Here is a 142,677-nt window from a genome sequence, read left to right as displayed (position 1 = left end):
AATGAAATTTAATAATTTCGGAAAAGAAGGATGAAAAAATTCAGGTTTCGACGGGAGTCAATCCGGCCATTCCTTCCACTGGGTGTTACATCACTTCATTTATTTCATTTTTGTTTAAGGATATAATGATCAGAAGTGGGGTTTTAATTTCTACTGATTCATCGGTCTCTGAAAATGTAAGGTTTGTCGTAAGAATTCTCTATCAACTTAGCGGGAATGTTTATTTGACACGTGGTTACATCAGATAGAATATCAGATTTTAATTATATGTGGAAGTGAAACAGCAAAAGTTACTTAATTAAAGTAGTCTTTTTTTTCAACTGGAAAAGTGCATTTTTACCCTCAGCGGACAAGTTGAGTCACAGAAGCAAAAGGTACCGTATCTAATTTTAAAATTAAAGAAAAGGAGACAAAACAACAAAAATAAGAATTATTTTGGACAGAAGTTGACCCTTTTTCTTTACGGATCAAGGAACGTGAAAAAATCTGAGTCCCTCTTGAGGATTCAAACCTCAAGCAGTTAGCCCAAATAAGGCGATCCCAGCTGGGAGGAGAGTTTCGTGCGCTTCATTCAGTGCTTGTTTATTTTCGCGTTGCCCATACTTCGGTCTCACCCTCTGGTACCTCGGCGTAAGCTCGTACCGTTTTTGTTTTTTTATGTTTTTCATTTTCGCTTTCTTTTTTATTTGATACGAGCAATAAGCCGTTAAATAGGTCTCAAACCCGGAGGACAGATCCATTTCGTTTGTCGGCTGTAACCACCAGAGGACTGTGTCTGTATTCAAGCGGGGATTTTATTTGGTCATTTCTCCAGCACCCTTGAAATTAAAAGTCAGAGGAATGCAAAAAAAAATATTGCTGGGTCGGAGAGCAAGTCCTTTTGAACTAAAGAGTAAGCCCTTGATGCAGTTGCTGGAGAAACAGTAGTAGCAAAATCTCACTTTCTTCATTTCGCTCTCAAGCTTTCTAACAGCTGAGCAGAAAAGAAATAAGTTGAATTTCGTGAGGATTCAAACCTAACTTTTTCTCAATTTCGCTCTCAAGGTCTGCAACAGCTGAGCAGAAAGAAATGGGTTGACCTTCGTGAGGATTCAAACCTCACTCCTCTTGAATTTTACATCCTATGATCTGCCAGCACCCTTGACATTCAAAGCCAAAGGAATACAAAAACATTTTGCTAGGTTCGAGAGTATCTCCTCTTGAACTAAAGAGTGAGAGTGCTTGACAATTGAGGGAGACATATCAATATTGACTGAAGCTCATGGAGTTGAGCCTCAGTTTTTGATACACTGAATTAAATCGGGAAGAGCAGAGAGGAGCACATGGGGCTGTGGATGGTCGCCGATACTCAGTGATCCACGATTTTGATGATCAGTTTTGATAAATCACCAAAGAAAGGAAGTCAGTGAGTGATCTAAAAGCCATTCATAACGATGGTCCGAAGCTGAACACCGTTGACCGAGTACAACTCTCGCTCATGGGTGTAGGCGGGACTTTTTCCAAGAAGGGAAGAGATCTTTAAAAAAATTGGTCATTAGTTTGTTTACAATCGTAAGACAAAAAGACATGTAATAATATGATCTTCGTTACAATCATTTATTTCCCATAATCAAAAAACCTGCAATGTAAATTTCTGTAATAATACTCCAAGTCGCTCGTCGTTAACGAAACTGGTGTAAGCTCTGGCGGGAATTCGAGCTAGAAAAATTTAAGCAAATTACAGTTTTTGCTCGAAAGAAGCGAACCCCTTGTCTTGATCAAAAGAATACCAGTCAATTGTTCGCAAAAGATAGTGCTTAACCAGACATACTGAGTGGATATTGACTTGTGCAATTGGTTATATACTACAGAATCAGTTTGGACCGCTATTATTATAGAAGAAACGACATATTGAGTATCGATGGACATTTTTGTTAGGTTGGAAAAGGAAAGCACAGTTTTAACTACAAGCAAGCCAACATTGAACTTGAAGCACTGAATTTTACCTACTTACTTCTGTGCTTGCTTTTGTTACGTTTGCATAAGATCATTTACTCATTGGCCATAATCGGATAGGCCTGAAATCACTCTTCTTAGACCTAAAGATAAAAGCAATGAAGGTGCAAAATATATATATGTAACAGGACCAGTCTCAAAGTGAATACAAAGTATCAGAGAATGAAAACTAAGACGCGTCATTGTCGCCACCAAGAGCCCAGAAGTGTGTGTATGAATATTTTTAACATCGATCGTGGTTCTCTTCAGTGCCATCGCATAGTAATGTACTACAGACAAGACTTGTGGCTCAGTTTATTCAATTAACGCTCGTTTTTGTTCTTCTAAGATCCTATTCAGTGCTACCAAGTCCTTAGCCATGGCGACACATTCGCTCTTCAATCCCTGTAGTTCATTCTTCATTTCCGCTGATAAGTTGTGCGAGACACGTCTTATGTGTTCTGCCTCATTTACAATCGCTTCTAAGCTTCTCTTTGAAGATCGAAGATCACGGTCGCCCCGATAAGTTTTTGTTTCTTCATCCGACGACATTAGATAAGAGGTTTCAATCAAACTTGCAGTTATATCATCTTTAAGCTCCAGTAATTCAACGATTGCCCGACGAGCGCGTCTGGTATTAACGCCGTGAAGGTATTCCATGGCGTCATCCAGGGCGTCGAGGACAATCTGCAACTGTTTCCTCCACTTTGCAAAAGAACGGAGATTGTCTCCTCTCAATGATTTTTCTCGTCTCGTTCTCTTTGTTTTCGAAGAATCTTGGCTGTATTTGTAAACGTTGTTTCGTGCACGTTCTTCCATTAATTTAAGCTTGGTCGCAAGTTTATCCCGTTGTCGGAGTTCGCTGTCTCGATTTCTATGGTGATAATGTAGCAAGTCGTTTGTTTGGTCAAGTCTTCTGTGTAAATTTTCTATCTGAAAGTAAACAGAATCTTGAGCTGGCATGCAAAACCCGCATTCAAACGCCATGATTGTTTCGTAGTGCAGGCGAAGAAGGTTTCGATGATGGACGCAAAGTGTCCAGTCGGTTGCAGGTGTTCAACTCTTAAAAGCCTAGCTTATCTTATCATTAATTCTCCCCTCTAGGTGCTACACAGTTCCTTGTACAGTAGTTAGGAGAATATGGATTTTTATCAAGAGTACACCCACTTGTTGACAAGTTTGCATATTCTCATTACCAATTTGCTGGATAGTAACTTGAGTTTGTTATGAGAAGTTGGGAGCTTTTGAATCCTGGGAGTCAAAGGGTTAACCGCAATTAATGCTAATGATTGGTTGTTGGGATGCGGTAGCGAATGAAAACGCAGAAAAATATAAGATGCTGATCTATTTTTAATTATAGGAGAGATACTTGATAGAGTGACTCTATGAATAGTGTCTCCTTCGATCTTGTTAAAAAAGAAAGTAGGAGATAAGACTCCGCTCACTTGTACTTGATAACCTGGATGAAAAACGTTCGTGGCGTCGGCGACCCAGCCAAAGAAAGCAAACTTGGCTTCTAAAAAAAAGATACTACCCCCTTTTGCTAATTAATTAGTTCAGCTACATCGTGTTGGGCTTCTGGAATAGCTTTGTCTCAGGGTAGAGTTATGCTTTTGATCTGAACTCGGAAAAACCAAAACTATATAAGATGAAATCTAGTTTGCAGCGCAGTCGGTCTCGGTCTGCCACAAATTGTCCGAATTAGAATGTACAGGGCAGCCAACTTGTATATTTATTTATTTGGTTTTTCAGTCTTTTTGAGGAAAATCCTTTAAAAAGGAATATTAGTTGGCGAAATGCGCTGAAAATCTTTATTGCAGGTATTTTTTAGTTGAATTGGCTAGAGTTTAGAGACATTCCTATCCAAATTGGGCCATGACACCGAGCAAAATCGTTTGTTTTTTTTCTTTCGTTCAGATTATTTACAGAATCATATATCGCATGTGAAAATTTCTATTAATTGCGACAAATCTGTCAATTAATATTTTGTTCACAAATCTGAGACAAGATTCACCGAATTTGCCTCCGATACCATCAGTCATATTTTGATCCTCATTTCATGTAAAGAACCTCACAAACTGCGATCCTCGGTTATAGCAAAGTACCTACTGTTTACTCGGTAAGTTTTGATTACAGCTGAACAAGGGATAAGGTCGCTAGTCGCAGTTATTACAACGTTTTGCTTTTTTTGCTGGGTTACCGTTACACAGGTCAGTAATTGGATGTCAAACATTACTCTGCCCCCTCGAATCGAAACGTAACTGGCTGACCCTTATCAACACCTAGGTGTTGTTTCTCTCATCAGTAATAAACAGTTCATTACCGTAATTATAGAAAAAACAAAGAAAGATTTAACCGAAATTTAGCCGAAATATAAACGTCTCCGAAAATTGCCAATTATTATTTTAAATGGTTAATCTCATCACTACGTGTATGAAAATTGAGATGTCGTTAGTCCTTCGGCGAGGCAACCAGGAAAATCAACAAGCTGTAAAAAGATAAGGTCAAATTGCTTTGTATTGTTTTCACTTTTTCGTATAATTTATAATAATGTAACTTTCATCCACGAGTAACATTTGTTCAACCCAGTGACATTATCTCGTATTAAACCTAATTGCCTTGCTAATTGCAAACTCACAGCTAAACCAAAAAAGTTTTAAATACTATCTATCTTGTGGTCGTTTCTACTTTCATTGAAATAATTCCTTTAGTGCAATGATATTACAGAGAAAAAATTCTTCCTGAGACTAATTCCAATAACATCTGTTTCAGTGACATTTCCAGGACGTTTTTTCACGGTAGACTCCCAGTCACTAACAAGCACGGTAGATTCCCAGTCACTAATGAGCAAGAGCGTTGCGGTGGAAATCTCCCATCCCTTGAACCTGAAGGACATAAGTTTCGTACTGCAACTTTAAATTATCAGTGTGCCGAATTCTTCGATCGTTTGTCGCAAAATCAACACATCAGGATAGGAATCAGGATAGGAATATATCACGGTGGTGAAATGTCTCATATGGCGGCCTCGAATATTCATCCTCAGTGCCGTGAGACGTAACCAAGAAGCCCCGAAATTTCGCGTCAAACTGTCGCAATCAGATGAAAACATTTAATTCCTCCTTTCCGTCTAGGCTTCGAATAGCACGATTCTTCTTTACACTAATTCCATCCTTTCCACGCATAAGTATTCACAACACCTTGCTCTTTCATGGCTCCAGTTCGATTGCGATCCGTAGCTTTCTTCTCTCCATCTTTCGTTAATCTTTCAACCATTTTCTCAATGTCTTCATCTTCCATTTCGTGTACTTCCACTTTGGTTCTTCTGTCAATGGGCGCTTTTTTCTGTTCATTTCGACTTGTCCAGTCTGGTATGTACAGGCGATCGACCACCTGGTTAATTTTCCTATCGGATAATTTTTGGTATCCCATGAGAAATTCCGGATTGCGTTCTTTCGGATGTGTAATAGTACCCCACGGTTTCTTCGCCATCTTCCCTCCACGTCTGAAAAGCCCGCAGAAACGCGCAATGCTTTTGTCTGAATTTTAAACCCACTTAAAAGCGTCACGTAATAAAAGAAAAAAAAACAACAATGCAGATTCAATTACAGAGTGGGCTGAGAGAATTACTTCATTTCCATAACAAAACGCTCAGACAAGTCCTTAGGATCTTTCTATTCTTGTTTTTATTTCGCTGCGTTGTAATGATCTTATTGATAAAGCAAATGAAACGTGTTTGCTATTCGGCCGGATTACTATTTAATTTAAATGCCACCGAAAACTGTCTGATTATCGAGTCGGAAAGGGGCAAAGGATTATTCAAATGGTCTGGCTAAGCCACGAAATGTTTTACAAAGTGAAATGTTAAATTATTTAAAACGTGAGTAGGTGGAAATTGGACGGTATCATGTTATCTCTACTACTACTACTGTCTATAGTATGTAAAAGTGTTCGGCGAAATACAAAGGAAATCATAGCATCATCTGAAGGTCAAATATGTTACGACCACAAGAACAAGAAGACTTGAGAAGTGAGCGAAATAAAGAATTCAAACTGTCACGCATTTTTATGTCGCGATTTAAAGTGTCACACTTCGTTTAAGGACTTTCTTCCCCACAAAGTATAGCTTGGTGATTGCAGCCATTCCAAGCATAAGAATTCAGAGCAGCTCCCCATTCGTTTTTGAAACGATGCACCCGCCGAGTATCGGGTGTTTTCTCCAAGTTGGTTTCTTTATGCGCTAACCTAGCAACCACTGCGTTGATGTCGTCACTGGTCAATTTTCGTTTCTCAATCGCCGGCCGCGGTCGCTTTTGTTTTCCGCCGGTGATGTTTTCGGTCTACTTAATCGTTCGACCATACTGTCTATCTCTTCCTCACCTAGTTTCTGGTACCCTAGTTCAAATGGCGGCTTAGTTATTGTTCCCCACGGTTGTGAAGTCATGATGTAAATTAGTTAGCACTGCGTCTTCTGATGAAAGTGTGTGAATTTTCGTATTCTACCGTGAAGAAGCAGCCATATTGTCCTGGTCGCTTAAAAGGCCCTTAGAACTGTATCGTGAGGGATTGAAAATTCCAGAAATGCACAACTAAGACGCCAAATTCTTTCCTGTTCAGTAGAACTCTTAGAATTTGATTACGACGAAACGTTCATTAGTGCCCAGTGCCTACTCGGTTGATTTACTTAATACGTTACCGACATGCAAATGAGACTACTACTTCTATTTGCTTTATGACGGCAAAATTTTGGGCAATTCTTGTGATTAGGTTTCACCTCACCGTCCTTTTCTTGGTCCAGCTGCTCATTACACCATCTCTATATCATGGAAAAAGTAATTGGAATCCCTAGAAAAATACCCCTTGTCCTGACCTGAGGCCTTGCCGGTAATACCCAGGGTTAACCACATAACACAAACAAACAAACGAGTATAGGATCGGGAAATTTAAAAGTCTTCATTGAGTAAAGGTAACAGCATGGTTTCGAGTGCAATTTGGTGTTAATGAGCGCGAGTAAATTTTAAAAGGCAGTTTAAAGTGCCTATCGACACCAAATTGCACGAGGAATCGTATTGTTACTTGTTAATAATTTGCATGAAAAACGCATTAAAGAAAGTCAAGACGGACGAAATTTTGGCGGCGCGCACTATTTGTAATTTGCACTCGTGTTACAACTTTGCACTCGTGTTAAGTAAAAATGCGCTTCGAGCCAATCAGATGCGCGTAACTTTTTCAGGTATGTTACTAGTTTTGTAACAAGAATACTCAGAGAATTGAAGCAGATAAATCTGCCATGGTAAACGAAAGTTGTTTCCATTTGATATTTTTAGTAGGATCTAAAGAAATTTAGAAGTCTTCCTTATATTTTTTATTAATAATGAATTGGTTTTCAATTAATTCGTGGAAACACTAAGTTATTAATACAACTTCTTGGAAATCAACGACCAACAATTCATTTTGATATTCTTTGTAATTCTTGTTTATTCTTTCAGTGAACGTTTGATGCAAACTCAGTAGGTAATGGAGTCTTATTTAACCGTTTAACTCCCAAGATCTCACCGGTAATTCTTCTAACTGTCTGCCATACAGTTCTTGTGATGTTAGTTTGGAGAAATTGGTGTTGGATCAACTTATAATCCCCTAACTTATATTTTTCTTCATTCTCGTCACTTTTCTCCTTGATATTGTATTGATATTGTAAGGAGAAATTCTGTCTTGGTCACTCATAGGAGTTAAAGGGTTAAACATTGCCTTGCCAACAGAAACTATATCAAATCGAAAAATACAACTGAAAAAGGTACTACTGAAAATTTTCGACCATTTGCCTGGAGGCATGTCTGTATTGTCATGGTTATCGTTTCACGCAATCGTAAAGCACACCACAGCTACTTAACAGCTATTGTTAATGAAAAAAAATTACGATGATTCTCACAAAATTACTTGTACTGAACTCTCAGCGGCAGGCAAATTTTGGTGCACCCACTCAAATCCATGGAGCACTTTTTTTCATTCACTCAATACCAATTGCCATCAGCTCTTGTGATACGACTCTTTAGCAGTCTTCCGTCTATCCAAGCATAGGTATTCACAATCCCCATGACTTTTGCAGCTCCGATTCGCTGTCTCTCAGGCGTCTTTTCTCGGTTCTTTTCAGTATTTGCGAGCCTCTCAAGCATTTCAATGATTTGCTCCTTGCTTAACGACCTTTCATTCGCCTCATTAGCTTTTTTCGTGTCGGCTGGTTTTGGCGCACTAAGTCTTGCAACAACAGCGTCCAGTTCATCTCTTGGCATGCTCGCTGTTTGTTTATATTCTGGGTATTTTATGTAACTTGTCCTGTTCCAAGACATTGCGGTTATAAATGAACCTTCCACCTGCAAAACGCTCAAGGTTAAGATCTCATTTCTTGGCGACAAAGCTTGTCGCTTGCTGGGCTCAGTAAGGCAAATACGTAAGCAAGGCCTAAGCCTTTTCAAGTGAAATAAGTCCAATTGTTCACCACTTACAATAACATTGATATTCTTGAAAAACGCAGCGGGCCAATGACGACAGAATTTAGAGGATTAGTGCTCAACCAATGTTTTGTTAATTTAATAACAGAAAAAATAAGTTATTTTCTTTGTGCACGTAATGGAAAATAAAAGCTTCTATATACAGGTCACAAGACTTTTAATTAAAATCATTCAAGTGAAGAGCACCAAAATATGAAACAAACAGAAAGAATAGTTCTATGTTGACTTTATCTATTTATTCGCTAAGGGCCTAGTCGTCAATTTCAATTCACTGTTTATCAAAATATACTTAAATTTTAAAGTTTCATGGCAGATGGCATGCACATCAGTGCAGCAAATCCTTCTAATACTTTGATCAAATCCATTATTTCCCTTAAAACATATTCTACGTCACGGTACTGGTTAATTCAAAAACAATATATAAAGACAATAACTTTATCAGTTATACTGCGTAGAATAACATCTGACTATGATCCACGTAATGCGCTTCTACATAACCCTAAGGCCCAGTTCAGAAGCTGTACTTTAGATTGGCTCAGTCAATTAATCCTGCCTGGTTCAGCCGGGAAGAACGGCTGTTGGCCGACTTTGATTCAGACGCCATACGTCAATTGAGCCGAGCCAAATGCATAATTATTTTAGTGTATTTTTCATGTTTTTTTTTTACCCGAGAGCATGCGCAAAGAAGTGGTTTACAGGAGAAAAATGACGGCTTGGCGGGCCATACTAGACGATGGTGACATGTGTTGTTCGTGTTGGGGCACAACCAAATATACTTGCTTGAAATGTAGCATCCCAATTTGCAATAACTGTTCAATTTTTGAAGAAGACGAAGATTACCATGGATGGGTCGTTGGTAAAAGCGTCGCCATTACGACGGTTTGCTTTCATCTTCTTCTTCTTTTTCTTTTTGCACTGTTTTCCAGCAAAAGAAAAGCTTTTGCTCGCAGATTGCTGCCGGAATCCATGACGTCCGCCACTTTTACAATTGTATGCTAAACCAATGATCAAATATTAATTTTCTTCGATTAATTAATTTCGGCCGAATATAGTTCGGTGTTTGAATCAATTCATCTAGAATTAACTAATTTTGGTCCGCCTATCGTTGAATTCAATTCGGCGCAGCTGAGGTACGGCGTCTGAACCGGGCCTAAAACAAAGATGTCGGCTTCAAATAATTATTTCTGCTAAGCTGCTGGAGTGAGTTCCGAAAGTCCCAGTCATTTCGAATTCTGTGCTGCAAACTAACAGTAAGTTTCCGAAAGAAATTATCCTGGTATTGTGGCGCTTGCGAACTTCTGAACAAAGAAAATGACATTTTTACCACTCTTGAGGTCGTCACGAAATTGGCTTCTATCTTGCGCATTGCCACAAATAATACTTAAGTTGTGCCAATTGGTTATAATAATGATAAATGATGTAACACAAAGAGATCTAATTTCTACTATGAAAGAAAAGGATTCTACGAAAATTGTATCTGTAAATTTTAACTTTAACTTTGGTATAGCTAAGAGGTTCCACTCCGAAATATTCCCCAACTTTGTAATAGGTGTCTCGAGCAGGAGGTGGGTGCGTGTTTAGCAGCGAGAATCTCGCTTAGATTCTTTCATTCCCTTTCATTTTTGGTTAAAGATAGAAAAGGAAACTATTCTTATATTAATGTTTCAGGGCTTTGTTAATATCCTTTGAAAGCACCACGCCTTCTGCGCTAAGACTCAAGCGATTTCAAGAAAAAACTTGCTCAGTACAGTTCCCGATTGCTCTTTCCGATGTAGAGTTTCTGTTCGCTACAAAGAAAATATTATGTACCGGACGTTGCAGCAAAGCCCTATGTCTCACATGAAGCGATTAACTTTCTAAGGTAATTTCTGTTGATTTTTTTTTCCGAAAAAAGAATAAATGACATCATTGTCTATGGCTTTAGGCGGGCTGTTGTGGTTCCGCTGTAATTTAATCTGTTTTTAGGTTTACTGAAATATAAACTAACGAGAAGACCAAGGGAAAAGGAAGGCAGCTTTCAAGTTTTTGTTGTTTCTTGTCGCTTTATTTCGCGTCACTCTGCCGAAATGTCTGACTTCGTTGCTAGAAACTAACGATGATTCTACAGAGATAAAAGCAGCACGACAGAGACAGCCAAGATGAGGAATACGTCATGCAAGACCACAGGTATCGTCCCAGCCATCTGATCAAAATCACCTTGGAAAAAAAGGTAAATGGTTAAAATGGAGGAACATAAAATTAAATTAAAAGAGAGAATAACAGACAATGCATGTAACGAATTATATTCCTCTGTCTCTAAAAAAATTGGAAACTAGCTAGCGGGAGGGGAGAAACCCTCTGGCAAGTAATTTAAGACTCGCCATTAAGAAAATAGGAAGCTGACAGCAACCCAGAAAATTAGGGACTGCTGTAAAAGGCTATGATCAAACCAATATTGCGTCTAGTGAACTGCGCATATTCAGAAATCACCCTTACATCAAATTCGGTTTTGTTTAGAAATAATAAAATTTATAGTCTCTTGGTTTTGTTTAAGACACAATAAGGAAAGTTTTTTACCCTTAACGCTCATAATGAACCTATATTCAACTAGTTAAAATTCTTAATCTATACAACAAATATCTATTTCAAATAGGAAAGATTATGTTTTCGTTCAAGACAGGCCGTCTTCCTGATTCTATAAAATGTTATTATTGTTGTCGAGTAGCATTCATTTCTATTACACCAGGCGATGCAATTCCTATTACATACTCCTTCGTAGAACAAATGTTAGACAACTTGTGTTATGTTCCCAAGGTCCTAAATTTTTCAATATAGAAATCCAAAATGCTGGGGCCCTTTCCCTCTTAAGTCTAAATTGCGAATATTTCTCCTAAGTTGTCTCCCTTCGATCTTCCTTTTCTCTTACTTTTCTCAAGCTGCTTGAGAATATTTTTGTTTCCGTGTCTGCTATTGTTGTTGTTTCGTGTAAGTGTATGTTCTTTCCTTTTTAACCTAGAATATTTTGTACCTAAATTACTTCGTATAACTGTCATCTTACTTTATAAAATAACAGGAGCGTGTAACTTACTTAAGCCTCTTGGTTTCTCTACGGGTTTCCTCGCCACGTGTTGAATTTTCAGTCACATTATATCCATTTATATGAAGTTCCCTTTATTTATACGCTGTATTAAAATTGCAAAATGGCAAAATAAACAAATAAACACTAAAAAATAGACAAAGGAACCGGTCTTTATTTATTGCCTGGGAGGGTAGCCCAATTGAGATCAATATGATACGTTTCGATATACGCAAAGGACTGGCCATACGTAAGTATTGGCAAGCTGCTAATACTTATACAATACGCTTATGTACTTTACTTACCGAGAATTACAATGTTAGCTGAGACACTGTAGCTCCTGGAGTGCAAAGTATTCGGACCCATGCGAACACCCATGCATCTGAATGTAACTAACATCAGGAATGGGCAATGGGTAATGTGCAATGGGTGACCGGTAACCGGTAACCGGGAACGGGAGTGCTGCACCGAAAGTGCAGGAGCAGAACCGGGAGTACTGCACCCAAAGCTGCAGCAGTAATCCACATAACGATTTAAAATGGTGTATAATAACACGAAAAAAGGGTCCGCACTAGATTAGGCGAGCGGCGCGCTCGGTCGTCGGAGCAACATCATGGACGATAAATAAAGTTTTCATTTAAGGGGTGTTTACCTGTTCTTTGACACAGGAACTCATAAACTCTTCTGATGAAAGATACTGAGATGAATAATTAAGTTCTTCGAAAAGTATTAAACGTTGCATTTATAGGGACTTTCAATTCGGACAAAGAGAGCAAGTGAAGAGGAAAGAGGAAGGTTGAACGGCGTGATCATTATCTCTTGACATTTCTCGGCTCCGAAGACGTAAAACGAGTAAGCTCTCAGAACCAAGATAGAGGGCACAGTTTTTCTCAGTGCGGACCGCCCTAAGCTGGTGAATAACATTTTCAAGTATGATTTCAATTCTGTTAGTAATTTTATTATAATTTTTTTGTTGTCAATCTTGTTTTTGTTTCGCTCTACCTTGGCCGTAAGAATAAGAAATTTAAGGTAGAAAGTCATTTTGTAAAGCGTAAACATCGCGAAGGTATCTACTTAGTATACGAACTCCGCTCTGCGTAGTTTAGCGTGATTCGTTAGTTAGTGTAAAAGCATGACGATTCATACCAATGCCGTCCAGGAATGCTATTGACTTGCAAACAGTGTAATAAAAATGTTAATGAATGGTTTTACGCACTATATTGATTATGTATTGTCTCTATTGACTCTCAAGATGGTGTAAATGACTTGAATCTTAGCGCAAATGAAAGTATATTTTTCTCTTTTGTTTGACGAATGACGCCTAAGAATGCCTAAAATTGTTATTGAATGCTGATTAAAATTCAAAAATCGTTAATGAATCTGATTTACGTGCAAATGATGGTTTTTTGTCTCTTAGGATTGTATTTCCACGCAGTTGTTCGCCCCTTGACGCAAATGAATGCGTACTTTCTCGAAATGAACAGCAAAAGGTGTACAAAGATGAGGAATATTTAGAGTGGAATTAACTATACCAAAGTTGTAGTTAAAATTCACAGATACAATTTTCGTAGAAAACTTTCGTGTTTAATGTACTTTCAGAGTAAAAAATAGCTCTCTTTGTGTTACATCATTTCTCATAATTTAACTTATTGGCACAACCAAGGTATTATTTGTTGTTTGCTATGCGCAAACATAAGAGAGAATATAATATTGAAGGCTGTAGGCAATAAATGATAAAAGAGTTTTCATTCCTTGAAGACTGCTACATATCGGCAGAATAAACAGAAAATTCGGAAAAGAAGGGGCGTACCCAAGGTATCGCCCCTAAAAGAGCTACGTGCAAGCCGTAGAAGTTATCTGATTAAAAATTCAGTGCGGAAGATGAAAAGTACTACATGTTTATACCTTAAGTCACCCCTAAGAAAAAGAGGTGTCGAACGTGCTAAATTCAAATTTAAAAACTGTTCTCCGGATCGAGGATTCGACATGGATTTAGCCTAAAAACGAGAGTGTTAAATGGATGAAAGTATAAAGAAGGGTTACTTCCAGGAAATTTCTGCACGGGATCAATTTTTATAAGGTAGACTCATTTTCTTAGTAATTAATCATCTTTAGCAACATAATGGAAAATAATTAATATACTGATATCTAGCCGCAAACCGCAGTTTATGCAAAAACATCTGTCTCCATGTTAAATTCACGATTATAATAACCTAAAAAGGTGACCAAACTCTACCTGTAAGGTAAGACCGCCAAAAAGAATATGAATTGATCAACTGGCCTATTACAATGTTTACTGAATGGCTTATGCTGATATTATTTCCATTTATTTGCACGTTCAAATAAGTCAAAAATCACCCATAATGAAAATTCTTGTTAGATGCCAATTTTGTCTTTTAACTTTAATATATAGATTTAGCCAAGCCTGAAAGCGGAACTCGCATTTTTTTTTCCGCACGTCTCAAGGACACAACGCCTTGCCCCGGCCAGGACTAGAGTCCGGGTCGTCCGACTCGGAGCCCAGTGCACTGACCACTGGACAAAGCTGTGGCGTTGACGTGCCCGCGGTACAGTTGACCACGCATGTTAAAAGTAGCACCTTGTACGGTCGTACGGTCGTACATCTTAATTTTTTCGGCTTGATGGGTTACTACTATTTTTATAATTATGGAGCTATGCTCTGCGAGCTCCGCTATAAACTAATTCGATGGTAGTGGAACTGGCTAACAATTAACTATGATTCTACAATAAAAGTAGCACGACTGAGACAGCCAAGATGAGAAACACGTCATGCAAGACCACAAGTGTCGTCCCAGCAATCTGATCAAAATCACCTTGGGAAAAAAGGCAAATGGTTAAAATGGAACAATAAAGAATTAAATGAAAAGAAAAGATAAAAAAATAATACACGAGACAAATTATATTCATCTGTCTCTAGGCAGTTTTAAGGCGAGTCATTGTAGCCTGAGACTTAGAGTGAGATAGAGTGAGATTTTGTAGAAAATCGCTTGCGAGAATGATCGTAACTTGCTTGCTAAAAAAAAGGAAACTATTTAGCGAGTAATTAAAAACTCGCCAGCGATAAAATAGGAAGCTGACAGTAGCTCAGAAAACTAAGGACTGTTGTAGAAGACTTTATGATCAAACCGATACTGCATCTAGTGAACCACATATATTCCGAAATCAGCCTTACATCAAATTTGGTTTTGTTTAGAAATTGTAAAATTTATAAGCTCTTGGTTTTGTTTAAGACCCAGTTAGGACAGTTCTTCACAGGTGTACACGGTCTCAACTTCTGTTCGAGATGGCGAGATTTTGTACGTCTGTTGGATCCCATTTACGATCAATAGCATTCGACATCGTTGGATTAAGTCACAAACGCAGCTCTTTTGCCCTAGATGGGAAACCCCTTTTTTAGCTGTTATAATCCACCTTTGATTTTGTTTTTGTTTTTATGTTTTCACCGAGTTCACCTCTTCATGCAGCCTTAACGTCAGTGTAGTCAAGGAGACCTAAGGACCAGATTATATCAAGAGGTACCTTTAACGCTCATGATGAACCTATATTCAAGCAGTTAAAAATTCTCAATTTATACAGGGAAGATTATGTTTTCGTTCAAGATAGGCCGTCTTCCTAATGTTATGTACAGCCTCACCTCTGACACGAAGAATAAATCGCTGGCACTTATCTTCTACATTTTCGGAGCAGTTTGAAGGAAGACAACAGTAATAAAATCCACGGTCGCTATACTCCAGTTCAGATATGGTCAGAATATAAGGGTCATACATGCTGGCTTGATCGATCTTGTAGTGTCCGCCTGATCCATCTATCGAGAAAGGTAGAACAAGAAAGAGTTAATACGTGAAGAACAGATCATTTGCCTATTTGGTCATTAAAAGACCACAAAAATTAATTAACTAACACCTATTTGCCGAAGTGAAGTTAGCTGGTAGTTGATATTCACCAAGCTGCAAAGTGGCGAAGTTAATATCCAATATCCAGGCTAATATTGCTTTATTATCGACTAAAACAGTGCTCAAGACAATATAGCACAGAAAGATGACCTAAACTTCGAATTTAAGAGATCCTCGCAGCTAAGAACACTACTGAACTAGTAGTTGAAAATAGGACCTGAATAAAATTCAGGCCCGTACGGGATTCTAACCCATGACCTCTGCGATACCGGTGCAGCGCTCTACCAACTGAGCTCACAAGCTAACTGGGAGCTGGTCAATATGTTGGGTCCAAATAAACCATCAAAGTGATGAATAATGATTTTATATATGTGAAATGCATATATTTGCACTACGGTGAAGAAACAAATTTAAGAGATCCTCGCAGCTAAGAACACTACTGAATTAGTAGTTGAAAACATATACGACCTGAAAAAAATCAAGCCCGTACGGGATCTATATGATATATGGAATTCATATATTTGCACTGCGGTGAAGAAACGAATTTAAAAGATCCTCGCAACTTATTTATTCCTGTAACAATTACAATATTTTTGGAAAAAATTCCATGCAAGTTGCTCAGGAGGAATAACAAATGATATTCTGAGTTTGAGTAGCCAATCAGAACACCACTTCACTGATATTAACTGTTTCAGTATATGTTACTAATTGACAGTATAATTGCTCTGATGATTATAGAGATGTGCATGCTCTGATTGGTTGAGAATTGCTCACATCTTGCGACAATCAGCTCACTTTTTGTCAATGTTTCCAAGGAAGTGTTAAAAAGCAATAGAATACTTTTTGAGCGGATTATTCCATCACATTCTCTTGCCCTTTGGCAAATTATTGTTAAATAAGGGCAGTTGATGATTAATCAAGGAAAACGTCACTTTTTTAGGGGCCCTGAATAAAAGGAGTATCATTCTACAAAACTTACTTATACAAGCCTCAACAGTTTCTTCATTCTTCTTCTTCACTTTCCATTCCACCTCTAAAGGATATCCTTTTGCAGCACACTCAAATGATACATCGTCTCCTTTGAATGCCACCTTTTCAATGTCTTCCTTTGGCTTTGCAAGCCTGGGAGCAACTAGAATATTTCACACAGGCAATGACCCAGTAAAACACTTGAAGTGTGCAAATACATAAATAAATGCAATCTTTGAATTATGATACAACATGCACTTTGTACTGTACATGTATGTTAACCACTCTCTTTGCCCACTAAAAAAAAGAGAGAAAAGATTTGCCACTCCTCAATAAGAATACAAGAATATTGTAGCTTGGGTCATTGAAATCTCACCTGGAAACTATGCGCAGCGACCTAAAAATTCTCTGATCTCTGAAACTGAATTAACTCTCTCTCATGCACCACAGAAAAATGTCAAAAATGACAAAATACCTCCCTTACAGTATGTACTTGAAAGAGTACATAACCTTCAAGAAAGATGTTTTTTTAATCTTGTCACAAGCGTTCAACAAGGAAAAATCCTAAGTTAACTAGGTTTGTCAACATCAACTTATCAGCTTAAGTGCTTTTTTTCACTCACATATATCAACAAATTCTCTCAACTAGCTAATGGGGACAAGTAAGACAGAAAAATAAGAGATTTACATTACTGATCAGATTGTGGCATTTCCAGGAATATGAAACTGTGTGTTCATCCTTTGGTATTACAATTTTTTTATATGGTATGGCTTTTGGTGGTCAGAATGTTGCAAGAGTGAATGAATGCCAGCCAGCTTGTCAGCAAAAGTAGACAATATTGAAAAAACAACAACAACAACAACATCGGCCCAACTTTTGTTTGCAGCTTTTACTTTCAAGATCAAGCTACAGTTTATACACTCAGGTATTGAAACTGAAAACAATGGAGATAAAAACAAAAGAAAAAGAAAGGTCTGGTTTTTGAGTTGAAATTTACCCTTCTACACTGTAGTCTTTCTATTCAAATTTTAAAATTTGGCTTTGGGCCCCTTTGAGTTACCTGGACTTTTGAATGATGGGCCCTGTAGGTTCTTAAATTGGCTGATTCTCTGTGATCCCAAGATATCATTGGTAATTCTCCTGACTGTCTGCCACACAATTCTTATGATGTAAATATGGAGAATTTAGTATTGGATCAACTGATAACCCCCCAATTGATAGTTACCTTCAATCACATCACTTGTCTGCCCGCAAGTGACCAAGACAGCCTTTCTTATTGCATAATCAATAAAGTATGAGGCAGACAGGTAATGAGAATACAGAAATATTTCAGTTAGGGGATTTTAGTTGATAAAATATCAAATTAACTGAAATAATACTATAAAAAATTAATTACAGACAGTGATGAGAATTACTAATGAGATCTTGGGAGTGAAAGGGTTTTATTGACTGGACTTTTGAGCAGTGTGCCCAAGGTTCTTAAGTACCCCTACATAATGAACAACCACTGTAGCTTTTTAAAGAGAATTTCTTCAAACAAAAAACGTTTCTATCAGCACAATTGTGTATTGTACTTACTCTTTATTACTGTTGTATCTTCAACAATGTACTCCTTGATGCGCCTTAACTTTACTACCAAACGACATGTGTATTTTCCCCCATCTTGGACACCAACATTTGTAAGATTCAGTGGGCCTAAAAAATCCAGTGGATCCTTTGCATCTGGATCTGGATGCCGCACACTCTCCAACAACCTCCCATCCTTATACCAGGAAATCCTCTTCAGTGGGGTGCTGTATTCATTTCCTCTTTCAGTGAGGTTGCAGAAGATTAGGATGTTATCACCATGATTAAGTACATTGGAGTCTGGGACATACACTGTTGGGATTTCACTTCCTGAAATGCAAAAATGTGTAAACCATTAAGCAAGGTTTATTAGCCATCTTGTTTATAGTGCTCAAGTAACAGGGTGGGTGGATTTTTCTGTTTATTAGTAATACATTTTTTTCTCTGTTGGAGTGGAGATGGTTTATAGAGGTACTTTGCTACTGTACCTGTGAATCGTTATGTAAAAATAGCTACTTTACAATTTCAGATGGGGGCATAAATCTTGATGATCATTAACCACTTACACTACATGTATGCTGGAAGTTCACAGACTTTGAGCTATTGTAAGTAGCCACACTGTTACTGCCCATCCTATTCAAAAAGCAAAAAGCAGTCATGCTACTTCCCCTTCAATAATTTGCCAGTCTTTGGAAGAGTTACCCCCCCCCCTTCCTAGTATTCCCCTCATTTCCTGACAGTTTATCATTACAACTCATCATTAAAACTCCTTGACTGAAAGGATAAATAGACTAGACAAATACACTTATTTTTACTGTGAGACTACGAGGTAACAAAACTCCCTGTGAAATGTAAACAGACTTACTTGTAATAACACTGACACTAAAGCCATGCCTCTTTGCATTTACACTTTCATTCACTGCAAAAGCATGGCACTCATAGCGTCCAAGCTGACTGTCATCTTGAATTGTTATGTTCTTCCAAGTTATGGTGGTGTATAATTTTTTTATTCCACCTACAAAGAAAACACTTTACTTGTTAGCAGGGAGAGAAGGACATCACTGGCTTGGTCCAGGGCTGAGGGTAGCAATAAGGGCAGGGGAAGGGGGGTTCTGATTCAGTTTCAGGCACAAATTTAAGAAAAATTAATGCATCACATATATGAAAATGAAAACTTCAAATCTCTCTTTCTGTGTGAGAGGTTTCAGGAAAATCTTGAAGTTTTCACGAACTGAAAGAACACTCCTGTATATTTCAGGAGGCAAATCATGCCTCACCATTGTTGATAAATTCTCATATCACCCTCGCCTCAAACAGAATTCCACCGTTGTGACTTATAACACAATAAGCACAAAAGTTTAAGAATCCTGTTTTGGGAGTAAAGTTTGAGATTTAGAGGTTGTTGTTTTCTTTTTCAGGTGCTAGATGCATTAACTGTAATACAAATATGTACTCACCTACATATTCTGTTCTGTTTGAGAACAAGTACTTATCACCTGTTACTTCTCTATATTGACTAAAGTCATCTCTTCTATAAAACGTTATATGTTTTGGTTCTTGTTTACCAGTTGCATCAAATGCAATACAAGTAACATTGGCTGAGGTGTACTCAAGGGGGTAGATGTTCTCTGGAAAAGGTTGCACAATTCCAAATGGTTGTTCCCCTAAAAGAAAAAAAGGACAATTTTATATCCATTAAACCTCCGAAAATGCTCATATACAAATATCTAATATGTAAAGCACCTCCTCCTAAGAAAGAGATCCAAACTGACATTACTCAAAAGGTTGCAAGGATGCCAAAAAAACCAACTACATTTGAAAGATTGATGCACTTTTCTGCATGGGATGACAGATCTTAATTTGAAGCCGTAATGGATTTTTACTCATACCTTCCAAAGATGTAACACATAATGTGACTTAACCTATGCTGTCTCTCCTTGATATGTAAAGTATTAACCCTTCACCCCCTAACATCAGTATGCATATTCTCCACACTGTTCTACATACATTCACAGAGAGACTGACAAGGAGAATTTGTGTAACAGTCAAGAGCTGCTTTAGTTGGTGATCATTTCCTCTATTCTCATAACTTTCATGTTTGATTCACGGGTGAAATAGTAAGGAGAAATTAGACACTGGTCACTCTTAGGGGCTAAAGAGTTAAGCCAAAGTGCTTAGATCTGTCTTGGTAATTTACATTGATATATTACACATATTAGTATAGGTAATCACATGATTTCGAATGAAATTTGGAATAAATAAGCACAGGTCAATTTTTTCAAAGACTGACAAAATTGCACAAGCCCATAGGGCGAGTGCAATTTGTGGTAATATTTGAAAAAATTTACAAGTGCCTATTTATTCCAAATAGCATCAGAAAATCATGTGATTACATATTAATAATATACCTGAAAAAATACGAGATAGCTTATCAAAATAATGCAGAAGCAAAGCGCATGCATCAAGTGCAAAAATAATTTATTCAAACACTGCAAGTAACATTGTGTGTTCAGTCAAAACAACCGCGTATGATCAAAATATTAATATCAATGATATTTTCACATCTTTAAGGCACAAAAAAGTTCAAAGTCAGGCTTAACAGTTCAAGGAATTGTTCAGTCTGGTTTGTGACTTCTCCAGAAAAAGAAAAAGAACAATTTTCCTGGAAAACCTCTTGGAAATTGGGCAAGCATGGAAAGAGTGGATGGAGGACTTTGAAGAAGAAACATTGTATTTTGAAATTAAAGAAACAAGGGACCGCATGAGTGCCCTGAAGATTTATGGCAGCAAAGAAATCAAGAAACTTGCAACTTACCAGATACAGCGCTGGTGGACCGGGATGACGATTAAAAGAAGCTGAAAAGGAAACTAGACAAGGCAAGTGGGTAGAAAGAAGAAAATTGAGGAAACCACTGCGACCTCCCAGAAAACAAGAACACAAAGCACAGAAAGAGAAAAGCAAGAGTTGTGGTTACTGTGAAAAAACAGGAACACATTCTCCGGGCCGAAACTGCCCAACATACAGAAAACAGTGTTTAAAGTGTGGCAAGTACAATCATTATGCGTCATGTTGCAGAGTTGAAGCACCGCATCAAGAGGAGGTGAATGAGGGAACACAACCACCACAGATACTTTTAGACCTTGAAATTCCAGAAAAGGGAACTCAAATCAGTGTAGCACCCATACAACGGTCACTGCAGAGACATTAGCAGAACCACCCAATGCAGAGATACCACCAGAACTGGAAGTTGAACCAACACAAGGAGCAGAACATGACCAACCAGTGAACCAACCAGCAGTAACTAGACCCAGACGAGAAAAGCATGAGCCACCATACTTAAAGGATTAGGTGTTAACTTAATACGATATTAATGGACAGTTGATTTTAGTTTTGTTTGAACATTGTAAGAGTTCAGAGCTTTTGTTAGTTTGTGAGATAGAAAGATAGTCAGCTTCTTCAGGATGATCTTAATAATCTTAGCGCATGGGCTCGTAAGTGGCAGCTACGTTTCAACGCAGACAAATGCGAATCTATGCGAATCACGCATTTACGCGATAAGTCGGTAACTAATTATTTCTTAGAAAAGCCCCTGAAAGACGTGACTAATTTTAAAGATCTCGGTGTCACACTAACTAGAGATCTTTCATGGGGCCATCACATAAGTATCACTGTCAATAAAGCGAACAAAGTTTTAGGTTCCATTAAACGCTCAGTAGGCACCGCTAACACAAATGTTTTTTCTATGCTGTACATGTCTCTGGTACGGCCAATCTTGGAATATGCGGTACCTGTTTGGTGTCCTTACCTTGTTAAGGACATCCATGCCCTTGAAAATGTACAGCGAAGAGCCTCAAGACTCGCTTTAAATCAACGCAAAGGAGAAATGTCCTATGAAGACCGATGCAAACTGTTAAAATGGCCCACTCTCTCTGACCGTAGAACTTACTTATCTTTAGTCGAATGTTATAAGATAGTTTTTGGTTTTTATCATTTAAATTTTGAAGACTTCTTTGATATTGCCACGATTCGGTCTACGAGAGCAAATCATCAATACAAACTCTATATTAAACCAGCTAGACTTAATTGTTACAAAAATTCTTTTTTTATTAGGATTGTCAAATTATGGAACGAGTTACCGGGTGATATAGTGGAAGCTGACAGCTTTCAGCATTTTAAATCTAAACTTAAATCGTACTTAAATATTTGATTGTAATGATTTTGATTTATATTTTGTCTTTTCTTTTAAGGGAGTTTTTACACAGGGATAACCTCTTAACTTCCTTTTCTAGAAGTATTTTCTTTTTAGTTTTATTTGTATATAATAGTTATCATCTGCTTCTGGAATAAATAAAGTATGTATGTATGTATGTATGTATGTGAGGGATAGAGTATCTGTCCCTCCGCACGCGGTGCGAACCTACCATGTAATACATAATATTTCAGTAAAGTTGGTTCTAGTTGGTTCTAGTTGGCGGGTGTCTGTTGATGGCCTACAGCTATGAATTAAATTAAGTGTCACTCAGCTGCTTCAATGATATGAGATACATTTGTGAAGATGCTATAACATCTTACGCTTATAGACATTACAAAATCTGAAAGTAAACATCACTTCTTTCTTAGTGGTCGATCGAAGATTGTGATTGCACACTTAAGGTGTCGCCTTTTGCAAACATGATGCTCTCCTCTATAGCTTGAATAAATGTTTCTGCATTTTCTTTTAAAGATGTATTTCAGTTATCTTCTCAATTTGATAAGTCCAACTCGAAGTCTTACTCGAACTTCAACTCGAAGTTCAGCTTGAAATGTATTCGATCCAAACTCTTTGGTTTGAGATTCCATTTCTATAAACAGTGAATTAAAACAATAAATTACTTACATTGAGCCATTGCTGCCGCACATATGATGAGGAGTGGATGGAAAACTTTCTTTAGAACGTTCATATTGACCTCCTTTCACTGACGGGTCCAAGGCACCCACAACTAAGCTTAGAGACAAACGTGAATTATTCATGAGACGATGATCGGTATGTGGTAAAGGAATTTAATTTCGCTCTTAAGAGCGTTTGTCTGTAAAAATCAATCATATCGCGGCAAGGGTGGAAAATTCGATTTCTTTCTTATTTTAATGTTAGATAGGTTAGACTATAGCTAAAATCACTGGATACTTTTTTTGGCAAAATATCTTTTTATTTCAGAGAAAAATACAAATAACGAAATTCCGTTAAAATCGTCATTTTTAGCAGCAAATTATTGCACTAGTTTGAGGGCTTCGCGTGCAAAAACGAATCACTATCTCGTCTTTTAAACACTCAAATCTTCTTTTTCGATCTCGTAAGACCTCACAAAATGATTTTTGTAAACATTCTCTTCTTTGCGCTTAAAATAATTTAATTTCGAAAGCATGCATTTCTCTTCAGTAAAAATACTTCGTGAATAAAATTAATATGTTTCAACCCATATGAGGCCGAAAAATTTACATAGAAAGATATTTCCAAATGCTCTGACCTCATTTGCCGCAGAAGACCGATCCAGAGACCATTTTAGTGTGATTCTCTTGTCGTTCGTCGTATTTAGGTCTGTATAAGCGATAACGTCCAATGAAACCATCAACCCTGTCGAACACCATCTTGTTGTCAAACGTTCGACATCTTTCTTCACTGTGGCATCTTATTCAACGGTTCAGTTGACTGCGAGTATTGCTCAGTTTACAATGCACTAAAAAATTACATCTGACAGTCTCATTCAATGCTAAACTGAGTTGACTACAAACATGAACGCCCTTTGAGTATTTGGGTTGTCACGCAATACCGGTGACAAAGGAACTTTAGGGGGTAGGTGAAGGGCAAAACTCCATATAATTAAGCACTATCAGAATTGAACTCTTGGAACCTACAAAATATTTTATTCTGTAAACATTTTTGTAATAGTGTCAAAGACGAGATTGTGATTCGTTTTTGAATGCGAAGCCCTCAAACTTGTGCAATAATTTGTAGCTAAAAATGACGATTTTAACGGAATTGTTTTATTTGTATTTTTCTCTGAAATAAAAAGACATTTTGCCAAAAAAAGTATCTAGTGATTTTAGTTATAGTCTAGCCTATCTAATGTTAAAATAAGAGAGAAATCGAATTTTTCACCCTTGCCGCGAAATTTAGAATTTGCCTGATTTTTATAGACAAGCGCTCTTAAATGACATTTCTGACAGGCTGCTCAGCCATCACTGTTATTTTTCTAATTGCTTAGAAAAATACTTACCTTGAGCCATTGCTGCCGCACATGTAATGAGGAGTAGATGGAAAACTTTCTTTAGAACGTTCATATTGACCTCATTTCCTTGACGGACCTAATGCACCCACAGCTAAGCCTTGAGACATACGTGAATTATTTATTTATGAGACGATGATCGGTATGTTATGGGCGGCCGTCACCACCAAAAATACGAGGATGTCAAATAGATCAGCAAATACAAAGAAGGTTTAAGGATCAGCTGCAGGATAGCTAATAAAGGAATGGTATGGCCATATTATAGACGGTTTAGATTTCCTTCATGAAAGGCGTTTTCCCAACTTCAATGCCTCAATTAATTGTAATTTCCGTCCATTTACCCGCACGACAGATTACCCGCATGGGTCAATTTTTGCAATGACGAGAAAAAAATTTCAACGGATTAACCGCACTGGCAGATAACCCGCACCCTTAACAAAGAAACAAGCTTTGAAATTGACAAGGTAAGAAAGTAAGAGTACAAACAAGATAAAAGCTTTGTTAACGAGTTTTGTATGTTTTCGATTTGCATCGGCTTTCATCGAGAGCATTAAACTCTCTTATTATGACGAGCAATCTGCGCGAAATAAATGAGTTATTATACAGGTTTTTTTGAATAGTATCTTTAATGGATCTTATCATCTCTGTTTTTTTTCCTGCTTACAGTTTTAAAACCATACCGGAAGCTTTAAAAATTACCGTATTACCCGCACCTTCCTATAACCCGCACCAACAACTGTTTGTGGAAAAATTAACAGATTACCCGCGGGTAATCGGCCGGAAATTACGGTAAGCCGCCAAACCAGGAAAAATAGGCAAATCTCTTTCTTCTTCAAAAGATTCGTGTCTGCTATTCAAGGGTAGTTTCCTTTCTTTTATCCTGGAATGCAAAGTATTCGGTCCCATGCGAACACCCCTGCATCTAGATGTAACTAACATCAGGAATAGGCAATGGGTAATGTGCAATGGATAATGTGCAATGGGTTACCGGTAACCGGTAACCAGGAACGGGAGTGCTGCACCGAAAGTGCAGGAGCAGAACCGGGAGTGCTGCACCCAAAGCTGCAGCAGTAATCCACATAACGATCTAAAATGGTGGATGATAACACGAAGAAAGGGTCCGCACTAGATTAGGTGAGCGGTGCGCTTGGTCGTCGGAGCAATCATCATGGACGATAAATAAAGTTTTCATTTAAGGGGTTTTTACCTGTTCTTTGACACAGGAACTCGTGAACTCTTCTGATGAAAGATACTAAGATAAATAATTAAGTTCTTCGAAAACCATTAAACTTTGCATTTATAGGGACTTTCAATTCGGACAAAGAGAGCAAGTGAAGAGGAAAGAGTAAGGTTGAACGGCGTGATCATTGTCTCTTGACATTTCTCGGCTCCGAAGACATAAAATGAGTAAGCTCTCAGAACCAAGACAGAGGGCACAGTTTTACCCAATACGGACCGACGTAAGCTGGTGAATAACATTTTCATTTTTTTCTAAAACTTTACGAAATTCCTGCCAAAATAACCCGAATTATTTAGGGCTGTATAATTACGGCAAGATCCTCATTAAACTGAACAATCTTTGAGTGAGTAAAGAGTAGTTAAAACGGAGGTAGTATGAATTAAAGGTGATTTAAAAGGCTTCTAAACAAACTTTGAAACATTGTTTTCACAAGTTTCTGTGACAATTGATACCTGTCAATTTTTAGAGCTCGCAAGAAAAAAAAAGCTCATGTACACTTCTGAAAAAAATACCAACGGTACTGGTTTGGTAAACGAACTCAAGCTCAATAACTGTCACGACAATGTTTTCTTAAAACCATCAAATGATCTCACAGAGAGTATTATTCACTTCCATCGATGCTTAGTGTACAAAGAATACCTCTGTAAATTGCAAGGAAAGTAATTGTGAATAAATTCAAATGTATGCTTTGAAGTTGTGTGAGTTTGCTCGTTTGTTTGTTGCAGTGGGGCGTCTAAGTCTGGTCTTTTTCAACCAGGTAACTAAAGTCAAATGAGACACTTTAGCTAGACCCAAGGGAAATTTAATGAAGTTTTTTCTCGTTGAATTCATTTGGTTTATGTCGTTCAATTTTCGATACAAATGGCAAAATTGAACGGGTTGACTTGCAAGACTTACCGAAAGCGTATTTAAAGTAGGATGCGAATGCATCACATCGCTTTGGTCAGAAGAAATTTTCATTTCCAGCTGTTGTCAACACAGCCAGTAGTTATCGGCAATTGAAAAAATAAGCCGCTAAGATCTTGAGAGTGCAGGTGTTTAAAAGAGCCTGCCATTTTGAGGAAAGATCCGATGAAATTGTGAGGGAACATCATCTAAGCGTCTGAGGCCATTCTTTCATTCATATATCTCCGTCAATTAATTTTTTTCCAGTCATTCCTAGCCCACGTATTTTTTCGTGAAGATTGAAGATTGAAGTGATGAGGAGCTCTGCTGCACTTTCTCGCTGCCGCTATACATAAAACTTCTCACGGTGATTAGGGAAAATAAATGGCACTTGTCAACGAAGACATTTATAATCATCAGTTATAAGTCTCTTTGATCTAAGGAATGAAGGGGTTAAGAATGCAGGGAAAAACCAAACTGCGAAAGCAAATTTCCTTGCGTCTTATGCCCCATTCACACCAAAGCTTAAACATGTTTAAAAGTTGTTTTGTTAAACACAGTTTAATTTTTTTTTTCTTCATAGAAACTATTTAACCGAATATTTTTGACTTGAATGTAGCACATTGGAAATGCAAGTTAGCAAGTACTTGAATCCAATGGAAAATCAAGTTTTTCAGTTCTCTGTTTATAATTTTCATTCAATGAAAACCAGTTTAACAAAACATGTTTTGCTGGTGTGAATGGGGTATTAGCTTGTGCTTTTTAAGTTCGATCACGAGTCCCTTTATTCCTTCCTCCATTAACTCGGTTTTTCCTTCATTTGTTCATGCGTTTCGAAAGCCATTCTCTGTTTAGTTCGTCGAGTCGTTCAAGCGTCGGTTTGTCCGTCCATTCCTTTGTTTACTTATTTTAGTTCACCCATTTTTCATAGTTTGACCACTCGACTGGTACACTTTTCATTTTACTGACGGTAGCTAACTTGGAAAGCGTCTCTAAGCTCCTTTGATTTCGACGGGCTATTTTTGTGATCTATATTTTCGTCATCTACTTGAGCGGCAAGTCTACCTGACGCAGATTTATCGAGGAAGATAAACTATTTTGTCATTTACTGCCTACAGCCTTCAATATTATATTCTCTCCTATGTTTGCCCCCCCCCCCCATATGTTTGCGCATTGCAAACAACAAATAATACCTTACCCAATTAGTTGTAATGATGATAAATGATGTAACACAAAGAGAGCTGTTTTTTACTCTGAAAGTATAATAAACACGAAAGTATCCTACGAAATTGTATCTATGAATTTTAACTACAACTTTGGTATAGTTAAGAGGTTCCACTCTAAATATTCTTGATCTTTGTAATAGGTGTTTCGGGCAGGAGGTAGGTGCGTGTTTAGCAGCAAGACTCTCTCTAAGTAAGGTTCTCTCTTTCCCTTTCATTCTTGGTTAAAGATAAAAAAGGAAACAATTTTTAGTGTTTGATATCCTCTAAAAGCAACATGCCTTCTAGGCTGAGATTCAGCCGATTTCAATGGGAAAACTTGTTCAGTACTGTCTCTTACAAAATTTAACTGGATATAACTTAACGTTTGACGTCGTTGCTATAAACTAATTCAATGGTAGTGGACTGGCTAACAATTAACTATGATTCTACAATAAAAGTAGCACGACTGAGACAGCCAAGATGAGAAACACGTCATGCAAGACCACAGGTGTCGTCCCAGCAATCTGATCAAAATCACCTTGGAAAAAAAAGCAAATGGTTAAAATGGAAGAATAAAGAATTAAATTAAAAGAAAGGATAACAAACTATTCATGTGACAAACTATATTCCTCTCTCTCTTAGCATTTTTATGGCGAGCCGTTACAGCCTGAGAATGAGAGTGAGACAGAGTGAGACTTATAATAGAAAATCACTGGCGAGATTGATTTTCACTTGCTTGCCAAAAAAAAGGAAACTATTTAGCGAGAAAAAAGAAATCCGCTGGTGAGATATTAGAACTCGCCAGCTAGGAAATAGGAAGCTGACAGTAGCTCAGAAAACTAAGGACTGTTGTAGAAGGCTTTATGATAAAACCGATGCTGCATCTGGTAAACCGTATATATTCAGAAATCAGCCTTATATCAAATTCGGTTTTGCTTAGAAATTATAAAATCTATAGTCTCTCGGTTTTGTTTAAGACCCAGTTAGGTCAGTTCTTCACAAATGTACAAGGTCTCAACTTCTATTCGTGGGCTGCGTTAGTGACTTCTTTAAGTCACAAACGCAGCTCTTTTGCCCAAGACGGGAAACCCTTTTTTTCAACTGTTATACTATACTTTTTCAGCTGTTGTACTCGATTTTGTTTTTCTTTCTGTTTTTGTTTTCGCCGAATTTAACTCTGCATACAGCCTTAACGTCAGAGTAGTCAAAGAAACCTAAGGACTGGATTATATCAAGAAGTACCTTTAACGCTCATGATGAACCTTTATTCAAGCATTAAAATTCTCAATTTATACAACATACACCTATTTTAAATAGGAAAGATTATCTCTTCGTTCAAGATAGGCCGTCTTCCTGATGTTATGAAATATTATTTTCGTTGTCGAGTCGCATTCATTTCTATTACACCAGACAACGCAATTCCTTTTACATACTCCTTTACAGAACATATAAGAGACAATTTAAGTTGTGTTCCTAAGGTACTAAATTTTTCAATATAGAAATCCAAAGTGTTGGACCCCTTCCCTGTTAAGTTTAAATTACGAGCATTTCTCCCAAGTTGTCTCCCCTCTTTCTTTTTTTTTTCCTACTTTTCTCGAGCTTCTTGAGTATGTGTTTGTTTCAGTGCCTGCTATTGTTGTTGTTGTTTTCTGTGTCTGTGTGTTCTTTCCTTTTTAACCTAAAATATTTTGTACTTAAATTACGCCATGTAATTGACATCTCACTTTATAAAATAACAGGACCTTCTAGCAAGCTTAGGCCTCTACGAAGTTTCTCTACGGGTTTCCTCGCTGCATATTAAATTTTCAGTTATATTATATTCATGTATACGGAATTCCTTTAATTCATACTGCTGTATTACAATTACAAAGTTGCAAAATAAGCAAATAAGTAACAAGCAAATAAACCGGTCATCAGTTATTGCTTGTGAGGGGAGGACTTTTGGAAGTGAGCACATGGTTTTCAGGGGGTACGGAGGGAAGATCAGTCTACGCTAACAGAGTATAAAGAGGGAGACTGTTAACAATTGACAGCCAATGAGAAGGGATCATTACAATACTACAGAGTCTTGAGGGAGGAAAATTTTATTGCCACACAACCAAAATTCTCTGACCTCCCCCACCCCCCTTCCCCCGGGCAATAAATAATGACTCCCCCCCTACCTTCGGCTTCAACGAGGTCAAAGCGCTGACACTGATCTTCAGTGATGTTGTTAAAGCAGCCTGTTTGCAGACAGCAGTAATAAACTCCAAAGTGAACTTTGCTCATGTCCGTGATGGTCAAGTAATAGGGATCGTAAGGTCCGTTATGGGTGACATTGTAATGCTCGTCCGTCGAAGAATCTAAAAAATAACATTAAAGAGAGTTGTGAAGCTGATTGACCGAGCAACTTTTGGTTGACGGCCAATGGTTGGTAAGGAACTGACAAATTGACTGACTCGCCGGCGGACTTATTAGTAAGATGGTTGATCCTACTGAATCACAACGACCAACAGTGAACAAACAAACTGACCAACAAACTTACTGTTCTAGAAATGATCAATAATTTGACTGACTGAGTAACCGAGGGACCGGAAGACAGACAGACTGAATAATTGACTGACTGACTGACTGACTGATTGACTGAATAACTGACTGACTGACTAAATGATTAAGTGACTGACAAACTGACTGACTGACTGACTTAATGACTCACTGATTGACTGATTGACCGATTGACTGACTGACTGACAGACTGAACGACTGACTGACTCACTGATTGATTGATTGATTGATTAACTGAGTGACAGACATAATGTAAAACTGACGTAATTGAACGCTTAACTAAAAGCAATCATGTCCAGCTCAAACTTACTTATGCAAGATGTAACTGTTTCGTCGCGCTCATTCTTTAATTTCCATTCCACCTTCAGAGGGTATCCTCTGGCACTGCACTCCAAAGTTGCATTGACTCCCGGCTTTGCCTTGACTGTTTTTTTATCTTTATCTTTAAACAATGGTTCAACTAGAATAAAAGTAAATAGTGATAATAATGATGTAATGACGACGACGATAACGATGATGATCATTTTGATGATGATGATGAGAATAAGACGCATGTTTCTCCCAAAAATGTCAAAAAACATCGTTGGGTTTTCACTGACTGATTTGGAAACATTATTACATTTTTTGGACCGTTTTTCACCCTTACGCAGAGGGATCAAAATGTGCCAATAGATCAGTATTCTGAAGTTCCTAACGGACTTGTATTCAACAAATGTATCAATAAAGTTGAAAACCAATGAAAAACGAGATTGTCTGACGGTTAGCCCGATTGGGATCAATATGATATGTTTCCATCTACGCAAAGGACTGGCCATACATGAGTATTGGGAAGCTACCAATTCTCATACAATACTCTTATGTACTTTACTTACTGTGAATTACAATGTAATCTGAGACATTGTAGCTTTTGATGTGTCGTAACTTTACTTCCAACAGACAGGTATAGTTTCCACCATCTCTGACTCCAACATCTTCAAACTTAAGTGGAGCAATAAGAACCTTTTCAATTTCTGGATCTGGATTTCGTAAACTCACCAACAATTTTCCATCTTTATACCAAGAAATCCTCTTCAATGGAGTGCCATACTTGTTTCCTCTTTTGGTTAAGCTGCAGCTGAGTGTTAACTTATCGACGAAATTGGTATGTGGGACCACAACAGCTTTAGGGATTTCGTCTCCTAATATATAAGAAAATAGGCAACTTAAATAATTGGAAAAAAAAATTGTTGACAAAGTTATTCACAGGGCTCGGTCATAATAGTAATGAATGCATGGAATTCAACCTTAGGTCAAAATATGGTTAAGTTGAATTGCTGTCTCGTACCCAGACTTTCCTTTTCAGTTATTGTTCATTTCAAGAGTTACACGGTAGGACCTGGATAGGAGATTAGTTGAATTATTACCAAAATGTAATAAGTTTTTTAAGATAAGTTAACAGATGTGTCTACATGCACTTTGCAAGTAGAATGGATAGGCAAAGATCAATAAACTTGTCGAGTCCGTAAAACTGCACTTTATAGATGTAAAAGCTTACTTGTTATAACGCTGATACTAAAACCGTGTCTCTTCGGAGTTGATTCATTCTTGGCAAAAGCATGGCACTCGTAACTTTCAAAGTTTCCGTACTGACTGCCATCTTCAATTCCCACATTCGTGATTGTCATGGTGTTAAAAAGTTTAGGGTTTCCATCTAAAAAAATAAGGTGTTTGAGCTGTTAATGTTATCTGAAAAAAAAAAACTGTCTTTGCATGACAAATCCGCAATAACTCCTTCTTGTGCTTTGCATATCCACCAGTAAAAAAGTGGGCCGGGAAATGTTGCGTCGTAAGGTACTGCAATAACATAAATAAATAACGGGGACAATTTTCATAAGTTTTCTAAGGACGAAAAATTACGCCAAAGTAATAAGTGGAGAGAAGAATAAATGTATTGTAAACCAGAAAGAAGAAGATAAAAGGGAGAAACTCAAAGAAAACATGTGTGTACTCGCCTAAATATTCCGTTCGGTGTGAAAACGATAATTTTTCGCTCGGTTTCAACTTCGTATAGATATTTAAATCATCTCTCCTGAAAAACAAGATTTCCTCGGGTTCTCTTACTCCAGATGCATCAAAGGCAATGCAAGTAACACTGGCTGTAGTGTACTCCAAAGGGAAGATATTTTCAGGAAAAGGTTGCACAATTCCAAAAGTACCCTCGCCTGAAAAGAAAAGGAAGCATGAGTATTCAGGGAGATGCTTGCACATTTGGAGCCAAACCTGTTCCAAGGAAGGTCTTCACAGAATTATCGCAGCATCCCAAAATGCTCGACTAATGAAAAAAAGAATCTTTTACTTTGTAATTCCATTTTTAAAGATGTTTAACTCACCGAAAAAGATTTTCACGTTTAGGTCAAGTTCGTGCTCATTTGGCGCCTTTTGTTGCCATTGCGTACCATACTATAAACATTAATATGCCTTTGAAAGTTCTCTTCTCGTTAACATCAACCAATCTTTCTCTTTCACCATTTTATTTTTCGAGCACTCAACAGTAAACGAAACGATTAAGGACGAGGTCTGTGCATCCTAAGTGATGTTCATTTCATGGCAATACTTACTTTCCTGCAAAGATATTTCCATTAACTAAGCTTGGGTAAGGCTTTTATGTGTCTGAAGATTTAACAAAACTAGCGGGGATGCAACAAAACACTGAAGCGACTGTAGAATTCCTCAAAGCCATTGCCGGTTTTGGCCTTTTCATTCTAGGAATCTCAGCAATTTCAAACACAGGGAATTTACATTTATAGGTCGCTAATCTCTTTTTGACATCAAGGTGATAATTTCGCTGAAGCTTTTAGGAGTTTGAACATTTTTCGAGTAAGAGGAATCGGAGAGCTTAGGAAAGCAATCGGTTAAGAAATTATATTTATTTGCAATGAGCCTAGCTAGCGAAAATATGTCATTGCGAGTGAAGCTGACGTGATGTCTGTACCATTTGGCACTGTTTCAGGATAATAACGAATTAAGATGCTCGACTGCAAACACTTGTCATACTCCTAAATACGTCCCACACACAGTTATTTCTTCGACTGGCTAGACTACATATAAACAATTATCTTCTCTCACAAGAAGTTTGGTCCATTCGTATCTAGACGTATCAGAAGTTCTGTTTGCCCATATTTCATCTGTGTTTAATATCTTATTACGAGAACCTTTGTTCTGGTCATTCATTGGGTTGTAATCGCCACTGAGAATTACAAATATCAACTTATACATACCAAAAAAGTCCTAAAGTTATTTTAATATAGTTATCAAATAGTTGGGTCCTTTCAAGATACAGAAGAATCGATTGCATGCTTGTTTGTTATTAAGGACCACGGGAAAGAGAGTCTAAAGCCTATTCCATATGGAAAACAAACAGTTACACTGAGGCAACATTATAAGCCAATCTAGGATCCTCTAAAGACTTTTTTTTACAAATCGGCAAATCCTCTAAATCTGTTTAGTTTGTGTTACTTTTAAATCCGCAGACCCCTTTAAATTTTCACTCGTCTATCTGAAGAAGAACAAGGTAATTTAATATTATCATCTGAGTTGTTAACGCAAATTGGCGACGGTAAAGAGTTTAAAAGGTGACATTTCGAGCGTTATGTTAGTCCTTTGTCAGAATAATCGCTCTGACGAAGGCTAACGCTCGAAACGTCAGCTTCAAACTCTTTACGGTGGCCAATTTACGCTATAACCTAAGTTGATAATACTAAATTACCCTCGTGTTATACTCTCCCACCGACGCAACACCACAGTTTCTCAGGAAACTTACCCCCTTTATCTATTTGAAGAAGAACTCTAGGATTGCTGCGGTTTCGTTTCTTACCAATATTTAGAGCTCAAATGAAAGATGTCGGCTTGTACCACTTATATATATACATATCGTTGGTTATTCCAAACACCAAATTGACCAAATACTTTTAAATCAATGATTCTAGCGTATTTTACCCCGGGCGACTTAGTTCATGGTTTATTCAGGAGCCCGAATGACCCCCTGAATTTCCTCTTGTCGCTGATTTTAAATCAGAAAGTTTGTTATCTAAGCAAGTGATTTGCGTTTAGTTATTTGCGTAAATTTCCATCCTTTTTTTGAAAGCAATCTAGAGTCAAACTTCAACTGTTTTGTGAGTAAAAAAAATGGAGAGGTATGCAATACACAACTGAAGTGCATTGAACTGATTTCCATCCATGCTGACTTAAAATTGCATTAACCAACTCATAATTATCACAATTAGCCGTACCTTTAGCCATTACTACTGCACAAATAGTGCCGAGAAAGAGAAGAAAAACTTTCGTTAATAAGGCCATCATGATATTGATTCCCCACTGCATCTCGCTTGTCTTCTCGCTATGATAATGACACGTCTGGCGATCTTCTCGTTCATCAAATGATACTGATATTCCTGCTATGACATCATTTATAGTCTGTCTAAACTTAGTGGGCAGGAGCGGTATGGAAAGTGGACATTAATCCTTTTTTCCCCTTTTTATCTTTGTTTTTCTTCCTTTCTTGGTAAGCTAGATGATCACTAACAAAGCATGCAGTTGCTTTTTTTATGATGCCAATTAAAGGCAGGCCACAATCCACTCAGACACATAAACACATAACCATGGTATCACTTCGGTTTTTCAGACATTCCAACAACAACCATACTGTTGCTATTCGACGCTTATAATTGTGTCAACGAGAGAGAGAGACAGTTTCGATGCTAAAGCGAAAGAACTTCGCAAAAAAGTTTCCCCGAGGAAGGAGTTACTTACACACTTTTTTTTTAAATCAAAATTTAAACACGTTTAGATTTTTTGGTTATCAGATTTCATAGACCCCTTAATGTTGCAATTGTTCCACGTAAGTGCATTTTAGAAATGTTATAGTAATTTCACAAGTTCTTTATAGCTTTTTAGCTTCAATACTCATAAACTCGCTGAAAACCACTTCAGTTGGTTGAAACTTCCTAGCTGTTAATTTATTTATTTTTCCTTTTGATTTATTCATATCGAAAAAGATGATGTGAAGGAAGTGCTGTGAAGTAAAAGGGAACCATGTTAAAAATTTTGGTTATTAACTGGACTTGACATCTGCAGCGGCTTGCTTTATATTTCCAAACTTTTGAAAAAAAAAACAAACTTTCACTGTTCCCGCTTGCACCCAAGGCTACGAAAACTTGAAGAATTATAGTTCATAGTGCGCTTATCTATTACAGGCACGACTCTGATCAGAATGGAAACCTAAGGGATCTCACCACAAATGTCATTTATTCTTCTCTCCACTAATTACTATGGCGTAATTTTCCGTCCCTAGAAAACTTATGAAAACTTTCCCCGTTATTTATTTATGTTATTGCAGTACCTGACGACACAACATTTTCCTGGCCCGCTTTTTTACTGGCGGATACGGAAAAGCATAAGAAGGAGTTATTGCGGATTCGTCATGCAAAGACAGATTTTTTTTTTCAGATAACGTTAACAGCTCAAACACTTTCCTTTTAGATGGAAACCCTAAACTATTTAACACCATGACAATCACGAATTTAACAATTGAAGATGATAGTCGGTATGGAAACATTGGAAGTTACGAGTGCCAGGAATTACGTTTTTTAATAAGCACGAAAAAAAAAATGCTTTAAAGGCTGACAAGATTTTAATATCTGGACAAAAGGAGTAAATGAAAAAGAAGGTGGAAGGTTGAACAGAGTGACCATTGTCTCGTGACCTGTCTTAGGTCCGAGGACGCAAAGGCGAGTACTCTCGACATGATAACATTCACTCGTTTGTCCGTCTGAGCGTCAGGGCTCAGGCTCCGAAAACGTAAAACGAGTAAGCTCGACGTAATGACAAAGGAAACATGAACACAGAACCATAAAAAAAAAACGATTTTCTTACGTTTCGATTGAATATTTCACTCCCTGGAGAGTTTGAAAATAAACTGCGGTGTTATAAAATGATTTCCAGCCCTGAAAAGAGCCGTAAAAACACGTGAAAAAATACGATATTTTTTCACGTGTGTTTGATATCGCCAATCAGCTGCTCGCGCGTCACTTGCCTTTCGCGCCACTCGGTCAGGTTGATGAATGAACGGCAAAGCCTTCACCGTTATTAATTCAAGGTCGTTTGTCGGATTGTGGCCGCTAAAAATCCGAAGAATTCGTATCACTTTTAGACAGTGACGATCAAACTTTCCCAGAAAGGAAAGAAAACCAAAATACGGAAAGAAAAACCGAACGTTACGTATTCAGTGGCTTTGGTAATAGCATTTCCCTCGGCTGAGAATGAAAATCAACAACTGGAAGATTTGCCACAAGCCGATTTTGGCTGTGTACCTGAAAGATTTCTTCTGTCGGTAACGACCAATTCAATAACTGAGAATTGTGTATATTGAAAAATTAGGCCCACTGTTTGTATTTTGTGGTGATTCAAAGCAAGTTTTCATCTCGAGTGCGGCTACGCACTTTACGATTTCTATTAAGGGATTGTCGATCCTTTTATTTTCATTCGTCAATAAAGTCGACTTTTCTTGTCAGTAAAGGGCTATTGTGTGTATATGATAAACAAAATAATACATGATTGCTTGTAGATATGAAATTTCTCTTCTCGTGTTCAACTCGACATCCTACTCATTCGCTGCGCTCACTCGTGAGCTATCGAATTAAATAACCGAAGAAAAATTCTCACCCATTTATTATTCTCTATTTATTATATAAAAGGGTATTCCTGAGCTGAATCCGAGTGCTCTTATTGGTTGTTAATCAGTCGGGATTTTGCCATACGGACTGTTTCCACGGAAACGGTCATAAACCATGTATTTTCATTCTTGAAAACCAGCAAATGCAAAATTTGAAACTAAAACCACAAAAAGGAAACCCGTAAATATCCTCATTCTTTGTAAAGAAAGTTATAAAAAAGTCACCAAACGACTGATTACAATTATGGACGACGAAAAATAATACGATCATTCACAAGGCAAATTTTAGAATGATCTGGAAACCTCTGAAACAAGCAGTGGCGAAAGCCAGGAGGCTATTTACAATTTCATTAACAAACAGAAAGGCTTAAACACACTTGGTAAATGATATGAAAACTCTTGTTCACTACATAGATGCAAGTGAAATTATAAGCCAAAGAATTAAAAGCCTACTAACTGCATCCGAACTTGACCACCTTTCGTCAAAATTTTATTATGCACACCTGCAGAAAAAATGGAGAAATTTGCGAGCCAGAAACAACGACAACTTTGAGCCCGTAAAATCTCAGCTAATACTTGTACGGAACAAATGATACGTTGACTATTGAGTAATATACTAGAGTTTATTATTTCTTCGGTAGTTTATTTCTACACCTTTGAGCTCATAAAATTTCATCAAACTCTTGTTCGTAACAAATAATACGGTGAATTTTGTGTAATGACATCTATTGGATGTATAACTGTTTACTAAGGAAGCCAATATTCTTCAAATAAGCGAAATGATTCAGACAATATATTTTACTTAACATAACTGTAGATTCTACTTTATGGTCTCACTGTACTGGATTCTGGATTCTGTTCACAGCTTTTTGTTAATCTGGGAATGCAAGGTGGTATGAACTAACTAGCAAGGCTGTCACTTGACTTTGAGGTCTGCACTTCTACATTGTAATTACCTCTTTATATCTAATAATAACAAGGAAAACTTGCTTACATTTGAAGTGTTTGAAAGTTGGGTCCAATATTTTGTTGTTAATAGCCAAAGAAAAAAATTTGGAAAACTAGTTGTAACCGGCAGACTAACATGACTAATAAAACAATAGGCAAAAACTGGGGTAGTTTAACAAATTTACTCAACCGAAAAATTTAGAGGACGGTATAGGAATTATCGTGAATTGGTGACGTTCAGAAGCAGTGAACGTCTCCTAATAAGAAAATCAGCCGAAGTTAAGAGTGAAGTTCAAGTTGTTTCGTGGGCTTCCCCGTCCTCTACAATCTCAAAAGCGACAGCACAAAGAAACCTGAGATGAGGAACACGTTATGGGCAACCACAGACATTGTTCCGGCAGTTGGTTCACCTTTGGAATAAAAGGGTCAAAATTGAAAAATGTTAAAATATCTAAAATGAAATTCAGTGACGGTTGACAGATTTCTCTGATATGTTACAATTTTTACAAGCGTAATTTCAATGATATTTGAGAGGTCTTTCAGCGATCTGCTCTGGTTAAGCCTCGAGCAGACAGGAATCTAGATCTAAGGATTGTCGTTGAAAGCTATTAGCAGACCGATTCTTTACCTACTGAACAAACATATTTTAACAAACCAGTTTAAGACAATTGGTTCAGTTACAAAAGCAGATGCACAGTATACCGTTTTAAGTTGGATTCGAGAGAACGAGACGGTATGTTTCCTGAGTTCTCTTCATGAGAGTATTTTTGTACAGTGATTGATTACCCCATGCATATGCGACATTCTTAGATAGGAAAATCTTCTCCGGGCAATGATTAGGATATTTTTGCAAGAGGATTGTGTACTTAGAAGGTGTTTTAGACATTTTCTTCAAAATGTACCTATGCACTAGCCCAAAACTTGGTGTAACTATAAATACTTACCTTTTTCATCGATTTCAAAGCTTTGACACTGATCCTCATTAACGTTCTTAGAGCAGCCTGATGGCAGACAGCAGTAATAAACTCCAAGGTCAGCTTTGCTCAAGCTTGTAATGGTCAAGGAATAGGGATCGTGAGGTCCCTTCTGGCTCACCTTGTAACGATCATCCGTTGAAGAATCTGAAATATAAACATTTATACAAAATTCGAGAATAGTACACTTAACCAGTTGCAAATAGCATTCATACACTTACTGGCTTTTGGCTGATTGTTAATGGATGGTGGCTATGTAAAAAGTTGACTGACTGGCTAGCTGATGGACTTTTATGTCAGTTGATCTACCTGACGGACTTAGTAACCCAGGACTGATGGATGATCTGACGGACTGAATTACTAACCGACCAAAAAACTAACTGACTATCTGGCCGACTGACTGACTGGCAATTAGACTGTCTGGCAGGCTGACTGACAGAATGGTTGATACACAGCTGAACAAACAATATGACTCGCTTACCGACTGATTGAATGCAGAAAAGGAACTAAACCACTGAATGACAGACAATAAAATTTTTTTCGAATTATGTCCAATTCAAACTTACTTATGCAAGGCTTAACTGTTTCGTCTGTCTCACTCTTAAACTTCCATTCCACCTTTAGAGGGTATCCTCTGGCACCGCACTCTAAAGTTAAGTCGTCTCCCAACTTCTTTGCGACAGTTTTTTTATCTTTACTTTCAAACCACGGTGTGACTGAAATAATGATGATGATGATTAATATAGTTGTCATAAAAAATAACAATAATGATAATAATAATGCTGATGAAAATATGAATGACAAGGCTGATGGCAATACCGATACTACTAATTACTGCTACTGATAACAATGATATTACAACTAATTACAATAATCAGTGATAATGATTATATTACTGATGATAGGGATAATAACATTAACAATAATAATGATGATAAAAATAATAATAATGCACTAGCCCAAAACTTGTTGTAACTATAAATACTTACCTTTTTTATCGATTTCAAAGCTTTGACATTGATCCTCATTGATCTTCTCAGAGCAGCCTGATGGCAGACAGCAGTAATAAACTCCAAGGTCAGCTTTGCTCAAGCCTGTAATGGTCAAGGAGTAGGGATCGTGAGGTCCACTCCGGCTCACCTTGTAACGCTCATCCGTTGAAGAATCTAAAATATAACCATTCATAAGGATTTGAGAATAGCACACTTAACCGGTTGCAAATAGCATTCCTACACTTAACTGACTTTTGGCTAATTGATAATGGATTGTAGCTTTATAAAATTGACTGACTGACTGACTGGCTGGCTGACAGACTCTATGTCGTTGATCTACCTGACGGACTTAGTAATCCAGGACTGATGGGTGATCTGCGTACTGAATGACTAACCAACCGAAAAACTAATCGAATTACTGACTAACCGACTATCTGGCCGACTGACTGACAAACTGACTGACCGGCTGAAAGACTAATGGATGGTAGCCATACAAAAAATTGATTGAATGGCTGGCTGACGGACTGTTATATCAGTTGATCTAAAACTAAATGACTAACTGAAAAACTGACTGACCCACTGACAGACCTCAGCAATCGCTCTGACGAAGGGCTAAGGCTCGAAACGTCAACTGAAAGATCGACAGCCAATAAAGGCTTTTCCGAATTATTTTCAATTCAAACTTACTTATGCAAGGCTTAACTGTTTCGTTTTTCTCACTCTTAAACTTCCATTCCACCTTCAGAGGGTATCCTCTGGCACCGCACTCTAAAGTTAGGTCGTCTCTTAACTTCTTCAAGACAGTTTTTCTATCTTTACTTTCAAACCACGGTGTGACTGGAATAATAATGATAATAAAAAAAATAGTCGTCCTAAATACAAAAACAATAATAATGATGATGATGATGATGAAAATGATAATGCTAATGGCAATACCGATACTACTAACTACTGCTAATGATACCAACGATATGACAACTAATCACAATAATCAGTAATAACAATTATATCACTGATGATAGTGATAATAACAATGATAATGATATAATAATGAAAATAATAATAACAAGAACAACGAGGAAGTTGAAAAAGCCCTTTCCTGGGAGTTAAAACAACTTAGGTTGTCGTTTTTTGGGGGTATGGAAGTTTAATGGGGATTCAGGTAAATGAAGCCACTGCACAATAGAAGGATGTAAATTAAAGAACTGCCTGGTAAAGGATGATGATGAAATAAATCCATACGTAACATAATAGCTAACGAAGCACTTACTTGTGAGCGAGCTAGTTTCTTTTACTTCGCGAGGCACCTTGTCTCTAAGGAGGACTTTCAAGTTGCAAGAATACATCCCTCCATCTTTCATGCTAATATTTTTGAGAACCAATGAAGTGGATTCTGAAATTCCGTCCTCCTTTAAAGTGTCAGTCAGGTTTTCGCCGTCTTTAGACAACCACAAACTTTTCAGTGTTGTGGTTTGGCTTCCTCTGAATGTTATGTTGCAAAAAATCGTCGCGGGAACGGAGTGATCCACCGTCAGATTAGAGACAGTCACTTTGGGTATGTCACTTTCTGAAAGAAAACGAACAATGGAGCTCTTGCTACCTGAGTGTTGTAATGGAGCGCTTACTGCCTGAGTGCTGTTTATAACAAATCTCAACGGCCAATCGGCCGCCGAAGGACGATATCACAATGAGCCAATGAGCGCTAAATGTTTAAACAAGCGAGCTGTTTGCAGCGCGGGAACACGCAGGTGGCTAAGTCGGGAGGGATTTTAGTTTTTGCATCTGATTGGCTGCAAGGGTGGCATGGATTTTATAGACCAATCCCAAAGCATAGTCAAGCAAAAAAATATAGGATCACTTTTTACTCTTGATGGAAAATTGTTCTAATACCAGCACAACCGGCGTCAAATTTATAACCTTTACATGGCGTATGATTAATTTCTCTGATTATCGTGATAACGAGCGACAGTTCTCTTTTATTTCTAAGCCCACTCACCACTTCATAGAGTAGGTGAAGTTATTATAACTCATTATTTCTAAGCTCACTCACCACTATGTACAGAGGGTGAAGTTATTATAACTAATTATATCTAAGCCTACTCATCACTTCATAAAGTGGGTGAGGTTATTATAACTAATTATATTTAAGTCCAGTCACCACTACATACAGTTGGTGAAGTTATTATAACTGATCACTAAATGCATACGGAATTATTTACAGCAGAACCTCGCCCTCTTGTCCTTTCTATCGAAACAGAAAATAATCGGAGATAACAAAGAGATCAAGTTAGCTGATGGTAACTGACGAAAAATTAACTTCCAAGAAAATTACTTAAAGCTCGAGGTAGAGAGGTAAGTGCGATTTATCCTAGGTGACGCATCAATTTGTTGCTTGAGTAAATGTCCTGCATGCGTAGTCAAATATCTTTATCAGGTGCTATTCTGGCCGGGGGTTATAGAAACAGTTACAATTATGAATCTCTTTCACTTAAATTTGAAAATCACTTTATCTAGATGTTTATTAAAGAACATACCTTGAATTACAAATATAGAGAAGACAAACTGTGCGGGCCTACTAATGTTCACTGCATTTGCGACGCATCGGTAACTTTTATCTTTTCCTAACTCGTATTTTTTTGTGACGTTGAGGATTGTCATGGTAACTATGAGCTTGCGACCATTGTCTGCAAGTAAAGAAAAAGGAGTTGAGACATGAAACTTTTCATGAGCCCTTCTTTGATTACAATCAACTTCAAAATAAGTTTTACATATATATATATATATTTAACAAATAGAGAAGCCTTGACTGTGCTCTGTTCTGTTATAAAGCACGCAGGAAGCGGCTAGAGCACGAAAGAAGTGTAGGGAGAATCACGAGACGTAGTCGAGTGTTTCTCCCCACTTCTTGTCTACTTCTTAGCACCCTAAGTGCTTTATAACAGAACAGAGCACAGTCAAGGCTTCTCTATTTGTTTTATAATAAATAATCCGTTAAATTACCCAAGCATTACATTCAATTTTCAAAACAAACTTTATTACCAAAGGGAACAACAATGTCGTCAGCATGCTCTATACTCTCATAAAGCACGCTACAATAAGCCAATCAGAATCCCTGTTAGAATGGTTCAAATAATCTGATTGGCTGTACAAGACTAAAGCTGTCAAAAGTGTCAAACCATCAAAGTTCACATTCTACGATAGTTTACAAACTAAAATAGTTCGGCAAGTCGAATTTAACGCCCACTTTTGCTTGAAGTTTTTAAGTCTCTAATACAGAATCTTGAAGTGAAATGATCAGTTAACTTCAGCCGAATTATGGCTCATAAAAACACGTGAGTTTTTTCACATGACAAGGTAGAAAACAAACTGTTCAAGGCGAGTGCTTGTTGAATGAACGACAGCCGAATTCACCAGAACATGAAGATCGCGCGGGATGACAGCGCCGCAAAACTCGGCTGCAGTGACTGATGTGACTTTCCACTCAACGTATCGGAAAGGATATCAGAGCAAGCTCTTATTTTTTCACTCGAAGGGCGGCCGATGTAGTTTCTGAGGCTTGCTTTATTGTGATGACTGGAGATCGCCATGATGAGCGAGCCGCGATGAACTTCAGCATGATCATATTCGCTCAGACACCGTCATGATTAGTATGAATTTTAACAATTTTGTCAGTTTAGTTATATTTTTCATCATTTCTGTTTTTTTCTGCTTTGTTTTTGAACACTGAACTTTATATACTATACGAGTGTTAGCTGTGTTTGATTTTTATTACCGTACGTAAGCTTGCAATCTAACTGAGCGTGAAAATCTTTAAACTCGGAATGTCTATTTTGTTTTTCCTTTGAGGATTTTCGTATCTGCTCACGTTTTAATAACGTAAATCACGGCGCCTGGTATGTTTACAAACGTTTGTTTGGTTCTTCTGTTGCTACTTGCCGGCTCGCTTGTTCCGAAATTTCACCTTCAATTATCGGAAAAAAGCTAAAAAGAAGTCCCGGAAAAGGTCGAACATGCTACAATATGGCAGATGGCGTGACAGCTTTAGCTCAGCTCTATGCTCTATACTCTCATAGAGCACGCTCTTTCAACCAATGACAGCGCGCGTTATATCCGAACTTTATTATAAATATATATATATATATATATATATATGTATATATATATATATATATATATATATATATATATATATGTATATAACTAACTGCAGACAGTACTGTTTCGGCCTTCTGGGCCTCATCAGTGCAGTGCTGATGCTAGGATGGAGGTAAGGCTATATAGCCACCCCAAGTGATCCCACACGTGTGGTATCATCTAAGCCATGCCAGAGTGCTCAAACTAGTTAAACTAGTGAGCATATATATATATGTACATATATATATATATATATATATATATATATGTATATGTATATATATATATATATACATACATAAGTCAAAGAATTAAAGAGGACGCACCGATTCTCGGTGACTATGAGTTTAGCGCCTAAGCGCTCGTCAGACAGAACTTTCTGACGTTCTGTCTGACGAGCGCTTAGGCGCGAAACTCATAGTTAAAGAGAATCAATGAATCCTCTTTAATTCTTTAACTTATATATACTTAGCTCTGCTACCACAGCATTGAGCACTTTTCATTGCTTTCCTTCACTCTGGGCCGTATTTAGATGCATTTTGCCTCTTTCTGTTAGGCCAGATACTGACACACCCCCTCCCTATCCCAGGATAACTCCGACTTGATATTTCACCAAGACTTATCACCGTCAACGTAGTTGCACTTGCGTGTCAGAAGCCTCAAGCGGTAGAAAATAAAACTGTGGCAGTTTGAACAGTTAAAAGACTAAACTTGTTCAGTTTCCCGAAGCAAATCTAAGGACCAAATAATACTAAACGTCTGTGATTTATATTTCCAATTCAAGGGTAACTGAGAAGTAGAAAGCCCTGTTCTTCTTAGTAACCTATAGTTGAATTGTCTTCATATGATAAATGACGCACCGCTGCTGAGATTTCTCCCAGTCTAAGCATAGTTTACAAACTTTTCGAGGTTTCTTACCTTCTCGCGTTGTTGTAAAGTTGAGGTTGCTGTCCTTATCGGTTAAATTCTTCTCATTCAAGATATCATCTACTTCAATAAATCGGATGCTTTCTGGTATCTGTACATTGGCCTCATCATAAGCAGTACAGGTTATTTGGAGTGAGGAATACTCCATCGCATAGCTGGTTGCTGGGATCACCTCGATTTTCAGCTTAGCTGAGGAGGAAAAGAAGCAGAGAAACATTTAGGTGATACCTACGAAGGAAAGGAAAGTATATTCAAGATTCGTGGGCTTCATTTGTGATGTCAGGAAGAATGGATGTGAAGGACTCTTTCGAAATCCTTGCACCCCGCACTACTCACTATTTAAGCTAACTTGTCTTTGAGCGCCCAAAATAATTATATTTTAGTTTCTTGGCAAGACTTTCGTAGGAGATTATCCTTGTAAACTGTAATGGTATGGCTGGTCCATTGTTGGAAATACCGTACACACAGTGAGCAATGTTCATTTGCTGCTGCGAATGACCACCTGATATATTATGGAAAAAGTTGCTTTTTGCAACTTGCTTAAGGTTACTTCCCACCTTCACGGGTGTCCTTCGAGAAAAAATTTGTACGCGCGCTAGTTTCACTACAATCCTAGCAAATTATATATTAGAGATTAGTTTAGAGATTTCATAATCTTTTTCTTATGAAAACGTTTGGTTGAATGTTTAAATTCAGTTACGCCAAAGAAAAGAAAAATCAAATTTTTTTCGGCCTCTGATGGTGGGAGGTAACCTTAAATTCAAGCGAGTCGACAAACTTCAATGGGTGAATTGTCTTTGAATCTAAGCCACCAAACTAGCTCCTTCCTCAAAGGATTCACGTCTGAAAAAATTTAAGGGATATTTCTTTCTTTTCACCCTTAGTTCCCAAAGCAGCAACAATATGCTATCCACGTAAAACGATCTACATGAAGAAATACATAGACGATTCTTCAAAATATACGATAAAGGAAGATTTATGAAAGATCTGGTATACAACTTGAAAAACTTTTAAGCGATGCCTTCCGAAAATTAAGAAAGATTACTATAGGCAAGATTTACCATGTCTCTGATCCAAGGAGAAAGGATGTTGAAAACTACTTCCAGAAATCCATTTTACTAGCTAATTGTCTTTAAGCGCGCAAAATGGTTCTATTGTGATCTCTTGTCGAGAATTTCGTGGAATTCACGCGCGCAAGGCGGGAAAAGTGAGCTTTCTGAAACGAGCGTCTGCTCGTTTAAACGTTCCCTTGCGTGAGTTCCTTGAGCGAAGGTTAATCTTAAGTCATTTATTACTTTTGCGCATTATAAATATCATGGAAATGAATGTTATTTCTGCTCTGGTCGAAAACTCTTTTCCCGCTCGTAAGTTCGTCTAGATGTTTTCTTTTAAAATTTAATAAGGATTTCGAGTAATTTAAGTTCCCAATCTCTGTATCGTGATAATCATATTAGTTTTGTCACAACTTGTCAAAACTGATTACACTTAAGGCAAATGCACAAACTAAACCAGGCAATTCAATGCACAGGTCATGCAATTCGATTGGGTCATGCACGCGCAAACGAATAGCATTTGGATCTTCACCATGTTTGAAGTGGAAAAAGTTATCTTTCGCCGGAAAACACAAGATGCAAAAACTGTTTCTTTAATATTTTTTTAAGAACTGCATATGACAAAACTATTTGGGTTTCAAGTGCAATTTCACTGTTAACACAATAAGTGCCAAGGCCTACTCTGGGACCTTAAGTCGCGGTAACTTTAGGCGACTCTGGGCGATTTAAGGCGACTTAAGGCGACTTTAGCAAAATTTGCACAAAAAATATTGCGACTTTAGGCGATTTAAGGCGACTTAGAGCGATTTTATTTGATTGAAGCGGTTAAACCAAAGTTAGCAACAGTCTCTCCATAAACTTTAAAAATGTCTACAGAATCCCTTGCAATAAACACAACAGTCGTTTCGGTTACTTTGGTATGCTCATAAGTCACCATAGTCTAAAATATCCAGATTTCAAATCAATTTAGCTAAAAATGTTCAGACAGAATTACCACAACAGTTATTGTTAAATTATACAGTCAAAGCTAGTGAATAAATAGCCAGGAAACCAATTTAGCTAAAAATGTTCAGACAGAATTACCACAACAGTTATTGAAAAATTATACAGTCAAAACTAGTAAATAAATAGCCAGGAAAACATCATGGGTTATATGCTCAACATCAAGCAAACCTATCATAAATATACACATAGTGCCATAGATTTTTAATTTAAGAAAAGGGACACAATTTTGATGAAACTATCCATAAATTTCCCATATAATTAATTAAAAATAACATGATTATTTACGTGTATTAATAATTTCACAAAGCTCCACAAATTATAAAAATTGTTATCTTGGTAAACTTGTCTCCCATTTTTTTTTGCACTTGCACTGTCAATTTTGGCATGAAAGTTTGGCAAGTCGCACGCCTTTCCAATAGCATCCAAAATTGCACGGGTCCTTTTCAGTGACCCAACCAATTTGTTGTTCTCCTGCCTCAGTTAGACAAAACACCCCAATACCATACTGAGAACCAAATGCTAAGGTCCTTCGTAAAACTACTTCCTTTCCAGTCTCTCCAACTACTTTTCTAGCTGCAGAAAACTGCGATTGGAGTGGAGTGGATAGGGTCAATTGGGAAGAGTGGAACCCTTATGACATTGCGTAACCAATAGCAACCTAAGGAAACTTAAAACGACTATAGGCGACTTAATGTGACTTAAGTAAACTTAAGGTCTCAGAGTAGGCCTGTGCCAGTTAGACTGCGTGATATCAGCGATATTAAAGCGATGCTATCACATTTTGTAACCTGGCCTGGCCAGCTTTGTCGCACTCAGAAAGGGACCCGAACCTGTTTCAACAGAGCTTTTTAGGTTTTAAACAACTAAACCTTCAATTTCACTTTCTAAAGGTCGACATCAAACTCGTTCGTTAGCACGCGTTCAAGGTATGGACATTAGTACAAAATTTGAATACGACGAAGAGGTTATAACGAGAAGTCCAGCTCGAAATGTAACTCGAAGTCAAATTCGAATCCAACTTAATAGTTTGAAATTTCCATTTCTATAAACAGTGAATTAAGACAATAAATTACTTACCTTGAGCCAGTGCTGCCACACATATAATGAGGAATAGATGTAAAACGTTTTTCAGAGCTTTCATATTGACCTCCTTTCCCTGACGGACTTAACTCTTTTCTATAACCCTAAAAAAACGACAAATGATGGCAACCTTTTTTCTTTTATTTTTTTTGTCAACAGTATTTACACTAGTGATTAGTGCTATATGTCATTTGAAAGAGGACAAAATTAGCTTTTCAGAAAAAATATAATTTGCCTCCAAAAATCCATGGATTTTAAATCCTGCTAAGAAAATGGCATACAATTTGCATAAATTATTGTACAACTTTTGACTTTGAAACAGCCTGGGCCTGAATGGATTGGAGTTACAAGGAAACATTTCTAAGATAAAATATTCCTTAAATTAAGGGCAAGATTATCCAGAGACTCTGGCTGAAAAAGAACAAATACAGAATTAATTAGAATTTTTTTACAAACTGTACCCCAAAACCATAAAAATTGACCCAGATTATTGAAAAATTTATTCCTCACCAAGTATTTACACAAGAGAAGTAAGCTATAGCTCAATTGAAACAGCAGTAAATAAGCTTTCCTGAAATGCATGTTTCCTCTCCAAGAAAAAGGAAACAACCTCATTGAATGCTTTCAAACTAACTTTAATTAGCATACAATATCATCAAAACTTGAACTGTGAATTAAGTGTTACCCAAATGATATGAAGTACTGAGGCAAAAATTAACCAAAAAGGTTCCTTGTTATATGAGCAACATTTCCATAAAAAATTGGTTGAAAGATAACAAATCTGAGACGTGTTACACATATCTTGTCAACACTGATTGACACACTGACTAATTAGTCTGACCTCATCATGACCCCAAGCCCAAATTTACTAATCCCTCTTGAAGTCTACAGTGCAATCATTGGAACTATATTTCTTTGTTTGACTTCTGAAATTTTGCCTTGAAACAGGGAAAAATGAGATAATCAACCTCAAAATACATAAAGTGCAACATATATCAAAAGCCTTTCAGGTGCAATGCAACACCAGTATTTTCAAGAGTAAACAATTCAGAAGTGAAATGCCCAAATTTACTAATCCCTCTTGAAGTCTACAGTGCAACTATTGGAACTATTGTTCTTTGTTTGAAGATTGACATACGGACTAATTAGTCTGACCTTATCTTATCATCACCCAAATCCAAATTTACTAATCCCTCTTGAAGTCTACAGTGCAACCATTGGAACTATATTTCTTTGTTTGACTTCTGAAATTTTGCCTTGAAACAGGGACAAATGAGATAATCAACCTCAAAATACATAAAGCGCAACATATATCAAAAGCCTTTCACTTGCAATGCACCACCAGTATTTTCAAGAGTAAACAATTCAGAAGTGAAACCGGAAACTGTCATTTTATATCATTCCACTCATTCTCGAGCATAATTTGTTTTTTTTTGAGAATTTTTAGCGTGTAACAAGTAGAACCACATCTAAAAAACATACAAAACATACAAGATAATATACAGGTCGATCTATATACAACTATCGTTTTGAAATAAAGGATTTGTTTTGATTTAGTTCGGACGCGCACTGCGTCATGCGATCGATCTGTCATCGGCTGATAATTTAGGTCGTTGCGTTGTCAAATTCCATTGAAGATTATTTACTCTGTCGCTCCAAAGTCATGTTTGATCACAATATATATTGCTTTACATTCACAAATATACATCTACAGGTCTATCTCAAGGCAAAAAACAAGGATTCGAGCGAGAAAAGTAAAAGTAAATTTAATTTTACGCTGTTTCAACATCACGTGCGTCACGCATTTAAATATCGCAAGAATGTTTATAGATTACTTACCTCGATTCTTCGCTAGGATTTTCCAGTTTTCTGTCTATTTCAGATTCCTCACCACTAGACATACCACCATGCTCACTTCCATCGTCAAAAATGATGTCTAAAGCCTCAGCTACGCTGTATCTCTGGCGCTTCGCACCAGACGCCATTATCGCAGATTGAAGTCGTACGAAAATGATTTCCGGAAAGGGCTCCGAAGGTCAATTTTGATAGTTCGGAGCTAAAATTTGCTATGTGATTGGCTTAGAATGTTTACTCGCCACAGTCGGAATTTTAGAGCGATCGGACGTAATACGAGCATTTCCGAAGAGGTTTACGTCATCGTGCAATTTTGCACGATCTGGCAAAGGCCTGATAGCCTTGAGACAGACGTGAATTATTTATGAGACGATGATCGGTATGTGCTTATAGGAATTGAATTTCGCTCTTAAATGACATTTCTGACAAGCTATTTAGCTATCACAACAATTTTTCCAATCGCTCAGCGAAATAATACCGGAAATTTCTTGAAACCAGATGTTGGTTTCAAGAGATGGTTGGTTTGGCGCTTAACGGCTGTGAATATATGAAAGTCATATATTTGAACTGCGGATAAAGACGTGAATATATAACGCAGTTATTTTCAGGCCTTCTTTTCACTACTGTGAAAAGAAGGCCTGACAAAAAAAAAAAAAAAAAGCTTCAGGCCTGTACGGGCCTGTTTTTTTTTTTTTGTTTTGTTTTTTTTTTTTCAGGCCTTCTTTTCACCACTGCTCAAGTAGCGTTCATAACTGCGAAGATCGCTTTCATATTCATGCCTTAATTAATTAAGCCGCTAAACTAAAAAGCGTAAGCAACAGTCTTCCTTCTTCAAAAGATTCGTATATGCTATTCAAGGGGAGTTTCCTTACTATATCTTGGAAATGCAGAGTATTCTGAGCCATGCGAACAATACTTTCATCTGGATGTAACTAAAATCAGGAATAGGGAATGGAGAATGGGGAATGGGAAAGCGATAACCGAGAACGGGAGTGCTGCACCGAAAGTGCAGGAGCAGGAACGGGAGTCTTGCACCCAAAACTGCAGTGGTAATCCGCATAACAATTCAAAATGGCGGATGATAACACGGATAAAGGGTCTGCACCAGATTAGGCAAGCGATCTGTGCGCTTAGTCGTCGGAGCAATCATCATGGACGATTAATAGAATTTTTGTCTCAGCGGTTTTAACCTGTTCTTTGCACAAGAACTCATAAACTCTTCTGATGAAAGATACCGTGATGATTAATTAAGTTCTTCGAAAAGTATTAAACGTTGCGTTTATAGGGACTGTCATTTCTGACAAATCTAGCGGGTGAAGATGAAAGAGGAAGATTAAACAGTGCGATCATTGTCTCTTGAAATTTCTTGGCTCCGAAGATGTAAAACGAGTAAGCTCCATGGGATGACAAAGTAAACATGAACCCAGAATAATAAAAAAGATTTGCTTACGTTTCGATCGAGTATTTCATTCCCAGGAAAGTTTAAAAATCGGCGATACTCATTTGCTTTACTTTGCTAAATGGAAGAACATTAGCAAAGGACGGATAACAATTGATATACGAGCTAAGGTTACTTGCCACTGAATATAAACAATTTGAATTGTTAGATACTGCTAAATTAACTATAACTTGCTTTTTTCAAAAAGACAACAGGGTCGGTAACTAGTGATAATGAAATCACACATGCCTAGCTCGTGGATTGTCACACGAATGCATCACATCGCTTTGGTCAGAAGAAATCTTTATTTCCATCTGTAGTCAAAACAGAAAGTAATTGAAAAAGTAAGCGGCTAAGATCTTGGGAATGCAGGTGTATAAAAGAGCTTACCACTTTGAGGGAAAGACCGGATAAAATTGTGAGGGAGGGCAGACATATTCTGCACGTCTGGGGCCATTCGTTCATTCGTAGTCTCCGACAATTATTTTTTTTCAGTAATTCCTAGCCCACGTATTTTTTCCGTTTTTCTTTTGACCTCAGCGCTCTTTTATACTGACTAATCATATTTCACTGAGCCACTCTTTCAACATTTGCTGTTTATATAAGTCCATTTAAATGGGGTCATCGTTTGTTAACATAATCTCCTGCTAAACATTTTTTGTGATACATGTTACATGCATGTTTACTCCTGTAGGCTATTACTCCTGAACGAGAAGATAACCACCCGATGAAATTCTCTAGAATTTCTCTAGTAGTTTAGAAACTAACCTACTCAGAGTTTTCAGTCTTCAAAAATCTATTTCTTCAGCTTTGATTTGGTAGAATTTCACTAATACTTGTTCGGAACAAATAATACGTTGAATATCAAACACTAATGTATGTTCCCGAGGGAAACAGTTAGTTTTGTTTTCTCGAGAGTCCTGATGTTTCTCGAGATAAAGTCGAAGGAAACATCAGGACTTGAGGGAAAACAAAGCTTATTGGTTTCCCGAGGGACCATACATTAAATGGCAAAAACAAACAAACATACTGTTGTATTCGACGCGTGGGCATCAACTACGCAATTGTATCCCTGTCGGGATACATTTGAATTTGATCAGGGGCACGTGACCGAGAACTAACCAAATACAGTGCTTGTTTTCTTGAGTGAAAGTCTAGGTATATAACAATGCGCATTCCTGAGGTGAATCCGAGCGCTCTTATTGGTTTTTAATCGGTCGGGATTTTGCAAGTCGGACCGTTTCCACGAAAACGGTCATAAACCGTGTATTTTCATTTTGAAAACCAGCAAATGCAAAACTTGCAACTAAAACTGCGGTAAGGAAACCCGTAATATTCTCATTCTTTGTAAAGAAACTTGTAAACAAGTCATCAAACGACTGATTACAATGATAAACACCGAAAAAGAATAAGATCATTCAGCCAGCAAATTTTATTATGATCTGGAAACCTCTGAAACAAGCAATGGCGAAAGGCAGGAGGCTATTTACGATTTCATCAACAAAGAGAAAGGCTTAAACACAAGAAAGAAGATGGTTAATGATATGAAAACTCTTGTTCACTAACTGCATAGATGCAAATGAAATTGTAAGCCAAAGAGTTAAAAGCCTAACTGCATCCGACCTTGATCACCTTTTGTCAAATTTTTTCAATGAGCACACGCAGCTGAAAATCGAGAATAGTGTGAGCCAGTAACGACAACTTTGAGCCCGTAAAATCTTAGCGAATACTTACACGGAACAAATAATACGTTAACTGTTGAGAAAGTTTATTATTTCTACAGTAGTTTATTTCTACATTTTTGCGCTTACAAAATTTCATCAAACTCTTGTTTGTAATAAGTAATACGGTGAATTTTGTGTAGCGACATCCATTGGATATATAGTTGTGATATATAGTTGTTTACTTAGGAGGCCAATATTCTTCAAATAGGCGAAATGATTCAGACAATATATTCTGCTTAACATAACTGTAGATTTTACTTTCTGATCTCACTGTACTGGATTCTGGATTCTTTTCACAGCTTTTTATTCATCTGTGAATGCAGGGCGGTATATACTAACTGGCAAGACTGCCACTTGTCTTTAGGGTCTGCAATTTTAATTACCCCTTATATCTAATAATAAACAAGGAAAAGATGATTACATTTGAAGTGTTTGAAAGTTGGGTCCAATATTTTGTTCTTTATAGCCAAAGAAAAACCTTGAAAAACTAGTCATAACCAGCAGACCAATAATACTAATAAAACATCATGGAAGTTTTATAAATTCACGCAACCGAAAAATTTAGAGGACGGTATAGCAATGATTGTGAATCAGTGGCGTACAGAAGCTGTGAACATCTCATAATATGAAAATCAGCTGAAGTCAAGAGTGGGGATCAAGTTGTTTGGTATGCTGCCCCGTCCTCTACAAACTCAAAAGCGACACCACAAAGAAACTCAAGATGAGGAACACGTTATGGGCAACCACAGACATTGTTCCAGCAGTTGGTTCACCTTTGGAATAAAAGGATCAAAATTGAAAAATGTAAAATATATAAATGAAATTCAGTGACAGTTGACAGATTTCTCTGTTATGTTACAATTTTACAAGCGTAATTTAATGATATTTGAGAGGTCTTTCAGCGATCTGCTCTGGTTAACTCCTTAACTCCCAGATAAAATTTGTATTTCTCCTTACTTTAAACCATACAATTCTTATAGTGTTAGTTCAGAGAATTTAGTATTGGATCAACTAATTACCTCCAAATTGATACTTTTCTTTATTCACATTACTTATCCAGCTGATATTGTATTGATATTGTGAGGAGAAATTCTGCCTTGGTCACTCATGGGAGTTAAAGGGTTAAGCCTCGAGCAGACAGGAAAGTAAGGATTTTCGTTGAAAGCTATTAGCAAACCTACTGAACAAACATATTCGTGAAGCAGCCTAACATCCGGTTTCTTTTTTTAGACACAATTAGTTCAATTACAAAAGCCACAAAGATGCTCACCATCTCAAGCTGGATTCGAGGCAACGAGACGATGTGTTTCCTGAGTTCTCTTCATCAGAGCATTTTAAAACAGTGATAGAATACTTCATGCATATGCGACTCTCTTCCATGGATACGAAAATCTTCTCTAGGCAATAATAAGGATTGTTTTGCAAGAAAATTGTGTACCTCGAAGATGTTTTAGACATTTTTCTTCAAAATGTACCTATGCACTAGCCCAAACCTTGATGTCACTAAGAATACTTACTTTTTTGATCGATGTCAAAGCTTTGACACTGCTCCTCGTTAATGTTCTTAGAGCAGCCTGATGACAGACAGCAGTAGTAAACTCCAAGGTCAGCTTTGCTCAAGCTCGTGATGGTCAAGGAAAAGGGATCGTGAGGTCCCTTCTGACTTACCTTGTAACGCTTATCCATTGAAGAATCTAAAATATAACCATTTATAAGGATTTGATAATAGCACACTTAACCGGTTGCAAATAGCATTCATGCACTTACCGTCTTTTGGCTGATTGATAATGGATGGTAGCTTTATAACAAGTTGACTGACTGGCTGGCTGATCATCAGCATAACAGTTGATCTACCTGACGGACTTAGTAACCCAAGATTGATGAATGATCTTACGGACCGAATGACTAACCGACCGAATAACTAAACGACTAACTAAGTAACCAAACTGGATGACGGACAAAATGCTGCCTTGCTGACAGAGGGAATGATAGAGTGACGTAATGGCAGACTGGCTGACTGACTTACTACCTGACCGACTGACTGATTAACTTACTAATTGACTGGCTGACTGACTGACTGACTGAACCGAATAGCTGACTGGCGACAAGACTGTCTGGCAGGCTGACTGACAGAATGGTTGATACACAGCTGAACAAACAATATGACTCGCTTACCGACCGATTGAATGCAGAAAAGGAACTAAACCACTGAATGACAGACAATAAAAGTTTTTTCGAATTATGTCCAATTCAAACTTACCTATACAAGTCTTAACTGTTTCGTCTGTCTCACTCTTAAACTTCCATTCCACCTTCAGAGGGTATCCTCTGGCACCGCACTTTAAGGTTAAATCTTCTCCCAGCTTCTTCGCGACAGTTTCTCCATCTTTACTTTCAAACCACGGTTTAACTGGAATAATGATGATAATGATCATAAAAATAACCATAATGATGATAATAATGCTGATGGAAATGATAATGCTAATGACAATACCGATACTACTAACTACTGCCACTGATACCAACGATATGACAACTAATCACAATAATCAGTGATAACAATTATATCACTGATGATAGTGATAATAACAATGATAATGATATAATAATGAAAATAATAATAACAAGAACAACAAGGAAGTCGGAAAAGCCCTTTCCTGGGAGTTAAAATAACTTAGGTTGTCGTTTTTTGGGGGTATGGAAGTTTAATGGGGATTCAGGTAAATGAACCCTTTGCACAATAGAAGGATGTAAATTAAAGAACTGCCTGGTAAAGGATGATGATGAAATAAATCCATACGTAACATAGTAGCTAACGAAGCACTTACTTGTGAGCGAGCTAGTTTCTTTTACTTCACGAGGCACCTTGTCTTTAAGGAGGACTTTCAAGTTGCAAGAATACATCCCTCCATCTTTCATGCTAATATTTTTGAGAACCAATGAAGTGGATTCTGAAATTCCGTCCTCCTTTAAAGTCTCATTCAGGTTTTTGCCGTCTTTGGACAACCACAAACTTTTCAGTTTTGTGGTTTGGCTTCCTCTGAATGTTATGTTGCAAAAAATCGTCGCGGAAACGGAATGATCCACCGTCAGATTAGAGACAGTCACTTTGGGTATGTCACTTTCTGAAAGAAAACGTACAATGGAGCTCTTACTGCCTGAGTGTTGTAATGGAGCGCTTACTGCCTGAGTGCTGTTTATCGGCCGCCGAAGGACGATATCACAATGAGCCAATGAGCGCTAAATGTTTAAACAAGCGAGCTGTTTGTAGCGCGGGAACACGCAGGTGGCTAAGTCGGGAGGGATTTTAGTTTTTGCATCTGATTGGCTGCAAGGGTGGCATGGATTTTATAGACCAATCCCAAAGCATAGTCAAGCAAAAAAATATAGGATCACTTTTTACTCTTGATGGAAAATTGTTCTAATACCAGCACAACCGGCGTCAAATTTATAACCTTTACATGGCGTATGATTAATTTCTCTGATTATCGTGATAACGAGCGACAGTTCTCTTTTATTTCTAAGCCCACTCACCACTTCATAGAGTAGGTGAAGTTATTATAACTCATTATTTCTAAGCTCACTCACCACTATGTACAGAGGGTGAAGTTATTATAACTAATTATATCTAAGCCTACTCATCACTTCATAAAGTGGGTGAGGTTATTATAACTAATTATATTTAAGTCCAATCACCACTACATACAGTTGGTGAAGTTATTATAACTGATCACTAAATGCATACGAAATTATTTACAGCAGAACCTCGCCCACTTGTCCTTTCTATCGAAACAGAAAATAATCGGAGATAACAAGGAGATCAAGTTAGCTGATGGTAACTGACGAAAAATTAACTTCCAAGGAAATTACTTAAAACTCGAGGTAGAGAGGTAAGTGCGATTTATCCTCGGTGACGCATCAATTTGTTGCTTGAGTAAATGTCCTGCATGCGTAGTCAAATATCTTTATCAGGTGCTATTCTGGCCGGGGGTTATAGAAACAGTTACAATTATGTAGCTCTTTCACTTAAATTTGAAAATCACTTTATCTAGATGTTTATTAAAGAACATACCTTGAATTACAAATATAGAGAAGACAAACTGTGCGGGCCTACTAATGTTCACTGCGTTTGCGACGCATCGGTAACTTTTATCTTTTCCTAACTCGTATTTTTTTGTGACGTTGAGGATTGTCATGGTAACTATGAGCTTGCGACCACTGTCTGCAAGTAAAGAAAAAGGAGTTGAGACATGAAACTTTTCATGAGCCCTTCTTTGATTATAATCAACTTCAAAATAAGTTTTACATATATATATATATATATATATATATATATATATATATATATATATGTATATATATATATATATATATATATATATATATACATAAGTCAAAGAATTAAAGAGGACGCATCGATTCTCGGTGACTCTGAGTTTAGCGCCTAAGCGCTCGTCAGACAGAACTTTTTGACATTCTGTCTGACGAGCGCTTAGGCGCGAAACTCAGAATTAAAGAGAATCAATACATCCTCTTTAATTCTTTAACTTATGTATACTTAGCTCTGCTACCACAGCATTGAGCACTTTTCATTGCTTTGCCTCAATGCATCCTCTTTAATTCTTTAACTAATATATACTTAGCTCTGCTACCACAGCATTGAGCAATTTTCATTGCTTTCCTTCACTCTGGGCCGTATTTTGATGCATTTTGCCTCTTTCTGTTAGGCCAGATACTGACACACCCCCTCCCTATCCCAGGATAACTCCGACTTGATATTTCTCCAAGACTTATCACCGTCAACGTAGTTGCACTTGCGTGTCAGAAGCCTCAAGCGGTAGAAAATAAAACTGTGGCAGTTTGAACAGTTAAAAAACTAAACTTTGTCAGTTTCCCGAAGCAAATCTAAGGACCAAATAATGCTAAACGTCTGTGATTTATATTTCCAATTCAAGGGTAACTGAGAAGTAGAAAGCCCTGTTCTTCTTAGTAACCTATAGTTGAATTGTCTTCATATGATAAATGACGCACCGCTGCTGAGATTTCTCCCAGTCTAAGCATAGTTTACAAACTTTTCGAGGTTTCTTACCTTCTCGCGTTGTTGTAAAGTTGAGGTTGCTGTCCTTATCGGTTAAATTCTTCTCATTCAAGATATCATCTACTTCAATAAATCGGATGCTTTCTGGTATCTGTACATTGGCCTCATCATAAGCAGTGCAGGTTATTTGGAGTGAGGAATACTCCATCGCATAGCTGGTTGCTGGGGTCACCTCGACTTTTAGCTTAGCTGAGGAGGAAAAGACGCAGAGAAACATTTAGGTGATAGCTACGAAGGAAAGGAAAGGAAAGTATATGCATGATTCGCGGGCTTCGTTTGTGATGTCAGGAAGAATGGGTGTGAAGGACTCTCTCGAAATCCTTGCACCTCGCATTACTCACTATTTAAGCTAACTTGTCTTTGAGTGCCCAAAATAATTTTATCTTCGTTTCTTGGCAAGACTTTCGTAGGAGATTGTCCTTGTAAACTGTAAAATATGATGTATGACTGGTCTATTGTAGGCAATACCGTACACACAGTGAAAAATGTTCATTTGCTGCTGCAAATGACCAACTGATATATCATAGAAAAAGTTGCTTTTTCAACAAGCTTAAGGTTACTTCCCACCTTCGCGGGTGTCCTTCCGGAAAAAATTCGCACACGCGCTAGTTTCTCTGCAATCCTAGTAAACTATATATCAGAAGATATATAGCATCCTTGGGTGCTTTTGAAGATTTCATAATTTTTTTCCCATGGAAACGTTAGGTTGAACGTTTGAATTCAGTTACGTCAAATAGAAGAGGAATCGATTTTTTTGGGCCTCTGAAGATGGGAAGTATGTGGACAATGGTGGCACCGTTTTTTTGTTACTTCTTGATTTATCAGCAGCTTTTGACACTGTTGACCACAGTATACTACTCCACAAATTGAAGATGCGGTTTGGTATCAAGGGAAGAGTCCTCGCGTGGTTCAAATCTAACCTGGCTGGTCTCAGTCGAGTTGTCTGCCTGAATAGAACCAGTTTCAGCAGGTCTGACCTAATGTATGGTGTTCCCCAAGGTTCTGTTATTTGCCCTATTTTATATCTTTTGTATACGTCTCCTCTTGATGAAGTTTTAAGAAGACATAATATGAATTTTCATTTCTACGCGGATGACTCTCAAGTTTATTTTTCGTTCGACTCTAATTCGTCTGTAATTGTGCCGAGAATTGAAGCATGTTTACATGATATTGCGACATGGATGTCTTTGAGCAAACGTAAACTTAATGGTGACAAGACAGAGCTTTTGGTCATTGGATCGCAACATCGTCCAGTCTCTTTCACAGTGGTTGATGGTTCAGTTACAAATCCCTCTCACTCTGCCAGTAACATAGGTGTTATTTTTGACAATAGTTTGATTATGAAACTTTAAGTGGCTGCCACTTGTAAATCCGCCTTTTTTCACATTCGTAATATTTCTCGTATCAGGAAGTTCTTGTCAGCTGAGAGCACCAAAATGTTAGTGCATGCCTTCGTGATATGTAGATTGGACAACTGTAACTCTCTTTCATATGGACTTCCGAAATGCTTGATTAATAGACTTCAGTTAGTTCAGAACTGTGTGGTGCGTCTAACCTTATGTGGTTCTTAATATGAATGTATTACTCCTTTACTAAGAGAACAACACTGGCTTCCCGTGGAGCAGAGGATTGTTTTTAAAATCCAACTGTTGACTTTTAAATCTTTAAATGATTTAGGTCCTAGCTATATTCGTGATTTTTTGCAAACTTACAAGCCATCTAGGAATTTACAATAATCAACCATGAACTTGTTAGTGACGATTAGATCGAGGTTAAAATTTGAAGGTGATCGTGCTTTTCGGTCTGTGCCTAAAGCCAGTTGGCTTGTTAGCTCAAGCTGTTGGTAGAGCGCTTCACCGGTATCGCAGAGATCGTGGGTTCAAATCCCGTGCGGGCCTGAATTTTTTTCAGACCGTAATTCAACTACTAGTTCAGTAGTGTTCATAACTGCAAAGATCCCTTCTGTGTTCGTTTCTTCAACCGCAGCGCACATATATGATTTTCACATATTTATAGTCATTGGTCACAGTAAATTTATATATGATTGCTCTTATATGGGAAACTGAAGTCGGTGGGTTAGCAAAGCCGTGAAAGGCCTTTAAACAAGTAGAGTTAATTTCTTGCAACTGATAGACTACGTAATAACCTTGAGCCAAATAAGTCAGGAAATTTACTGCTTTGACTACCTCTTAAATGAAATTTTTCTGTGTATGATGGTGGTTGACATAGTGGTTACAAGTTAATCATTTTCGTAAGACAAAAAACATTATGTTGAGTCGATTGGCTATTCCGCACTTGTCGTTCCTCAACCAAAATTCACGCGCGCACGTCCGTAAAAAAGAGCTTTCTCACTCGAGCATCTACTCGTTTGAACATTCCTTTCGCGTGCGCTCCGCGAGCAGAGGTCAATCTTAAGTTATTCATCACGTTTGCGCATTATTAATATCATAGGAATCGAATGTTATTTCTTCTCTGATCGAAAACTCTTTTCCTGCTCGTAAGTTAGTCTGGATTTTTTTTTTTTTAATTTTATAATGATTTCGAGTAATTTAAGGTCCCAATCTATGTATGGTGATAATAATATTCGTTTTATCACAACTTGTAAAACTGATCACCTTTAGGGCAAACGCACAAACTTAAGCAGGAAGTTCACAGGTCATGCAATTCGATTGGGTCACGCACGCGCAAAAGAAATCGCTTTTAGATCTCCGCCAGCTTTGGAATGGCACAAAGACATCTCTCGCCAGAGAACTTCTTCGCTATTGTTTTCAAGAAATACATATGACAAAACAATATGGGCTTCAAGTGCAATTTCACTATTAACTCAAAAAGTACCAGTTAGACGACGTGATGTCATCGATATTAAAGTACGCCTATCACATTTTGTTACCTGGCTTGTTGCCAGCTTTGTCGCACTCAGGAAGGGACCTAAACTTGTTTCAACAGAGCTTTTTATTGGGATACCTGTGGTAGCCCAGTCATAAAATGCCTTTGTTTTTTTGTCGTCTTTATTTTTTCCTTCGCCACAAAATGGAAAAATTGTGCAATAGTACCCAGTGGTCACTGGGCCTTCAACACCATGACAACTAACTGTGATCCAATGAGGTGTTCACATGCTGATCACGCGTGTTATCTTGATGATGATTGACGTTGTCATGCATGGACAGAGCCGGGTTACACGACAAACCACCAGATATTTGCTTATAAAACTCTTTTGTCAGTCGTTTTGTATTTCAACACGTTTGGATTACGATCACCTGGAGCATTATGGCGCAAACGCTCAAAATAATTACAGACGCATACACAAGTCGTATTGTTCGCGGCCAATCTACACCAAAAGATGTTATTGAGCGGTAAGTTTAGAAAGGATTGAGTCACGAACGCTTGAAAGCCATGAAAGCATTGAATGCCTTGTATGCCTTGTATTCCTTATATGCCTTGTATGCCAAGTATGCCAATGCCTTCTCACTCGAGCATTTGCTCGTTTGAACGTTCCTTTCGCGTGCGCTCCGCGAGCAGAGGTCAATCTTAAGTTATTCATCACGTTTGCGCATTATTAATATCATAGGAATCGAATGTTATTTCTGCTCTGATCGAAAACTCTTTTCCTGCTCGTAAGTTAGTCTGGATTTTTTTTGTTTAAAATTTTATAATGATTTCGAGTAATTTAAGGTCCCAATCTATGTATGGTGATAATAATATTCGTTTTATTACAACTTGTAAAACTGATCACCCTTAGGGCAAACGCACAAACTTAAGCAGGAAGTTCACTGGTCATGCAATTCGATTGTGTCACGCACGCGCAAAAGAAATCGCTTTTAGATCTCCGCCAGCTTTGGAATGGCACAAAGACATCTCTTCAGAGAACTTCTTCGTTATTGTTTTCAAGAAATACATATGACAAAACAATATGGGCTTCAAGTGCAATTTCACTATTAACTCAAAAAGTACCAGTTAGACGACGCGATGTCATCGATATTAAAGTACGCCTATCGCATTTTGTTACCTGGCTTGTTGCCAGCTTTGTCGTACTCAGGAAGGGACCTAAACTTGTTTCAACAGAGCTTTTTATTGGGATACCTGTGGTAGCCCAGTCATAAAATGCCTTTGTTTTTTTGTCGTCTTTATTTTTTCCTCCGCCACAAAATGGAAAAATTGTGCAATAGTACCCAGTGGTCACTGGGCCCTCAACACCATGACAACTAACTGTGATCCAATGAGGTGTTCACATGCTGATCACGCGTGTTATCTTGATGATGATTGCCGTTGTCTTGCATGGACAGAGCCGGGTTACATGACGAACCACCAGATTTTTGCTTATAAAACTCTTTTGTCAGTCGTTTTGAATTTCAACGCGTTTGGATTACGATCACCTGGAGCAATATGGCGCAAACGCTCAAAATACTTACAGACGCATACACAAGTCGTATTGTTCGCGGCAAAAGAAATCGCTTTTAGATCTCCGCCAGCTTTGGAATGGCACAAAGACATCTCTCGCCAGAGAACTTCTTCGCTATTGTTTCCAAGAAATACATACATATGACAAAACAATATGGGCTTCAAGTGCAATTTCACTATTAACTGAAAAAGTACCAGTTAGACGACGTGATGTCATCGACATTAAAGTACGCCTATCACATTTTGTTACCTGGCTTGTGGCCAGCTTTGTCGTACTCAGGAAGGGACCTAAACTTGTTTCAACAGATCTTTTTATTGGGATACCCGTGGTAGCCCAGTCATAAAATGCCTTTGTTTTTTTAACACACGTGTTATCTTGATGATGATTAACGTTGTCATTCATGGACAGAGTCGGGTCACATGACGAACCACCAGATTTTTGCTTCGTTTTGTATTTCAACACGTTTGGATTACGATCACCTGGAGCATTATGGCGCAAACGCTCAAAATAATTACAGACGCATACACAAGTCGTATTGTTCGCGGCCAATCTACACCAAAAGATGTTATTGAGCGGTAAGTTTGGAACGGATTGAGTCACGAACGCTTGAAAGCCATGAAAGCATTGAATGCCTTGTACGCCTTGTATGCCTTGTATTCCTTGTATGCCTTGTATGCCAAGTATGCCAATGTCTTAGTTGAAAAACGTACACTTGTTTTTAAAAGCAAAATCTGAAATCTGAAATCTGAAACCAAACTGCATATACTATGTGCAATCTATTGAACAACGCTACTACCGTGAGACTGAAGACCAAAACTCTAATGGATGCAAACTGCTTGTGAAGAAAGACGCCATGTTAGATTCACTTGATGCCAGGGAACGTAGCCACGATAGCAGTGCGAATGCTATTAATTTCACGATCAGAAGGGTGAATTTTATGTTTGTTTTCATTGTAGTTGTATGGATATTTTTTTTTAATAAATACATGATCCAAAATCCTGTGTTTTTTGTGAATGATGTTTGTTAAGTATTGTTTACGCAATTGTCTTATCACAGACGGCCCAAGCTCACGTCTCGAGAAAAAGCCAACGGTGAATTCATGAATGCGTCACGCGTTGTGACTCGGTGTTAAGTTACGAGAGGAACCGTTGAAAATTTGAACACGTTCTAAGGAATAGTATAGGGAACGAAATATGGTCGATTTACAACGATAAATATTTCGAAATATGAAAATTTTTCTCGTAAAATCTATAAAACTTACTCATACCCTGTGTATCCGTTGTAGTTTCTGGCGATTTCTGCCGTTTTAAGCTTGCTTTACCATTACTATTATTCACGTCATCTACTTTTATTACGTTGGTAAAATCTGTACAGACATCACACCAACCAACTCGCGCCCAATGTAAGAAAACTATATTGAAGGCTTAAAATTATATTACGATCGATTTTCATCAAGAAATGGGCCTGGAATTTTCCACAGTAGTGCAAATAAGCGTGGAGGCTGATCGCGGAAAAGCGATTGCGTGACGCTCGGTAAGCTGTAAGATAACATGTTATTATATACCAGACGTAGAAACTCTTGAAATTCTCAGTCTGCATTTTGTACCCACTCTGCAGTCTATATTTTGTATCCGGTCTGCAGTCTGCTGTCTGCATTTTGTACTAACAGGTATCCGTGGCACCAATACAGTTATTTTTGGTTACATTTATTCGCACAACACACATAATCTAATACAAAATACCTGTGTGTGAGGTAATTCGACATTTTCGTTCTTTTCCGCGTTAACACTCTTCTTTTCTTTTGTAATAATGTAGACCACTTACAATGTTTCAAGTAATCCACCCACCCTACAAAAAATAACTCTTGCATGCATAGCATGCCTATGTTTTGAAACAGGTGTATGCCCTTGGCTAGAATTGAGCTTACTATTTCAGAATACTAGTGCGACACCCCTAGTATCACTACACTTGATTCCAAGGATCCAGCTCCATCCAGGTATCCCAGTTACCCTGCTCACAGGGTCTAGTAGGTTTTAAACGACTACACCTTCACACTCTTATTGTAAAGGTCGAGATCAAACACTTTAGTAAGCGCACGTTCAAGGTGATTAAAAAAGCATCTCTAAACCGGTACGGACATTAAGAAAATATTTGAAAACGACGAAGAGGTTATAATTGAAGGTACCGTGATCTAACAGTGATTTAAATTTCTCGCATTTTCTCGCTGGTTGCTGCTCATCTATGCAGCAGTTTATGACGAGGAAAATGTCTTTTGAAAACGAGCTTTAATACTGGACACTAACATGTTCAAAACATGGGTAAATAGTGTTGGCGAAAAAGCACCTTTTTTTCGCAGTATTGGGGCGCAGTTATAAAACAGATTATCGAATAAATAAATAATCAAACTATGCACCGTAACTTAAAGTTCTATCAGGTCTGTCTCGTCGCCCTAGGAACAGAATAAATAAAAACTTCCCCACATTTTAAGCTTAAACAAGCTTAAACCACGCGAAAGGAAGGCATTGATTTACATATGTTTTGAAGGGAAATTTTGCACGAAAAGCGATTCAAGCCCCTCCTCTCCAGTTTCATTCCATGTTACGTTTTCGGTGCAGACATAGCTCAATTAGCAACGTAAATTTTTGACAGTAATACTCCAAATGACACCTCAATTTCGACAGATAAAAGATCAGCTTACCGTTAGCAATTCCAGCCACCGAAAATAAGGCCAGCAAAAAGAGCTTGGATGTAGAGACAACCATCATTGTGTTCCGACAGAAAAAATTTTTCTTGTTAACGTGATGTTGGTTTAACGTTCTATCCAGCTGGGCAAAGGAGTGTTTGTCTTTATCACGAGACATGAAATATCTCATAAGTAGGCGTTTTTTATATGCACTTCAGAAATGGGTATGTGATTGGCTTGCCAGAGACTTTCACCTGCCAAACATGCGCGTGTCCCATCAAGAGCATGCAAATTTTGCGTGTTTAGTCGGTCGCATGATGGCGTCAATCATCACCGGAAAACTTATATAATAACTTGTACGAATAGGGAATGATTTTTTAGATTGCATAATACTTTTTTCACAAAAATTAGGAAACCGCTTATGCCGAAACCGTTTTTTGTCTATGTCTGCCGAAGGCCCTGCTGCAACTTGAAATAGGCTGTGAATTTCATACGTTGTGAGATATTCCTGTCACAACGAGGGTCTTTTATGTAGGGTTAAAGTTTCAAGGTTCCAGAATTTGCTCGATATCATTGGGGTTTCATAGCGCCTTAAGCAATTCGCAAGTATCAACCTTTGGTCGATAGTTTCTTTGAACACACGAACAAAGGGTGAACGAGCACGAAGCTCGCAGATTGCTCCGGCGTCCTTTGCCTTATCAAATTAATTAATAATTTAGATGAAGGAATCCTGAAAATATTTCGCACACGCTATCATTTTCAGGGGTCGGTAAATGTAGTTCTGTTCCTAAAATAGCTTAGCTTTGAGTTTATCGACACAAACAAGTGTTTTTTGCACTTTATCTTTTGATCCTTCCGGACTTCGGGTTAAACGCACGCGTTTAAGCCGCGGACAATGAAAACGCGCCTCGCCAAGAGAATTCTTGTCACCCTTTGATAGCGTATCCTACACTGACAGAAAAAACAAAGGCGCCGGTACAGGAAAGATTAATAAAACTATAACTCTGAGATGGCATTTCCATTCCCTCTTTTTCAGAAAGATCCGGTACATATGTCATGTAATTTTATTTTAATTAAGCCACAGATTGAAGTAGGTAATTTAGTGTTAACAACTGAGTTGAAAACGTAAATTAGCCACCGTAAAGCTGACGTTTCGAGCGATAGCCCTTCGTCAGAGCGATTGACGAAGGGCTAACGCTCGAAACGTCAGCTTTTTTACCCTTTACGGTGGCTAATTTACGTTTTCAACTCAGTTGTTAACACTAAATTACCTGCTGTACTCTCTCACCGACGCAGCACCACAGTTTCTTTAGAAACCGTTACCCCCTTTATTCACAGATTGAAGTAATTTTGAAAGTAAAGAGGGTTCTTTCCTTGGGAACGTCTCTATAAGACTGATGTCATTGCGTTTGCGCAAGACTATATGTAAAGACTAAGATAGGTAAACTTCACCCCAGGGAAGTACCACTGGAAAAGATTATTGAGGAAGTAAGGGGGGGGTGGGGAGGGTAAAGCACCAAAAAAATATATTCATAGAGGAAAAATTGGGTGACGCAACGAGATACTTTGTAAACCATGAAAGACGTGTCAACCAAAACAAATCACAAATAGTCTGTTAAACAACAAACAAATAAACATACAACCTAATGAATTCTTCGTTGCAATAGTATTCAGTAAAGCTCTGTTGCGCATTTGCTATCTATTTTGATTAAAAATTTCAAAACATGTTTGGAGAAATTGCTTAATTATTTCTAAGTACGATAAGTAATCTTGGCTGAGTGTCTGCTTTAGCCAAACAGTATCAATACTGCTCCTAAAGGATACTAACTTTGAAATCTAATCCCTAATATGTTGCCTTTTTAAAACGTGTAAATGCTTTGTAAAAAGGTCAAATCTTGCAATAAATACGATACATTCACGAGTAAATAAACTGATTTACTTCTCTATCACTTTAGAAAAGTATTTTTAAATCTATCACCGCGCAAATAATAATAATATTAATAATAATAATGATGATGATAAGACTCAACGGTAAAGGCGATTCATAATTTTACGGCCATCATAATATTTACCACTATTATTTTACAGTCGATGTAACTAAGTTTTCACTGCAATCATAAGTAAATTTTCTAACCGCAAAAAATCGATTCTACAAAACTTGATGGATAGCGTGCTTTACGGAGATCAACTTGTCATGCAATTCTACGCTACGTTAACAATTTCCTACTAGAAAAAGCGCTAGCTTTTGTGGCATTCCATGCCATGAGACAACGTCTCAGTGTTCACTTAAACATCTACATATCGTCCTAATTTTAAATAAAATTGTCACAGCTTACGTTATTTTTCAAAAAGGAATCTTATGTAGGTGGCTTAACTATCAATATGTAAATGATGCGTCTTTTCATCTTCAGCGGGTTCATCACTATCATCTAGCTGCGCAACAGGCAATTTACAAAACTGATCACGACTACTTTGCTTTCTTTTTCGGTCTAATTCACCGGGAGCTGTTCTTCGTTAGTGCCTTTTTTTTCTCATGTCTAAAATGAATTCCACCAAGTCCACAGGAACGCTGGCATGATGATTTTCAAATGATTTGGAACTGAGGTTGCATGCGCCACTGAAAATTAAAATAAAACAAAAATTTTACATTGTGAAAACTTTTAATTTTGTAGTCCAAAAATAGTTACTCTAACATCGAGCTTAACTGCCATGTCAGACTTATTGTATAGGCGTGAGTACCTTTTTGTTTTGTTTTTAAAAGTTATATCAGGAGTGAATGCTGTCAATTGTTTTTAATTTTTATAGCATCAGAATTTTAAAATAATTTTCTCCTCTCAAAAAGTGCAAGTGAATCTAAATTTTCTTTACTTAGCCATATAAGAGGATTTTAATCAATACAATTTATCTTTTCGTTGGAAAACATGTTTTTAATGGTGTTAGCGGAAAATAAAATGCATCGAGAAATAATCCAGCCAATCATCCAGCAATTGACTGGAACGAACCATCAAAAACCAGGCAGTGGATGCACATTTTAAGACACACAACAGCAGACCCATAGGGCAGAGAACAAACCACAGCAAGTAAATTTCAAATGCTGAGTGAAGTTTATTACCGTTTATTAAAGTTCCGTTGGCCACCTTGACAAGGAAAAACTGCTGACCAGGACCGTTACTTGCACTACATGAGTAGTTCCCAGAATCCTCTGCGGTGGCGTTCTGAATAACGAGGATCGAATCACAGAAACTGCATTCACCCTGAAGTATGAAACGGCCTTTGGCTGTGAGAAAAAATCACAACAAACGTTTTAGTTGTTTACAGTACTCTCACTGAGGGGGGCTTTGTAGTGAAAAGCCGTGATGGATCATTTGCGCCAGCAGTCAAACATGAAACCATAAGGCTGAAAAATCCTACATTTAGGAACTGCTGCTAACTTTAAAGTCGAAATCTTTGATTTCAACAGTGACATTGTCGTATTTTCCTTTTTGGCTAAAGGAATCCAATCAAAAAATATCTCAATGAGCTAAATCTGCACAGAAGTTACCAAGAAAACAACACACAAAAATAACAAAAAAATCGCTGACAGAAATTTTAAAAAAATTGTGTTTAGAAAGAGAACAAACTATGGGAGAAGAAAATCAAACATTCTATAAAGAAAGCTGAGGATATCTTACGTTTGATAATGGCACTTTTTCCCTCGAAGTTTCTCCTCCATTCTATGTTCAAAGGATAACCTTCAGCGCTGCAAACCATAGCCACGCTATCCCCAATGTCAGCTGTTAACTTTACCTCACTGATAGGAAAACGTACACGAACTGTTGAAAAAAGATTTAGTTATTGCAAATTTTCAATAATTTCCAAGGTTGGAGATGTTCATGGGGAAAATATATATCTGATTAACTAAGGCAAGGCCTTGCTGTGAGAATACTGGTTTGATATCCACCTATAGAATACTGGTTTGATATCCACCTATAACATACTTCGCAGCGCTAAGTCCGTATAAGGGGAACGTAGCCTGATGTTCTACCAGTACGGTCTCGAGTATGCCGGACGAATAAGAAGTTTATTACACCGCTAAATGCTACGTGTTCGGCGTACTTTTACAACAACATTTTTTCACGAAACTTCAACAGAAAGAAAAAAACAAACAAACAAAACCCATGGCACAGTTATTAAAAAAAGAAATATGAAATCTCGCTCCCGCTTCAATGTAATAAATAGCCAAATGATCCTCACACGTGAAGTACACTATGACTAATAGCGGAAAACATGTTAAGAATCAGTTTCAAATTTCTTCTATTACAGCTCATTTGTCACGATCATTTCGAGACATATTATCATAAACAAATCAAAATAAGATTTATTTCATTTCTGCATTACTACTTTTAAATGGTATGGTTTTTTTAGCCCTGAGAGATCGCCAGAGAGACCGCCAGCCCCCGGAGTGAGCGGCATCTAACCGGCTTCGCTGAATCAAACATCAATGTCACGGCAATAAAGATAATGATTCCTGACTTAAGGGGTTGTTCTACTCTTCAATACCAAAGAAAATGTAAAGAGAACAGTTTGATGGATATGATCACCGATGTAAGGTTTTGAAGGATTTATTCTCACGATCCAAGGGGGCCATTTTTGCCTGGCCTGAGTCTACCCCCGAAGTAATGGGGGCTTGCTGCTCCTCTTTGACGTCATGCATCGAAGGTAATCCTTCCAGCATTTCGTCTGGTTTATTCCGAAACCTCTTGAGTTCATCTTAGCCAAACTCGCCTCCAGGCCATCGTGTCGTACTTACGGACTCAAATGTGAAGTTTATCTTTAATTGTTTTTCCTTTTGGCATTTCTAATTACAACCCTCATTCTTGCACTTACCGTGGAGATAAGCTGCCGACGACGTAACATCGTAAGGTTCTAAGGATTTAAGGTTAACGGTGATTTTACATCGATAGTCTCCACCTTCTCTTGCACCGACAGAATTCAAGATTAACGGCTGATTGACATCAGTTGTAGTTTTCACGTGTTTGCCATTTTTTAAGTACGTCACTTTTTTTATAGGTGTGGTTTGCTCGTTATTATCGTGGGTCAGATTACAGTAAAGCCTGGCACTGTCTCCATAAGATACTGTAATGTTCGGAATAAGCCGAGCCACGGGCAAGTCCTCGACTATAAGAGACAAACGACAACAATGAAAAAAAAACAAAAAAAAAAAAAAACGGTGAGGTAATGGTTATTGATCTAATCCATTTCGATGAATCCCTACCGGATAACAAATGCCTTCCGGGGTGATAGACTGGTGCAAGGATTGACTAACTTATGACTTACGGACTAATTGCTGGAAAGAGTGAATTTTCATTCACTCACTGAGTAACTGACTCATTGACGGACTGACCGACTGACCGACAAACCGAAAACGGACTACAATTATGAATAATTGAATGACTACAAGAATGACAGACTGACTGATTAACCAACCGAATGACTAACTGACTGACTGACTGACTGACTGACTGACTAAATGACTGACTGGCTGACTAACTGACAGACTGTTTAATCTGCCGACAGATTGACTTAATTCCTAACTTTTTGACGTAGAAATTGACTGTCTGCCTGACTGACTGATACACTGCAGTGACTGCACGCCTAACTGACTAATTGACAGCCGGTGTTAATCGATTACTTTGACAGATCGGCTGACTAACTGACTTTTTATTTGACTGACTACGAGACCGACTGACTGACTTGCTAACTGACCTAACAACTGAATAACTAGGCCACCGAACAGATGCTTTCATATCAAAAGTCTACAAAAACGTCTTCGTCATTCAAGCTAAATGCGTTGGACACGTAAACATGTTTTGATAATTTTGCAACGCTGCTGTATGTTGGAGGTCGTTTGTGGCTCCAAAAAGAGACATTTTCGCAGTCTATTTCAAATGCCTCGAATAAGTCGAGACGCCCCTTAACGGTCAAGTGTTTCCAAACGTTCAAAAATACCATCTTGAAACACTAAACGATGGTTCTGCTGTTGATCAGCACCTGGGTGGGATCTACATCAGTATATTCATCCTTTACGAGCCAAATTCGCGGAAAAAGCAATTATTAATTCCCCTATGTCAAAAAAGACCTTTAAGATTGGAAGGTTTCAAAATAAACACTTTTGGAAATAGAGAAGTTTCATTAAAAGCGAGAAATGTTTTCGTTTTACGTGCAATTTTGGTGCATCTCGACCTCTCGTGCCGTAGGGCGTTGTAAATCTTTTGCGGGAGAGGATCAATGTACTCTTACACATTTGTCTGCGACGACCTTCCACTTGATAATCCAATCATATCGTTGATACTTCAAGTGACTCACCTGCAGTGACATGGATGGTGAAACCGAGTCTTTCTCCTTTTCCGCCCTTGGTAGAATATCCGATGCATGCGTGTCTCCCCTTAGAGGTATCATCTTCGATTGTAATGTTAGTAAAGTACAACGTCGCGGTTATTCTGTTCCCTGTGCAGAGATGTTTTGGCATGTTTATTTCCATGTGGACTGCGAAGCATAACTCTGCGACAAAAGCTCACTTTATAGACTAAGGAGGAGAGCCTAATTAAGCTCCAGAAAATTGTTTTACCGACTAAAGCATACAATAGTTATAATGTGCCTATCCCTAATGATTTTTTGCGTCTCTCAGTAACGTTCAAAGTCTGAGCCTCAGAACCAGGCTTGTAATTTCGTTTCATGCCAACAATCATTACTGGAAAGGACAACTGATATCAAATCACAACTCTCAGGATATGACCTTTTTTGTAACCTCTCAAAAAACCGCACCGTTTCCCCAGGGGTTCATAATATGATTGACCAATCAGTGAAATGATTTGAAAAACCAGTATGACAGTCGATAGCAGCAGGACACGACCTATGATAGACTCCCTTCTCATCGGGAAAGTGCAGTAACACTCTTTGCCAAGCCTGCAATGCGTTTTTGATGATGAGCCACTAAGTAAACATTTCCACTCAGAGAACTGCCTCGAGATCAATAGACATCGATGACCTACCCTCCCGTCTCCCCAACAAACTACGGCTATACCGGGCTAGAAGTTACTGGTCTAACCTTCTGTTTTGTTAGTTTGAAATACCGTCTCTGTTTCCGGAATGTCTAACCACTTTTCTTCGTAATTTGGAAGTAATTTTCTCCTTTGAAACTTCACCCTAACAGGAGGCAGTCCGTTGTCACCGACAACGATACAAGTGATATTAACCTGTGAACCACTAATGGCGAAGACGTTTTGCGGCAGGGGGTCGATGATCGTTACAGCTGCAGATGGAAAATGAAAACGTCAGTGATATTAAATGGACATGGATACAAAGAGAAAAAAAAATGAGACGGATAAACAGGCAGGCAGACGGTCAGACAAAGATAGCAAGGAAGGCATATAGAAAGACAGACAGACAAACAGGCAGGCAGATAGTCAGACACAGATAGCAAGGAAGGGATACAGAAAGACAGACAGACAAACAGGCAGGTAGAGAGAGACAGGAATACAAGAATTTACACACGAACGGATGAACAGCCGAACGAATGGACGGAACAACGGGCAAACGGTCAGACAGACGGACAAACAGAAAGTCAAATGGACAGAGAGAGACGCAGAAAGACAAATAGGCAGACCGGCAGACGGACGAATGCACGAGCGAACGAATTGACAGACATATGGACAGAAACACAGACAGTTATGGGGCTCCGGTCTTGCACCACGTCAACGAGCCGTACATTAACGTTTGGAAATAGTACTTAGTCAAAGCGTTAATGCCATTTTCTAATATATTCTAAAATATCATTCTTCAATGCAATTAGTTCCTCGTCAATGCTTATCACAAACACCTCACTTACGTTCTTTAGTCAATTTATTTCTTTTGCCATTAATTTAACAATCAATTTCCAAGAGTGAAAAAGGACTGAAAGGTAGCATGGAAGCCCGTGAGAAACCGCAGGGCTGTTACATGATGGGCTCCCTGTAAGAAATATTATAATTACAGTGTAAGGGTAGAATTGTAGTGACAAATCCATGCCTGTCCTAAGGTTGAGATAAATTGAATTTTCATTCAATTCTTCTTTTTTCCCTAAGGGGACATTTAAACGTAGACTCCAGCTAAAAGCACTGTCAGCTATTCTTTGTCCACGTTAACGATGGATAGAAAAGCTTTCAACAATCTAAAGCATTAGATATGCTCATCAAACACAGCTGTTTTTTCGCTCCCCTCGTTGCCGGATTATCTCTTGCAAGTCAACGAAGGCCAAGTCGAAGGTCGAAAAGATCCTCAGTACTTTTCCATTACCCGTAGTCAAATTAAAAGCACTAATCTGTCAAGTTTTAATTTCTTTAATTATTTTTTTAGCGGCTTAACTGAAAACATATCGGGGCACAGAGCCAAATTAATAACATGACATTGTTTCTTATTCAGTGACACAATTAAAAAATGCGACCCATGCATTTTCAATTAAATTTATTTATCAGGAAATTTCCATACTCAGCGACCCGAAATCGTACCCAATCATTTCTGATGCAGTTTGTTTTGATTCGGTGATCCTTTAAATCACGGCAATTTAATGGTTTTGTACTAAGCAAGAACATCTTATTTTGCGTCCCAAATCAGCTTCGGCAATAATCTGCCCTTCAGTGTTAAGGATAAACGTTTAGTCGGTAATGGGATCTTCCCATTGTTGTAAAACAAGATAGTTTAATGTAGCAGTAGTTAAAATAAACAAGATCCTTTCATCAACCTGCTGATGTCACGCAACGTAAATGTGATAACTGCATCTTAATTAAGTAATTTTCTACAAAATTGCAGATATGCATATGAACTCATATGGAACCAGTCGAAATTAGAATTATTTTATTAAGATAATTTATTCGTTCATTTTTATTTTTGAGTTTAAAATTTGGGAAAGTGCCAATTAGAGGCTAACATGAAAACAAAATAAATCATAATTATTCTTTAATTTTCTGAGTCATGCCTTTCGAAGATGTTGCGTCGCAATAAAACAACAAGAGAAAATGCTTTACGTGAAACAAAGAAACTTGCAGGAAACCGTTCGGTTTATGTATGCTTGTTACTGCATGTTTGTCACGACACAGATCATACGATGTTGTGAAAAGAGAATCATCCGAGGACAATCAAAGTCTGTGTTTTCCATTAATTGTTTTGCAACATTCTTATCACGATGCAATAAATAGATTTTTTTCCTCCAAACGAAAATGGGCTCGTTTCCGTCTGAAGAAGATAGCGAAAAAATGCTACTGAAGATACGATGTTTTGTAGTTGACTCAATGATTTCAATTCATCTCTGCAGAAATGAAACTTAAACGCGTACCCAATCGCCCTTTAAGTTTGCCAATCAACCAGAGATGTTTCTTTGAACAAACTAGATATGTAACTGAGGCGAATTTTCCAGCTCATAATTCTATCCCAGTCGCTTCCAGTTTCTGCAGGTTGCACTAAGTTCCCGAAGTAAAACAGCTTTGTAAACAATTAAAAATTTTGGACGAGTTTTCCTCTTTGTGGATGGCTCAGAAATAACACATCTGTAATAGATTTTTACATTAAGCCTACCTTGCATGGAAACGTGAACGAGTAAAATCAGGTTGCAAAGCAATGCGTAATTTCCCATGTCTGTATTCTTGGCACACAACAAGCGACTCATGCGATCGGGAAAACCTTAGTAATAACCCCTTTACCCGGCCTGAAATGTCTTAAGGTCATGATAACGATGATGTCATCGATTACAAGCTTATTTCTGAGTGGTCGATTTTCCATCTTTGCAAAACAAAATAATTCAAACAGGCTGCTATTGACACAGTTTGTAAAGTGAAAAAGTCAAGGTCGTGTCTGCTCTTCTTTGGCAGGTTTTGTTTTTAGATCTTAATAACTCTATCCATCACCCTTTTTTAAATGAAAATAAAAGTTAACTTGCATTGAAGTAGTCGGCCCGAAAATTTATTCCCGCACCTGACATCAGATACCCAGGATAAACCCGCTAATTCGTCGAAACTCGACGGATCTGGTAAACAACCCCTGTCCACTTCGTTGATTTCTATATAAACCCCAAAAGCCTGAGCGAAAGTCTACTTTCTGTGTTTTCCAATTGTGTGTAATAATGCATTCAACTCTTCTAATCAGGAAATTTACAAGTACGCGTGCTATTGTAAGAAAAAACGGTTTTCCGGGAAAATCCCCTGATATTTCGCAACAGACAACAATAACATTTCGTGACACTTCAAGAAAAGAGGAAAATTCTTGAATGCGCGATCGTAAAAACCATCTAAATTCAAAATGAGTAAACATTAATTTCAAGTGTAATAAAAATACAAATTAAATAGTCGAAAGGAAGCGCAACACTTGTCGGCAAGTGTGACACAGTCCCCAGTAGTGCTAGCCTACTGTTAATCGCCCTTTATCGATATCTTTCTGAGTGCTCATAAGCCTTGTCGTTAGCTCTGCCGTGCTGTGTGACCGGAAAAGCTCTCTGTGGCGGTCATCTGAACGGCTTTATCATTCAACCTCTTCCCTGTTTTCATGAAAAGACCGAGCTTCACCTCTACGACGCCTCACCGCCTTTTCACTGTTTACAACATACTGTTTTCACCGCATCCTTCTTGTAACGTGCTGACAGTGTCGCAAAGGGTCAAGACGAAACGACGAAAACACAGGCGTATATTGTTACATTGACCAAACAAGACAGATTTAGTTTCCTACGTTGTTTCGGCTACTTTTTCTTAAGATTTACACCACAGCGTCAAAGAGTAAGTTAACCACATAGATGACTAATACTATGCCAGAATTTGTTGGTTTTTTTTTTGCTTTTGCTTTTTCGGTCTCTTAGGTCACTGAATGGCTTTGCCTGAATGTTTGATCTGTTGCTCGATATCCTCTAAAACCTATGCGCGGGAAAGCTCGCCTTTCCACACTGAACATAGAGTAAAAAAAAAGGTGTTCAGAGATATTTCTGATCATCGGCAGACCGGCTAGGGTGTCAAGGTGCCGTTCTCGAAAAATGCAAATGATTACATGAAAATAAATGTAGCATTTCAATTTCATATTCTGCACGGCTCTTGAGGGTTTAGTGTTTGATTTTTCAGTAAAAAAGAGTATTGTAGTGAGTTGATAGTTGGAGAAATTTGGAAGTTAGATCTCGTTTTTTTATCTTCCGTTCTTTTTATCACGTGGTTTCTCAGACAACTAAGGAAACGTAGGAACCCAAGTCAAGCTGTGTTTTTAAGTTTGAGAATATTACGTAAAGCAAATTACGTGAATATTAATGAGGGTTTTTTCGTGTGGCTTTCCACTTTGTTTTCTGTAATTGTTGTGCAAACGATCTTTCTATGCAATTTTTATCTGAGTAATATTTTTACTGAGTGGGTCATAGAGTGATATCTTTTGTTTTCGATGTAAGGCATATAGCTAACAAGCTGCAAATGTCTTGTGCGTGAATGTTCGTATCCAGTGCAAGATATTTAATTACCGAACTTCTGTTTTTCCATTGGTGGGTTTTATCAATATCAATAAAACCGCCTTGCAATACAGTATGAGCTCGCTATCTCTTGAACGGCGAAATTAGAATGCAATCAAGAGGTTATTCAAATGATCGCCATTTACTCAACAGACATACAACGCTAGAACTACCCCACGCAACTCCATGCATGAACTCTGATAGTTACTTTGCAGGTAAATTGGTTCTTTCTTCGCCAAACAAGAGAGAAACCATTGCAAAAAAAAATTCTTCTTTTTCCATTATCTGTCACACAGAACTGGTAGATGAAAAACCTAACTTTGTACCGGTAAAAACCGGTTTGCGTCAGTGTCAAGCATGCCCGTCAGTGTCAAGTCTACCGTATGATCATCAAAACGGCCTTTGAACCGGCAACTTCTGCAAAAATTGCGTGATGCTTTCAAGGTGTTGAAATCTATTGATCGCTGACTAAGAGAGTGCAAGCGACTTATTTCAACATCCTTTCAAGGAAAGCTCTCCTTAGATGCCGCATTTCGTTGCGGTGAAATCAAATACTTGAGTTGCGACATTTTACGGAAATTGCCGAAAGTGATTCAAAAATGAGCTTCCTTTCGAGGGCTCTCAGCCGCTATTTGAATGACATAATAATATTTCTTTGAGGGCTGTTTAAAGTATTGTAAGATATAGACTAGCTATAAGCCTACGGACGACTAAAGCATCCAAATAATAAAAAGATGGAATTAACGAATGCAAGGATAGGTGGTTAACTGAAAGCATGCCCACCAGGTCTTTCTTTTCCCTTTTCCAAGCGGAGCAGGAGCAGTGTAAGGGCATGGGACAAAAGTGAACTAAAAAAAAAGGCAAAAAAGTGACGCACCCCGGACCTTCTGCGCAGGTTAGTTCACAGACGACTGACGTTTTCGGGTCGAATCATGCGAAACCCGAGTCAGCGAAATGAAATTTTTAAAACTTGAATGATTTAGGGAAAAATCAATAGGCGATCACCTTGATTTTGAGGGTAGTTCAGTTGAATCAATTTATCGACAGTCACTGATTGTGTGAATGAGGAAACGAACGACTGAGTGAAACTGATAGAACAAACGATTATAAATCAATCATAAAGCAATAAGTGCACCGAAGCGATCGATAAAGAAATCCATTCTTCATTGGTTATAAATAGATCGTTCGCAATGCTGAACTGGAAGTCACGTAGTTCACATGACTGTTTACGCTCTTTTTCCGTCCCAAAAGTAATAAGTCATTCCCAGAGTATTGTTTACATCGAGTTGAACTTGCGGCTAAAGAATCAGTTCCAAAAGATCAACGATCAAAAGCAAAGCGAAGTTTTGACTCTGATAGAGTGTGAACACAATGACGGAAAAATAAAGACTGCCTTGTCTTACCTCGTCATCAGTCCTGCCATCTTCGGTAGTCCTAAAATTTTTCCCCCGCATGCTCGTTCATGATAGTCGTGCTCGAGCAGGCATTTTGCTTGATCTGTCAAAGACAAAGAAGAGTACTTTAACTGAGGGTTTAACTGCACATCTCACCAAAACTTCACCATCCTTGACCTTTATCTCTTCCTATCACATTGCAGGCACGTGGGCCTAAATGACTGCTGTATGGCTGTCTCAAGTACACTGCTATTCTTGCGTTTGTTTGCAGTCATAGATTACTGTTAGCAACACAGGAATGCGCAAGGTGGAGAGTTTTGGGCTGCGGAAGGTTTTTCATCAGGGAGGAGGGAGTTGGGGTCACAGGTCTAAAAAAAACCCTCCCCCCACCCCCTTTCTCAACTCCTCCCTTGAGTAATGTCGGAAAAGAAAAGAGGAATGGCTTGTTATTCTTCACTATTACTAAATGATGGGTGTTGGAAACAAAATAATGGGTGATGACGGGTGAGGGGCTTATGGGTAGGGATAGAACAAGGACTCGCTTGTGGAAAATATCATGACTGAAAAAAACTGAATTCAGCAATGCAATGCTTGTCTTTAGACAGCCAGAAACAGAGTTCACTGTTCAAGAGGCAGACCGCTTGTGTGTTAAAAGCCTTGGGATGAGATTATTATATGAATATTTATAAATAAGGATCTCATGGTTAATTTTTTTTTAACTTAATACTGAACTTTAGACTGATTGACAAAGGAAAGAGTACATCCAGGCATTTATGCTCGACACAATATCTAGTCGTCTGTGTTCATAAATGTTTCAGTTGAAAGGAAGGTAGCAGCCCCGGCAACTAACAATCTTGTTGATTGGAATCACACCAGTCGATAGAGTGGAATTTTAAGGTAATGGTTTGGCACAGAACATTATGTCAATACTTAAATGCGACATTGTTAAAAATTTCAAAAAAAAATTAGGTTTCCCCCCTGCCATGAATGACACCTAAAACCGGGATAGATATTTAGGGTTCTTGGAGAAATAATCGAAACCCTCATTATGCTTGGGAGTTACATCATTCCTTAGAGATCGTACCCAAAGGAGGAAAAAGACGAAGACCATTTACGCACTTCAAGTTCTCCCTAGTGTCACTCGCCTAATATGTTTCTTAAATTTACTCTACTGTTGATCACAACTGAAGGAATTTGTTTGACATTCATCCGATGCTAGATTCTTCCTTCTGGCCCATACTAACCGGAAAAATGGGAATATTCATCGAGCTTTATTTTTTTTTTCCTTTCGCTTGTTGGTTGTTGATAATTTTTTCTCGTTGTCACGCGATTGCGTTTGAGATGCGACCTTTAAACTCAGTTCTTGCATCATCGTTACCCGATTGGACATATCGGGTCAGTCTGAGTCATTCACTTCTAAGAGAAAAGTATAAAAAGTGGCGGTGGATAGAGATCGGCGTTATGTTTTCCGTAATTTTTATTATAATATATATTTATATTTTATTATAATCTCTTGAACACAAACGACGTCAAAATGTGGTAAAAACCGCGAAAAAGTGCTTCACGAGGCTTAGCCGATCGCGTCACTGATCGATGTCCTTGCCACATTTTTCCCGTCTTCTGTGAACTATTTCTGTACAGATCCACGAAAATATGAAATCTTTTAACAGTATATGTTATAGAAGAAAAATATTGTCAACGTCTTCCCTCCGATAGATCATAAGAAGGAATTAACCAACCAAAAAGCGACTGTAACTCAGCGTATCAGTATTGAAAATGTTTGTGTTACTAAGAGTTCGAGTTAAAATTGCCAAATGCCACGCAAATAATCAGTTTTTGTCTGCGGATAGGTTGAGAAATTTTCATAAGCATCATAGGGACTGACAGATAATTTCAGCACCAAACAGACTAAGTAAAGTATTTACTACTTTCAGTACAGTTGGCCAAATACAGGATCATGCATCTGTGAGGGAAAGTGATTGATGTTTATCATTTCCTTTCGTTTTCAGTCTTAAAATTATGTGTTATCAAGAGTTCGAGTTAGAATTGCCGAATGTCTCGTAAATAATCATCGTTTGTCGTCTGATAGGCACATAAATGTTAACAAGTAACGTAAAAACTTTAAAAAAAGATGGCAAAGATTATTTCAGCCCCAAATAGACTATGTAAAGTGTTTCCCTGATTCAGGGAAGTTGGCCAAATACATGACCATGCATCTATGAGGGAAGGAGGGGGGGTATGCAGTGAGGAAACCATCTCTAATCCCTGAGTTTAAAATGAGCCATGTACTATTAACAAAATAATCTGTTCTATTCACAAAGCAAAGAAAGTGCACCTTTGGAAACCCCCCTCCTCCCCCCTGCTTCCCAATGAATGAAGTGACACCCTTTAAAGGAGGTTAAACAAATATTCTGCCCGGGGGAATTAAGAATTCTAATCATGCCAACACTGACCTCGGCAATAAACTTAGGGGAAGTTTTTTTTAGCGAGGTCGAATGAATGCCGTCCAAGTGAGGTAAATTTAAAAACTCTGTAATTGCTTCAGTCAACTTTGCCTCTACTTTGCCTGGATAGGAAATGAAACCTAAAGTATTATCAAACACATTCCACGGTAGTTTTGCTGAGATTGTTGTTTTACAAATCCGCATGTTCTACCCTCTATTTCGATATGTCGAAACCTCAGGGGATTAATGTCGCCATTTATCAATTTGTATTCTTGTGTTCTCTGATTGGATAAAATTGAACCTTTACATTTTAAAATGATAAGATAGGTAAATGATAATGAGATTGGTAGGCAAGGAAAATCGAGAACAGTTGAGAATGAAGAAATGTAACAAGGATTACTTGTGACAAATATAGCTGAAAAAGTTATAGGAACCTTGACCTAGCTCTTGAAATTTCCGGCTTTCTGGAGTATATCAAGGATTTTTAATTGACGAGAATAGAAGTAGAAGTAGTGGTTTCCATTGGATACGTGTTAGCACAATATGACAGTCATGAAAACAGCTTGCTACCTTGTGATCTAATTCTCATGTGATCTTTCAGGAAAAAGCTCCCCACAACGTAAGCATGGCCGATGTAGCGAAAATTCTGCTTCTTTCTGCGGCGATTTTTCTCGTACAAAGTGTTCTAGGTAAGTCTATATATATATATGTGTGTGTGCCAAAATAACTAAAATATTTCTAGGGTGTGTTAGTGAATTCAGTTATTGATAGACTTATCCTGAGAAATCCACCAGACCATATCGAATTTAGCGATGTTGATTAAAATTTCAAATCAACAAAACCACAAGGTATAATTACATGCTTCGCCACTATTCTCTAGCAAAAAGAAAATGTCTGAAGGTGTCACAACTGCTGCCTCATTTGAACCCTGATATTACAATGTAGGGGTGTCAATGAAAGTCGGTTAACAGCCGTCAACCGCCGCCTTAAAGACTGCTCACTGCCGTCTTTGTCGCCTGGCATCAGGCTGTCGTGTTTGGGTTTCGCCTTACGGTGCAGCCGCCAATAACACCAACGGTAGTCGCTAATGGAAATAGTTATTGAAACTCCTGTAAATGGAGTCTGCGTAGAATACCAAGTGTTGAACAAAGGTATTAATCGTTCGTGAAAATATACACGCGTCCGGATGTTTCATACGAACTGCGGTTACGCCGCAATTTAGGCGTGTAGAAAAAAAAGGAATTTACATTTTTCCCTTCATCCATTTTATTCTTCTCAATCCTCAGAAACCCGTTTTCGTTCTTCTTTAGTGTTTTCCTATTTTTCAAATTATTAAAAAAATTATCTGTTTACCTATAAATGTTATAGTCTCCTGCAAGCTTATGTATTTTTACTCAGTGACTCTAAATGTCGGAATGAGCTCTTCTAGTTTCAACCAGTCATCATGAAAATTATATGCAAAATTACAACAAATTTTCCAGGTTTCCGTGACCGTGAGGAAAAATAAACCATTAAATTAAAGTTTTCCCAAGTAGCGCTGAAAGAATCTATCACTAGATAAGTTAAGCGTGACAAAAAACAGCAAACGTTTCACTGTATGCTAATAATAAGTTTTTTGGGCTGTGTTTACAATAAAGTGAGTAAATATTTCCTCTAGCGTTCGAGATCTTGATAGCATTCTTTAAGTCTTTTGATAAGGAAACGCAACTCTGATCGCAGATTTTATTAAGAAGACTTTTTCTTAGAAAAGCTTTACTGTTTTAGTTCTTTTCACCAATATAGGGCAGTAGGTTAAAACTAGGTATATAGATGAAAGATCTTCAGCGATCTAACATAGCTGCCATTCCAACCAGTTGCTTAGGAACTCGTCTTTTTCGTCGGAGGTGGGTTTTGGTCGTCTATCGCTGCCATTGCATTTAAGTTTGAAGAAAAAAGTAATTACCCCAAAATTTACGATCATAAAATGAAATTAGGGACGTTAAGCAAAGTATGATGGCGATGATTTGGTTTTGCCGAGAGGTATTTGTTATTGCCGTGACTAGTGTGGGTCACCGTACCGACAAAATAATTGACAAGTAATATTTGAAGTATTCCAGAAGACACGATATATTTCTAACAGACGCGCGCAGCCGAAGTGCGCCTTTCTAAAGTAAAGCTATGCGTAAAGAGCTCAATGGACACGTCAACACTTCTCACATATGCTATTAAAATGCGGAAGTTTCTCGTTGAGTTTAGCGCCTTGAATGACGGTAAGCTCATTCAGCCATTTGCGGGAGTCCTGCTAAAAATTAATTAATTATTTTTTTTAAGCGAAGTGTTCCTCAGAGATACTGTCCTGACTGCTTGAGGTCCCCGGTATTGATTTATCTGATCCATTTGCGACCGAAAAAAAAATTCAAGAAAAGTTCTCTTTTCTTTTCTGAAACACTGTTTAATACGAGACCCTGGATGAAAAGAAACGTTTTTGATCAGTGTTGGGTGCGACAGACGAGAAATTATCACATAAGTTTGAAACAGAAGTAACCCAAATTGAAGCAGTTTGAATTACACTAAGTATTGGAAGAGGAAACATTGGCTAAAACTGCACATTACTTTCGACCATGTACTATTTACTTTAAGGTCTTAATAGGGTTAACCGTCAGTGGTAAAACAGAAAAAATTGGCAGTTAGACGAAAACATTGACAAACTTTAACCGTTTGCAGGAGCCTTCTATAATTAGTTCCTGCTAAAGGGAGGGGGTTAATTATGTGCCAGGTGAGGAAACCGTTACGAGACTACTGGAGAAAACGTCTAAACAAAACAGCAGAAATTTTTGAGAGCATATTATCAAAGATAAGAAAGATATGGCCTCATAAAGTCTTAATTGACACGTTGGTACACTTCCTCAGCACCACACAAACGTGTATAAGACTTTTTTCGACGCACTGAGGTTTCATCCATCGGCCGCAATAGATTGTCATGTGCTCTTTTCACAGGCGTAGTTGGATAAACACACCATAAGTGGAAATAAAAATGTGTGAAAGGATTCTCAGTTTTTTTCGTCTAGATAATGGGTCATTTTACCTAATCTTTCAGGTGCAAATGATATTAAATTCGTCAAGCCTCTTCCAAAAGGCGTCTATGCTTTTGAGTTTGACTCAGCCAGCGTTACATGTATCGCTTTGGATTCTTCCGGCAGTACTGAGCCTCTGATCATCAGCTTTAAGAGGAAAGACTACGTGGGTGAACTTCGTGAACTAGTGGAAGATGACAACGTCTTCTTCAGGAGCCAAACTCAGTCAGTCGGTGTGTAAATAAATTGTTCTTTTTATGCTTTAATACTCACAAATCTGTGTCTCCTTCTGGTGGACGACGCAGTGACCTTAATGTTAGTGCACTGGACTCAGCTGAACTCAGAATCACGAAGAGGTCTGGGTAGAGTCTTTTCTGTATAATAAGAGACATGAAAAAACACGTGCGAATGGCAAAAACTTGGTCAAAAGTACTTTAATATCAAGACTTTGTCTGTCTTTAACGTGATACTCAACCACAGTCCTTATCGACACCGGAATAGACCAAGTGCAAATAATGTAATAACAACAAAGTGAGCCTTAAAATGCTAAAAGAGAAAGATAGAGAAAAACCGGGGGGGGGGGGGTTTGGGGGGAAGGAGCCGGGTTACTCTTTCCGGGCGGGAAGACAAAGCAAGAAATATTGGTTAGGAGGGAGGATACAATTTTTCTTGCGGGTCGGGAAAAGGAAAGTTGTTAATGATATGTGTCAATACTTGTCTTACAGAATGAAAGAAAAGCTATGGAAGATTCTGACTTCTTGAACATTATGTTTGCAGGTAAAGACACAAAGCTTTTTCGCACAATGGTGATCAGAAATGTGACGCTAGAATATGACAGTTTGTCGGGAGGTTATGAGTGCCATGCGTTTGCAGGAAATATGAGCAAGAATCCAGAGGACAGATTTGCCTTCAATGTCAACGTAATCAAAAGTATGTCTGATTTGCACCTGCTGTATCACTGTAGATCTTAGAAAATTCACTTATTGACATCATCTCGCCGTCAATCACTAAGGGAGAGATCTCTTCGCCATTTTTTTTTTTTTTTTTTTACACTTCTTCCCATAAAAACCTTGCCTCTTTTCATATTTTTAGCTTGAAAAAAGTATCCCTTTCGATTCGCTGGAATCAGCAGTTCGAGGGCGAAGAGAGCGGTAACCTTGATTACGCCCGAGTTAGCTATCCCTTCCCCCTTCCCCTGAAAGTCAGTCACACTCGTCAGTAGTAGGATTGAAATATAAACTGCTAACATGGGCCATTTTTGTCTTCATGTAGCAAGTTATTCAAAAATAAAGAGTCAACTATTATTGCCTTCCCAGAGAACGAAATTCCTAAAGTCACAGTCACACCTCACACTCAAGTCCTGAAACACGATGAAGACCTCACCCTCTTTTGCAACTTAACCAATAAAGGAAGCGATGGAAATAAACTAGAAAAAATGTATTGGTTTAAAGATGATGTGTTGTTGGATAGTCTGAAAATCGAAGAATCGGAAAAAGACTCTCTTGAGTTTCCACGGGAAATTAAACGCGTGGGAGTCAGAAATGGAGGAATATACTCGTGCGTTCTGGAAGCCAAATTGAGAGGTGTTCTGGGACACAACGTGTCGGATGACGCTATGATTCGCAGTAAGTGTTTTTCTAATTTCACAAGCTCGATAACTGAGGTAACCCTACTGTGATCTTTTACGAACTTCTGTCGCTTATGGTGACTTACATTTTTAACAAAAATTGATAGATCACTACTACTACAATTACTACTACTACAATTTTCCTTTTCCTTCTTTAAAGGCTCAATAAACACATTTCCATTTCCAAATTTTTGAGAGATACTTAAAATAAAACTTTTACCATAGCAACACTACGGTCTACCTGTAACTCATAAACGCGTTTAGTGATCCTCGTTTCCATTATCGAACTGACACAAGCTATTTTTTATAGTTTTACAATCTTACTGAAAAAAAAAAGCTCCGGCATGCTCTTGAAGCCATTTTAGAGAATTTACATCAGTCACATCAAGAGATTAGCTTTACTGTTGGTCGCCTACCTTTATCAAGGAAATTTAAACTGTCGTTTAGCTGAAATCTACACGTATTTTGATTGGTTCCTTCTCACCATCTACTGGAGGACAGACACATACATAGCGTCACGATTATAACTTTTTGCTTGTTGATTATATGAAGCAAAGAAATTCCATGTTGACGTTGTAGATCGGAAACGACGTCAAACTGGGGTAAGAATTACATCAGTGACATGCTCTACCGCGCCTCGTGCGCCGTTGTTTTGTTCTCACCGCATTTTGACGTCATTTGTGATGTATAATAATAATAAAAGAATTCCACCATCATCGTAGTTGATCTGAATTACAATGTGGTTACAAATGTACAACTATAAGAATTACATACTGTTAATCAATAAGGGACTGGGTTACAATAGATTTTATATTAAAATTACAAATGCAAGTTAAAATATATATGTAGGCATATGGTCTAATCATCTATCTATTTTTCTGTCTATCTATCTATCTATCTATCTATTTTATCTATCTATATGTCCATCTATCTATCGATCTATCAATATATCTATCTATCTATCTACTATCTATGTATCTATATGTCTATGTATCTATCTATTTACCTATCTATATATCTATGTCTACATATCCACTATTTATATATCTATGTCTATCTACTATCTATCTATCTATCTACTATCTATGTATCTATATGTCTATGTATCTATCTATTTACCTATCTATATATCTATGTCTATATATCCACTATTTATATATCTATGTCTATCTACTATCTATCTATCTATCTATCTACTATCTATATATCTATATGTCTACCTATCTATCTATTCATCTATCTATTCATCTATCTATCTATCTATCAATATATCCATATATCTATCTTTTGTCTATCTATCTATTAATCTATCTATCTATCTACTATCTATATATCTATATGCCTATCTATCTATTTATCTATCCATTTATCTATCTATCTATCGATCGATTAATCAATATATCTATCTATCTATATTTATCCATATATCTATCTATTTGTCTATCTGTTTACTGAACACGTAATCGTGGTTCAAATTTCTTAGAAATTAAATGAAATCTTCTTTCTCGAAATTTTTTCAGTTGCGACCTGGCTTCCAAAACCTGCAAAGAATGCTAAGCAAAATTTGCACAATGTTGAGCAGAAGTCATTCAAAGGAGATAATGTGAGTTTTGAATGTGCAGCCAAAGGATTTCCTCTAGAGATTGAATGGAAGATAAAGAAGAAAAATGAGGACACCGTGCAAGCTTGTATAAGTAAGTCTTTCACTTTTCATTTCCCATTTCTTTTTCTCTCTGCGAGAATTGATCACAGAGTAAAACACGACTTCAAAACTGAATAAAGTTGGGTATTTATCAACTTTCAACGCGAGTCGAAATAAAAGCCTTCAAGATATCAAGAAGGGAAAACTTTTAAAAATTTCAACTGTAATTTTATCAGGGTATAATTAACTTCAAAGATCATACTTCCTTTATTATATTAAGTGTCGAAAAAATGCTTTTAAATCTACGATCAGTTTATTTCTACCAAATAAACTCATGTACCGTCTCTTTCCTTTTCGACCCTCCTTCATGTTAATTGCCTACAATTTTTCCTTTTCTCACGAAAATGTGTTTAATCAGAACAAGCCTTCGTTTAGGAACGCCTCCGTTATCTGAAGGCATTACTTGTTTATTCCAGGATAATTAGAGGTTATAAATCCTCTATAAATCATCTACAAAGAGTTATTTAAAGATGTAGCCGGTTTAGCCTCCTCCCTCTCCCTTCAGATCCTAACGATCGCGCTGGTTCCAAAATTGTCCACTTTCCCTACCATTAAACTCTGCTACACCAACTGTGACAAATAATGATCTTGATGTCTTCTATCCCTATTGCCGCCATTCCACAAATTTAACCATCAACCGTCTCAATACCATGGAAGATATTGATGCCATTTCTTGCCATTGGTGCCAAAGTTTTCCCCCTAACTGCCAAAGTCGAACCCCGCCCACGACCCACCCCTTTCCACATGGAGACCCTAAACTATGCCTCTTACGCCAGATTCGGGGAGACACAATGAGAACTTATCCCTCAATCCCAATAAACTTTATTTCTATGTAATTTTTTTGTGCATTCACCATTGCCTATTGTAATTAAAAATATCTATAGAGAACCATAACCAATCTTGTATTGTGCACTTCGTTAGACGGAACGGCGAATGTACGCTACAAAATTCAACGTCGCAGCGCTTACGACCCGTATGTTCTCACCATATCTGACGTGCAGTACTCGGATCGCGGCTTTTACTACTGCTGTCTTCCCTCAAACTGCTCTGATAACGTCAAAGATAACTGTCAACGATTCGTTCTCCGCGTCAAAGGTAGGAACTTATCCTAAATTTGTTAGGGCTACTGCCTCCGATAGGAGGCGAAATCACATGTGGCGCGGAATGACGTAATATCCCAGGACGTGGAGTGCTTCTTTGTATGAAACAAAAGTCTCAATACTGATAAATTATTTATAATTAACAGGCGAAATTAAAAGAAGCATAGGTAATCATTATAGGAGCCCAGAGGATTGGGGAACCATGAGGCTTTCGAGCTAGCCCCTTTAAATTAAATTATTGAATTATCAAAAATTATCATTATGTTACCTATACTCATCATCATTATTATTATTAATAACATCATTATTTAATTATTGGTTGAATGTCAATTAGACACTATATTCTTGAATCATCTTCCTCTTGTAGACCAGAATACTCATAAATATGTGGAATGCGGCAGGTTTTCTAACGTCATGAAACAACCTCTAGTTCTTTCTAATGCTATAAAAAAAAGTTTGCTACATTAGTAGCCATATGGAGTCTGACTGTATTTTTGCACAATTAACGAACTCACTTCCTCCTCATAAGTAATTTTCAGTCGAGCGCCCAAATTATTCAAGATTGCTTTCGCTTTCCTTTACGTCGCTATGTGATTAGCTCAGAAATTTCGCGCCATTTTCTCAAACGATCAGATTCACAGGTCCGAACCAAAAATCGATAAGGTAGAAAAAAACTTTGTTGAAAGCGTGCTGTTGTGTTTTTTTTGGCAGATCCACTGGGTGCGTTGTGGCCAGCTGTTGGTATCCTGGTTGAGGCCGTTCTTCTCTTTGTGATCATTTTCTTTGCTGGAAGAAAGGAGAAGAACAAAGAGAAACGGTTTAAAAGGAATTAACGTCGACGTGTTAATCATAATCATCCCTGCAAACTCATGACAGTGAGACTAATGAGAGTGTCACCGCAAGCTAGGAAATAAGGGAGACTCTGATGAGCGAAGCTACTCTAAGAAAGGACATAAAAAGGGACGCTTTCCAACATAGAAAAGAAAAATGATAGTGTGGTATTCGATAAAGAAATTCAGATGACTTGAGTGGCATATGAAACTTTCTATAAAAAAATCTCTCATCCAGTCTCTAATTTAGAAGAAATCTCCTCTCCAATGTATTTGGAATATCCCCCATATTGCTAGACTATTTTATAGTCGGTACTAATTTTTTTTCTTTCAAGTGTAAATTGTTTTAAAAATAATTCACTTTCGGTAGTAGGTATGACTGAGGTAGTCGGTACCTCGTATTTATTATTCGGATAAAACGCGCATAATAACCTGCTTATGAAATAAGCTATCTTTTTTTTCTTTGAAATGCAGAGGTGATCATCTTTATTACCGGTGACATAGTTTGTAAATACTGCTTATTAAAGATTGGTGGAAATATTGATTTATATCCTAAAAATGTTCAGTCTTAAGGTGACGAAGAAAGTCCCTAAATTGTTAATTATTACACAGGCAACAACAGAGCTCTTGCGTCAAACAGCCTCGATTTCAAGTTTTTCCAGGATTGAGTTTCACCTGGGGCCGAGTTAATAAAAAAGTTTACTGCTGGTAGGTGCGGCGAATATCATGGCCGTATTAGAGAGAATTATTCCTCTGTTTCTCACTGTTTGTGCAACAGTAAAGGCTCAAGGTAAGTTTGAATCTGTTTTAAGAACCCTAAAAAATTCTATGGTAGCTATGAAGGAACTTTTACTTGTCATGCAAGAGCTTCCGAAACAAATCTTATTGTGCAAATGAAACTTGAGATGAAAGCGACAAAAAACATGCCGGTTAACTGTTTGTGAATTTATATTTGTGCATTCACCTTACAGTCGGTTGAAACCTTTGAAGAAAACCTAAGCTTTCGTGGAGATGGTTTACGATCTCATATAAATCCTTATTTTAGAATTTCTTCGAAGCTTTTTAAGCGTTTAACTCTCGTATTGTACGAATAAATTTCGAACTCTCAATGCAAATTATGAGCTTCTTGTGGCGAAAACATCTCGGGTTTTTTTGTGGTTACAAATGAAAGGCGGTGTCTTGAATCTTCGATGTTGGTTTTGAAGTTTACAATCAGAAATTGTCGATAATTCTGGAATCATCTCAAGTCTAGGATAAACTGATCAGAAAATCTAAAAGCGTGACTGAGTATTCAACACCAGATAATTATGTTGTTTGTTCCACGGAATTTAGCTCTTTGGCCTTTAGATTGTTTTCAAGAGTTGCAGATGAAAGATATGTGATGTCGAATGTGTTAAATTATTTTTGACTAGTGTTTTTTATTTACTAGGTATTTCTACGTCGTCACAAAAATTTTAAGATATATTATTTAAAAATCACGTTTTTCGCTGAGCTTGAATTCCGAGATTGATATTTTTTGACAAAGCGTTGCTATTGTTTAGCTCAAACTTTTCCTCTTTTGATGTTTTGAAATACATGCTTGCAATGTGGCAAGGACGATTTTGAAAATTTATTATGAAAATGACACAATCTGTGATGTTGCTGTTACCGGATCTGTGTTTGGGCAGTTACTAGATAACAATACTTGGTTATGGAATGATCTAGTAATTTTTGTGTGCGTGGTCCGGACTTTTAATTCTTTAACATGTAATAACATACATGAAAAAATTACTCAGTTCTGATTGGTTAAGATAGATGCAGTTTTCAGGTAATTCAATGCAAAAAAGTCACAAACCAGACTGAACAATTCCTTGAACTGTTAAGCCTGACTTTGAACTTTTTTGTACCTTAATGATGTGAAAATATCTTTGTATATCAATATTTTGATTGTACGCGGTTGTTTTGACTGAATGCACGATGTCATTTGCAGGGCTTGAATAAATTATTTTTGCACTTGATGCAAGCACCTTGCTTCTGCACAATGTTGATAAGCTATCTCATATTTTGTCATGTATATTATGAATATGTAATCACATGATTTTCTCGTGCTATTTGGAATAAATAAGCACTTGTGAATTTTTTCAAATACCACAAATTGCACTCACCCTATGGGCTTGTGCAATTTTGTTAGTCTTTGAAAAAATTTACTTGTGCTTATTTATTCCAAATTGCACTCAAAATCATGTGATTACCTATACTAATATGTGTAATATATCAATGTAAATTACCAAGACAGATCTAAGCACTTTGGCTTAACCCTTTAGCCCCTAAGAGTGACCAGTGTCTAATTTCTCCTTACTATTTCACCCGTGAATCAAACATGAAAGTTATGAGAATAGAGGAAATGATCACCAACTAAAGCAGCTCTTGACTGTTACACAAATTCTCCCTGTCAGTCTCTCTGTGAATGTATGTAGAACAGTGTGGAGAATATGCATACTGATGTTAGGGGGTGAAGGGTTAATACTTTACATATCAAGGAGAGACTGCATAGGTTAAGTCACATTGTGTGTTACATCTTTGGATGGTATGAGTAAAAATCCATTACAGATTCAAATTAACATCTGTCATCCCATGCAGAATAGTGCATCAATCTCTCATATGTAGTTGTTTTTTTTGGCATCCCTGCAACCTTTTGAGTAATGTCAGTTTGGATCTCTTTCTTAGGAGCAGGTGCTTTAGATATTAGATATTAGTATATGAGCATTTTAAGAAGTTTAATGGATATAAAATCATTCTTTTTTTCTTTTAGGGGAACCACCATTTGGAATTGTACAACCTTTTCCAGAGAACATCTACTCCATTGAGTACGAACCTGCCAATGTTACTTGTATTGCATTTGATGCAACTGGTAAACAAGTACCAAAAAATATAACATTTTTTCGAAGAGATGACCTTAATCAATATAGGGAAGTCACAGGTGATAGGTACTTGTTCTCAAGCAGAACAGAATTTGTAGGTGAGTACATATTTGTATTACAGTTAATGCATCTAGCACCTAAAAAAGAAAACAACAACCTCTTAATTCCAAACTTTACTCCCAAAACAGGATTCTTATACTTTTGGGCTTATTGTGTTATAAGTCACAACAGCGAAATTCTGTTTGAGGCAAGGGTGATATATGGAGAATAATACATGGGCGTGTGTAGATATGGAATTTCTCTTTGAGTGTTTAACTTGATTGCTCATAAGTGAGCGCAGCGAGGGAGATGTTGAGTTGAACATGAAAAGAAAAATTTCATATCTACAAGGAACTGTGTATTATTTTGTTTATCATATAAACACCATAGCCCTTTACTGAGAAGAAAAGCCAACTTCATTAATGTATGAAAATAAATGAATCAACAATCCTCAAATGACAATCATAGAGTGCGTTGGCGCTAATTCTTGAGATGGAAAAATGTGTTGAATCATGATTACAAAAACAACAATGGTGGTAATTTTCAATTTACAAAATTCTCATTTATTGACTTTGTCCTTACTGACAGAGAGATTTGAAGTTTTCATTTTCATATATGTGATGCATTAATTTTTTTCTTAAATTTGTGCCTGAAACAGAATCAGAACCCCCCTAATCCTCCATCCTTCAATTGCTACCCTCAGTCCTGGACAAAGCCATATCCTTCTCTCCCTGCTAACAAGTTAAGTGTTTTCTTTGTAGGTAACTTAAAAAAATTACATACTACCATAACTTGGAAGAATATAACAAGGGAACTAGACGACAGTCAGTACAGTCTGCTTGGAAGCTATGAGTGCCACGCTTTTGCAGTAGGTGATAGCGTAGCAAAGAGGCATGGCTTTAGTGTCAGTGTTATTAAAAGTAAGTCTGTTTACATTTCATGGGGAGTTTTGTTACCTTATAGTCTCACCATAAAAATTAGTGCATTTGTCTAGTCTATTTATCCATCCTGTCAAGGTGTTTTGATGGGTAACAATAAACTGTCAGGAAACAGGGGGAATACTAGGAGGGGTATCCGGTCAACTCGCTGACGGACCAACTCGCTGACGCCAACTCACTAACATATAAAATCGAGTAGAGACATCGGCGAGTTGGTCCTCAATCCAATACAACTTATTAGAAGTTAAACATACAGAAAAGTAAACGACATTTAGTGAAAAACACTGGTGAACATTGGTGAACATCAAACAGAAGCTTAAACATCGGTGAACATCACCAATGACTTTAACAGAAGCTTAAACATTAGTGAACATTGGTGAACATCACCAATAACTATAACAGCTTAAGACGCAAACGAGTTATTGTGCGACAACAACACCGTAAAGACTCATCATGTCAATTGCTCAGATTTTTTAAAGAAAACTTGGCTTTCTAGACAAGATCTTTAGTAAAAAGCAATTCTTTTTATTTGCAACAAAGTTTATAAAGATATCAAGGTGAATAAAGCAAAGTAAACATTGCCAATGACTAAATCCACTTTAGACGCGAATGAGATAATTATTGTGTGACAACAACACCGTTTGTGCGTTGACTTTTTACCAAGCGACTTGACTTAAATAAATAAGACTGATTGACATGAGATAAACTTTGTTGCAAATAAAAAGAACTGCTTTTTACTAAAGATCTTGTCTAGAAAGCCAAGTTTTCTTTAAAAAATCTGAGCGATTGACATGATGAGTCTTTACGGTGTTGTTGTCACACAACTCATTTGCATCTACAGCCAATTTTGTTCATTGGTGATGTTTACTTCACTTTATTCACCTTGATATCTTTATAAACTTGTTGCAAATAAAAAGAATTGCTTTTTACTTAAGATCTTGTCTAGAAAGCCAAGTTTTCATTAAAAAATCTGAGCCATTGACATGATGAGTCTTCACGGTGTTGTTGTTGCGCAATAACTTGTTCCCGTCTTAAGCTGATATAGTCATTGGTGATGTTCACTAATGTTCACCAATGTTTAAGCTTCTGTTTGATGTTCACCAATGTTCACCAGTGTTTTTTTACTAAATATCGTTTACTTTTCTGTATGTTTAACTTCTAATAAGTTGTATTGGATTGAGGACCAACTTGCCGATGTCTCTACTCGATTTTATATGTCGGCGAGTTGGCGTCAGCGAGTTGGTCCATCGGCGAGTTGACCGTAATTCCTAGGAGGGGGGGAGAGTAACTCTTCTAAAGACTTGCAGCCTGACTGCTTTTTGCTCTATGCCACTGAGAATAGGATAGGCAGTAACAGTGTGGCTACTTACGGTAGCTCAAAGTATGTGAGCATCCAGCATACATGTAGTGTAGGTGGTTAATAATTATCAAGATTTATGCCCTCTTCGCAAATTGTAAAGTAGCTATTTTTACATAACGATTCACAGGTACAGTAGCAAAGTACCTCTATAAACCAAGTGGATCTCCACTCCAACAGAGAAAAAAGATGTATTACTAATAAACAGAAAAATCCACCCACCCTGTTACTTGAGCACTATAAACAAGATGGCCAATAAACCTTGCTCGATGGTTTACACAATTTTGCATTTCAGGAAATGAAATCCCAAAAGTGAATGTCCCAGACTCCAATCTACTTAATCCAGGTGATAACATCGAAATCTTCTGCAACCTTACTGAAAGAGGAAACGAAAACAACACCCCACTGAAGAGGATTTCCTGGTATAAGGATGGGAGGTTGTTGGAGAGTGTGCGGAATCCAGATCCAGATGCAGAGCAGCAAAATGATTTTTTACCCCCACTGAAGCTTGAAAATGTTGGTGTCCAAGATGGGGGAACATACAAATGTCGTTTGGAAGTAAAGTTGAGGAACGTCAGGGAGTACACTGTTGAAGATACCACAGTATTAAAGAGTAAGTACAATACACAATTGTGCTGATAGAAATTTTTTTTTTGCTTGAAGAAATTCTCTTGAAAAAGCTACAGTGGTTGTTCATTATGTAGGGGTACTTATTAATAAGAACCTTGGGCACACTGCTCAAAAGTCTAGTTAATAAAACCCTTTCACTCCTAAGATCTCATGAGTAATTCTCATTACTGTCTGTAATTAATTTTTTATGGTGTTATTTCAGTTAATTTAACTAAAATCCCATAATTGAAATATTTCTGTATTCTCATTACCTGTCTGCCTCATACTTTATTGATTATGCAATAAGAAAGGCTGTCTTGGTCACTTGCAACCAGACAATTGATGTGATTAAAGATGACTATCCATTAGAGGATTATCAGTTGATCCAGTACCAAATTCTCTATATTTACATCATAAGAATTGTATGGCAGACAGTCAGGAGAATTACCAATGACTTCTTGGGAGTGAAAGGGAATCAGCCAATTTAAGAACCTACAGGGCCCATCATTCAAAAGTCCAGGTAACTCAAAGGGGCCCAAAATTTTTAAAATTTGAATGAAAAGGCTACAGTGCAGAAGTGTAGATGTTAACTCAAAAACCAGACTTTTCTTTTTCTTTTGTTTTTATTTCCATTGTTTTCAGTTTCAATACCTGAATAAACTGTAGCTTGATCTTGAAAGTAAAAGCTGCAAACAAAAGTTGGGCCAATGTTGTTGTTGTTGTCGTTATTGTTTTTTTTTCAATAGTGTCTACTTTTACTGACAAGCTGGCTGGCATTCATTCACTCCTGCAACATTCTGACCACCAAAAGCCATACCATTATTAAAAAACTGAATACCAAATGATGAAAACAGTTTTATATTCCTGGAAGTGCCAAAATCTGATCAGTAGTGTAAATCTCTTATCTTTCTGCCATACTTGTCCCTGTTAGCTAGTTGAGAGAATTTGTTGGTAGATGTGAGTGTAAAAAAGCATGTAAGCTGATAAGTCGATGTTGATGAACCTAGTTGACCCAGGATTTTTCCTTGTTGAACACTTGTGACAAGATTAAAAAAAACATCTCTCTTCAAGGTCATGTACTCTTTCAAGTACATACTGTAAGGGAGGTATTTTGTCATTTTTGACATTTTTCTTTGGTGCATGAGAGAGAGTTAATTCAGTTTCAGAGATCAGAGAATTTTTAGGTTACTGTTTATAGTTTCCAGTACAAAGTGTATGTTGTATCATAATTCAAAGATTGCATTTATTTATGTATTTGCACACTTCAAGTGTTTTAATGGGTCATTGCCTGTGTGAAATATTCTAGTTGCTCCCAGGCTTGCAAAGCCAAAGGAAGACATTGAAAAGGTGGCATTTAAAGGAGACGATGTATCATTTGAGTGTGCTGCAAAAGGATATCCTTTAGAGGTGGAATGGAAAGTGAAGAAGAAGAATGAAGAAACTGTTGAGGCTTGTATAAGTAAGTTTTGTAGAATGATACTCCTTTTATTCAGGGCCCCTAAAAACAATTCAGTTAAGTTTTCCTTGATTGATCATCAACTGCCCTTATTTAACAATAATTTGCCAAAGGGGAAGAGAATAATTATGATTGAATAATCAGCTCAAAAAGTATTCTATCGCATTTAACACTTCCTTGGAAACATTGACAAAAAGTGAGCTGATTATTGCAAGATATGAGAAATTCCCAACCAATCAGAGTGTGCACATCTCTATAATAACCTGAGCAATTATACTGACAATTAGTAGCATATACTGAAACAGTGAATACCAGTGAAGTAGTGCTCTGATTGGCAACTCAAACTCAGAATAATATCATTTGCTAGTCATCCTGAGCAACTTGCATGGGATTTTTTCCAAAAATGTTGTAATTGTTGCAGGAATAAACAAGTTAAGGTCATTTTTTTGTGCTTTATTGTCTTGAGCACTGTTTTAGTAGATAATAAAGCAATATTAACCTGGATATTGGATATCAACCTCACCACTTTGCAGCTTGGTGAATATCAACCACCAGCCAACTTCACTCTTGTAAATAGGTGTTAGTTAATCAATTTTTATGGTCTTTTAATGACCACATAGGCAAATGATCTGTTCTTGACGTATTAACTCTTTCTTGTTCTACCTTTGTTATCTTTTTTGTTAGATGAATCAGACGGACACTACAAGATCGAGCAAGCTAGCATGTATGACCCTTATATTCTGACCATATCTAAACTGGAGTATAGCGACCGTGGATTTTACTACTGTTGTCTTCCTACAAACTGCTCCAAAAATGTAGAATATAAGTGCCAGCGATTCATTCTTCGTGTCAGAGGTGAGGCTGTACTTTGATTATTTTACTTGCTGTAATCCTTTATACCCCAACATCACTTCTCTATGCATTTCCTTTGGTACTGAGAAGGGCCTGTGTCTGAAAATCAAGAATCTCTTCAGTTGGTGATCATTTCTTTTATTCTCATGACCGTAATGTTTGATTTAGGGGTGATGCTATTAGGAGAAATTACATGTAGATGTATGTAGATGATAGTCACTCTGAGGGGTCAAAGTTTACATGAACATGTACATGTATGTCTTCAGAATCATCACTTTATCTCATACTGTAAATATTGAAATTTTCACAGTGAAGTTCTATCATTGGTGTCTCTGATTGGACAAATGATATAAATTCACAGTCATTTGCTTCCAATCTTTGAAATGTGTCTGTCAGGAAGGAAAATCTCAGCATGTATGAAATAAAAACATCATACCATGGGAAGTGCTCAATTGATTTTTATTCATGAGTTGCAATGCGTCAAAAAACTCACTTGTTAGCTGTGCTCACTCATTTGTTTTTTTTAATGCATTGCAGCTCTTGAATAAAAATTGTTGGTGTACACTTTCATGGAACAATCTCAATGATAGATGCATGGAAATTTAGTAGCACGTACAATTAATGTTATTATTATAGTTATTTTTAGTATTATTATAATCATAGTCCTTATCACTAACGTTATCAATATTTATATTATTTTGATTATTTTGATTATCATTAGTATTATAGTTGCTGAAATCTCTGTTGCTCTCATTTGATTCCAACTATTACTGAATGGTGGCATACACTCTATCTTAGCGTAGCATATTATGTGACTTTGAATTGTATTACGAGTATCCACCAATGGTGTTTGGTTCTGTTTCTTTTTTTGTAATAGATCGATTGGGCCCTCTGTGGCCTGTTATTGGTATTATTGTTGAGGCCCTTGTTCTCTTCTTAATCATCTTCATTGCTGAAAAGAGAAAGAAGGACAAAGAGAAAGGTTTGTGAAACAGTATCTATTATGAATAGCTCAAAGGTGCCTCTATGTATTTCAATTAAGCCTTCATTTTTTCCGCCTTCCCCATTGAAAAAAAAGACTCTTTAAGTTGTAAGTGGTATTCGTTTTGTGTCACCAAAGTTGCATTGCAGCAGGGAAGATACAATTTATTTGAACATTTGTATCAGAAATTGTGATTAGTTATTGTTTAATCTAATTGATCAACATACAAGCAATAAGAAGGAAGAAAAATAATTATTTACTAGTGGGTATCGATTGAATGAACAATAAATTTTCAGTGCTAAAATTATGGTGGACTGTGATGAGAAGTAAGCTTTAGATGTTGGAAATGAAAGAGTTGAAGTATTACAGGTTTTTAAAAGTGTATATTGAATATTAAATCTGGGCAACAATGCTCAGGAAAAGGCATAAATTATATTTTAGCTTTCAGTAAGTTTCTAAAAAGACCTCTATTGGGCATGGCCCACTTGCAGTATTAAAATCTTTGTAAAAAAGTTCTTTATTTTGAATGAAGTTTACTCAGCACCCATAAACGAGACTGTTGTATCGTCACATTGTACATACAGTGTACATATTGGTATATGTATTCATATGTATGCAAGTCACTAATGTTTAGCTTTTCTCCTCTTTTTTCTTAATTTACTGATGCTGCACATAAACAGCTGAAAAGTAAGTACACACATTGTTTCTCTACGTACAATAAACTTCTCTAAATATATAGCTACTATACATGAAACTTGAATTCTGTGCCACAAATCGTTTTGATTGACTCATATGCTAAAGGCTCTTGACATGAGATGGCCCATGTCTATGGAGGGGTAGGATAGGAGGGAATGGGAACGAGTATGGGGATGGACAAGTGATTTGAAAAAGACCAGTATTCATGTGTTGCTCTCAGATTTTTCATTTAACACCCATCCACACCCACACTTGACCTATTATATAACTGACTGCTCCTTCGAGAATGTTAGAGCATGCGGTTATCAAGGTGCTATCAGAGCAGTGGCTTGTTTATGCTCAAGTTGGCGGATTGGTGACCTTTAATAGGAAAGTATTCCCAAAGCATTGAGAGTATGAAAGTAACGAGAAAGTAGCAACGGTTCATGAAAATTTTATGGAAAACGAGGCTTAGTGTGACATCGTTGCGCTTATGAGCTCTTGTACCTTCTCCGCTGCTTTTTCTTAACTGTGTATTGTACAATGTGTTGATGCTGACATCCATTTCTCAATCTTAATTGCTGCAAACCTTTTATGTATTCCTTAGGGTTGATGGTCGAATGGAGTTCAGTTACAGTTCCACAGATGACGGAAATGGCACAAGGGGCCAAGTGCGCTTGCGTAAAGCGGGTGAAACCCCAGTTGCCTAGAACGTTTTCCTGATATTGTACGTGTGTAGCCCATCCTAGTCATTTTTTTTGGCTTTTCTTATAGAGCTTTAAGATAAAAGAGAAACTGCAATTTTATTTGAAATACGTGTTTCTTAAATGTTTTCGCGAAAGCTGCTATATCAGTACTGACGAAAGTTTGCTTTTTCATCACTGCTATAGGGCTTAATGAATCAGACACATTTAGAGGTTTTGGGTTAATTAGAGCGATGCTGATTTTTCCATTTTCGTGTATAGTTAAGCGAAAATGGTGAAAATTTTAATGACCGATTATTCAAATGCCAGTCACGGGGGATTACTCGGCGAGGTAGACATGAAAGGAGATTGGGAAGGAGGGAGAAAACAGAAAGAGGGTATCAGAGTATCTCCCTCGTGTGCAACCTCTCTCCCTTCTTTCCCCCCCCCCCCCTTCCCATTTGCACCAGCCAAATTGTTTTTTGAATTATCTAAAATAATCTTTTGTATTTAATTATTTTGGCGTAAAAGGCAATGAGGTATTTAGTTTTAGAAAAATCGACGTAAGTATCGGCCTATTATCTGCAGAATCCTCTATGAACTACTGCGAATGTAAGAAGTATTGTTTGATGATAATTTGTGGCAACCGTGTAACGTCGTACCATTTAAAATGGCACCTACCAGGAAATTCAAACATCAATGTGGCATGTATATTTTTGTAGTTTGTATTCATTCTGGTGCCTTTTTCCCTTTTTGTTTTTTTTTATGAGTTTGTGAGGTTTACAACATCAGCAACTTGTCTCATCAATGGAGGCTTCCTTTATAATACACGAGCTATAAGAAATTTATCAAAGCGATGTCTAGAAGATATTGAACTTTATTTTTAGGAAGGAGCGATATAGCTCCGTAGTTTTATCCCTAGGAGGTCAATTTGAAGTATGCAGTTTGTTACTTGAAACATAATCATAACCAAAGTCATTGTATTCTCTCGTTGATATTCTGCAGCGTCATCTGAAAAAACAGTGGACCGGTAGTTAATCTAACGGTTTTCCTTCGTTTAGCTTAAGCTTCAATTTGGCCAAACGGTTTTTGAAAGCGTTCATTTTTGTGATCTGTGTCAACAAGGCTTAAAGTTAACCCTTTAACTTCCGAGATCTTATTAGTAATTCTCCTTACAATCTGCTATACAGTTCTTGTGATGTTAGTTTAGAGAATTTGTGATTACATTAACTTATAATCCTCTAATCGATACTTTTTCTTTATTCTCATCATTAGTTTGCTTGATATTGTATTGATATTGTAAGGAGAAATTCTGTTTTGGTCACTCATGGGAGTTAAGGGTTAACAGTGGAAAAACACCATCAAACATCCCACTCAAGGACAAATCTTGAGGAACAGTGGTCGTTGAAAACCGTAATAGGTGCATTTAGTCCTTCACACCCTCACGTCGTGCATGTTCTTCTTACTATTTACTTTGTATTATTCATGGCACTGACGCGGAGAGACTTTTTTACAATCCAGAGCTTCATTCAGTGGAAATCAGTTTCGTTATTCTCATGACGGTAGTGTTTGATCACGAAGTAATATTGTAAGGGGAAATAAGATGTTCGTAACATTTAAGGGTTGAAGGGTTTAATAACCAGCCCAATTTATTTGCAAGTTTTGTGCCAGGGTTTTGTGTCGATGCACGATGTCGGCGCACATGTTACTCTGACTCACTCTTGAAGAATTAATTAAGTAAACAATGATATTTAGACCGTGTTCAGCAGCTTTTTTCGGCTGGAGCGCAATCGCCGTCCTCTTGTCACGCTTTTTCTGTGATGCAACATTAGTTTTGTACTGTTGTTTGACGGAGAAAGTGGAGCAAAATTGGACCTCTTATGAGTTACATATTTAGAGAATGATTTCTTTCAACTCGCTTGTAAATGGCTTGAAACCTAATCTAATAAACATTGAAAATATTCAGTGACTGTTTCTTCTTAGCGTAAACCCCAGCCTGTCAAGCATGGAATTGAATGTACAGTGCACGGATTGATCCAATCAACGGAGTATTAAACATTTAATTGTGTATTGACCGAGAATTTCGCTATCTGGGATGTTGCATTTGAACGAAGCGAGGACTGCACAGTAGAAGGTTAACTAAAGTATAATTTACCGAAGATATCTTGATTATTTGGCGCTATGGGGTGAAGGCGGCATACTGGGGCTTCAACTGAATCGAAGATGAAAGCGAAGTTGTGTTGTCCAGGAGTTCAGTGAGGGTGATTTTGTGTTACACGAAAAACATTTCAGCTGAAGAAATTAGTGAGAATATCTTATCGGTCCTTCGGAGTACTTTTCAATTTAGTGTCGAAAGTGTCCCGGGATTGCATTGGCTTTGCTTTAATTTGCTCTATAATTGGTCCAGAGAATTGGACCACTCTCTCAGCCCAGATGTAAAAGTTACACCAATCACGACTTGGAAATTCGCGTTTTCCCGCGCTTCAGGCAACTTGGTTGTTCTTACTTTCAATTCTCATCAGCTAATAAAGTACTTTCCTTTCTTTTGATTAGCCGTTAAATTTCTTTGGTTTTAGATTTACAACAGTCAGTCGAAAAGTGCTCTTATTCAAAATAATTGGAAAGCTATCAACCGTTGTGAACGGTTAGGTCCAAAACATTAAACAATAATCTGGACCTAAGAAATCTGTCGCCGCTCTCCTATCCTTTCACCACCGTCATCATGGCAAGAGGCACATTTTAATTGACTGTGATGCACCGCTAAAAATATCTTAAAGAATCTTAATACTCCTTAAGAAAGGAAAATTTCAATAAACTACACGCATTCAGTTGAAATCCCACGTAATCTGCATTTAACACCCAGGTAGTCTACGTTCGCGCCAAACTTTTGTCTTTGCATCAGCCAAAGGTCTGTATATCACTCTCACACTTAAATATTTAACCTTCATGGCGCCGACAAGTGACTGCTAACTGCCCATTGTAAACATGTGTCAACGGCGACATGATGTCGCAGAAACCTTATGAGCTTATTTGCGATATCCCTTGTGTTTTTTAAATAATTTCTATTTTTAATTTCCAAACTCTTCTATCACTAAGCGACTCCTCGTCCAGTTCCTCGTTTCCAATAAAACAGTCTCTGTTCCTTTGGTAATTTTTATACCGCTTCGGTTTTTTCTTTCCGTATAATGTTTTACACCCCTGGTTCAAAAGTTCCTACTTTTTTTCAGCCACTGACAAGGCACGAAGAAAAAAATTAAAGGTGTCGCCACTGTAGCATCTTCGGCGTCAATAAAATATAAAAAAGTTTCACCTCGTTGTTTGCTAAATAGCAGTAATAAAACCTCTCAGTCCTTCATGAGACATTCTGATCACACTTGTGACGACACACTGGTGACCTTTAAAGCATTCTCGAATCTCATCCTTATCCAAATAAAGATCCAATCAATTATCAACTTCACTGAGCATTCGTTTTTCAGGCCCATCTGGTCAAAAATGACAAGCGTTACGGTATAATCTAACCGAACAAACTCAACTACTTTATTTAACAGCGAGTAATGTTCTTAGTAAGGAGCTACTCCTAAAAGCAGTACAATACTTATCGTTAATAAACTTAATTAAGCCTCACAGTCTATATCCTAGCTCACCACTGGCACAATCTCGATGCTGTCTCCAAAGTTCTTTGAAATAAGCGATCTTCCGCAGTAACTCTCTCTCTCGGTATAGCTTTCAAAACAGTCGTCGCTCTGACAACAACTTCTCCTACTACTACATAAGCGAGTCTCTCTTCACAGTGTTCTGGAACATTCCAGAAGCTTACACAAGAACTATTTAAGTAATATTAAATAATGAATACGTGACTTGAAGAAATGTTCTGGAAGGTTCTACGGTGACTCAGCAGTCTGGAGATTTCTAGAAACGACAACATTTACCCATAAAACAAGCTGTTTGAAAGCATCTGATTAACTTTCCTTTTTTGTTTTCTTTGATCACTGTGGTTGATAGTATTCTTGTAATTGCGGGCTTTTCATTTACGAAATAGATCAGAAATAAAGAATTTGCGCTCAGTCACTCTTAAAAGTGCAACAAGGATTGTGTTTCATTGAGTTTCATGATTTCTTTATGTTGGGAAATTGCGTACGTATTTGGTGATTATAAAGACCTGGAAGATGATTGGCGATATGACGCGGAGAACTACGAAGCTCGCAATGACCGAGATAATTCGCTTCAAATCTGACTCTCTCCATCTAGGAAGGCAAATACAGGAGAAAATATTTGCCATATAGACAAAATCTCTCTCCCGAAACGAGACGCACGAATTTAAATAGGCTTAAATAAGCAAAAAGTAGCAGGAAGTATGGCTGACGTCACGTGGAGCGGGAAAGCGGTCTGCGACATCATCCAATCACAGAGCTTGTTTTAAAGATATGATAAATTTTACAGACTGTCTGCGTTTGAACCCAATATGCAGTTTTAACAACAAGCAGTAAAAAAAACAGGTTTTCAGCATGCCCAGATCAAAGTTCTTATCATATAAGTCTGATATACATTTTCATTCATATGCATGCAGGCTTTTATATGGTAATTCTATGTTTACGGAAAACGTAAAAGAATAACATCAGAGTCAAAATCTTCTAAAAGCTCTCTTGGAATCAATATCTATCCTCTATCTTGCTTCATTGAAAAGGAGACACCGCATGTTTATCTTGTCAGACGAATTTCAAGCTCTTAAACAATGCAAAATCACAGGTTTGTTCCAAATGAATAGTTAATTAAGGGAAAATTTGCGGAAATAAATTGGAAATAAAATCTCAAAGCAAACAATTTAGAGGAAAGGATTTACTGTTAAGAAAAGATTGACATTATGCAATTTAGCCGATCTAATCGGGTTTTGCAAAGAAAACGCAGACATTGATCAGCTTATCTTCGTGACGAAGTCAGTGTCATATCGTATGCCTTTATTGATCAATCTTTTTCTTTTTTTTGTTACGCGCGATCGAAGCGAAAAACAATAATCTTTGGCTCACGAATTAAAAAAAAAAACATTGAAAAACACCAAGAGACCGTAAAGGCTTGAATAGGATTCTCGATCTATGGAAGAAAACGCTCTCGATAATGAGCAAATATTTTGAAACTGTTGACTGGAAGTTCGACCCAAATAAGATCAGAAACGTAATAAGGATTTATCGATGGCAAAATGATCCGTCTTGACTATATCTCTATAACGTTGACCACCGAGGCAAATTATCGCAGCATTGAAAGGAAAATAATTAAATTATCATTTCCTTAGATCATTTGGCATTTTCGTCTTTGGAGAACTGTATGCTTGAAGGGGAAAAACAGAGATGCCTTTGTGCAGCATTAAGAAACTGAATGTATAATTTAAACAAGATTGTCGAACTCAATTTCTCCAAAATCAGTTTTAAAATCTCTCCATTATCCAGAAAAAGTTCAATGTTTCTTGTGACGTTAAAATCGTTTTAAAACTTTAATTCCTTTTCCTTTGTGTTCACCTTAAAGGGATATGGAAAGGGTTTTTGATTGGCAGTTGGGAAATTTGATTTAGTTTTCCATAACAATGTCTGCGGCCTTCAGAGTAAGTATGAAAAATAACTTCCGTGCATCTGAGAAAAAAAACAATGAAAATAGCAAGGTATAGCGCCTAAAAGGTTACAAATGATTCAAAAGTACATATTTTGAATACTGTTCAGACAATTCAAGCCAGACAAAAATTCTATACTAACTTCACTTGCTTCTTCTCAAATCGCTTTGTGCGTGTAACGAACGGCTTTTTGTAGACGGGAGAAAAAATAACAATAAAGTCAACTTTAGTCGCCCACACCACATAAATATTGTTTGGATTATTTGCAATTTCACAGCGGGCTAGAGGTTAAATGCTGATAGAATTTCATTCCGTAACGTGCGGTCAATACTCTTCATTTCTTTCGATGGTATTGACTGGCCCAATCGCACGTTATTAAATTTTCTCCATTAGAAGCACAAAACCATTATTTCCAATGTACTCTCTGTGATGTCACAATCGCCATTCGCACGTCATGTAAAATTCACAAGGCAAAATTCTGCATTACCACTGAGATTGGAAATCGGGCGCCTCAACGCATTGCGCCAAAATTATCTCGTACGAAGAACTGCGGGAACCGCGAAAAAATCCTACGAAATTGTTTTCATTTAAGGGAATGTATATTTTGGGTGTATACGCGAGTAAAGAACGCAACGAGATTTACGGCTTCATCTTATCTGCCAAGGACATGAAAAGAAATGAGTGAATTTTCCCCGCGTAACGATGAAAAAAGCGCACAGAACCAGGAATGTTGCGCTTCAAACGACGAGATGCAGGCTGATATGGCGTGCAAGAAAACAGAAGTGGCAGCGACAGAACAAATTCAGGCCGAACAATCTTCGCCGGACGATGGTAAATCCAAAGATATCGATACTTCTCCAAACGGAGAGAGGACCAGTGAATCTTCCTATGGAACGGAAAATTCGGTGTTGTCTTCCCATCAGAGTCTGCAAGCGTTGCAAGCGTTGAACAGCGTGAACGAGCAAGAAAGTGATGAAACACGAAGTATAGAGGAAATAGAGATCGGGTTGTATGAACAAGGACCATTAAATGAAATAGCAATTGAAGAAAATGATCATGAAAGCATTCGAGAATGTGACTCGAGTTGCAGCAGCCCCCTTTTAAACGGCCATGTTGTTGATAGTGATGTTCACATCACAGCAGAAAAATCGCAGGAAACTCATTCAGGGACAAGTGACAAGGAACCGAAGGAAAATGGAAGATATTTTTCATTATTCTGTAGGAAATCCCGCACTTCACCGTCAAAATCGAACAGGTCCAATGGAGATGTAATTATTAATATTGACGTTGAAGAAATTTCTATCCATGAGTCTCCTCGCCGCAAGTCGAAATACTCTCTAAACGACCGTTTGAAGGGCTGGTTTCAACCCATGGACAATAAAATGAACATGAAAGTTTTCGGGAGTAGAAGAGCCTTAGCAGACGAACTTATACGTTACAGTAAAGTAGGATGGATTATACATCCAACAAGTGCATTCAGGTCAGGGAATAATTATTGTTTGCAAACTATGTTATTGTTATGTTTTTGCCCTTTAGTTTATTTTCGTCCCTAATGCTTTTGATGCCATTTCTATTTACTTTGATTGATCGTTCGTTTTCTCTACCAAGGAACATCCTTTATTGTGGCTTAAATATTGAAGACAGGAAGTTCGTTACTGAAACACTGTTTTGTGACTGCATTTCACGCTGAATAATGTAAACAAAAACTCCCTCACTTTTCTTTAAAAGGGTGGAACTTGTCACATCGAAACACATGTATTTTCCCACTTGCCCCACAAAAACCTCAACCCTGATTGGAAATAACTAAACATCGTTAGAGGAATTTCATTTGCTTGTGATTCGCTACGCTGTGATTACTTCATGTGGCCGATTTCCGTCTCCGGCTTTAGTTTAAATTTTAATGAAGCTCTATTTGCGTACAAACTAGTTCTTTTATTACGGTTTTTTCCCTATGCAAATCGAAATAGTCACTTAAAAAAAACCTGTGAAAACTCGCTGTCCTCCTTTGTTATTTCGCTTTCACCAAGTTTTTTTGGTTAACAACCTCGCAAACAGGTGATTTTTAAATGCTCTTCTTGTCGCCCTTTAATATTTTTCTTGCCTTTTTTTTTCTTTTTACACTCCATTAGAGTCGGGATTAAACATGAAAATTCAAAAGAAAAAAAACATGTGTCTGCGAAGCAGGCTTCTGAGAGCTATTGATGAATTGTTTAACGAATTTCATTTGCGGCCAGGCAGAGATTTTATGAAGTGATGATTTATCATGATTAAATCTTTAAGTCATATTGCCAACACGATAGCCTGTCAAATACCCTTGTTTAATTAACGAACCAAAGGAGTCGAAACGTTTCGAAAAGTTACTCAAGTAGGTTGCAAATTGCTTGTACGGCGGATTAGACATACTTACCAATTTTAAAACAAAATTTAGTTTAAATGGTATGAGGTTATTTTCAAGAGGACTAGGGTATATGTTTACAGATTGTTTAGTCTGAGGGGAAAGATTAAAAATAGCGTAGTACGTGTTACAATTTTTTTGTGTTTGTTTTATATTCATATTTTATTCGGTGAAATATGATTTACACTCAGATATCGGCTGAGATTACGAGACTTTTTACGTAAGTTTATTTCTCTCGTTTTTTGGTCGTTTGTAGTAAATATTGATAACACACACTGTATCCACTCATAAGGAAAATCGATCATTGCTGTTGATGTAAAGAACTGAACGCACCGCATAATTAAACTAATGAGCAGGTCGTGAGGTTTCATGAAAAGGTGAAACTTGTTATGGATCATGATTGATTTTCTGATGGTCCCCGTGATTCGATCAGCATTTTCTACAGGAGTGATATTTTCTTTAATTGTAAACTACCGTTATGTAAACTCTATTTAAAAGAGCCCTGCTTTGTACCCTTTATATATAGTCTGTGCGCTTTGAAAACGGGAGATTAAAAGTTCAGTGCTGAGAACGGAATGGATCGTAAAGAAAATTTCAAACGTCGAGTTTTCCCGTAAAGAGAAAAAATCCCGTTTCGCGAAATAGGCGACCCGTTACATACTTTGCTTCGCTAACGAAATTTTTTCATGGGGAGTCCATTTTAAACTGTCATAAAAAAAATGATACTCAAGTTTTGCATATTGAAAACTGTCTTTCGAATCATTCGGGTCAGTACTTCCTTCAACACAGAATCAACATTACATTCAATAACGAATTCCAAAAATTGGTCAAGAAATTTATGCTTGAGCAAGTCATTGTTCCTTTTGATGCCCTTCAATTGTAGCCTTGGCGCATTATTAAAAGTCTAATGACAAAGAGAAGCAAAACGATGTGCCCAATGAAAATTTGAGTGCTGTAAATTAGTTTTTTCCTTAATGCTCTCTCTTTGTATTTTAAAACCTTAGTTATTTTAAAGGGATTATTGGTAATGGGAATTCGTGTTCAAGAGAATCCGTATTTCTCTAAGCGCATGCATGTTTGCATGCTATACAACATGGGCGTTAAGCCAATAAGTGCGTAAGTAACCTTATTTCAACTCTGGTTGATGAGGCTGATTAAGGCCCTAGCAGTACATACTAACACGCCGAGAAAAGTGTAAGAAAATAACAAAAAAAAAATAGTTCAGGATATCAAAAATGATTAGTTAATGACTGACTTTCTAACAAATTTAAATAAGTAAACAATCCTAGCTCCAAAAATTACAACAGAGGGAAAATCTAAGACTCTACATTACAAATGTAGCTCTCTTACAGCATTCTTAAATTCCCTAAGAATCGTCGTTGAGCGTAATACATCCGGTAATTCCACACTTTGGCACCAGTTTTAAACTGTAATCAAATTGTATGCTTTTGGGAACAAAATCTGTTAAAAACTGCATCTTCTCCAACTTGGGGCTTCGTTATTCAGTAGTTAGTAGGGCCTAAATTGTGCAAGGTTTTGTTAAAAACGGTAATTTTCGTCTGAACTTTCTTTTAAGCCTTCGCTCGCTACAATTTCTTTAATTTTAGTTTATCTACCAGGAAAAATTTGTCACAGTACAAAAGGGATTTATTTTATACGCATTCTGTTCATGGCATAGTGTTTTAATCTCAGGAACTGCCCATAGAAACCTTTAACATTTTTTTTAATGCTTGAACCTGACTTCAAAGTTGGCTAAAATCACGAGTTTGTTTTTTTAAAAAACAACCAGTGGGCTCGCGGAAACTTAAGCCATTTTGGCACAAAAAACGCATTCGAAAACAAGGTTTTACCAAAATATGTGGCATAGTGACAATAATAAGACACGTTAGTTTTTTACTCTGGAAGGGCTTATTGATTGGTTTTTCCTAAGAGATAACTAAGCACAATTGTTGTTAGCAGAAAGTACATTGATTCCGACGTTGACATTTCCTTCGCATCTAGATAAAAGCCTGATTCAAGTCCCGTCGTTGCACGCGTGTTAGAATCTAAGATTCTCAGTGAAAATAAATATTTCACAACTTTTGCTTTAACTTAAATTATCATTTTGATCTCTTTTGATTTTCAGACTCTACTGGGATCTTATGCTTCTCTCGTTGCTGATCGTAAATATGTTCGTTCTTCCCGTGGCGATTGCTTTCTTCAATGATGATATGAGTCCTTCTTGGATTGCTTTTAACAGCATTTCTGACGGAATCTTTCTCTTGGACATTGTTTTAAACTTTAAAACTGGTGTGCTTATTCACGGTACACCCAACAAGTTTATTCTAGATCCGAAAAAAATCGCGATACGGTAGGTAAATTTTTCAATACTTAAAAATTTATTTTTCTCAGTTGACGTTTTCTTGGTTTTTTTAAGTTTGTTTCACTACTTACTGATAATTTCATATAAAATATTTAGGTTGAGGGCGGGTCATCTTTTATTAACAACGATCTTCCTCGATTTCCAAGATAACGTGTTCAATTAATAGGTCAAACACCTTTACTGCCAAACAACATGTTCCTCTTTGTATTTTGATTTCCAAACCACGCCTTAATAATTTAAACATAAATTTCTTTAACGACAAAAATGGGCTGAGAAATCGTTACTTTCCAATGACAGGCGAAAAAATATTTTTAGCGCATTTGTTCGGCTCTGCTTTTCCCTTGTCAACCCTTACCATCATTTTCACGTCTTTGCGTCCGGTTTCGGGAACAAATTAGAAGAAACCTCATTCTCCGACTTCACCCGTTTGAAATTAATTTTAAATACAGAGTTTTCAAATTGATTTATCTATGAAACATCCGCCCATATTTTAAGCAAAATAATACCGAAAACAGTGTTTTGTGGGAGCAATGTTGTTGCTGTTGTTGTTTTTTTATTTTTTACGGAACTACCTCTTAATGCTTTCCGAAATTTCTAAAGGGTATTTTTGATATTTTTCAAGCTCTTCTCCCTCCCTCCTTTGAATGTCTTTGAATTCACGCAAGCGTGCAACACGCGTGATCTCGTCACTGAGCTAATTATTTCTACAAAGGTTGAACTTGAATCTGAAGTTCGCACTAGTTTTTCTTGAAAAGTGGATTATTGTTTTGTTTGCCATCTCAAACTTGCAGCTGTGCAGAGTTAAAGACTTTCAGAGGCTCTACTAACAGCTACATTTTGTATACTTTTCGTCATACACGGCGGCACGGTGAAAACGGTTTTGCTAAACAACGGCTAAACTTTGTTTAGATTATCAGGCCTTACACTTTGCATTTTAATCATCCAAGTAATTCCAGATAAGAACCACAAGTGGTGTCATTTTCACAGGTACGCTAGGACATGGTTTCTTATTGATCTGGTTTCTTCGTTCCCGTTTGATTACGTCGTTTCCTCGGCGACAAGCTCGGGTTCCGGACGATTGTTGAGTGCATCCAGGGCATTGCGCATTCTACGCATGGCAAAACTTCTCAGTTTGTTGCGCTTGCTCAGAATATCACGTCTTGTACGTTACGTTCATCAGTATGAAGAGGTGTGTGAAATTTTCCTCAAAGCCTTTGTCATTTATGTAAAACGAGGAAGTTATGTTGGCCTGGACTCAGGAACGTTAGGACAAGGGTTGGAGCTCTGTTTGGGGGTCCTTCTGTTTTGTTCTTGTAAGGGCTTCAAAATCTGCCCTTCCAAGGCCTGCCTCTCTCACCCTCTAGGAGTGTATATGGGTACAGGCAAACTTTCAGGGGAAACCTGATGAAATGCTGGAGGGGGAGGGGGGTGTCTTGAATGGACTAATTCCCATCCAGATCAGGAGGAACAACTGTCCTAGAAGCCGTTTCATACTCAATAACAGGGGCGAGTTTTGGAAGATTTGTGAGCCAGTCTCATCTAGACTTCAACAAACTTTCGGTGAACTATTTCTAATGATCGACGTAATGTGATATATCGCAATGAAAATCTATATATCTGCTGGAAAGCATTTCCTGTGTGTTTCGTGTTGGAAAGTTTCGTAACAGAGGAAAAAATAAAATAAGAAAGATAGAAAGCTTTAATCTCGGTTAAGAAATAGAGAAAGATTGATTTTTTTCGTCTTGTCACGAGCGTGGGACGAGGAAAAATTTCTGATTCACCGTGAGGAATCGAACCTCAGACCTTCTGATCCGCGCTCCGAGAGGAAAAAACTGTCATTTTTTTTTTCACAGACAGGACAATTGTAACCATGTTCTCACGTTTTTCTTTATATCCGGTAAAACTTGGAACAGGTTTTAAATGTGACTCGCTCAGTCATCCGGTTCGTTAATCTGATAAGTCTGATGATGCTGGTAGCTCACTGGAATGGCTGCATGCAATATCTCGTACCAGTCCTCAACGATTTCCCGGCGAACTCGTGGGTTATAATTCATGACTTACGGGTAAGTATAGTTCACAATTTTAATAGAAGTCTTTAAGATGATTGACAACTAGCTGCAGACACAACAAAATGATCAAAAAAAGCGAAGATTATCGATTTAACCGCATCTTTTTGTACGTAATTCGTTTTCATCGGTATGTTACTGGTTCCAATCGATTTTATGGGCCACCGCTATACAGGAGACACTGATGATCATGAAATTGTAAACATTAATCGCAAAAAAGCCCTCGAATGAGGAACCGCTATCGGAAACGGACACCGCACAGAACTTGCCTTTATCACTGTGCACCAACCCCAGCGCCAATCTTACATTCACAGCAAAAAGTAGAGAAAACGTAACACGGCAATTGCTTTTATATTTACTCAAACTTGCAGCCGACGACTTTCAAATGCTTCTGTCGTTACAATAACGCATGGAAAATCAATTTCATTTCTAATGCAAATATTTCCATGTTAATTTGAATGTTCTCCTCTGGTCATTTACCGAGCCATCATTTTTCGTTTGGTGTAACCAAAACTTTTATCGTCAGCCAGGAGTCGATGACTCAACGCCTTCCTTTCCCCTGCACCCAAAACATACGACTTTAACGTTTTCTTCTTTTTCGTTTAGGACAAGGCATGGACGGAGCAGTATTTATGGGCTCTTTTCAAGGCTTTATCACACATGTTATGCATCGGATATGGAAGACATCCTCCTCAAAACATTCCAGAGACTTGTGTTACAATTACCAGCATGATGTCTGGTGCCACATTTTACGCGCTTTTTATTGCTTATTCCATAAACGTTATCCAGACCATGGATTCCCCGAGTCGACATTACAAGGAAAAGGTAGGAAGGACTGAGTGATCCAGATATTAGATACTTAAAACTGACTTAGTTATTAACGCACATTTAATAGAGTAGTTTCCAGGTTGATTGAATGACTGACCGACTGACTGACTGAATGAATGATTGGCTGACTGACTGACTGACTTACTAACTGACTGACTGACTGACTGACTGACTGATTGGCTGACTGACTGACTGATTGGCTGACTGACTGACTGACTGACTGACTGATTGACTGTCTGACTGACTGACTGACTGATTGACTGTCTGACTGACTGACTGACTGATTGACTGTCTGACTGACTGACTGACTGATTGACTGTCTGACTGACTGACTGACTGATTGGCTGACTGACTGACTGATTGACTGTCTGACTGACTGATTGACTGACTGACTGACTGATTGACTGACTGACTGATTGGCTAACTGACTGACTGACTGACTGACTGATTGGCTAACTGACTGACTGATTGGCTGACTGACTGACTGACTGACTGACTGACTGATTGGCTAACTGACTGACTGATTGACTGACTGACTGATTGGCTAACTGACTGACTGACTGACTGACTGATTGGCTGACTGACTGACTGACTGATTGACTAACTGACTGACTGACTGACTGATTGGCTGACTGACTGACTGACTGATTGACTAACTGACTGACTGACTGACTGATTGGCTGACTGACTGACTGACTGACTGACTGACTGACTGACTAACTGACTGACTTACTGACAGACTGACTGACTGACTGACAGACTGACCGACTGACTGACTGACTGGCTGACTTACTAACTGACTGACTTACTGACTGACTGACTGACTGACTGACTTACTGGCTGACTTACTGAGTTATTGACTGACTGCCTGACTGAATGGCTAACTGATTCATTGATTGACGACGGACAATTAGACTGGACTGAAATAAGAATAAAAATAGTTTTTAATCGAATCGGAGTGAACTGAATGAAATATAACGATACTGAATGACTTACTGCCAACTGACTAAATGAATGACTGAAGTCATTGACACGAAAAACGGTTGGTTTTTCAAATTGCAGTGTATTATTTCTTATTTTTAGATCCAACAAATTGAGGAGTATATGGCTCACAGAAGACTGCCTGTTCATCTAAGAGATAAAATTACCAAGTACTACGAGCACCGATTTCAAGGAAAACTTTTTGACGAGGAGAAAATACTGTCTGAAGTTTCTCGGCCATTGCGTAAGGTAGGAATGAAAAGTGATTCACGAATAAATTGCAAAACCAAGCAGTTCTATACTTATTCGAAAAGATGTAGTAACATTTATCAGTGTAAGAACTACTACGGCTGAGGATGGAAACGATTTACACGGCTTGCGAATGACGAGTTAGGTTCAAGTTACAGGATCAAAAACGTAGCTATTTTCTAAGAATACGAGCAGTCCCTCCTTTTCGGCAAACTCCGTCCAAACGAAAAAAAAAGGAGTCTAGCGCGCGGCGCGGAACTCTTTCTGCGCCTCACTCCCAGAGTTCCACGCGGTGCTAGCAAATTTTTTTTGGGACTTGCACAATGGACTTCGTTGAAAAGGAGGGTCTGCTATTTTCTTTAATAATACTACCATTTCTTTCTCATCGTCAGGCAATTGTCAATTACAACTGTCGCGAGCTCGTCCGTGCTGTTCCATTTTTCTATGATGCTGATCCAGATTTTGTGTCAGCCATTATAACCAAACTCGACTTTGAAGTGTATCTGGAAGGTGACGTTATTATACGTGAAGGGGAACTTGGAACTGAGATGTATTTTCTTAAATCTGGGATAGTGAGTGTCTCGTGTGAGGGAGATAGTACAGATGATCTCTCTGATGGCGCATATTTTGGAGGTGAGTTTAAAGCAACTGAAATTTACGCTCTCGATTATCTCGAGCTCAAGTGTAATAGTAAAATCTGCAAATCCCAGAACTCGTGTGAAAAAAGACGACGATGTAAATGTACAATTAGGCCATCTATACAATAAAGCTAAATGGAATGATTCAGTCTTCTAGCTTGATCATATCTACAATGAACTGCTTTGAAAGACTCTTGCCCTTCCTTGGACAGCGAAGGGATTTAAAATCTAGCAGTGCTTAGTTTTTTGAAAGGGCGGTAACACCACACAACGGATAAATCGCCGTCTTACGAACAGGTGTTTACAAAACGTACAGCACTATCCTCCAGATAGGGATTTATTCAGCGGATATCCTTAACCATCCTTCGACGCTAATTTACAATTATCACAACGAATGCCCATTCATTATTAGTTTATCTTACCTTTCATTATGCAGACACCATTGTATATTTTCCCCCTCTCCCGAGATCAAATGGAATAACCTAGATCAAAACTTTGACGAATTCTTTCTATTTTTTTATATCATTTTTGCCAATGATCTTTTTTCTCAGAAATCTGCCTTCTGACACATGCAAGACGCACTGCGACTATCGTGGCAAAGACTATGTGCGACATATTTATTTTACACGCCGAAGATTTCAGGGAGGTCGTGGAAGAATTTCCAGAAATGCGACACGTTATGGAATCAGTGGCATCGGAAAGACTGAGCAGAATGGGAAAATCAGTCGACTTTTCAAACTCCGCTTGTCCTTCCAGAGAGTGTTTACTTGCCAAACTTCAAACCTCAGCTTCCAGACGGAGCAGTATTTGTTGTAGTTGTACGAATTTACTTCAACCCCGAGAAAATAATCCGGAAATTGTCATCACCAGAGAACTTTCGTCAGACGATGGCAAGAGTATCAATATAATAAATTAGAGCGCTTTTCGATCGAGTGTCGTAAAATAAAACCCAAAGTAATCTCAACAATCATCCAGAAGAAAGAAAATACCTTCAAGAACTAAGGAGAACTCAAATAAAAAAAGCAAACAAATTGCCCAGAGCTCTGGAAAACTCGGGCGACAAAGTTGTGGCTGGTTTTAGTTTTATATCTGAATGGTTGAGAAAGTGGCGTTAGAATTTTGGAATAATCACAGAGTAAAGTAAAGAGAAGCCAAAACAATCTCGGATTACTTTCGACAGTCAATTGAAAAGTTCTTTAAGATCAATTCTTGCAATTTATTTTTCAGAGGTTTACCTTTCGATTTTCGTGTAGAGGTGTTGATCTCTTTTCAAATGTTGATATGAGGTTTGATGGCGTAGAGCTGTGCTAATATGTGCAACGAAATTGGCACCAAATATGAAAAGCATGTGATTAGGTGAACTCATCTATTGTCGAAATTTGAAGACGTCTAAAAGCGAGATTTGGCGGTCATTCCTAAGTTTTTAAAAATCAGCATTAGCATCTTTTCCTTACAGGACTTGTTACTCTTTTAGAAAAGATAACAGGTCTTGTGAAGTAAAAATGTTTCTGGATGGCAGACTTTGCAATAACCTATTACTATTTTTTCTGTTTCTCAATTTGCGGGAACACCCTCGGGCTCTCTTTTAGGTAAGTCATTATTGCGCTATTTTAGAAAACTAGCGAGGAAAGGAACCATATTTAGCAGAAGTGAGTACTTAAAATTTTATTTGTGACTACAGCTTCTTGTTTTACAGAAAAAAAAATATTCAAAATAAAAATCTGCCAAAAAAAATATTAATAATCGTTTTTAACTCAACAAGGTTCATATGGTATTTCAACTGTGGGTTTAGTGGTTCAAGATCACAGATCAGCCTTACAACAATACAATATCATTTTCCTGGCAATTTAATAGCATTGGCGTTAGCCTGATTACTTTTTACCGCAAACAACGTTTAGATGACTACACATTTCAGCTCGTAAATTGGTTTCACCCAAGGACATTATATTTAGCGAAGGATAACCCACGCGGTAATGAGTTTCAGCGCGGGTTGAGGATCGCGATTTTTATGAAAACACGAAATAAGAGTCACAGGAGAATATTAAGAAGAAATAACTTAAAGGCAGCATAAATATATTTTGAAACTGCCAAACTTTCAAAATGTCCGAAGAGAACCCAATGCGGGTAAGTCAATGTAGTGAATAGAGCTTTATTATATATTTAACCACTAAGGAAGTCAAACACGCCGACATTACCTTGCGTTTGAGTTTCAAATGCAAAGAAACTGTTAAAGTAGTTTTAAAATGTAAGATATATTTAATAAAAGGGACACGAAATACAGGATCCATAATCAGAATCAGGAAATAACATTTGTACATATACTTTGTCTTGACTTTTGCGTCTGGGAAAGTTTTCTTGATTGGATAAATAAAAGTGCTTGATATATTTATCATCTGGACTGCTCACAGATAACTTAACTTTACAAGTCCAACCCTTGTTAGCTGATATGCATCACAGCAAGGCTTAGAGGAGATTCGGATCCGTACCTCTCACATTTACTGGTTGAGCGCTATCACAAACTGAGCTATGAAGCAACATGTTGGGAAAGTAGCATATTTATCGTCTTCTTCAATTCCATAATTAAAGGAATTTGAAAATGATTGAATGAAATAAGTTACGTTTGACTCGCAGATGATAAACGCGTGAGGATGTAATCCTCGAAGGTCTCATAAGTTTGCCAAGTTCGTAACATCTCTCTCTCAAACTTTGAATTTTATTTTTACTGAAAGCTGGGGTATAAGGCGTTTCGGTTTTAACGTGTCGTGGGTATTTTGTTCAACTAGAGATATTTTGCTGGAAAAAGATATGTGCGATAGATGAAGACACTCAAAAATAGTACTGCGCGCGAAATCCCTAACTAGCCACAGCCCGGCAAAGTGATACTTAATTCTCGGTAGTGAAACGGCCGCCATTTTGTCTCTGTTATCTTATATGGAAACATTGCCAAAGCGAGCCGAGCGTATGCATTTATTTTACAACGTGTGCGGAACCTGTCACAATCAGAATGATATCCCGTCGTGGAAATGAGGCTTAGTTCGATAATTGTAATCTTCGCACTCATTTTGTTAAGTTAACGATAATTGTATTAGAAAAGCAATATTATGTATTGATGTAAATTGAATATGATGTACGTAGGTTATCAGTAGTATTTCTCTGTTACCCCACGATATATTGATAGATGGCAGACACATTTTGACATTCTGTCGTTTATTTTGGTCTGAAGTGCAAGCCTTCCGTTAATGAAAATTTCGCCGTCAAGTTCCTATTGTCACACGTACGAAAGCCAAGTAATTGGCAACCGAGGAAAGATTAAATAAGTCATGTGTTGATGTAAGAAATCACCTTGTAACTAAAGAAACATTTAGTTCCGCTCATTGTCATCGACATGACAATTTTACCACGCAAGTCAAACTAAATTGAGCGTAGTTCTAAGCCTTGAGTATTTTGTTACAACATCTGCTCGGTAGTCAAATATAGGCTTCTCTCGTTTGCAAGGACCGTTTATTTATCGCAAACTAGAGTTGCTTTGGACGAAAACTGATATGTGTCTCTTTTTGTGCGCCGTCGATCTCTAAAGATATACGATTCCATTTTTTAAAAATCTTCAAAAAGATCAGCACTAGCGGAGACAGACATCATTTATCGCTGAGGGTAAATTGAACTTTATTCAAAGGTAGGAAAAGCTTTACTTTACATGAACAATGCGGCGGTTTTCAAGACGTCGACTTGGCCAGAAAAAAATATTACTAATTCTCCAAAGCGGTTACGCTGTTATTATTCTGAAGAAGCAGAATATTAAGAATTACTTTAGCACAAATAGACAGCTCTTTGATCTGAATCATCACATAATCAAATGTATCTCCTCTATACACCTCATTCACTTAAAAAAATAGCACAGTAAGCGGAGCGTAATTTCACAACGATCTTTTGTCGTGTGGAAAAAAACTCACAGCTACCCACCGAAGACAAGATTCATATATCAACAATTTAAGGAGAGGAATCGGTTGGATCATCACAAGTTAACGCCTATTTCAGCAACATCCGGCCGACTGGAATAATAAGATTTCAAAGAGGCGTTTAAAATTAGAAACGCTTTTTGTTTTTTGAAAGAAAACAAGCCAGAGAGAAATAGAAATTGAAGGACAGGATCATGAAATAATAATAATAATATAATCAGCGTATAACACATACAGGTTGCAATACTACTGCAAAATTCACCTAAAAGTAAGACTATTACGTCAGTTAATCTGGATTTCTCGAAAGATAAAATAAAACTATTTCCGCTGCTGTCTTGTTGGACTAAGACGGTATGAGACGGAAATTTGAATAATGATGATATATTACCCAATTAGGTACAAAACGAATTCATAGATACATAAGCTTTGATCTAATTTTTTCTTTGAGGACGTCAATATCTCTAAGTTTAGAATTGTATTGCCTTTGCTATCATAACATAATTTTTCAGATATCCAATTTGATTATTGTTCCCCAGGTGATGAATTGCCTTTGTTGTTAACAAAATCAAATTACGACATTTAATTTTCCACAGAGACGAGACTTAGATAACTTTTAATTCCGCGAAATTGAAGACCTTGAGTTAATGTAAACGTTAATCTACGTCAAAATATTGCCAACTGTTAACAACGCTCGCGTATATATACTCTTATTTTATTTAAGAAGAATTTGAATGCATCATAACTTAGCTGTTTTATTGTCGTTACTGAATCGACGACGTCAAAGAATAGCCAGACTATTTCGAGAACGCCATCCTTTTTAGTCGGATGTGCAATATGATTATTGAATGCAATTTTTAACGTTCTGTCAAAACAGATGTTTTCAGTAATAATCTAGGTGTTTTGGCGACTGTTAACTCAGCCTTTACACCAATCATCAGCAAAGTTATTCGCCATACTGATCTCCGTACATCCCCTGAGGTGCTGAGAAGGAGCATTTGTGTAACAGTCAACAACTTCTTTAGCTGCTGATAATTTTCTTTATTCTCATGACCTTACTGCATGATTCAGGAGTGATATTGTGAGGAGAAATTAGGTGTTAGTCACTCTTAGAGATCGCATACATGTTCATATGACGTTTGTCATTACAAATTTAACCAATGAACAAGATCTCACACAGATATAATGGTAACGAGGCTATATTGAACATTTAAGAACCAAAATACAAAAGTGAGCCTTCCATTGCAAGGTTTATTCTAGAAATTGGCCCCAGTTGACCCCTTCTTTTAATTCTACTGAGCGCTTTTTCAAGAAAGGCTGCTTAGGAAAAAGGTTTCCCGAAAGGTGTTTGAATCTATTCAGGGTACAGGCTGGTCGGTCAGAAAACGAAGAAAAGAAAGGCATCTGAATCAATAGGCGGCTGAAAACCGCATCATAGTTTATGTAGCTGCTGTTATAACAGCCTTGTTGTCAGTAATTAATGTTTTCCAATTTTTTTTATTTCAAGAATATAATATTTAAAAATGCTCTTAAACTTGGACACATCTTTTTGTGCTTCAAAGACGTAAATTTTACGCACCATTTTTTTTTCGCATTGCGGAAGTCCTGCATAGCCACGCTCTTGAGTAAATTCTGCTTTGCACAAAATACATATTCCTGTCCTGATTATCATTATCATTCTTATAATTATTATTAGTCGCTCTCATCATGTACATTATTATCATCATCATTATTATTAGTCGTCGTAATCATCATTATTACTGTATTATAATAATAATTATCATTAGTCCTTATCATTATCATCATCATCACCATTATTATTATCATTATTATCATTATCGTCATCATCATCATTAATATTATTATCATCATTATCATTTTGTCCTTCAAGGTGTCCCTTCTTCATAAACTGAAAGCATTTATCATTTTCTGAATAAGCATTGTAGGCCCTCAACCGAAAAATCCATTATTCTATTAGGAGTCATAATCTTTTGGAGTGGTCTTTGGCCCGAAGGCCCCTAACCGGTCCGTCCCAATCCTCATTAAACCTGTCTGAAAGCCCTAGGATTTAAGAAATCCGTTCGTGATGGCTTAACCGAAACATCTACTTTGTTTTGTTTGTAGCTTAAATAACACAACCTGTGAAGTAGAAGACAAACTCCGCGCTGAACAAAAAAACATGGCCAACAACGTGGAGGAAGCGAAAACTGGAGCGTCATTTAGTTCTATTGATTACGTTCAGCTCGTTATTTACCCCGTAATTCTTCTGTTTGGATCAATCGGCAACATTCTTGTAATGCTCGTAATATGGAACAAGAAAAGACATCGAAAAATCAACGACTATTTCATTCTCAATCTGGCGATTGGTGACTTTTGGATGGTCACGATTAGCACCTCCGTGGATTTCTATTTAAAGTTCCGTGAATTTCCATTCGGTGACTTGCTCTGCAAAGGAGTCTGGCCACTAATGACAATGTGCTTATTCGCAAGCGTGTTCACGCTAACATGCATGGCGATAGAACGCTGGCACACCATCGTGAAACCACTGGCTCCAAGGCTCACAGTCACCAAAGTTCTATGGGTCCTACTTTTTACCTGGATCGCAGGACTTGGGTGTGTCTCGCCTCTGACGGTAGTTGCCCACCAGAGAGGACGCAGTTGCACAGAAACCTGGCCTAGTTTCGCTATGCGACAAGCGTATACAGTTGCAGTTGTTTCGTTACAATATGCCCTCCCCCTGTTTATTATAACAATCGCTTACGCGAGAATCGGTATTTTCTTAAAGCGCCGCACCAGGCTAAAAATTTCAGACTCCAGCAAGCGCTCGGCTGCAGTGCTTCGTAGACAAGCAAACAACGCTAAAATCAACAAGAACCTGCGCACAATCGTGACCCTATTTGCCATTTTTATGTTGCCCAAACAAGTGTTGTGGCTCTGGTTAGACTTCGGCAAAGGCGGAGATTTTGAGCACTTTGGTGACGCCCTGATTTTCAGTGAGTTTATGCTGTATATTCACAGTTCTACCAATCCAGTTGTGTACGGTACTATTTTGCAAGAATATCGTTCAGGGATTTGCCATTACCTGAAGCGCATATTTCCTTTTTTGAGATCCAGTTGTACCAATAGCATTCAAGTTCATCCCGAGCTTAAATTGGAGAGTAATAATAACAGTAATTCCATGACTCTGACAAACCGAAAGTTATTCCACCAACCAGAGAGCGTAAAGGAGATCGCCTGAAAACAGCTGTTTCTCTTGGGGATAAAAGATACATAATCAGTTGTGTAATCGAATCATCGAGGGTTGAGGACGGCTTTTTAAAGAACACTATAGATATTTTTTCAGGGTGTCTGCTTTCGAATGACAAATGTTATCTCATCTATTTCATGTAGATTCATGTCTTTTAACAAGACGCGCAATTCAAAATTAAATGGATTTTTTTCATATAATTTGTTTAGATCGTTGATAAATCAGTAGTAGCTGAATAGTTTTAAATTTTCATTCTGCTCTGTCTTTGAGTTTTCAATGTTAAGCTTTTCAAATTTACGTTTTTATGGTAAAAAACATTAATGATAAAAATCTCTAGATTTGCATGGTTTCAACAAACGAAGGCAGTGTTCATGTATCTGTTAAAGACCACTCTCACTCGCAGAGTCACTTGATAAAAAGGAATGGCTCTGGGGACAAAAGTGTGATAAGACTTGTTCACCTTTTCCCACCTCACTTACCTCAACCGGGAATGGAAGTGGAATCATGAAACAAATTATAGCGGTAGAGTTATTAAAACTTCGTTTTTATGAATTAGTAGATATTGATAAAAATGAATTATTGATATCGAAAAAAAAAGTATTAAAGAATTATGAATCATTCTATTGGGCTAGGAAGAGCGGGCAGGGTTCACAAACCCCAAACATGATGTACCGCTTCCATCCTCGAAATTCAGACCCTCGCTCTGTTGACGATCACAAATTCTAAAAATTTTTTTATTGACCCAGTCTTATCGATATCAATTGTCCAAAACTTTTTCACGTACTCAAATAAGCATGAAAGTCGAAGTGAGTTGACTTCAGGTCCTTTCAAAGTCTTAAGTCCCGAAGAAGCGAACATGAACGAGAATGCACTGGTACGGAATTGTGGAATATTTCCCATAAATCAGCGCTGCATGCTTTCAAGATGGCCGCCAAACAAGTTGCCCAGTCTGCGGGAAAAACTGTATTTAAACCGCTTCTTTCGACGAGCCATGCTGAAGCTAGACGAAGGGTATTAAATCTGTATAGAGCCTGGTGGAGAGAGGTACTAACATACCGTTTAATATGGTCTTACGGCTGGATTTATAGTATAAAAGCTTTGAATGTTATGCGCTAGATCGGAGATCATTTCGGCGTTCATATGAGTTTTCAATATACTGTAATACGATGTCAACATTCTCTAGAATGTTTTCCAAATGAATGGACTACAGTAGTTATGGAGAAATCTGTACAGTTTTCACTCGTGTAGTTATGAAATGTGAATTAACTCTACGAAATTCAAATTAGAGTGAAATTCTGATGTGTTTTTCCTTCATGAGCGAGGCTCGGCCAAAGGTTCTCTGGGATCCAATATAGTCAGGTACTCGGTATTCCCTTATCTCAATACGGATATAAGTCATGCTGTATTTCGTTAAGTTTTGGAGGGAAGTTGACAAAAATTTTGTAAATTTTCAGCTCAAATTTAGGTATTTTAAAGGTTCCGCAATTTCAAGGTATATTCTATAGTGGGTAATGTATGATTGAATTTGCCAAACTCATATCTGTTTTTCCACAAAACTGGTGATTTAGCCCTCTTTTTAAACTTTCTTCTGTGTATTCCACATATCCTCTAAATGTATCTTTTGAAATGTAGGTTGACTGAAAGCTAAAATCGTCATGTGTTTGTAGTTTTCATGTTTCAATTTTCACATCTACATATTTAATTACACTACCAGCTTTGTGCTCGAGTTTTTTGTATTACTTTACAAAGGGTGCTTTGGGGACGGTTTTTGTGGAACTTTGATTTTAAATGCTCGAATTTTTCATTATTCTGAAATTGATACTTCAAAATAAAAGCTTTTAAGAGCCCCTAAACCACCCCCCCCCCTTATTCCTACCACCAACAGATAGATCTTGCCAAAAAGAAAAGGTTTGCCTCTCTTCAGAGCACAATTTTTTACTGGATCAAATTTTTAAAATCCAAAGAAGAAAAGCAAGCTCACTGTTTGCATTAATCTGGCAACAGAATTTATCTCTTGTGTAACTGTAGCACCAAGGGAATTTTTAGGAAGTTTAGTCATTGTGGTAACATTTTGCTCGATGCTTTAGCCATATCATTATGCCCAAAATTATGCCAGCACAATCGTACTTACGTTAGCTTTGGTTATTTTTATTTTTAACATTGACAGGTTCCCCACTCCATTGAGGCCTATCAGTTAGAAATCTCTACTAAGACTGGCCGTGCCAAGGTGCGAGAAGAATTCATGAAGAATGCCCATGTTCGGGATATCAGAGTGATTGACATGCTGGTAATCAAAGTAAGTTTAGGGAAGGTTTTGCCTTTGCATGGATTTGTTTTATAATAGTTGCCATTTGACGTGAAAATTGTCACAACATTTGATGCCATGCCCCCATACCAATTTGATAAACCTGACTTTCATGATTTTTTTCAAAAATATCAATGGATAAATTTTGTGATTTGAATCACCTATTTTTCCAACCACCAATTCGCAATACATGAGAAATTTGATCTTGAGGAGTCATTATGTGAAGTTATTTCAGGGCTATCACACACTGTTGTTAATCTTAGAAGGTGATATGTATCCTTTATAATCTTAACTTTGAAATTCAGTCTACTGTTAGTAGGAGATTTTGAATATGTAATTTCTTTTTCTCTGTTTAATAAGTAGAAAATTTTAATGAAAAATTTGAGCCATTACAAACTAAATTTCTAGTGTGTTTTTGGTATTTTTATTTAATGTAAGTTTCTCTACATGTCTGTAAGAATCTGAGTGATAATTTAATAGGAGAACATCTGTAGAAATTACCACACTTACCTTTATTTTTTTACAGGGTAAAATGGAACTTGAAGAAACTCACAAGTTGTGGAAGCAGGCAACACATGTCATGCGTTATTTCAAGGAAACACAAGAACCTAGAAAAACAGAGTTCATGGAAAGATTCTTTGATGGATATGACTAGAAATTAACTATCTTACATGTTTGTTGTAAAGAAGAATCTACATGGTTTAAATTTAATAATTTTTCTTTCTTTAAAACTTAGGATGAATTTGTATGCTACATCCTTTGTTTGGTGTGTGGGAAGGCTTGGCTGATTTACTGAGCAATGTAAATAAATTTGTGTGTATCTGAATTCCAGAATAAAATTTTTCTCCCAGTTTTCCAGTTCAATGAATTTTCCAATGATTTGGTTTACTTGTTTGTTATGCTTCATCCCTCCCCTTTTAACAAAAGCAGCAATTTTTCTTATGCTTTCCTGCTGTGTTTTTCACAACACAATTAACCCTTTGACTCCTAAGAGTGATCGGAATTTAATTTCTCTTATCACCCCTGAATCACACATTTAGGTCAAGACAATCAAGAAGATGATCACCAACCAATGAAGCTTGGATTGTTCAACAAATCTTTCCTTGTCAGCACCTTGGTAGATGTATAGAGAACAGTGTAAAGGATATGCATACTGTTGTTAGGGTGTAGATGGTTAATTTAATCCGAGGTGGTATTATTTCTTATTATGATAATTTTGTGCTAAGTAGCTCGGCTTGTAGGCGAATAAATACGGTAGATTCTTACGTTTGCGAACGGCTGCAGTGTTCGTTTCACTTCCTTCGATGTTAATTTCTGTGTAAAGATTAGAGCACATGTCAAGTTTTGCTTTTCTTCGGGAAAAATCAAAACGAAATTACTACTTTTAACTCCGAATCAGCGGTGATTGCCTCATTTCCCCATCACAAAACAGCCCCTGATCTCTCACCAACTTCCTAACCCACCCCTCCTAAAATGTATGCCTCAGTCAAACAACGCATTTGAACGACGCCATTTCTTGATGCTTTTGAGAACTGTAAGTGGTTAGTTACTGCGTAATATCATATACGTATTTCTTTGTTCAATTTACCGTAGTAACATAAGCCAAGGTTCAAATTTAATTACTTTTACCTATCAAGATTTACGCTTTTGGAGACCTGAGAAGTATGCGAACATAGCGCCCTACCGACGTGTTAATTTCTTTCCGAAGAGCTTTTGTCTTCGAATCACTTTAATTGAATGTGATATTGAATGCACCTTTTAATGAAATTATCTGTAAAAGAGTTTAGAAGGAACTGTCTAATTGGAACATGAATATTGATGATTCGCAGCTTTGTTCTTTTCATGCATAATTTCGTTGCGAAGTAAACGGGGAAATTAGTTGACATCGAATCGAACGCGCGGCTCTTTCGTACTCAAAACATTCGTATCGAATACGCGTTGATTGCCTCTGCAAGCCAATTTGACGGAGTTTCGGTCGATTCTTTGGAGAAACGCAGAACAGTTTAAACCTGGTAAGTAGTTTTCTGTTTAATTATTGATGCCTGATCGTTTTGATTTCAATATCCCCACCTTCGATTTGAAGTTATCTCTTATCAAATAAACCTCGGTTGGTTTTCGAAAATATTTGATGGTGTTTCATGTACTCTGCTTGGAAACCTTAAATGGTTCAGCTGTGATGCATAGAAGCTTGTTCAGTTTGTCGTTTTTATATTATTCTCTGTTAATGCGTTATTGAATGTTATTGTTGTGAAAGTGTATGTTGGCAAACGAGAAATTTGTTTACATTAGTTGACGTTCATCTTTCTCGTGATTCCCGAAATTAATTTTCACCAACCGAAACTTTTTTACTTATACTAGCTTATTCCACGTGCATACAACTGTATCGTAGAAAGTTATGCGACACACCTCGAAATGTTTTTTTTTTTTTTTTTAGTTTATCAATATTAATTGCCGTTCAGGTCTCATTTACTCAATCAAGAGCCATTATCTCACCTCTCAAAGCTTGCCTGTGTCAAACCTCTCGATACCTCTGTAGTATATTGATACAATGTTTAAGTGATGCTGGTTTTAAATCTTTGGGTAAAGATTTTCTCACAAATTTATACCTTTAAGACAAGACAAATTATATGTATTAAATGTACATGGTAAAGCAGTACTTGTCGACAATATGGTTGCCATAGGTTTGTGTAAACAGTCTGTTATTATGTCTGTCTATATTTAAAATAATATGGGGTGAGATGGAAATCTTAACTAAATTTAGGCATGTGCCATACAACTTTTATTTAACTTCATGGTATGCCACTTTTTTTTTTTAAAGCATTCATTACTTTCAACCTCACTATTATAGACTTTGTTGTGGCTAGTTGACTTTTGGCTAAATTTCAAACCCTGTGTTGGAGTGCCTGCACAAAAATTTTCCTTTTCACATGTGCATCAAATATTACATTAGCATGGTTTGCATGACCTGATAGCTTAATTGCTATTCTTTGTGCCTCTAAATTGATTATAATGTTTGCTAATTAATGGAAAACACAGATCAGCAACAACTACTTGCCTTTTGCTGAATTTCTTTTCCATAGGAGAAAAACCCAAACCATCGCAGCCCAATAATTGACACATTTTTTGACATAAGTAAAACATCAATAATTAAAAGTCAAATTAGCACAAGAGAAGAAAAGTCCATATGAATGATTAAAAATAAGATGCATCGGAAATGCAATTGTGCCAAATTTTTAGGACAGCACAAAACATTTCTAACGTTCTAAAAATAATGGAACATCTTGGAAATTGTTTGGTTTCTTGAAGTGATTGCTCTTGTAGAAAGAAAATCCCAAATTATAACTCAAAAGAGGTCACTGTGGTAGATTAAGTTCCCTCATCTCTCTAAAATATCTCACCTGCTCAGTCAATTTGACTTAAGAAGGCTATCATCCAACAGAACTTTACACTGCCTTGTCAGAATAAAAGACTATTTGTCTATGCAAGAAACAATTGAATAATTAACTAGCATAGTGGTAATTCGAACCACATACTATTCTTGACTACAACCACTATTTAACATATAACTCCAGCAATATCCAAAAGAGTGAATTCTAATTTCCATTTTCCATAGATATCAAATGATTTGCTTTCACCCAAATAAGCATGGATGGGACTATATAATACAATGAGCCAGCTGACTGAGATGCATGTACAAATCACTGATGGTCTGTCTGTTGGAGATCATGAGAGTGACTGTGATGATGACGACAGGCGGGAATTGATCAGTCATTATGCCAATGACAAGTACCTCAGTAAATGGGAAGTGGCTGAAGAGGAAGAAGAGATTGAAGAGGAAACAGAAAAGTTGGATGAGAAAGAGCCAAGTATAGAAAACTCAGAGTAAGTTTTTGTGTTTGTTGATTGTGGCATTTTTAATCCTTTACACCCTAACATCAGTGTTTTTATTCTCTATACTGTTGTCTATACATTTCTTAAGGGGCTGGCAAAGGGAATTTGTTTAACAATGGAGAGGTTCTGTAGTTGCTGATCATTTCCTTTATTCTCGTAACCTTAATGAGTAATACAGGGTTGATACTGTGAAGAGAAAATAATTTCTACTCTTTCTTAGGGATTAGAGGGTTAACCCTTCAAGTCTTTTTAACTCCTTCAATCTGTAAATTGAAGTACAAATTCTCCCCACTGTGGTCTTCAATATTTTGGTTTTCTTTTTGGGTAATTGTTATAATTTGTATCATGGATACTGGCTCAAATTCTTTGTGAATGAGTTGCAAAATGACCCATTCTAGAAACAACTGTAGGTGTAACAAGGTACAAAAAAATGGTTACATTTTCAATAAAGGGTAAAATTTTGTAATTGTTAAGGGAGTCATAAAGTTTGACATAGCTTAGCTCTAAATCAAGATCATGAGAGTGAGATGTGGACAGTTTTTATCCTGGCTTAAAACATATCATTCTTAACCTTTCAACACAGTTCCAATTGATTGGCACATGTAGTGAATGGTAGTCACCACTATCCATGTTCCACAGATTGTCAATTGTAGTTGAGTAAATTGTCATCTCTTCCCTTTTTTGCTAGGAAGAAAGAGGCAGCCGGAGACAAAACTGTCCAACGTTTAGTGACAGCCAGTGACTGTGATGATCTCTCTCTTGTGTCATACAACAGTGTTAGGGACTGTAACCCATCAGCTGCTCCAAAGACAGCCCCCACATCAGTGCATCATCACCTAGGACTGCTGTCTGATTCCACTGGTGACGGATTCAAGGTATGTCCTAACAGACCAACTTCAAGTAGATTTATGCCACAGGCTATTTTGTATGGATCCATCTATTAAAATCTGAGTGGTTTGATGGTTTTAACTGTTATTGCTATTATTTTTATTATTTTTGTTTATCATTATTATTATTGATATTGACATCATTATTATTTGTATTAATTTTATTATTATTGTTATTATTATTGTTGTTGTTATCATTATTATTTTGTAAATATTGACTTTTAGACTATTTATCACTCACAAGTATTTGAAAGATTAAATTCTAAATACTTGCTGTTTATTTTGATAATTTTACCTGTGAACTCCTATTTTGCTTCAGCTATGCAAGTTCTTCAGAGTTAATAAACATTTTTGTACATAAGACACAACTTGTTTTCATTCCATATCCATGGGTAAATATTCTGACTGAGTTGTGAATAAAGCATTATTATTATCATTATTACTATTATTATCATTATTATTATTACTACTCTAGTAGTATGGAACTTCTCTTTCAGGATGTCCACCTCCACTAAGGGTACACAATTTCTAGTGTTAAGGGTGTCCCAAGTGGTCTTAGTTTTCATTGTAATACGCCAAAAGATGTCGAAGCCTTGTTCAGATCGTGTGTACAGAGATACATTCGAGTTGTTAATGTGGTTGTGGGTTTCTCTTCACAGCTTTGGCAAGGTTACGGAGGAAACATTTATTTTAATGCCGTCCGTTGTCAATCAATGCGGATCAACAGTGCCAAGTATGGAAAACTGAAAAAAGACTTTACAAAAAGATGGAAATCTAAATCTTGCACCCCACTGAACAGAAAAGATGGTTATCAGACACAATTATTGAGTTCAGCCAAATCAGATATGGACATAGCGATACCCTCCAGCAGCAATTTAGGCAGTCTACGTATGAGGTCTTGTAAGGAGAAGAAATGCAAGACAGCCACGTGTAGACACAGCGAAATTCCTAAACCTCTAACCGGGAAGATATGTAAGGGGTTCAGTGAAAAACTTTTAACTGAAACGTTTAAGCGGCTACAGGAAGATGGTGGTTGTGGACTGAAAGGGGAATCTTTATCCGTATCTGGGGGACAAGTTGGCGATGCACTGATCGATCCTATAGATAAAGTGAGGCAATTTAATACTCAGTTGAAAGGTAGAGACATTGCAGTGAGTTTGGAGAGAGGCTTCCCTACCTTACTCTCAGATAGTTCATTTTTCTCACACAGTGACCACAGAAGTTCAACTGTGGTCACTGCCAACGCAGACCCATTTGTGAAGCTTCCTGTTCTTGGGAACACTGACGGGAAACACGGAAATAGCAAAACCGAGAATGGAAGCTCAAGTGAGAACAATTCGAACGAGCCGAGGCCTGTGTTCATTATTCCATTTGGTGCATTTGATGATCCTGTAGACAGTGAACCTGAATTAAAACGAAAAGCAGATAGAAGAGAGAAGCCTTTATCTAAGAGCCTTACAGATCGAAATAACAATTCGTCAGGGTCTTTAAAAGAGGCGAAAAATTCTCTGGAAAAACTGGACGATTCTGTTATAACAGAATGCCTCGTAGATAAAGTTGCAGACGGCAGTGCCTATAGTCAAGAAAACGATCAAAATTCAGTCAAGTATTCAGTAGCATCCTCTGGTGTTGTCAAGGATGAAAAGGCGTCATGTAGCCCTCGATCAGCCAAACAAACTGTACCCGACTTTCATCTAAAGAGAGAAATAAGCAACCTTTCTCTGAGTAATTATCTGAAGGCTGTACCCACACGAAGTTCACAGGAACAGGATAATCTGACATCTCCTAGGTCAAATCTGATGCCAAAGATTAGCTACACCAAACGATCGCGAGCCTTGCCGACATTTTACATGGTGAACAATTCCTTGCATCAAGTAAATCACACTGGATTCAATTCACCGCGGGCGAATACCTCTCAGGTATATGGTGGATATTTTCCGACAACAGGCCGAAATGAATCGAAAGTGTTTTACGCAGAGATCAGCACCAGTTCAGAGAAGAACTCCTCGCCAAGTGGTGATGATAAAATGCAAGGATTCTTGAGAAGAACGAGAAGCACAAGCCCCAAGAAAGTTCTTTCAAACTCTCGCATTCCGTTTTTGAAGACCAATTACCTATCCAGAAAGTCACTCTCACGAAAAAGTGTCGAACGATCGCCAAGAGCTCAAAACTCACTAAAATCTGACCAGAGTTTATTGCACGTACCTGTTACAGGACACCAATTTTCGAGGTTGAGTGGAGTCAGTGATAGATAATTATTTTGCCCTCTGGTGCGGTGAAAACGAGACGGGGTCAAACGTGTGCGCATGTGTGAGCGTTGAAACGGCTTAAAGTCTCCAAAAATAGTCTTCCTACATCGTGCTCACAGGCTGTCAAAAACCAGGTCTCACTAGAATTTGAAATAGCTTAAGTTTTTTCTCCAAAAATTTTATTTCCCTATAAAGATTTCTTAACAGTGAATGGTTTGGAGACTTCTGCGAAATTTTAGCTTTTCGTGAATTTTGTGGGGCACCGGTTGGTTTTATGAAGGTCTTCGTATAGAATTTGCGCGGGAAATTGGTGCGCTCCTGGCAGTGATTTTTTGCGTATGCCCACCGTTTGACTGCTGCCTGGACAGCAGACCTAGACAGGCTGTAATCAGGCAATCAGTGGCAATATGCAGGTTTGGAAAGAGTTTTCAAGGCTGTGTTTACGCTTGCAAGTTTTCCTCGGCAAGTGCTGTTATCGGACTCCTCAGGTTTTCAACAAAAACTGAGATTTGCCAAGAGAAAAAGTTAGAAATTTGTTAGTGACGTGAACGACATGAAGATGACGTGACATGACTTGAAGATAACGTGACGTGATAAAGACGTGAAGTGAAGATGACACTGAAAAGTCTGTAGTAGTTTTAAGTGGAATTCTACTCTAACAAATGTTCCTGAACCAGTGTCTTATCGAGACCGTTGAATAGACCATGTATTAGCGTGACTGTTTAGATCTTTTATATCCAGAACTTCCTTTAAGATCAGAATTTAAAGAGTAAATAATATAAATAATAGCTTAATATGATCGATGAAACCCCATAGGGATTTATGAATTGATTTAGTGTTAATATATGTGTTCCCATACTTTTGATACGAGCATGAACGGTGTACCAAGAATTGTGGAAGAGTGGTACGATGATGAATAACGTGACTTACCTACCCATTTAATATCAAGGGGCGCTTTAATTACACGAAAGATGTGTTTGTTGTTAATTGTGGTTGTATTGCTGTGTGAATGTTCAATAACAGGTGGAAGTATTTCGCCTTCTTTTCGGCTAGTCTCGAAAGACACCGAAGACCAACAGTGTAGCAGTCGAAACGTCGCCATTTCCAATCGATATTGTCTGTAGGTTGCGAAACAAACGACCCATTACCCATTCATTTTATTATTCTTCAACATTGTTGTGAGCGTGTCTGTGCCTTTACCCTTACGGTAACTAAATTTAAGTGCTTAAACATTTACAATGAGTGCCGTAAAAAATTCGGGCACTTGTGATTCGTTCCACGTCATGAACAGTTTTTAATAATGCGGAACTTAAATGTTTCCCTTGTATTTTCAATTTAGTGGCTGCTCTAATAACATTTTGAAATAGAGAAAGAAAGAAATGCGTAGCTGGCATGCCCATCATCATCCGCTTGGCGAGCTGCCAATCTTTTCTTAATATCCTCTATATTCGCATGTCTTAACAAAATTCCCGGCCATAGACTACACTTAGCACGTTGAAAAGTAGACTTTACTGAAATAGGCTTACTTAAATATCCGTTTGGACATAGCAATACTTATTGCGAGGTTGCAAAGAAGCATAACTAATTCATGCATAACATCTGCTTTTCTTTTATCACAATTTAGAGACGCATACAATAATTGAAGACAAGCGCGTGTGTTCTGTCAAACTTCGTAATAAGACTATCGCACTTAGTAGTAAGTATAGGAAATCGTATGAACCTGCTCGTGCATTTCGTGATTTATGGGCACGAGTGATGTTTTGAAAGTTCTCAAAACTGCACGAGCCGTAGGCGAGTGCAATTTGAGAACTTTCAAAACATCACGAGTGACCATAAATCACGAAATGCACGAGCAGGTTCATACGATTTTTTATTTATTATATTCTCGATTTTTTTATAATTTGGTGTTCAAATTTGGCGCTTCCCCGATGTTCCCATGGCAACTTCTCCGTATTGCACTCTATAACCTCTATTGCACTCTATAACCTATTTATGCATTCATCATTGACCAATCAGAAACGCGATATTTTGTTGAGTATATAATAAAACTTGCTATCGCATTTTTCAGTACCTTGCAGCAACACTTACCACCCTATGTAGAATGCAACATGTGTTCTCACAAAATGCCATAGCGTACTTTAACAAAATGTGCGATGATCTGTCCTAGCAAAGAGAGACAGCTTTCTTATTACAAAGTGAGACAGGTATTTTATAGTGCGACGATCATTCCAAAATGCGAGAGAACACACGTTTTCCTTAATACATCCCTGTTCTCAAAGTAAAACGGACCGATATTTTGGAGATTTTACTAACAAAACATATATTCATCTCAGTTTCTAAGATCCAAATTCATGCAAATTTGTGACGTAAAATTGTGTTTATATTTCTTTTTAAAAAAACTTCTTGTAGTGGATAAAAAGTTAAAGAAAAGCGCGGAATGTTAGATTCATCCCTGCTTCGAAATATACCTGACCGTTTTTACTTATCGTATGTGTTGCGCAAGCAGTTTGAAAGAAGCCAATGTCTTTCAACTTTCTAGCATAAACATCTGGCTTTCTCTTTCACAAATTTGAAATAACTTACAGATGACAGACAACCTGCTGCTTTCTTAATTTCCAACTTGTTCGCAAAATAAAATTAATTTATCTATTTGAACGTCTACCGATGAAGACGAAAATCCATTTTCGTCCCATTAGCGTATATATATGTTCTAACCTAACACTGCACCAAGCACGAAACAATTCGTTGCGTGTCATTTGCGGGGGTAAAAGAGGAGCAACGTCTTATTGACAAAGGCAAGCTTCATCTTTTATTGACTAATTAAATGTCACTGCGCAGTAAGAACATGAAGAAGTGTTTACAAAAAAAAAATACTGCGAAATTCTTTGTCCATTAACAGGTGAATATATAATTCGTAAAGAAAATTACCCGCCTGAATTACAAGAGAACCCGGAAAATTAAAGCTAGCTATTACATGAAGGCCTTAAATTAACCTGAGACAGTAAACTTCTATTCATTAGCAACCAGAAAGTGTTTGTACATAACCAGCCGATCCGCAGCAGCAAGATCAATGGCAAACATCAGCTCAGCTGGAGACGTAGCACAGCCACCGCTTGTAGGCATATTAGTATTTTTGGCTGCCCTAAACGTCTTTCTCTCCATCAGTTCAACTCTGGCCAATACTCTTATCCTAGTTGCCCTTCATAAAGTGTCGTCTATTTATCCACCAACGAAACTCTTCTTTCGATCTCTGGCGATCAATGATCTTTGTGTTGGCCTAACTTCGCAACCGCTCTTTTGTGTAAGCCTTACGGGTAGAATAACAAACGTACGAAATAATCTACTCTACTACAGCGATCGATTAAATACTACTACAAGTTATGTTCTGTTGATGGTCTCTGTCTTGACATCAACTGCAATAAGTGTGGACAGACTTCTCGCGCTGTTGTTGAGGCTGAGGTACAGACAGACTGTGACATTGAAGCGCGTGCGAAAGATTGTAATTGGCATTTGGTTTATTTCTTGTGTATTAGGCGTATGGCGACACAGTTCATGGGGCGAAGAAGTTTCTCGGGTCACATTCATTGTTTTTCTTGTACTATGTTTGATAATCTCTTTTCTCTCGTACATCAAGATCTATCTTCTCCTGCGCCATTATCAAGAGCAGGTGCAAAACCACTTTCAACAACCAAACAGACCGACAATTCCATTAAATGTGGCAAGATATAAAAGGACGGTTTATGGCATAGCTTGGGTACAGTTGACATTGCTTGTTTGTTATCTCCCCTTCTGTGTTGTGCTCATGTTAATTTCATATGGCAAAATACCTGAGAGTGCATCAGGGATGGTATTTCTTCGTTTCGCAATTACAATTGTTTACCTAAACTCATCTCTGAACCCGATCCTTTACTGCTGGAGGATTATAGAGGTGAAGGAAGCTGCAAAAGATACGATCAGATCATTAAACTGTTTTAAGTCCAACTAGCTAGGCGTTCTCTTTTTTAGTATTGACCTGTGATTGGAGAACGGAGAAACTGTGCTAAATAATGACCTTGGACGAATCGGAAACGAAAGCCGGAATGTGCTCAACAGTTCGACTCATAAATTTAAAGGTGTGATTCTCCAACTGTAAATGTTACGCGGTCCCCAATTTGGATAAACGGTGCCCACCGGCCGACTTGACAGTATCTCTTCTCAGTACTTCTTCTCATCTATTTCATCGTTTCATGAAGTGATTCACTGGCGCTTTTCCCGCGAACCAGATGGTCATAGAATTGCTTCATGAATTGCAATTTTGCTTTGGCGTCGACGAACCACACAGAAGCCAACACAGATCGTGTGCCATATCCCAAAAAGGTTCGAGTGATTCCGAAAACTCGTTTGGCTTTAATTTTCCCAAAGTACCACCAGCTTAGCTCGCAACTGGACCTTTGACACATCGTCCATAGTCAGTATGAAATCATCCTTTTCAGAGATTTTATTCGCATAACGGATAGGTGCTAAGCATATCTCACCTCTGACTGCATCACCATGCGCGGCAAAGCGGATTAAACTTATTTCGTTCAACTCCTTCTGCACAGCGTGCTTGGTGTCATGTTCACCAAGCAAGATTCTCGAGGGCCCAAGTTCTAGTAGCTTGCCAATCATCTCTGCTTCCATTCTCGCACATGGTAGTTCAGATATATATTTTTCTTCGCCGTTCAACAAAGCAACTCCAACATCGATATCTCCCACAATCAGAGCATCCTTCCCACTGTGATAATCCATTGGGCTGTCGTGGATTACCTTGAGGGTAGTCAAGGATTGAACCAGTCTCATCTCATACTAATGTCTCTAACAGATAATTTCCATTCTCGTCCTCCATAGCTTGAAACGGTACCCTGTGCAACTCTCCCTCGTGAAATATGATGATTTTGGAACCCTCTAGGAGATTATCAACAGGCTCAATTATATATATTGTCGTGCCTCGGCCACAAGGCTGTCTTGCATGAACTTTCAAGCGGAACCTCATCATTATCATCATCCTCTTCTTCCACCTCGAAAGGGTGTGCAGGATCTTCCCGTGATTGTGATTGAGAACACTTTTGGCCCGCCTCAGAGACAAAAAACGATCTGTCTTCATAGGAACTACTTCCTCCAAATTTGTACTTTGCATATGTTGCATTATAGTAGCCAAAGACTCAAACAAGTGATCAATATTCTCAGCTTTAAGACGTTGAGGGACTGCGTCCATGACTTCTCTTGACACCTTCTCAAATTTAATGCTCTGGTTTGGTTTCACGACCCGAAGGAAAAGCTCGTTCACATGGTAGGCGATGTACAGAACGACGCTGTCTTCCTTCAATAACAGTGTTTCAATGTCGCTGACTTTCAGTTTTTCGCCCAGGTTAGCTCCTTGAATGAAGCATTGTTTTGACATTAAATCTGCAAGTCCTTTAGCGCACCAAGTTCGTTAATGTGCATAGCTTTGTTCACATCCTCTTCTGACTGGCACATAAAGCAAACAAGCAACTTGAAAGGAAAAATGTTATCGTTGGCAAAAGAGACTCTGAAGTGATCCTCTTTGATAATAGATACTGTTTGATTTCGTTGTAAGTTTTCGATTAAAAATTCGATGAATTAAGCATAAGGAACACTTACCCATCGAAAGGTGTGATTCTAACGCTGCATTGTCATTACAGTAAAGAACCTTATTAAAAAACTTCAACGGGTCTTGAACAGGACAGTAAGGACGATGAGTCTCACTCCCGTAAGGGACCAAGACATAATTTCCTTTCACTATATCTGCACAACATCATGCAGACAAGTGATGAGAATAAAGAAAAATATCAATTATGGAATTACTAATTGATCCGATACCAAATTTTCCAAACTAACAAGGTGAGAATCATTTGGCAGACACTAAGGAGAATTATTAATGAGATCTTGAGAGTTAAAGGGTTAAACAGGCTTTCATCTAACAGAACTTTACACTGCCTTGTTGGAGTAAGTGACTATTTGTCCATGCAAGAAACAACTGAATAATTAACTAGCATACTGGTAATTCTAACCACATACTATTCTACAACCACTGTTCAGCATGTAACTCCAGCAATATCTAAAAGTTACAGTGAATATTTATGTCCATTTTCCATAGATATCAAATGATTTGCCTCAGCCCGAATTAGCATGGGACTATGCTTTACAATTACCCAGCTGTCTGTGATGCATGTACAGATTGGTGATGGTCTGTCTGTTGGGGATCAGGAGAGTGACTGTGATGATGACGACAGGCGGGAATTGATCAGTCATTATGCCAATGACAAGTACCTCAGTAAATGGGAAGTGGCTGAAGAGGAAGAAGAGATTGAAGAAGAAAGAGATTGAAGAAAAGTTGGATGAGAAAGAGCCAAATATAGAAAACTCAGAGTAAGTTTTCGTGTTTGCTGATTGCAGCATTTTTAATCCTTTACACCCTAACATCAGTGTTTTTATTCTCCATACTGTTGTCTTTACATTTCCTAAGCAGCTGACAGGGAGAATTTGTTTAACAATCAAGAGGTTCTGTAGTTGCTGATCATTTCCTTTATTCTCGTAACTTTAATGAGTGATACAGGGGTGATACTGTGAGGAGAAAATAATTTCTACTCTTTCTTAGGGATTAAAGGGTTAACCCTTCAAGTCTTTTTTACTCCTTCAATCGGTAAATTGAAGTACAAATTCTCCCCCACTGTGGTCTTCAATATTTTGGTTTTCTTTTTGGGTAATTGTTATAATTTGTATAATAGATACTGGCTCAAATTCTTTGTGAATGTGTTGCAAAATGACCCATTCTAGAAACAACTGTAGGTATATAAAGGTACAAACAAATGATACAATTTCAATAAAGCTTGGTAGAGGGTATAATTTTGTAATTGTTAAGGGAGTCATAAAGCATGGCATAGCTTAGATCTAAATCAAGATCATCAGAGTGCGAGGTGGATAGTTTTTAGTATGGCTTAAAACATATCTTCCTTGACCTTTTGTACTCAGTTCCAATTGATTGGCACATGTGGTGACTGGTAGTCACCACTATCCGTGTTCCACAGATCATCAATTGTAGTTGAGTAAAATGTCTTCTCTTCCCTTTTTTGCTAGGAAGAAAGAGGCAGCTGGAGACAAAACTGTCCAACGTTTAGTGACAGCCAGTGACTGTGATGATCTCTCTCGTGTGTCGTACAGTAGTGTTAGGGACTTTAACCCATCAGCTGCTCCAAAGACAGCCCCCACATCAGTGTATCATCACCTAGGACTGCTGTCTGAGTCCACTGGTGATGGATTGAAGGTATGTCCTAACAGACCAACTTCAGGTAGATTTATGCCACAGGCTATTTTGTATGGAGCCAACTAAGAACATCTATTAAAATCTGAGTGGTTTGACGGTTTTTACTGTTATTGTTATTATTTTTTATTTTTTTTTAATCGTTATTATTATTATTGATAGTGATATTATCATTATTATTGATATTGATTTTATTATTATTTTTATTATTATTGTCGTTATCATTATTATTTTCTAAATATTGACTTTTAGACTATTTATCGCTCACAAGTATTTGAAAGATTAAATTCTAAATACTTGCTGTTTATTTTGATAATTTTACCTGTGAACGCCTATTTTGCTTCAGCTATGCAAGTTCTTCAAAGTTAAAATACATTTTTGTACACAAGACACAACTTGTTTTTGTTCCATACCCATCGGTAAATATTCTGACAGAGTTGTGAATAAAGCATTATTATTTTTATTATTATTATTATTATTATTATTATCAGTATTATTATTAATACTTTAGTAGTGTGGAACTTCTCTTTCAGGATGTCCACCTCCACTAAGGGTACACAATTTCTAGTGTTGAGGGTGTCCCAAGTGGTCCACAGCTTTGGCAAGGTTACGGAGGAAACATTTATTTTAATGCCGTCCGTTGTCAATCAATGCGGATCAACAGTGCCAAGTATGGAAAACTGAAAAAGGACTTTACAAAAAGATGGAAATCTAAATCTTGCACCCCATTGAACAGAAAAGATGGTTATCAGACACAACTAGTGAGTTCAGCCAAATCAGATATGGACATAGCGATACCCTCCAGCAGCAATCTGGGCAGTCTACGTATGAGATCTTGTAAGGAGAAGAAATGCAAAACAGCCACGTGTAGACACGGCAAAATTCCTAAACCTCTAACTGGGAAGATATGTAAGGGGTTGAGTGAAAAACTTTTAACTGAAACGTTTAAGCGGCTACAGGAAGATGGTGGTTATGGACCGAAAGGGGAATCTTTGTCTGTATCTGGGGGACAAGTTGGCGATGCACTGATCGATCCTATAGATAAAGTGAGGCAATTTAATACTCAGTTGAAAGGTAGAGACATTGCAGTGAGTTTGGAGAGAGGCTTTCCTACCTTACTCTCAGATAGTTCATTTTTCTCACACAGTGACCCTGGAAGTTCAACTGTTGTCGCTAAAAAACAGACCCATTTGTAAAGCTTCCTGTTCTTGGGAACTCTGACGGGAAACAGAAATAGAAAAACCGAGCATGGAAGTTCAACTGAGAACAATTCGAACGAGCCAAGGCCTGTGTTCATTATTCCATTTGGTGCATTTGATGATCCTGTAGACAGTGAACCTTAATTAAAACGAAAAGCAGATAGAAGAGAGAAGCCTTTATCTAAGAGCCTTACAGATCGAAATAACAATTCGCCAGGGTCTTTAAAAGAGGCGAAAAATTCTCTGGAAAAACTGGACGATTCTGTTATAACAGAATGTCCCGTAGATAAAGTTGCAGACGGCAGTGCTTATAGTCAAGAAAACGATCAAAATTCAGTCAAGTATTCAGTAACATCCTCTGGTGTTGTCAAGGATGAAAAGGCGTCATGTAGCCCTCGATCAGCCAAACAAACTGTATCCGACTTTCATCTGAAGAGAGAAATAAGCAACCTTTCTCTGAGTAATTATCTGAAGGCTGTACCCACACGAAGTTCACAGGGACAGGATAGTCTGACATCTCCCAGGTCAAATCTGATGCCAAAGATTAGCTACACCAAACGATCGCGAGCCTTGCCGACATTTTACATGGTGAACAATTCCTTGCATCAAGTAAATCACACTGGATTCAATTCACCGCGGGCGAATACCTCCCAGGTATATGGTGGATATTTTCCGACAACAGGCCGAAATGAATCGAAAGTGTTTTACGCAGAGATCAGCACCACTTCAGAGAAGAACTCCTCGCCAAGTGGTGATGATAAAATGCAAGGATTCTTGAGAAGAACGAGAAGCACAAGCCCCAAGAAAGTTCTTTCAAACTCTCGCATTCCGTTTTTGAAGACCAATTACTTATCCAGAAAGTCAAGTCACGAAAAAGTGTCGAACGATCGCCAAGAGCTCAAAACTCACTATCTGACCAGAGTTTATTGCACGTACCTGTTACAGGACACCAATTTTCGAGGTTGAGTGGAGTCAGTGATAGATAATTATTTTGCCCTCTGGTGGGGTGAAAATGAGACGGGGTCAAACGTGTGCGCATGTGTGAGCGTTGAAACGGCTTAGAGTCTCTAAAAATGGTCTTCCTACATCGTGCTCACAGGCTGTCAAAAACCAGGTCTCACTAGAATTTGAAATAGCTTAAGTTTTTTCTCCAAAAATTTTATTTCCCTATAAAGATTTCTTAACAGTGAATTGTTTGGAGACTTCTGCGAAATTTTAGCTTTTCGTGAATTTTGTGGGGCACCGGTTGGTTTTATGGAGGTCTTCGTATAGAATTTGCGCGGGAAATTGGTGCGCTCCTGGCACTGATTTTTTGCGCATGCCCACCGTTTGACCGCTGCCTAGACAGTAGACCTAGACAGGCTGTAATCAGGCAATCAGTGGCAATATGCAGGTTTGGAAAGAGTTTTCAAGGCTGTGTTTACGCTTGCAAGTTTTCCTCGGCAAGTGCTGTTATCGGACTCCTCAGGTTTTCAACAAAAACTGAGATTTGCCAAGAGAAAAAGTTAGAAATTTGTTAGTGACGTGGATGACATGAAGATGACGTGCATGACTTGAAGATAACGTGACGTGATAAAGACGTGACGTGAAGATGACACTGAAAAATCTGCAGTAGTTTTAAGTGGAATTCTACTCTAACAAATGTTCCTGAACCAGTGTCTTATCGAGACGTTGGATAGACCATGTATTAGCGTGACTGTCTAGATCTTTAATATCCATTACTTCCTTTAAGATCAGAATTTAAAGACTAAATAATATAAATAATAGCTCAATATGATCGATGAAACCCCATAGGTGCTTATGAATTGATATAGTGTTAATATATGTGTTCCCATACTTTTGATACGAGCATAAACGGTGTACCAAGAATTGTGAAAGAGTGGTACGATGATGAATATCGTGACTTACCTACCCATTTAATATCAAGGGGCGCTTTAATTATACGAAAAATGTGTTTGTTGTTAATTGTGGTTGTATTGCTGTGTGAATGTTCAAATATCATGATCACCAACAGATGGCAGTATTTCGCCTTCTTTTCGGTTAGTCTCGAAAGACACCGAAGACCAACAGTGTAGCAGTCGAAACATCGCCATTTCCAATCGATATTGCCTGTAGGTTGCGAAACAAACGACTAATTGCCCATCTATTTTATTATTCTTCAACATTCTTGTGAGCGTGTCTGCGCCTTTACCCTTACGGTAACAAAATTTAAGTGCATAAACATTTACAATGGGTGCCGTAAAAAATTCAGGCACTTGTGATTCGTTTCACGTCATGAACAATTTTCAATAAAGTAGAACTTAAATGTTTCCCTTATATTTTCAATTTAGTGGCTGCTCTGATAACATTTTGAAATGGAGAAAGAAAGAAATGCGTAGCTGGCATGCTCGTCATCAACCGCTTGGCGAGCTACCAATCTTTTCTTAATATCCTCTTTATTCGCATGTCTCAACAAAATTCCCGGCCATAGACTACACTTAGCACGTTGAAAAGTAGACTTCATTGAAATAGGCTTACTTTAATGTCCGTTTAGACATATCAACATTAATTGCGAGTTTGTAAAGATGCATAATTCATGCATAACACCTGCTTTTCTTTTATCACAATTTAGAGACGCATACAATAATTGAAGAAAAGCGCGTGTGTTCCGTCGAACTTCGTAATAAGACCATCGCACTTAGTGGTAAAAACTTGCTAGCGCATTTTTTAGTACCTTGCAGCAACACTTACCGCACTTTGTAGAGTTGTGTTGTTACAAAATGCCATAGCGTACTTTAACAAAATGTGCGATGATCTGTTATAACAAAGAGAGACAGATTTTTTTATTACAAAGTGCGACGGGTATTTTGTAGTACGATGATAATTCTAAAATGCGAGAGAACACACGTTTTCCTAAATACATCCCTGTTCTCAAAGTAAAACGGACCGATAATTTGGAGATTTTACTAACAAAACATATATTCGACTCAGGTTCTAGGACGTAAATTCATGCAAATTTTTGGCATAAGACTGTGTTTATATTTCTTTTTAAAAAAAATTCTTGCAGTGGATAAAAAGTTAAAGAAAAGCGCGAACTGTTAGATTCATCCTTGTTCCAAAATATGCCTGACTGTTTTTACTTATCGCATGTGTTGCCCCAGCAGTTTGGAAGAAGCCAATGTCTTTCAACTTTCTAGCATAAACATCTGCCTTTCTCTTTCACAAATTTGAAATAACTTCAAGATGACAGACAACCTGCTGCTTTCTTAATTTCCTTCTTGTT

At 37.6% G+C, this 142,677-nt stretch overlaps 11 protein-coding genes and 1 pseudogene across 17 annotated transcripts; 7 read left to right on the top strand and 5 right to left on the bottom strand.

Annotated features, from left to right (window-relative positions):
- Nucleotides 1-13,709: 13,709 nt before the first annotated feature.
- On the bottom strand, nt 13,710-23,773 carry LOC131794697 (hemicentin-1). Of its 2 annotated transcripts, none has more exons than XM_066166029.1 (8): nt 23,491-23,773; nt 22,863-22,970; nt 19,443-19,649; nt 18,851-19,000; nt 17,998-18,315; nt 16,429-16,581; nt 15,191-15,361; nt 13,710-14,369 (listed from the first exon to the last, which is right to left on the bottom strand). In XM_066166029.1, exons 2-8 carry the CDS (start codon nt 22,924-22,926, stop codon nt 14,278-14,280), a joined length of 1,155 nt encoding a protein of 384 aa, XP_066022126.1. In that variant the 5' UTR covers nt 22,927-22,970; nt 23,491-23,773; the 3' UTR covers nt 13,710-14,277. The 2 variants fall into 2 exon arrangements, with proteins under 2 accessions (XP_066022126.1, XP_066022125.1); XM_066166028.1 differs by having other exon boundaries at nt 22,863-22,965.
- Nucleotides 23,774-27,780: 4,007 nt separating this feature from the next.
- LOC136280168 (hemicentin-1-like) lies at nt 27,781-34,514 on the bottom strand. The gene is made up of 7 exons (XM_066164897.1): nt 34,392-34,514; nt 32,115-32,324; nt 31,658-31,813; nt 30,996-31,301; nt 30,434-30,583; nt 29,742-29,921; nt 27,781-28,117 (listed from the first exon to the last, which is right to left on the bottom strand). The coding sequence occupies exons 1-7, from the start codon at nt 34,480-34,482 to the stop codon at nt 28,026-28,028; spliced, it is 1,185 nt and encodes a 394-aa protein (XP_066020994.1). The 5' UTR covers nt 34,483-34,514; the 3' UTR covers nt 27,781-28,025.
- A 2,922-nt stretch (nt 34,515-37,436) lies between these two features.
- On the bottom strand, nt 37,437-50,108 carry LOC131794729 (lachesin-like). 3 transcript variants are annotated; one of them, XM_066165241.1, is made up of 11 exons: nt 49,784-50,101; nt 49,100-49,200; nt 47,942-48,048; nt 44,799-44,996; nt 42,281-42,430; nt 41,017-41,313; nt 40,434-40,583; nt 39,744-39,920; nt 39,321-39,470; nt 38,725-38,901; nt 37,437-38,190 (listed from the first exon to the last, which is right to left on the bottom strand). In XM_066165241.1, exons 3-11 carry the CDS (start codon nt 48,003-48,005, stop codon nt 38,102-38,104), a joined length of 1,452 nt encoding a protein of 483 aa, XP_066021338.1. In that variant the 5' UTR covers nt 48,006-48,048; nt 49,100-49,200; nt 49,784-50,101; the 3' UTR covers nt 37,437-38,101. The 3 variants fall into 3 exon arrangements, with proteins under 3 accessions (XP_066021338.1, XP_066021340.1, XP_066021339.1); XM_066165243.1 differs by lacking the exon at nt 44,799-44,996 and having other exon boundaries at nt 49,784-50,108; XM_066165242.1 differs by lacking the exon at nt 49,100-49,200 and having other exon boundaries at nt 49,784-50,100.
- A 2,542-nt stretch (nt 50,109-52,650) lies between these two features.
- Nucleotides 52,651-65,316, bottom strand: LOC131794730 (neural cell adhesion molecule 2-like). The gene is made up of 7 exons (XM_059112277.2): nt 65,156-65,316; nt 58,050-58,247; nt 57,033-57,182; nt 55,789-56,085; nt 55,221-55,370; nt 54,478-54,654; nt 52,651-53,733 (listed from the first exon to the last, which is right to left on the bottom strand). Exons 1-7 carry the CDS (start codon nt 65,220-65,222, stop codon nt 53,645-53,647), a joined length of 1,128 nt encoding a protein of 375 aa, XP_058968260.2. The 5' UTR covers nt 65,223-65,316; the 3' UTR covers nt 52,651-53,644.
- Nucleotides 65,317-66,787: 1,471 nt separating this feature from the next.
- LOC131794731 (neural cell adhesion molecule 1-B-like) lies at nt 66,788-74,839 on the bottom strand. The gene is made up of 7 exons (XM_059112278.2): nt 74,729-74,839; nt 72,228-72,431; nt 71,486-71,626; nt 70,007-70,297; nt 68,812-68,952; nt 68,253-68,417; nt 66,788-67,757 (listed from the first exon to the last, which is right to left on the bottom strand). Exons 1-7 carry the CDS (start codon nt 74,817-74,819, stop codon nt 67,678-67,680), a joined length of 1,113 nt encoding a protein of 370 aa, XP_058968261.2. The 5' UTR covers nt 74,820-74,839; the 3' UTR covers nt 66,788-67,677.
- A 958-nt stretch (nt 74,840-75,797) lies between these two features.
- On the top strand, nt 75,798-89,323 carry LOC131794698 (basigin-like). 3 transcript variants are annotated; one of them, XM_066165246.1, is made up of 8 exons: nt 75,798-75,918; nt 81,065-81,152; nt 83,540-83,749; nt 84,294-84,446; nt 84,833-85,141; nt 86,664-86,837; nt 87,767-87,940; nt 88,657-89,323. In XM_066165246.1, the coding sequence occupies exons 2-8, from the start codon at nt 81,089-81,091 to the stop codon at nt 88,776-88,778; spliced, it is 1,206 nt and encodes a 401-aa protein (XP_066021343.1). In that variant the 5' UTR covers nt 75,798-75,918; nt 81,065-81,088; the 3' UTR covers nt 88,779-89,323. The 3 variants fall into 3 exon arrangements, with proteins under 3 accessions (XP_066021343.1, XP_066021341.1, XP_066021342.1); XM_066165244.1 differs by lacking the exon at nt 75,798-75,918 and adding an exon at nt 78,776-78,916; XM_066165245.1 differs by lacking the exon at nt 75,798-75,918 and adding an exon at nt 80,489-80,534.
- A 36-nt stretch (nt 89,324-89,359) lies between these two features.
- LOC136280265 (neuroplastin-like) lies at nt 89,360-101,231 on the top strand. The gene is made up of 9 exons (XM_066165248.1): nt 89,360-89,565; nt 91,567-91,773; nt 92,476-92,634; nt 94,305-94,622; nt 95,925-96,077; nt 96,759-96,929; nt 97,804-97,908; nt 98,589-98,595; nt 99,191-101,231. Exons 1-9 carry the CDS (start codon nt 89,502-89,504, stop codon nt 99,291-99,293), a joined length of 1,287 nt encoding a protein of 428 aa, XP_066021345.1. The 5' UTR covers nt 89,360-89,501; the 3' UTR covers nt 99,294-101,231.
- A 4,038-nt stretch (nt 101,232-105,269) lies between these two features.
- On the top strand, nt 105,270-116,752 carry LOC131794708 (potassium/sodium hyperpolarization-activated cyclic nucleotide-gated channel 2). Its single transcript, XM_059112248.2, has 8 exons — nt 105,270-106,345; nt 109,386-109,610; nt 110,610-110,811; nt 111,536-111,685; nt 112,295-112,513; nt 113,600-113,746; nt 114,139-114,379; nt 114,936-116,752. The coding sequence occupies exons 1-8, from the start codon at nt 105,543-105,545 to the stop codon at nt 115,298-115,300; spliced, it is 2,352 nt and encodes a 783-aa protein (XP_058968231.2). The 5' UTR covers nt 105,270-105,542; the 3' UTR covers nt 115,301-116,752.
- A 1,195-nt stretch (nt 116,753-117,947) lies between these two features.
- On the top strand, nt 117,948-121,575 carry LOC131794699 (neuropeptide FF receptor 1-like). The gene is made up of 2 exons (XM_059112239.2): nt 117,948-118,057; nt 120,462-121,575. The coding sequence occupies exon 2, from the start codon at nt 120,517-120,519 to the stop codon at nt 121,573-121,575; it is 1,059 nt and encodes a 352-aa protein (XP_058968222.1). The 5' UTR covers nt 117,948-118,057; nt 120,462-120,516.
- A 924-nt stretch (nt 121,576-122,499) lies between these two features.
- Nucleotides 122,500-124,753, top strand: LOC131794740 (NADH dehydrogenase [ubiquinone] 1 alpha subcomplex subunit 6). The gene is made up of 3 exons (XM_059112285.2): nt 122,500-122,628; nt 123,752-123,880; nt 124,416-124,753. Exons 1-3 carry the CDS (start codon nt 122,509-122,511, stop codon nt 124,542-124,544), a joined length of 378 nt encoding a protein of 125 aa, XP_058968268.1. The 5' UTR covers nt 122,500-122,508; the 3' UTR covers nt 124,545-124,753.
- Nucleotides 124,754-125,361: 608 nt separating this feature from the next.
- Nucleotides 125,362-131,882, top strand: LOC131794750 (uncharacterized). 2 transcript variants are annotated; one of them, XM_059112298.2, is made up of 4 exons: nt 125,362-125,423; nt 127,503-127,771; nt 128,469-128,655; nt 129,327-131,882. In XM_059112298.2, the coding sequence occupies exons 2-4, from the start codon at nt 127,539-127,541 to the stop codon at nt 130,920-130,922; spliced, it is 2,016 nt and encodes a 671-aa protein (XP_058968281.2). In that variant the 5' UTR covers nt 125,362-125,423; nt 127,503-127,538; the 3' UTR covers nt 130,923-131,882. The 2 variants fall into 2 exon arrangements, with proteins under 2 accessions (XP_058968281.2, XP_058968280.2); XM_059112297.2 differs by lacking the exon at nt 125,362-125,423 and adding an exon at nt 125,485-125,901.
- A 5,234-nt stretch (nt 131,883-137,116) lies between these two features.
- On the top strand, nt 137,117-141,646 carry LOC136280467 (uncharacterized; annotated as a pseudogene).
- The last annotated feature ends 1,031 nt before the right edge of the window (nt 141,647-142,677 follow it).

The sequence above is a fragment of the Pocillopora verrucosa genome, chromosome 4 (assembly GCF_036669915.1).
Source record: "Pocillopora verrucosa isolate sample1 chromosome 4, ASM3666991v2, whole genome shotgun sequence".
NCBI classification, from domain to species: domain Eukaryota; kingdom Metazoa; phylum Cnidaria; class Anthozoa; order Scleractinia; family Pocilloporidae; genus Pocillopora; species Pocillopora verrucosa.
This window is presented reverse-complemented; position numbering and strand designations above follow the sequence as displayed.

Bases quoted from the DNA above. Each gene is read 5' to 3' on its own strand.
- LOC131794697 (XM_066166029.1), bottom strand. From the start codon at position 22,926: ATGAACGTTCTAAAGAAAGTTTTCCATCCACTCCTCATCATATGTGCG. The intron at 19,650-22,862 runs GTAAGTAATTTA...TTTTTCTTTTAG, and splicing joins TGCGGCAGCAATGGCTCAAT to GGGAACAACCATTTGGAATT. The intron at 14,370-15,190 runs GTGAGGCTGTAC...TTTTTTCCCAAG, and splicing joins ATTTATTCTTCGTGTCAGAG to GTGATTTTGATCAGATTGCT.
- LOC136280168 (XM_066164897.1), bottom strand. From the start codon at position 34,482: ATGCAGTGGGGAATCAATATCATGATGGCCTTATTAACGAAAGTTTTT. The intron at 31,814-32,114 runs GCGAGTACACAC...TTATTTTTTTAG, and splicing joins ACACCGAACGGAATATTTAG to ATGGAAACCCTAAACTTTTT. The intron at 28,118-29,741 runs GTAGGGGGGGAG...TTTTTTTCCAAG, and splicing joins TGACCTCGTTGAAGCCGAAG to GTGATTTTGATCAGATTGCT.
- LOC131794729 (XM_066165241.1), bottom strand. From the start codon at position 48,005: ATGAAAGCTCTGAAAAACGTTTTACATCTATTCCTCATTATATGTGTG. The intron at 39,921-40,433 runs GTAAGTTTGAAT...GTTATATTTTAG, and splicing joins AACAGTTAAGCCTTGCATAA to ATTCTTCAACGGATGAGCGT. The intron at 39,471-39,743 runs GTAAGTATTTAT...TCATTATTTCAG, and splicing joins CTTTGAAATCGATAAAAAAG to TCACACCGTGGTTTGAAAGT.
- LOC131794730 (XM_059112277.2), bottom strand. From the start codon at position 65,222: ATGATGGTTGTCTCTACATCCAAGCTCTTTTTGCTGGCCTTATTTTCG. The intron at 56,086-57,032 runs GTATGTTCTTTA...GTTTTCTTTCAG, and splicing joins CTCTATATTTGTAATTCAAG to AAAGTGACATACCCAAAGTG. The intron at 55,371-55,788 runs GTAAGTGCTTCG...TCATTATTCCAG, and splicing joins AGAAACTAGCTCGCTCACAA to TTAAACCGTGGTTTGAAAGT.
- LOC131794731 (XM_059112278.2), bottom strand. From the start codon at position 74,819: ATGAGTCGCTTGTTGTGTGCCAAGAATACAGACATGGGAAATTACGCA. The intron at 72,432-74,728 runs GTAGGCTTAATG...TTCCATCTGCAG, and splicing joins CGTTCACGTTTCCATGCAAG to CTGTAACGATCATCGACCCC. The intron at 67,758-68,252 runs GTAATAAACTTC...TTTAATTTTCAG, and splicing joins CAACGGAACTTTAATAAACG to TGGCGCATGCAACCTCAGTT.
- LOC131794698 (XM_066165246.1), top strand. From the start codon at position 81,089: ATGGCCGATGTAGCGAAAATTCTGCTTCTTTCTGCGGCGATTTTTCTC. The intron at 81,153-83,539 runs GTAAGTCTATAT...CTAATCTTTCAG, and splicing joins TCTCGTACAAAGTGTTCTAG to GTGCAAATGATATTAAATTC. The intron at 85,142-86,663 runs GTAAGTGTTTTT...AAATTTTTTCAG, and splicing joins GGATGACGCTATGATTCGCA to TTGCGACCTGGCTTCCAAAA.
- LOC136280265 (XM_066165248.1), top strand. From the start codon at position 89,502: ATGGCCGTATTAGAGAGAATTATTCCTCTGTTTCTCACTGTTTGTGCA. The intron at 92,635-94,304 runs GTAAGTCTGTTT...TTTGCATTTCAG, and splicing joins TAGTGTCAGTGTTATTAAAA to GAAATGAAATCCCAAAAGTG. The intron at 96,930-97,803 runs GTGAGGCTGTAC...TTTTTGTAATAG, and splicing joins ATTCATTCTTCGTGTCAGAG to ATCGATTGGGCCCTCTGTGG.
- LOC131794708 (XM_059112248.2), top strand. From the start codon at position 105,543: ATGAGTGAATTTTCCCCGCGTAACGATGAAAAAAGCGCACAGAACCAG. The intron at 113,747-114,138 runs GTAGGAATGAAA...TCTCATCGTCAG, and splicing joins TTTCTCGGCCATTGCGTAAG to GCAATTGTCAATTACAACTG. The intron at 114,380-114,935 runs GTGAGTTTAAAG...CTTTTTTCTCAG, and splicing joins TGATGGCGCATATTTTGGAG to AAATCTGCCTTCTGACACAT.
- LOC131794699 (XM_059112239.2), top strand. From the start codon at position 120,517: ATGGCCAACAACGTGGAGGAAGCGAAAACTGGAGCGTCATTTAGTTCT.
- LOC131794740 (XM_059112285.2), top strand. From the start codon at position 122,509: ATGGCCGCCAAACAAGTTGCCCAGTCTGCGGGAAAAACTGTATTTAAA. The intron at 122,629-123,751 runs GTACTAACATAC...TAACATTGACAG, and splicing joins ATAGAGCCTGGTGGAGAGAG to GTTCCCCACTCCATTGAGGC. The intron at 123,881-124,415 runs GTAAGTTTAGGG...ATTTTTTTACAG, and splicing joins TTGACATGCTGGTAATCAAA to GGTAAAATGGAACTTGAAGA.
- LOC131794750 (XM_059112298.2), top strand. From the start codon at position 127,539: ATGGGACTATATAATACAATGAGCCAGCTGACTGAGATGCATGTACAA. The intron at 127,772-128,468 runs GTAAGTTTTTGT...CTTTTTTGCTAG, and splicing joins CCAAGTATAGAAAACTCAGA to GAAGAAAGAGGCAGCCGGAG. The intron at 128,656-129,326 runs GTATGTCCTAAC...TTCTCTTCACAG, and splicing joins CCACTGGTGACGGATTCAAG to CTTTGGCAAGGTTACGGAGG.